At 39.2% G+C, this 121,896-nt stretch overlaps 1 protein-coding gene and 1 long non-coding RNA gene across 11 annotated transcripts in view; both read left to right on the top strand.

Annotated features, from left to right (window-relative positions):
• Positions 1–526: 526 nt before the first annotated feature.
• pcbp3 (poly(rC) binding protein 3) lies at positions 527–89,103 on the top strand. Of its 9 annotated transcripts, none has more exons than XM_039669269.2 (17): positions 527–816; positions 30,238–30,290; positions 30,890–30,977; positions 31,057–31,166; positions 31,505–31,645; positions 68,797–68,963; positions 69,232–69,255; positions 69,639–69,671; positions 70,572–70,688; positions 71,764–71,895; positions 72,263–72,391; positions 74,740–74,883; positions 76,342–76,383; positions 79,980–80,055; positions 81,080–81,132; positions 82,839–83,008; positions 84,750–89,103. In XM_039669269.2, the coding sequence occupies exons 6-17, from the start codon at positions 68,889–68,891 to the stop codon at positions 84,784–84,786; spliced, it is 1,032 nt and encodes a 343-aa protein (XP_039525203.1). In that variant the 5' UTR covers positions 527–816; positions 30,238–30,290; positions 30,890–30,977; positions 31,057–31,166; positions 31,505–31,645; positions 68,797–68,888; the 3' UTR covers positions 84,787–89,103. The 9 variants fall into 9 exon arrangements, with proteins under 9 accessions (XP_039525203.1, XP_039525201.1, XP_039525208.1 ...); XM_039669267.2 differs by having other exon boundaries at positions 83,970–89,103; XM_039669273.2 differs by having other exon boundaries at positions 528–816; positions 74,740–74,814.
• Positions 89,104–121,407: 32,304 nt separating this feature from the next.
• Positions 121,408–121,896, top strand: part of LOC148978303 (uncharacterized) — a 790-nt gene continuing 301 nt past the window's right edge. The window contains exons 1-2 of one of the 2 annotated variants that reach the window (XR_016169394.1): positions 121,408–121,541; positions 121,784–121,896. The exon at positions 121,784–121,896 is cut by the window's right edge and continues 15 nt beyond it. This is a non-coding gene — a long non-coding RNA (uncharacterized LOC148978303). Of the gene's footprint in view, positions 121,542–121,753 lie in introns of those variants that run through there. The other variant, XR_016169393.1, reaches the window with a different exon arrangement.

Raw genomic sequence — 121,896 nt, 5'->3', positions numbered from 1 at the left:
TTTTTCTTAGTCCAACATATAAAATTCCATGTGAATTACATGACCGTTTTTTGGTGCACCTGAAAGCCTGGCCTGGAAGTATCAGTGTAATAATAACTATTAACAAATAAATACAAATTGATCACAGTTGTAAGGGTTTCTAATCCTTCTCCTGTATATAGGCATTATTTTTGCCTACTTAACATCATTACACCTTTCCAAAGCCCTTCCCGTGAAGTCTGCGCCTCTGCCAGTTCTGCAGTGGAGCATGCACCGTTATTCTGCTAGGTTAAGTGCGGCACAATCTAATTACTCTAATGTCGGATGCGGTCTTAAATCACACTTATTGGGTAAGTGCGCCCGTTTGTCTGTCCTTCAGAAGGGAAGCTGCTCTCGGACTAATTATTCCAACTGGATATGAGCAATTGCACTTATTGGCTGGGGCATGGCACCGGCTGCCTGCGCTCCTATTCGTTGCCGGTGAAGTCTGTGTGCGATTGGGTCCTGGAAGGGAGTGGGAGGGGCATTCTCTCTTTCCTCTCTGTGCTGGAGCGTGTGTGGATGTGAGCACTCTTTTCTCTCCTATTATTTGAGTGGCTGCAGGTACTGGTGTCTGCCTCTATGCCTCTGTGCCAGAGGGATAAAGAGAGAAAGACAGAGGACTAGTGCTTCATATCCCCCCTCTGGCCTCCCCGTCTCCCTGCTCCCTGTCACTCCATCCTTCCTTCCTCCCTCCCGGACCACCCGTCAGCGGCTGGATCAACCCGCCCGGACCCTCCTCCCACAACCCCTTTGACTATCCTCACTTCACCGTCCCATCTTGTGAACTGTGTGCAGGTAAGCCAGCACCTAAAAATGACTTTATTGTGCTTTTTTTTCTCTCCCTTTCTGCTTCTGTACACTCTTTCCTCTTCGCATGTCTCTGTTTCTCACACACTCTCTTTCTCACGCACCCTCCCTCACTCTCTTCAGCTTTCAAGTTTTCCCTTCTGGCAGTTCCTCTCAGAGGGAAGCGTGCAAAGAGAGATGAGGGATTAGAATCTGTGAGGTCACTGTTTTCGAGCCCAAACTCAGTTCACACAGAGTGCTTATCACTTCTTCTATCTAAGACTTTATCTGAAGCGATGTAATGCCCGCCGGCTTTGCTGGAAAACCGATGCTCCGTGCCACAAACCCACTGTGTACTTTAGCTTCACACGTTTCCTCTGTGTTGTCCTTGACCCCTGCAGCTGTTTATTTTCTGTGTGTCAGAGTTCTTCAATGCTGAAGTGTTTCAACTAAACTTACAGATGGTTTTGCAGCTCTAGGATTACCAATGTCATGATGTTACTACTGGACTAACTGATTCAAACAAGGTATTCAGACATTCAATATGGTCAGTAAGGCCAGAAACAAACAGACACAAATCCTTGGTCGACATGTTTTAAGTTTTGTGCTTTGCCAAAACTTCATTTTTGGAAGTACAGCAAAAATGTTTATGCTAAAATACCTATGGTAAGCCATTCTTAGTTTGATTTCTCTGAAAAAGTCAAACTTTTAATATTTAATATTTCTCTGTCCAAAGTTTTTTTCAACCAATGACGTTAGTTTGGGGCGGGATGATCTGTTTAACAGGAGTGCTTTTGGAAGCTTTCACTTTTTTAGCCCTTAAATGCATTTTGTTGTATGTTTGGAGTGTTTATAATTACAGAAAAGATGAAATTATTCTCTCCAGGTGCTTCGTTTATGTTTAATTTCTGTTTTGGTCGTATTTTTCAACCTGTTCAGATTTTTCTGTTCTCTATGACGTTTTTTGAACAATTATGTCACGGTATTTGAAGCAGAACCGACAAATAAGGACATTGACTACCGGCCCAACACTTCGAGCAATCCGCCATTGTTATTTCTCGCTCCAATTTTGTAGTCCAAGCTCAACGATGCAGAAGTTACGAGAGGGCAGGTCAAAATGTTCGGTTGTTGGATGTAGTGACCCAACGCACTTGAAGGATTCCAATTTCAACAACCCCCGCCAGTATAAAGAAAGGTTTGCCGATCGACTTCGTCTGAATGAGGGGTAAATTCCTTCTCTCTTTGGAGACGACGAACAGAGCATTTCGATAAGCTGTAAATGTCGTGAATAAAAATAAAGTAGTTTACTTTCTTAAAACACATGGTGGTCATGGTTTAGCAGTACCTTTTGACTTTCTTTGTTTTTGTTTTGAAGTAACGTTACACGTCTGCAGTATTATTTTCCTTGAGTTTCATCAATGGTCATTTAGCTGCTGTGTTTTCTGATGCTTTTCTAAACGTGTCATATTATCAATACAGATTTTTAGTGGTAAGATTAGACCGTAATCATTTATCTTGTCAGTGTGCTTGTTTTAACAAGATAAATAGTCGACTTTCATATGAAGACGTTGTTCTGCAGGTTCGTCATCATCTTTTTTAAATCGCTCGCTCTGGCTCGTGTGAATAAAAATGTTCTTTGAAGCTATAGTATATAATCGTATATCTCTAATCAAACTACAAAAATGGCTGAACGGGGTGGAGTTGAACCGAGTGTGAACTCAGCGACCTGGAGAGCAAGAGGTGTGTGACACATCTCCTTTTTATTTAAAGAGGCCGCTTCAAAACGAGTTGCTCACAGGCGCACATCAGAAAAGAGGTAGAAAAGGGGCCTGTGGAGCTATAATAATGAGGAATTCAGACCCAAGCATTGCAGTAAAGCTTTCTATAGACCACAAATGTATGATTTGTATGTAAAAATGAATGATTTAAAAGCATGATATGCACCCTTTAAAACAAAACGTTTGTTGACGTTATTGTCGTGGAAATTACACATTCCACCTTTTATGTCTGTATTTGAGCAAATTTGGCGGAAATAAATTTCAGTACCCAAAAGAGTAACGATAGAGTTACCTTAGAACTTTTTTGGAATTAAAATTAGTATCCTGTCGTCATTTATTCACCCTCATGTTGTTCCACACCTGTATGCCTGTCTTTCTTCTATGGAACACAACATATATTTAGAGAAATATATTGCGTTTCTTATCTTCTTTAGTGCTCCACATAAGAAAGTTAGACAGGTTTGAGAAAACATGGGAGTAAATAATGACAGCATTTTAATTTTCGGGGTAAATATTCTTTTAAACTGTATTTTGAATCGTCATGTTATCAGAATACAGAGAACACAAAAAGTTGTTTGTCAACACAACTCTATAAGGAACTATTGCTCTGTCATGATAGTGGTTGACCTGAAGGAGAAAACTGACGGTAGAAGTTTGGACTTGCAATCCAGGATGCGCTCATGTGTGAAATCAAGTAGCTAGAAGTATTAGCGTTAATAAACTTGCTTAGAGTATGATTCAGGTCTAATTCTACAGAGCACAGCAGACAAAAACTGCTTAGGTCTTCATCCAGTTCAGTGCGTCGATGTGAATGGGTGCTGAGATTGAAGTGGTGCAAACATCAATACCAGCCCATGGTTTGACAGATCTTGAACTTGTGTCCAGCACTTTAACAGCTGGCCAATAGTAAAGGCATTTCCAATCAATCTGATTAACTGTCTGTTTACAAGCACATCATACCTTTATATATTCTCTATTCTCTAGCAATTTTGAAATGTAGAGCATTTATTATTATCTAGTGTTATTGGAAGCAACGAGTAAATTCACAGAAGAACAGGTGTCTTAATTAACACCATTATTCCTTTGCCGCCTCGTTGGCCTGTTTCCAAACGTGGAATAAAGAAGGAATGATTGTTCAAACAAAAACAAATCTTCAATTAACTCAGACGTGTTATCGGAACATAGAAGGTCTGAAAGATTTTGCCTTTATTTAACTAAGCATTTATTTGTCAAGTTACATAGCATCTTGTGTCCTACCGTCCTTGTAAAGTGGATGACATCACAATCCTAAGATGCAAATAGCATATCTTATCGAGAAATTCATTGCAACTTTTTGCATATTAGACGAAAATTCCAATGACATTGCCATTGACTTTTAGCTGCTTACTCTAAAACAACTCAGCGGTTTCATATTGCTGGTTTTATATTATTTCGAAATCTTTGCACCTCCTGAGAAGTGAGATGTGCTTTAATTCTAGACTTATACAGAACTGTGACTTTTAGATCTAGTATGTTCTTTGATTTGGAGGTTGTTTTACTGACAGTTTAAGTGTCTTGAAATGTTCCTGTCAGGCAATCTGGATTTACATTTTAGCATGGTGACTTTTTTTAGCTGTTGGCTTGGGAAACTGTGCTTATCACATATAGTATGATTATAAATATGGGCAGATTCTTAAGCTAGAGTAAATTGCAAATGTCATCGATGAGGACTTCTATCTCTTAAACCACTTTAGATTAGTTTCAGTTGCATATTTACCTCACTGTATATTTTCATCAGCATTAAATGGATGCATGAAGTTTTAGGAAAAGCTATTACTTGCCAGACAAGTTCAATTATATTCTCTCTAACAAGACTGTTTTTTTTTTTTTTTTTTTTTTTCGCTGACGCCCATGATCTCGAAGCAGCTGGTCTTTTTATGCTTTGGCTGTTTTTTTTTTTTTCTTTCTCCGGATCTCATGCTGTCCTGGCTTCCGAGTTGCTGGTTCGGCAGAGTTGCAGTATCAAAAGGCCTCTGCCATTCCCTGGGCTTACTCTCCATTCCCTATGTGCCAGGAAACTATGGGAGCCTGGATGTCATTTTGGACTGAGATCCAAACATAAATGTACATGTAAATCATTTCATTTCCGACTTTACTTCAATGCTTTCGGCAAGTAGGATGTGGAAGACAGCCAACTTGTCTTTAGCTTCATCCAGAAGATGGGCCACTTTTATTTACTGTATTACATGTCACTATTACTGATGCTCGGTGCTGACAGAGAATGTCTCCCCCCACCCCCCATCCTCCCTTCAGCCTGATTGGAACGCAGGTCTCCCCAGCATGGCCGTATAGTAAGTTAAAAACGTCATGGCTGTGTCATAACTCATAAGCGAATGCAAAGTGTTGCCGAGGGCTGAAATTGAATGCTGCACCTTTTCAAAGTTAAGGCACAGAAAGAATTATGGCCTCTGAAATCTCGGGAGCTTTGTCTCTCCGCAAAGCCACTCTGCAGTGTAATTTAACCCGCCGATGGGCCGTGAGATCAATCAGGACCCAAGAAGCTGGAGGGGGGTGCATGGGAGTGAGTCGAACCGGCCCTGGACCACCCGCTGCCGTCGTTCTTAATGCTTGGCTGGATGGTGTGGCTATTTTTATTGTTTCCAGTGATGTAGTGGAGAAGATGTTCTGGAAAAGGTTAGGGAAACACTGCAAGCTTGTCTGAAGATCCGTGGGTCATGTACGATACTGATGCGGCTGGCTATTTGATTAAGTCAGGTCATCCTGTTGTTAATCTGTCAGTGAACCAATTTAATCAGTCATGGAGTCCAAGCTACATTATATACCGAATGCACATAGTTACCTTATACTGTTCTCTGTGTTTTTTAGATGGCAGAGGAAGGAACTTTGCTCTGAGACTTAAACTTGGAGCTGTGCTTGTCGCAAATTAATTATGAGACTCAACTTAGACTCAGATCTTTGACTTGAGACTTAAATTGAAATCCCATTATAAAATCCAGAGCTCAACAATTTGGATTTTATATGATCCACCACAGAGGAATTATCAAGGTTTTTTTTTTCCTTTGTTTTTTTAGCAATATATTACAATTTGCTAGAATTTAAATATATATTTGATGATTAATTGATTGATTTATTGTCTGATTGTTTCCAGTGATGTAGTAGAGATGTTCTGGAAAAGGTTACGGGAAAAAAACGTTTTCCCTGTATTTGCTAGATTTCCAGTGATCAAATCACATCTCTCAGTGGAGATGTTCTGGAAAAGGTAATTGAATAAGCAGTGCTTTCCCCCCTTATTTGATCACTTTTAAGGACATTTAAAAAAAAAATCTAAGTATATTTTTATTAATAATACAATGATTACTGTTACTACTACTACTAATATATAATTATTATTAAATTTAATAATACTATTTTACATTTTGTGTTGTTGTTGTTAAAATAAAAAGAAAATAAAAGAATTTTATGAACAAATGAAAAGAAAAATCAAGTTTTTAATTTTTATTTTATAAGTCAAGTCAAGTCACATTTATTTATATAGCGCTTTTCACAATACAGATTGTATCAAAGCAGCTTCACAGTAATAACATGAAAGTAGTACAACACAGATCAATAATATTGTTAAATATTAAATACTAAATAACCCCGACTAAGCAAGCCAAAAGCAAGGCGACAGTGGCAAGGAACCAAAACTCCATCAGATTGGATGGAGAAAAAACCTTGGGAGAACCCAGGCTTAGTCGGGGGCCAGTTCTCCTCTGGCTTACATTCATATTGTTTATATATAAATATCAAATATAAATATTGTTTATATATAAAACAGCTCCATAACATATCGCCGGCGTTGAGTCGTCTCTTCACAGGCGCTGGTCTTCTCGTCACAGGCGTTGGGACATCCGAAATCCCCGTGAGAGGCTGGATACAAAACTGGACCTGACGAACGCCATTTTTCTCTGGACAAGCGTCCCGAGATAACAGCAGAAAGGCAGATGGGAGATAATTAGCATAGCTGATGTTCATAATGATTTCCATTATACGGGAGTCGGTGTTAGAAAACCACTATCTCACAAACTCACTGCAACCCAACCATACGCGCCAACCCGTTTGACTAACAAACGGCAAACAGTTCCGTATGGCATAACAGAGAACTAAAAGGTAAGCATTATGTGAATGCTTGACTAAAGAGATGCGTCTTAAATCTAGTTTTAAACTGTGTCAGCGAGTCAGAGCCTCGGACCGTATCAGGAAGGCTATTCCAGAGTTTTGGAGTTAAATGCGAGAACGCCCTCCCTCCTTTAGTGGACTTACACTCACCGGCCACTTTATTAGGTACACCTGTCCAACTGCTCGTTAACACTTAATTTCTAAGCAGCCAATCACATGGCGGCAACTCAGTGCATTTAGGCATGTAGACATGGTCAAGACAATCTCCTGCAGTTCAAACCGAGCATCAGTATGGGGAAGAAAGGTGATTTGAGTGACTTTGAACGTGGCATGATTGTTGGTGCCAGAAGGGCTGGTCTGAGTATTTCAGAAACTGCTAATCTACTGGGATTTTCACGCACAACCATCTCTAGGGTTTACAGAGAACGGTCCGAAAAAGAAAAAACATCCAGTGAGCGGCAGTTCTGTGGGCGGAAATGCCTTGTTGATGCCAGAGGTCAGAGGAGAATGGCCAGACTGGTTCGAGCTGATAGAAGGGCAACAGTGACTCAAATAACCACCCGTTACAACCAAGGTGGGCAGAAGAGCATCTCTGAACGCACAGTACGTCGAACTTTGAGGCAGATGGGCTACAGCAGCAGAAGACCACACCGGGTGCCACTCCTTTCAGCTAAGAACAGGAAACTGAGGCTACAATTTGCACAAGCTCATCGAAATTGGACAATAGAAGATTGGAAAAACGTTGCCTGGTCTGATGAGTCTCGATTTCTGCTGCGATATGCGGATGGTAGGGTCAGAATTTGGCGTCTACAACATGAAAGCATGGATCCATCCTGCCTTGTATCAACGGTTCAGGCTGGTGGTGGTGGTGTCATGGTGTGGGGAATATTTTCTTGGCACTCTTTGGGCCCCTTGGTACCAATTGAGCATCGTTGCAACGCCACAGTCTACCTGAGTATTGTTGCTGACCATGTCCATCCCTTTATGACCACAATGTACCCAACTTCTGATGGCTACTTTCAGCAGGATAATGCGCCATGTCATAAAGCTGGAATCATCTCAGACTGGTTTCTTGAACATGACAATGAGTTCGCTGTACTCAAATGGCCTCCACAGTCACCAGATCTCAATCCAATAGAGCATCTTTGGGATGTGGTGGAACGGGAGATTCGCATCATAGATGTGCAGCCGACAAATCTGCGGCAACTGTGTGATGCCATCATGTCAATATGGACCAAACTCCCTGAGGAATGCTTCCAGCACCTTGTTGAATCTATGCCACGAAGAATTGAGGCAGTTCTGAAGGCAAAAGGGGGTCCAACCCGTTACTAGCATGGGGTACCTAATAAAGTGGCCGGTGAGTGTAGATATCCTAGGAATGACCAGAAGCCTTGAATTTAGTGATCTTAAGGAACGCGGTGGATTGTAGGGCGAAAGAAGGTCTGTTAAGTACATAGGAGCTAAACCATTTAGGGCTTTATAGGTCAGTAGTAGTACTTTGTAGTTGATGCGGAACTTAATAGGTAACCAGTGTAGAGATGATAAAATCGGTGTTATATGATCATATTTTCTTGACCTAGTAAGAACTCTAGCAGCTGCATTTTGTACTAACTGTAGCTTGTCTATTGACGATGCAGGGCAACCGGCTAATAAAGCACTCAAATTAGCGTAGATGCCATTCTTCTTATGTTGTAACGAGTACATCAGGATTTAAAGGAAGTGTTCCCAGTTCCGACTGACCTAATCTATGCAGCTTATCATTGAATTATAGAAGTCTATAATGTATTATGTGTATGCTAGGCCAAAGAGATGTGTTTTTAGTCTAGATTCGAACTGGCAGAGTGTGTTTGCTTCCCGGACAATGGTAGGAAGACTATTCCACAGTGCTAAATAGGAAAAGGATCTACCACCAGCAGTCGATTTTGATATTCTAGGTATTATCAACTGGCCGGAGTTTTGAAATCGCAATAGACATGAAGGACTATAATGTGTTAAAGAGCTCGCTCAAGTACTGCAGAGCTAAACCATTTAGTGATTTATAAGTAATCAGCAATATTTTAAAATGTATACGATGTTTAATAGGCAGCCAATGCACGGTTGACAGAACCGGGCTAATATGGTCATACTTCCTGGTTCTGGTAAGAACTCGAGCTGCTGCGTTTTGAACTAGCTGTAGTTTGTTTATTAAGCGTACAGGGCAACCACCCAGTAATCTAGCCTCGATGACATGAACGCATGAACTAATTGTTCTGCATTTTTTAATGAGAGCATAATTTAGAGAGAGTATTTTAGATATTTTTAAGATGGAAAAATGTGGTATTACAGATACTAGACACGTGACTTTCAAATGAAAGATTGGCATCAACGAGCACACCCAGGTTCCTTACCGACGATGAAGACTTAACAGAGCAGCATCAAGTGTTAGATAGTATTCTAGGTTATTACGTGTGGATGTTTTTTTTTTTTTAGCAAGTGGTTTTATCATAGCCAGCTTAAAGGTTTTTGGTACATATCCTAGTGACAAAGACGAATTAATGATATTAAGAAGAGGATCTATGACATCTGGAAGCATCTCTTTTAGTAGCTTAGTATAGGGTCTAACATACAAGTTGTTGATTTAGATGAAGTAACAAGTTTGCAAAATTCTTCCTCTCCTATAGCAACAAATTAATAAAATGTTTCCTTAGGGAGCCTACGATTCATTCCCTGATCTGATACTGTCGTAGACGGTAAAATTGTGTCCCTGATATTATCGATCTTATAAGTGAAGAAGTTCATAAAGTCATTACTGCTGTGTTGCTTTGACACTTCTGGGCTTGAAGCTTTCTTTTTCGTTAAAAATCATAAGTCAACACCATTGCTGAATATATTCTCTTTAAAACTGCAGTCTCAAAAACGCAGTTTGAAATCACAGGCGTTTCTTACAGTACGTCTCAAACTACTTTGTAGCCAATCACTTCAATGTGCCGGTGGGCTTAAGCATATCATTATCTGCAAAGCAGGGGAGTCAAGAGAAGCCAGGTTATCCCGCTATATTTTTCTTTTAATGGGAATAATTGTGAACATTTAGCAATATAGGGGGTAAATTATATAAGAGGTATATTACGATGTTATGCTGAACTATATGCCTTTCTCCACTGACTTTCTAAGTTCAAAGTGTTTCTAAGGATGCTGATTTTTTAAGGAAGGCTGACTGAGATGGCGACCGGGGACATGGTTTGTGTGTAACATTAGCAACATTATTAGCTTTTTTTATAATGTAATCAAGCAAAAAGCTAATCATATTCATTAACTTTATGTGTCTGACGTTGTAGAGCAAAACCATTCTGCGACGTTTGTGAGTCAGTGGAGACAGTGGCAAATTAGCATATTAATAGATCAGCATATACTTAATGAATCAAGGTTGTAGTGTTTCATTCAATCTATTTTAAGGCATATACACACACATATATATATATATATATATATATATATATATATATAATAGGGCTGTCAGTTTAACGCATTATTAATGGCGTTAACGCAAACCCATTTTAACGGCGTTATTTTTTTTATCGCGTGATTAACGGTCTTTTTGTCGTAGCAAACTTTGTAGTTTTTTCACATGCTTTTGCAACGGGACGAAATGCGTCCTGATCCATTTCGGCGTCTCGCGCTCGTCATCCACTCACAGCCGGCTCGCAAGCCGAAACGTGTGTTTGCGGCGTGCCTGTTGTTTTGTTTACGTCTAGCTAGATCCGCTTGTGCTTTGGTCGAAGAAGCAACAAAACGTCCTTGCGCAGCGCAAGCCATTGAAATGAATAGGTTTCAGATCGCAGCGCGGGGGCGTTTTGTTCCGCACACACTCGTTTCGGCTTGCGAGGTAACGTTTTGAGTGGATGACGAGCGCGAGACGCCGAAATGGATGCCCCAAAAATACTGAATGGAAAGTTTACTTTCAAAAAGTTGTCAAATTGAAGCATATGCAGCGACTGTCTTCTTCCACAACTAGGCACTGCTCGCTCGGTAGCTCGATCCAGTTTGTCATCACAAGGTAGGCATCTATGTTATTTAGCTATGCGTGTAATGCGTGAATCGGTGAGCGGGGCTAAACTGGCCGTGTTGAAGTAGGCGTTGATCTTCTTCGGCAGGGGTGGTGTTTTATCCTCTTTGACGTCATAGTTCCCCACTTTGAAAAACGAGTCGTTTGCTGAGGCCGGTGTCAATATAAGCTTTTATTGGACTAACAAGGATGTGTTCAGTTCTGAAACTTACAGGATATTCTTATAATATGATGACCTAAGATGTCAAAAGCACAAGGAAAATTTGATTTCTCAGTTCATCACCACTTTAAGGGATACAATTATTGACTACAGGGGTACTTTAATATTAATGTTATTATAGTCGGCCATCCCTGCTGTTGTGTTGTGTTATTCAAAGACTTGACAATCAAATTTGACTTAACACTTAGGACTTGACTCCTAGACTCATCTGAATGACATAATAAATTAATTAAAGTTTAAATAAAGTTTATTAACCTAACCTGTATTGTATTGAAAACGTTTACCACAGGGATTTGAGACTTGACTTGAACTCCAAATTAGAGATAAGCAAAATAAAAAGGTTTATACAACTAACCTGTAATATGAAACTGTTCGCCTCACCTTAACGACTTGAGACTCGGTGTAGTCTTTACGTCAGACACTTGAGAAAATATCTGCCATATGGTGCCTGTTCATTGCAGGGAGTATAATATGTCAGGATAAGTCTTAAAGCGACTTTGAGGCCTGTCTTATAGCGCTGTCTTGGCAGCATGGCTGGATCTCATCGTTTTTGTTTGATTAAAAGCGCACAGGAGTTTGTAGCTCACGGTAGGTGCAAGAGCAGGGCTGACAGCTTAACCACTGATTATTCAAGCCTCTTAGGCTAAGCCATGGCACTCCAGTGATGAACGCCTTCTCCACTTCACATTCCCGCTCCCTTGACTTTTTTTTTTACATTGCTTTCTTACTCTCTCTCTCTCTCTCACTCCCTTTCTCATTGAGCAGTGGGATCAGTAGCAAAGTGATTCATGCAGTGCTGAGGCTTTATTTAGACATAATCCGCTGAGTGTCACTATGGCACGAGGCTTTGGTCAGGTTCTCCTACCATGCTCCTGCCTGCCTTTGCACCCAACCCCCAACAATGTAGGAGTGTGTCAGCGGGTCACATGGCGTGACGTGAGGAAGACACCCAACCATGAATGATGCAGCATTTTCTCAGCGGCCTCGCCCCTCTAATCGGACGGGGAGTGATCGGCAGCGTTGTGAGGAGGAGAGAGAGGATGTCCGCTTCCTTGCAAATGCGTTCTAATAAAATCTAGAGCCTCTCGAGCTTTTAGTAAAAGCTGTCTCATGTTCGGTGTCTGTTGATGCCCTCCCACCTGCTCCCTGGCAAGGTCTCGGATCCAGAGTGTTGTGACCGCGGCGATGGCCAGATTGAACCCAGCGGGGCGGGGTGTGATGGGAAAGGTGTGACCTGCTGCTTGAAAAGTCTTTTTTAGCCTTTGAAATGGACTCCCGAGTGACAGTTACCGTCTTAAACCTGTAAACATCAGCTGTGTTTTGACTTGACTGTGGGTTCAACTATAGGGTCTTTTTCTGTTTGTTCAGGATATCTCTTGGCTTGCCCTCTCTATAACAAATATGCTTGCCTGACACAGTTTCCTGAGCGGATACCGTTCGCTCTTCCAAAGCATCTGCGCAGCTACGTCAGCAGTAACGGTTCTGTGTTCTGGGGGTGCGTAGATTGAGGAAAGAGGCATGAGTTTTCTCTCAGCTCTGTGCAGTGTACTGTATGCAAATCTGAACATCTGAATTCTGTGTCCTTCTATTTACCCTCAGGAGGATTTGGCTGATATATAAAACATTCACTGTATATTCGAGAAGATTCTGCTGGCTATATTCTGTGCACAATACATTTTTGTCCATCAAGTTTCCTCAAGACTGTTGTTAGACTTGTATGATTTACAAGTATTTGGAGTCTGTAATTTGGACATCAGCATGTTGTGTTGTCTGTTTCAAATGCTGGTGAATGCTTGGCGCATCACTCCAAAATGTTCACGGATGTCCCATTGTGGCATATTTCAATATTAAAATGCAGAAATAGTATATATTTCATAAAGACACAATTCAGAAGTTTAGAGTTGCTAATGTTTTTCCAGTCTTTATGGGTTACAAATACAAAAATACATAAAATGCATACTTTAAAGAAAAATATTAATATTGTGAACTTGTAATAATTGTTTTCTATGTTAATATAATTTAAAAAGTAATTTATGAATGCAAAGCTACATTTTTTGCAGTCTTCAGGGTCCTTCAGAAATCATTTTAATAGGGCGATTTAATGCTCAAGAAACAATTATTATTATCAATGCTCTGAACAGTTGTGCTGCTGGATATTTTGCTGACAATAATGATATATTTTTTCAGGATTCTTTGATAATTATAAAGTTTAAAAGAAAAGCAATTGGAAATGGACATTTTTGTAACATTATGTCTTTACCTTCATTTTTCAGATTTCTTTTTTTTATTATTTTTTTCTTTTTTAACAAAACACTTAAAATGTATAGGGGAGGGGGGTACTGCTTTTTTTCTTTGCATGATTGTGTTTATGGGGTGCAATATAACATGTATTCATGTTTTTATTTTTTTTTAAAAGTCTTATTTTTCATAAATTTCACCTTTATTGTATGCCGCTTTCTCCTCTGTCCTTTGAACGACCAGTTGACTTCCTGATTCTATGAAACCACTCCCTCAGAAATAGGCAATGGGCTCAGATTGGTTAGTTTGGGCCGGTGTGTTGTGATTGGCTAAACTGTAGCGCATCACGTTGTCCAGAAAATTCATGCCCATTACCTTTACGGGCGAAGCTGCATGTGTTGTTCATGTCAAATGTAAATAATGGTGTCGATACTGCAGTATCAGTTTGAGCCAGATTCAGACCCAGAAAGCGGCAATGAAGAGAGGCAAGCAGAACCTCACCAAACACGGCTCTTACAAAATGTTTCTGCATGGTAATTTGTTTATATTTTGAACGTTACACATGTTTGTCTTACCCAAAATAGCATCAAACTAACTGGCTAGTACACAAACAGTGTTGGCATTGGTTTGCGTTCTTGATCAAATCGAAAAATAACACCATAAAGTATATATACATGAAAAATACATTTTCAACATTATATACACAATTCAGATCCAAAATGTTTGTACGCGTTTGTTGTAGACACAAAATAGCATAACTAAGTGGCTATAAAACCAGTGCTGGCATTTGATAACATTACGTCTGAAATTATACATGGAAATACATTTAAAATGATTAAGTCTTAGCCTACTTACAGGTTGTGGCCCAACAACTGCTGCCTCTGGTTTTAAAGTTGGAGCTACTTCATGTTTTAGTAACAGTTTCCTGTTGAATCCAGCATTGAATTCGTGGAGATTCTGGAAGCTGTTTTTCTTAAAATGCACAGCACAGAGAGCTATGTCATTTTCAGGAACATAGTCAAACATAAATTGTATCCATTGTTGACGAAGTACAGCGTCCGTGGGAAGCCCGAACACAGAAGACCTGACAGCTGGGTGAACACAACACACTCGACGAGCCGCAGAAATATGGCCATGGCCTTTTTTGCATATTCCGGAGGGAGGGTTGATGCAAATGTACGGGTTAGTGACGTCTAAAACCTGTTGTAGTCCCATTCGAGTCGTTTTTGTAGACAATAAACTTCCTGATTTTAAAAGACGATATCTCTGCTTACATTGAACTTTCAGCGCTGCAACTCGGCAGATACTGTTCATCATGCACCAACAGCAACATTACACACTGGGAGCGCGGGGCACAACCTAACGCGGGGTTAAATGTAACACGGACCGTTTAGTTCGTCAGGATCAAGCCGGCCGTCTTTCCGCTATTTTTCTCTTGCTGCCAGAAGACGATCTCCCGCAAATTTGCGGAAAATTTTGATTATATTTCGTGAAGATATTGGACAAAGAGTGTTTTGACACCATGAAAGTAATTTTTTTTCATCATAGTTTTTTTTTTCTTCGGTTTCTGAGTTGGGTGTATACGTTTCCAAATCTATCTTTATATTGCCTTAATCACTGTCTTGTTGGCTCAAACAAAGCACCGTTTTGAAAAATATCAGCAATTCCTAGCGACTGTTAGCTAGGTTTAAAATATGTAATACACAGCGGGGTTAATTCTAACAGAGTGTTACAACTAAGCCTCCAAGTGTACAATGATAATCAAATGAAAACGGAGCCACACAACTTTTCAGGTTTGAGTATACATTTAACTTTGTTAGACTTTCACAAACAATGTTGGGATTTAAAATGTTTAAAATTTAGTGTACTATGAATGATAACTTGTTTATTTATTAAAAATATGGTCTGTTATTAATGCAATAAACCCTTGAAATTTTTATTTTAAGCTCATTTGTATTATCATTACTGTTATTATTAATAATAATAATAATTGTACATCATGCAGCTCCCACACACAAATCTAATTTAATTGCAATTACAATATTTATAATTTTATTCATTATTATTTATTGCAAAACTATGCAGCCCTTTTCTATGTCTCTATCCATGATATTGATCCATAATAGAAGGATGATTGGATGAGGGATATATATGGATATCTGTCTATACAGATGCACAAACAATATCAAACTATACAAATAAAATTGTACTGAATTATGTGTGTTACACACAAGTGTTACAACTAACCCCTCTGTCTGTTACAATTAACCCCACATATGGGGTAAGTTGTAACATTTGCACTTCTGTCACTTTCAGTACAACTGTACGAAAATGGTGGGTCCTAGAAAAAACTTTAAGTGTTCATTTGTAGCAGAGATGTGTATGTTGCTTGTGTAAAAAAAAGTATTAATCGAACCTAATTATTTTTAATTAATTGAGCCAAAACCAAAAAGCATTAGGTTGCCTATTTAAAAAGAAAAAAGTGAAATCACAATCAACCACCCCTTTAACACTTTATAATATTATGGTTTTTTTTTTATTAGCCAGTCTTAACCAGTATAGAGAAATGCTTTGTGTTTGTCCACATATTGAGCTTATGGTTTCTCTAAACTGCCTGAAACCTTAAACAAAGTTAAATTTTTTCTCTGACTAGGCCTTTTCTTGTGAATAAAGACTTTTTTGTGCAATATACCCTTACATACTGCTTTCTCATTGTTAATAGCAGTGTAGAGATACTATTCATTCTTTATGCTATGCTCAACATAACTGTAGAAGACAATGGTGATCTGAAATACTATAGCAAGAGGAAGACTCAACAAATAGAGGACTTGGAACAGGGCCAATTGACACATTAAACCCATGTATTATCTGCAATGCATGCATACAAAAAAATCAGATAATATATAGGTTTAATGTGTTACACGACTGCTGGAAACATTTACCCAAACCAGATGAGCTGGATTTCACCCATGGTTGAAGATATCAACTCAGTGTGTCCATGCATAAGTAATTTAAGTGTAGTGTATTTAACTGGTTCTGTTTGATTTTTGACATTTTTTTTTTTTTTAAGTTGAGACTCAATCTCCGTCTTGCAGGAAAATCTCAACCGCAGATTAGTTAGTGCGCTGTTATTTCTCCCACAAGGGTGAGGGATTTGATCTATCGGCTAATTCCACTCGATGAGAACTGTCTGTGACATCACAACACTATCCCTCACTTCAATAAAAGCCCAGCAGTGAAGGTAAAGCACATGATATCGCTATCTGCTCTTCTCTCAAGGGTGGGAGGGACAGAGCTGTGGAGATATTCAAATGTGCGATGTGCCTTTGAATTTCTGCAGGAGCCTTTTTGCAGGATTAAGACTTAAAAGCCTTTAAAGGAGAACCCCTCCAATCATAAAGGTGTGAAAGTGTCAAGCGGTTTGCCAAACATTTCTGCAAGTCTTGGTTCCTGTCTATTTTAAAAGGCTAATTTTCAGTCTTTCACATTGCTAAGTGTTAACCAAACACATTTGAATAGTTATAAGAAGCTCATACAGGATGTGCATACTTCACATTTCTCAGAATTTGGGGGTCGTGAGATTTTTAAAAAATATTTTTGAAAGTGATATTTCACCTAAAAATGAGTAAATGATCTGCAATCATTTATTCACCTTCATGCCATTCCAAACATGTATGGTTTATGTTCGTGTATGCACTCACCTAAAAGATTATTAGGAACACCATACTAATACTGTGTTTGACCCCCTTTAGCCTTCAGAACTGCTTTAATTCTACGTGGCATTGATTCAAAAAGGTGCTGAAAACATTCTTTAGAAATGTTGGCTGGATAGCATCAGATACAGTAGCTTAGGATAGCACCTTGCAGTTGATGGAGATTTGTGGGATGAACATCCAGGGCTCGAAGCTTCCGTTCCTCCTAGTGATGCACCGAAATGAAAATTCTTGGCCGAAAGAGGAAACCAAGGCCGAAAACCGAAACACCGAAAGAAATTATGCCAATTTTAAGTATCATTGCATTTATGGCTATGACTGTGTACAAACTTTACTAAAATCAAGGCATTGCAATTGCATAAATTAATATAACATTTTCAAAGAATAAATCAATTACAAATTATGCAAATATTTATTTAGCACAATGCACAGTATAAAATAAAATTCAAACTAAAATGTTTAACTTGACCCCACTCATGTGTACACTAAATAATAATCTACTGGCCTGCAGAAAGGTTTTAAAATGAAATGTTCTCTCAAAAACAAAGCCGAGCGCAAACTTCTCATCACACTAGCACCCAGTTTGCACGTCTAAATTAGTTACATTTTAAAAAATTAGCATACAATAGCATAAAAAGCCTTTTTAAATTAACAATGGTCCATGTTTAATACAAATGTACATGAAACTTAATGAAACATGTTTAGTGAATGTAGAAAATATTTAAGAGAGCATTAATTTAGTTCTATACATGCATGTTCCCATATACATATTTTTTTTTTTTTTGTAATGACACAAGTAATAATCTCAGGGTTTACTGGGTTTTACGTGATTATTTTTGTATTGGTGGTGGAATACTAAAAAATAAACATTGTCATGTATTTATCTGTCTTCTTCTCACCGATTCCTGATGGTTAGAGGACAGTTACTTGATTCGTCCCCTGTCGTTTCAAGGAATAGTACAACGGAGAGCGCGTCAAGTAGGGCTGCAACTAACGATTATTTTGATAATCGATTAATCGGACGATTATTTTTTCGATTAATCGATTAATCGGATAAAAAATTTATTTCATTTTTTTTGTTTATTATAACTAAATAAAACCCTAAAACCCTAAAAACCACACTCTTTTGTGTGTTAAACAATCTTCTTTATACAGACAACTTCATTATATAGAAAAACAACAAATAAAAAAAATATATGACCATAACCTATGACAAAAATGCTATTGTAAACTAGATTAGTGGATAACTTAGCCTAGAAAAATCACAAGTGCACAATAATTTTATAAAATCTGAACATTTAGTGAAAAAAACATTCCTTAGTGGGGAAAAAATAAGAGACAATAAGTGTAGCACTATCTCTGGTAAAACGTTACACATTGCTCTTTGTATTGTTGTTATACATTCATGAAAAACATCGTAAAAATCAGATGCACAGCTGTTTAGTGAGGAAGCAATATTGACTGTGTATTATACAGTATCTTTGCAATAGTTTATTCAGCCTTTTCTTTTAACAGTTTTAAATTTCATTTAGGCTACATGTGCACGTGAAGAACAATTATAGTGCGCCGAGTCTACTAGTGTTGTGATCTAACAGACACTCAGTAGAAAGTGATTAAGTTACAGCAATAAAAGTCTAGCAAGATAGTCATTATATTACGAAACCATAGACCTTTATCTACGGATCAATTATAATAATAACATTGAATCATCTTGGAAAGAGTTTCATCATGTTAACTGTTGTAACGCGACGCGCTGTTTGAACACCGAATAGAGAATGACTGACAGCCGCAGTGGAGGGAAAAGCTTACGTTAACTTGAATTTAATGACTTAAATATACATTTCTATCTCACATTATACTACAGTATGGCTTCATAAAGTATACACGATTAACGCAGGTCACCTATTTTGGTTTCAAAACGGCGAATTTGCCGAAAGGTGAATGATTTTTGTGTATGCTGCATATTGATAGCGGTTTCCTGATGCCCGCAAATTAGTTCAAACTCACGGAATCAAGAATGCGCATGCGAGACAGAAGATAATGTGCTCCAAACCGTCCGTGTTGCGCACAGACCGGCGAGGGAGAGAGACTGCGTGTGTGCCTCATGAAGCGCACGTAAGAAGCGCATGTAAGAAGCGCATGTAAGAAGCGCATGTAGCATGTAAACAATCCCCGTGACGTAATCAGACCAACTAATCGATAATGACATTCGTTGACAACGATTTTCATAATCGATTATAATCGATTTTATCGATTAGTTGTTGCAGCCCTAGCGTCAAGTATAAACGCCTCGACCGTTTGGAGCGGTGCACGCGCTGTCTGTGGAGACTCGCACTGCCTTGTTTACTTTCACCTGCCTCCGCAGCGCGAGTCTTATTTATAATTTTGAATTGTTTCATCCACCTATATCTGCTCTAAACAATGCGTGCCGCCATGACGACGACTCCGGTTGCGAGCGGGTCAAGAGTGGTGCGCGCTCTGTCTGTGGAGACTCGCGCTGCCTTGTTGATACTTGCCTCCGCAGCGCGTCTCCACAGACAGCGCGGGCACCGCTCTTGACCCGCTCGCAACCGGAGTCGTCGTCATGGCGGCGCGCATTGTTTAGAGCAGATATAGGTGGATAAACAAGATTTCCGTCTCATCGCGGGTTCAGATACACTGAAATACGTCCACACCGCAGACATGTTGCTTCAGACAAGCACGTGCAGGTCGCGGTTTCTGTTTGCGTCATCACAACATTTCGGCCGTATTGTTTCGGTGATAAAAATCTTTCAGCCGAAAACCATTTTGGGCCATTTTCGGCCGAAAATTTTCGGCGGCCGAATATTCGGTGCATCCCTAGTTCCATCCCAAAGATGCTCTATTGGGTTGAGATCTGGTGACTGTGGGGGCCATTTTAGTACAGTGAATTCATTGTCATGTTCAAGAAGCCAATTTGAAATCATTCAAGCTTTGTGACATGGTGCATTATCCTGCTGGAAGTAGCCATCAGAGGATGGGTACATGGTGGCCATAAAGGGATGGACCAATTGGCACTAAGGGGCCTAGAAGTGTGTCAAGAAAACATCCCCCACACCATTACACCACCACCAGCAGCCTGCACAGTGGTAACAAGGCATTATGGATCCATGATAGATAGATAGATAGATAGAAAATTTATTAATCCCGGTAGGGAAACTGGTTTGCCACCAACCGTACAACCATAAACACAGTACACAACTAACAGACAAATAAATAAATAAATAAATATGCATTAAAAGAATGACAAAAACCTGATAAGACACAACTACAAGAAATATTCAATTTCACAGTGCAAAAATAATCAAACACTAACTCTATTAAAGGCCTGGATGTCACTCAATAATTAACAGTGTTCATTAAAATATCTGACTGCTGCTGGGACAAAAGATCTTCTCATCCGCTCACTAGAACACCGAGGCAGAACCAGTCGCTCACTGAAAGAGCTTCTGAGTCCCCTAAACAAATTGTGTAGTGGATGGCCTTCAAAAAGCAGGACAGTTTTCAATTTTGAATGTATCCTCTTCTCCACAGTAACCTCCAATGCATCTGGGTTAAGACCAATAACTGAACCAGCTCTCTTGATCAGTTTATTTATCCTAATAAACTGATCATGTTCTCATTCTGTTTAATTGTAGCCTCTTTTTCCAATTTGTAGTGGAGATGAGTGGTACCTGGTGGGGTCTTCTGCTGTTGTTGTCCATCCGCCTCAAGGTTGTGCCGTGTTTGCTTTGCTGCATACCTCGGTTGTAACGAGTGGTTATTTTAGTCAAAGTTGCTCTTCTATCAGCTTGAATCCGTCGGCCCATTCTCCTCTGACCTCTAGCATCAACAAGGCATTTTCGCCCACAGGACTGCCGCATACTCGATGTTTTTTTTTCACACCATTCTTTGTAAACCCTAGAAATGGTTGTGCGTGAAAATCCCAGTAACTGGGCAGATTTTGAAATACTCAGACCGGCCCGTCTGACACCAACAACTAGGGCTGTCAATCTTCCTCTATAATACTATTCAAATTCCATTGCATATTTTATGTAATATTCGAATAATATTCGCATATTATATGCTCAAATTCATCCTATTATTAATATTTACGACATTGCACATTCTTATGGATCGCTAATGCCACTATAGCCTGTGGTTGTTGTTACATGTTCCGTCCACTAGAGGGACATCTAACATTACTAATAAACATTTAGATCGCGTCCATAAACCATCCATAAACCAGCTATACAACGTGGTAACCTCGAAAATCCACCAGTATGCTGGCTAATAACTTTTTTTTAAAGCTGGTTCTCAGACATTTACAGCGCTGTGTTGGACTGATTTGTGTAGCGGTGTTCCAAAGGGCAACATGACATCATTTTGCGTCAACATACACGCCACTTTCGATTCAAGTGGCGTGTTATCTATACGTATTTTTGAGCCATTTCATGAGATCAGTCTGCAAAGGGAGAGAGTGTGCGCGGGACTAGCTAGCTTTCGAACGGCACTCGCAAGGTCTCTCGCAATGTATGTTATGCGCGCAGTATGTTCTATCTCGCTCTAGATTCCAGGAGATTTTAACTAATTTGCTGCCATCAGGGAGACGCTATCAACATGCGGGAGTCTCCTGAAACGGGAGGCTTAGGATGTCTGTATGGGAAACCCATAGGGGAAAACCTGATGACAGCTTGGATAATGTGCACAATTGATTCAAAAACTTTATTGTTCATTAGACGAAACAAAAGCATTTCATTTTCACATGCGTGTAAGCCGCGAGAAAGACGATATTGCATATATTTTTTTTAAATATATATAAAAGCAATATTCAAATAGTAACTTCAGCATTCGAATAGTATTGATTTTTTTAAATATTCAAATTATATTCGAATTTCGGAATTCGTTGCCCTAACCATGCCAACAACCATGCCATGCTCAAAATTGCTTAAATCACCTTTATTTCCCATTCTAACATTCAGTTTGGAGTTCAGGAGATTGTCTTGACCAGGACCACACCCCTAAATGCATTGAAGCAACTGCCATGTGATTGGTTGATCAGATAATTGAGAAATTAGATAATGAGAAATTGAACAGGTGTTCCTAATAATCCTTTAGGTGTGTGTGTGTGTATATATATATATATAACTATATATGAAGAGTTTGGTTCCAAAACGCTATAAATCCATTTTGATGAATTTGAGTAAAACTGTGTTTTCTTTAGCAAGAAAATGGGAAGATGAAAACCACTATTTTCGGTTTCAAATTTTCACATAGCATTTGTAGTTTATAATAACAATAAAAAATGAAATCCAGGTTTTGATTTCCAAAGATTTATTATAAAAACAGATCGTTTTTCCCCCAAAATGCAATAAATCCAATAATGTATTTTTTTTTCAAAATGCAATTAATCAAAATAAAATTTTATACACATTGAATTTCTTGTGCATACTATAAATCCATTGCTTTAATATAACAATATTCGGTAACACTTTAAGGTTTCATGTCATGAATTATCATGAATTCATGAATAAATGAATTATGCATTAATTCATATTAATATCATCAGGAACTATCAACGTTTTTTTTTTTTTAACAGTTCAATGTTTTTCATTCATGACTTCATGGATGAACAAAACCTTAATTAAAACATTAACTAAGACGAGCACATCATCATGAATTATGATTTATTAAGCATGATCTAACGTTATGCATATCGCTGTTGTCAACCTTGGGATGTCGCCGCTGAACTTTTTTGACGGCGATCAGCTGTAAACTGGCTTGGTCCTGCTCGGTTTTCATTGACTTTGAATAAAACAACTGAAAGTTTTCCAAAAGATCCTCTGGGGGTCAGTGTGTCAGCGTGACAGAAGTTTGATGCTGTCGTGTGAGAACAAGCAACAGCCGGCATTTCCTCCTCTCGAGTCCATCTTCTTCCTCACGTAAATGATTCAATTTCGATGTCACGTTTACCCATGCAGGATGCCTTACCCTCCGCATGTTCACCAATGCTGTCAAAATTATTCATTTTTTTGTTTGTTTGTTGATCGAAAGGACAAAATAGAGAAAACCTAGGAAGCCGGGTTAGTTAAAGCGCTGCCGTTACTGTTTACATTGCGTGGAATGGTGCGTTGCGATTGGTTTAGCGGATATGTGGCATTTTGCAGAAAAGGGAGACTGGCGTTTGTCGCGGTTTGGAAAGAAAGGGAGAAAACATTACATAATAACACGGCGGATATCCCATTTTACGTAAAATTAAACATTGTTTTGTATCTGGTCGGTATTGAAAAGTCCGATTTTTGCAGTAACTCATTTTTTTAAAAATGGCGTTTATCGCGTTTTGGAACCAAACTCTTCATAGATAACTATATATATATATATATATATATAACTAAATTTGGACAATCAGACAAGCATGTCACATACATATTTATTTAAGTATATGTGCTATTTTAAATCATACAAATTAGATTTGAGAGTTATATCACATATGTAAATTGCGACTTCAACTTTGGTCTCTTACACACATAAATCTATGGCTTCAGGAGGCTTGCAATATTGCGTGTGATTCATACAATAAAGAATAATTATAGTGTTCTTATGGTGTTTTTTGTGTATTTTAGAGTTTGACAAAACCCCATTCACTTTCATTGTATGGAAAACAACCACAGTGTATAAACAGCATCCCACCTAACATCTGCTTTTGTCTTTGAAAGGAAAAAGAAAACAAGAGGGTTTGAACGACGTGATGTTGAGTAAATTAATTTAAAGTTTTGGAACTATTCGTTTAAGAATTGAAGGACTGAGTAATTGCAGTGTTTATAAAATGACAAAGTTTATCCCAGTACTTCTGTGATCATTTGAATTATTGTAACAGAAATAATTATACTGTGGTTAAAAAGACCACAGAAGTTTTATATATTCTTTACATGACAACTGCTCTCTCTGGGTCAGCGTTCGCTGTGAACGTTCTTGTCAAACGTTTAATAGACACAGCTGAATCATAGTCCTTTAGGAATAAGATCCCGTGGGTGTTTGAAATGAGATTACGATCTTTTAACGATTAATCGTGCAGCTGTAGTCAAACGCAGTTTAGATTGATTTAGATGCACATAAGTATTTGAATTTTTCAATTTAGCTGTCGATGATCAATAACTAATTATGACCACTACAGTAAGTAATGTTTTGTGGTGTGGGCAGCCACTTCCTTTCACAGCACTATTTTATAGCGTTCTTCTGCATGGCTCTGGGCCTGAGTACTTAGCTCTGCCCTTTCACAGATTGTGCGAGCGTCTTCAGAAGAATCCCACCCGTATGTTAAGAACACACACACTGTGAAGGGTATTATGGGACAACTGTCTCCCTCAGGCATAGATACCCAGGTGGAATAGGGGCTTCTGGGGGACTGGATTCTGCAATATACAAAAGCCGCTCAGCACAAAAGGGGTCAAATAAAGGATATCTATGAAATGCCATTAGCTCTCAATTAATGCCAAGGGCATATAGAGTATAATGACTCGTCTGGGTAATACGCGAGTGTCCGTATAGGCTGATGCAGCTATTGAATTTTGGCATTCAAGCCTTTTATCTTACTTGCATGTAGAGCAGCAGACCACATCAACAGGGGCAAGACAAAGGCGTCGTGGAGTAGCAAGATGGTTTTGACCATTTTTGTATTAAAAAAAAATAAATAAATAAATATATATATATATATATATATATATATTATTTTACTTTGCACAGTGAAATGTCCATTGATTTATGTATTTTAGTATTTACACTACTGTTTAAAAGTTTGGATATTTTTTAATGAAGTTTCTTCTCACCAAGACTATTTGTTTGATCAAAAATGCAGTAAAAACTGTAATATTGTAAAGTATTATTACAATTATTTTATATATTTTAAAGTGTAATTTATTCCTGTGATGGTAAAAGCCATTACTCCCGTCTTCCGTTATAGTATAGTTAGATTTTAGAGTTAATGAAGCTTCGTCCCTATATTATTTTCTGATGAGTTTGTATTAGGTGTATTAAGTGTCCTTGAAGCATTTAAATCACTTATTTTTTCACACACTTTGCTCAATTCTAGTTTAAGTTGTTACACTTATGTGTTTATTCGAGGCAGTCTCAAAAACATTGACACCTTCGTTTTGTTTCCTGTTGCGATTTGGTAATTTGAGACAATTTCATAATTAATTTAATATTTCTATTTGTTGTGCTGGACAAACTGATGGCTAAAAGATTAATATGCTGTAATGTGCCACCATGTTTGTCAAATATTTAATAATTTATATTATCTATAATTTTTTTTTAATAAGTAATGAAGTTTCTCTATATGACATAGCCAACATTATATCATAAAACTCAGAATTTTGCTTGTAATTCAGTAGTAAATGTCTGACATGTACATAGATTTAAATGGGTCAAGTTGCAAAATGTAATTATATTATTGCCCTGCTTTCATCTACTAAAAGCAATTATAAGGCATAAAGATACTAAGATATTGTAAACGTTAACATCATAATTTTCTATAAAGCTACTTTTATTATGAAAAGTGCTATACAAATAAATTTGACTTGATTTGATATTGATATCAAAATATTTTTTGAGGCTTAAAGTAAAAATGTATGCATAACCGGATATTTTAATGTAAATATATATTGTAATAAAAATATTATTATTAAATCAACCTTTTTCAAAATATTATCAGTGTTTCAGCTCCCATCTTTATTTGTCATTTACAAAGAATCTCTATACATCCTAAATCGTACAGTTTTAACACCTAGAAAGTCTTTTGTGTTAACAGTAGTGATATTGTATTCTAGATTTGTTACTCAAGGCATGATTATGCATTGATGTCTGCATTTTCAACAGGTTTTTATTGCAGAGAATGAAAAGAGGTGGCAAAGTCAAACAAGCTGGTGTAGATGAAATGCTTTTAAATGTTCCTCTAAGCTCCTTTGCTGGGTGTTTGTGTGTAAGTGACAGCCTCTCACAGCCCTGTCAGACTGTTTCTGCACATAAGCAGTTCTCCTAACATTATGCTTACTGCTTCTTGACTTGTTTTGTTCCTGTGTAATCCCTCTGCACTTGGTCGACTCCATTCGCTTTGCTTGGGCTGCTGAAACTGCAGCTCGCTTTTAAACCTTGCTCAACTTTTCAGACTGACTTTCAAAGCATCTTGCCATGAGAAAGCAAACCACCAAACTCTTTCACACCGTCACGACGGCATTATTTTCATTGTGCCCGCAAAAACGCACTTTCATCAGTGTTTTCTTTTTTGCATTGTGGCATACATTTAGCAACAATTTTAATATGTCTGGCAGGATGCATCAATGTATAGTCCTGGTATCACAGAAATGTAATTGTTCAATTCAAAAGATGCTTTGTGTCCACCAAATACTGTGATTTAAATATATTATTTACTGTTCATTATTCTTATTTTCCTCTGTGTAACTTTACGTTCTCTTCTTTTTGATTTTAGTTTAAATTAGGTATGTTATCTGGAGGGACAACCTTGTCCAGGACCCTGAGGAGAGGGGTCCACTAAAGCCCCACTTTAAAAAATGCTGGGTTGTTTCCATCCATGTTTGGGTCAAATATACCAACCATTGGTTTAAATGTTTGAATTACATTTTTAAACCCAATGTTTGGGTTTGTCCAGATTTGACCCCAACATTTTTTTATTTTATTTTTTTTCATCTCCTGATGGGTCAAGATCCAAAAATGGGTTATAGATCTTTTTTTGATTGGGTAGCAGGGAAATATGACTAATATACATTTAATAATTTAATTTTATTTGTTTATTACAATATTTTATAAAAAAATATGTATATAAAATGTGCTTTGTGTGTGTGTGTGTATGTATATATATATATATATATATATATATATATATATATATATATATATATATATATTTTTTTTTTTTTTTTTCTTTTGGCTTTTGGACATTACATAATTTTGAAAATCAAAGTTAAAAGAAATTTAAAAGAAACTAACTTAAAAATAAATTTGCGTGTAACCATGATAGGTCAATGTTAAACATTTAAAATGCTATTAGTCAAGCTCAGGTTTTTATTAAACGTTTATTAAACAAAATAAATTAAATGGAAGATCCACCATAAGGACAAAACAGTTTAAAATACTTAAAACTTTCTAATGTCTAGATTCTAAATTATGCACGTTGTGTACATTTCCTTACACAACTAGTGTCAACTCGTGTCCTTTTAATATAGCCTATTTATAGTACTAAAAGAATGCTATATACAGTATATATATATATATATATATATATTATGAATTGAACATACTCTCTCTCTCACAAACACATTATTTTACATTTTCAGATACAAACGCCTCATTTTAAAAATAATAACTTGTTCATAAATGTTCATTGTCACTAAAGTATTTGTATTTATTTTTTATTTTTTGCTGTTTTTATGAAATTATTGTAAAAAACTGCTTAACAGGGTGGAGAAAGTATGACAGTGGACTAAGTAGATGATGGATGGATGATATGGATATACAGAAACAATATTAACCAACACTATCTCACGACCAATTCGTACGAATTCGACGCATGATTAAAAAGTGTCTAATTCGTACTAATTCGTACGACCTCACTCGTACTAATTCGTACGATTTGTCTAAACCCACGTGATGGTTAAGTTTAGGGGCGGGGTAAGGGGTAGGTCATTCGTACGAATTCATACGAATTGGCCAATTCGTAAAATATGTACGATTTAGCAAAATCGTATTAATTCGTACGAGTGAGGTCGTATGAATTGTTACGAATTAGCCACTTTTTAATCATTCGTCGAATTCGTACGACTTGGTCGTGAGATCGGGTTGATATTAACCAAAGCACTTTAAATACACTACTTCTTCAACTTTAAACAATCTCTGTTTACACTCTCAGTGTCCACTGATCTAAAATCAGCCTCTGCACCATGTCTGAGCAAAAAGAAGCTGGAAAATGTCTCAAATTATTTCATTGATTCAAATTCAATTACTGTTTAAATGCTCTTTTGCTTTGAAATGTATATTCAACATTTTTAAGGCAGTAAGATCACGATATGAGGATCCCATATGAGGATAATAAAATAATCACTTGAAAACTTCTTCTATACTATATAGTCTAGTGGTTGGTGAGGAAAAACAATGCATAATACTGAACTAACCATACAATCACACATAATTCAATTTGGTAGATGCTGTATATACAAATTTCCATTGACGGCTATTCGTTGCACACTTTCTGGGGGTCCTGGCCAGCCAAACATCTGTCATTGAGATGAATGGGAAAGCTAACGGATAGCTTTCTCCAGGTATTATAAACTTCCTTAGGCCCTCCCATAAAAATTTCATCCGAGGCCCTGTGAATTCAAGCGACAGCCCCGGCTGAAATTAATGGAGACGTTTGATTGATTAGACCTGCATTTCAGAGAGATTCCTTTGCAAATCAATGCCTGCCTGCATGTAAGCGTTAATGAAATTGCACACCGGCAGAAGTGAGCTGACTTTTTCCATGACTGAGTTAAGAGTCTGCACTTTCTCCAAAAGCCCTGTGGAGATCTTTCCCCTTTTAACCTCTCCATCAAAATGTCATTTGATTCAAAAACGTTACAGCCAGTGAAGTGTCTCCAAGTTGATTCATTTATTTATTAGTAAATGAAAGTAATGAAACGCTTAAACACATTTCAATAGCACTGTTTTGTGCTGCTCTGGCTTTATTGCCCACCGAGAATTACTTATTTGATTAATGCATTAGGTGCGTTTACAATATTTAGCAAAGCATGGACCCCCCACCCCCTCGGCTAAATGAAAAGGGGAAAATATCTGCTTTCCTCTCTCAGGCTCGATATTACGTTTTGAAGCACAATGTTGAAAGGGCTGCAATTCATTATTAATGCTCACAATATAAATAGTTTAGATCTTATTAATATTTAATTTATGATAGAAAAAAAAAAGATTTGAGTGACTGCTACAGTATTGGAAAAATTGTAAATATATTATAAAGGCTGTTCGTCTGAAATATCGCCAGTGGGAAAAGCAAAATGTAAACATGCGTATGCCATATGTGTTTGTCTTTTGATATAATTCCTGCTTCACCCGTTGAGTGTGTAATATGTAACAAAGGAGTCTGACGGCTATGTTAAATATGCCCTTGCATCATGGTGTGGTTCATGTGACTGGCGCGAGTATGATTGTCTCTCCGGGCCGTGTGTCGAAAGGAGATAACTTGTGTGTTTTATGGATCTTTTGAGCACTGTAATCGCCATCACAACGGAGATCTTTAATCTCACTGGTGTGTTCGTTCGCCATCGCTTTGGGACAGTCCTTGAGTAGGGGTCGGGTGATAATCTGTAAACGCCGGGACGTGGGACCCTGAGAAAGCGGAAAAGGAATAGGAGCTTTTAGAGATCATTAAACATTAATAATTGTGATTTGTGTGTCGAGCCCTTGTGCTGAATTTCAGTCTACATCATTATAGAGTTTCATCTCTGGGACTCTCTGAAGTGGCTCCATGTCAAACAGGAGATCAGATTGTAAGCGCCTTTAGAGGAACTGATTAACTTCTGGTTTGCACAATATCGCTCAGGCTGAGGGCCGAAGTGTTTTATCTGGATCCGCTTGAAGCCTATAAATAAATTGGCCAAATTGTTTTTTGGAGTGTAGACGGGGTAAATATTTAACAGGTGTTTCTTCTGCCAATATTTTACATGTGGAGAAGTCTGCATGACCCTTTTTTTTCTTTATCCAGAGTGGTCATCAAACTGGAAAATGATTGACACTAGGTGTCCGTAGTTTCTTTTGCCAGTAGATGTCAGTCTTCCCTAAGTACTGTAAATTGTGTTTTAGGAGTCTGAGACATGTCAAGCGCTTTAGGGTTTGATATAATGTTTAGGAGAAACCCTAAACCCTAAAAAGTTAGGCTAAATATATATTCACTAGATATATTTTTTGCTTGATCCTGTGGTAATAAGACTCAATGATTAAAGTAGTGACTTCCTTAATGAATATAAAATGTGTGTTTATAGGTGTGTTTGTGGCAGATTTGAAGGTGGCTCATCCAATCAAAATGCAATCTGAACTAATCATTTTATAATCCATGTCATATATTTGATAATCACTTCTATGTCACTTAGAGCCAGAAACCAAATTCATCACCATCTTGTTAAACAATGCCAAACATGACCACTAGAGGGAGCACTTTTCACACACACAGATAGACTTTCATTTATGTTCAATTACTGATAAATGTCTCCTTGTTTTTTGAAGGAATTACTCTCTGCTTGGAGTTGAAGGCTGGATTTGGCAGTGCGCTCACAGACGTAAGAGATGGTTACAATTACAGTGATATGCATCAAAAAAATAACTATTTGTACAAGCTAATTTGTTATGCAGTTTTGTGTGTTAGACATGGGATGAGAATCTGAAACTATACAGATCATTCCTGTTATGCATTACATTTTGTAATTTGTGTTATTTATGGTGTTATTTCTATAAAATTCCATTACAAACTTATGCCCAAATAGAAATATTCTGTTAACTGTAAGACTGAAGACGTTAATATTTACATATAGAACAATAACAGTAATATAATTTAAATAATATAGATAGTATGATGACAATTTCTGCATGTTTGGCTTGAAAACATTTCTATTAGAAAATGAAAGCTGAAATACACCTGAAATATTTCTTAATGAATTGCCAGGTTTTTTTTTCTCCCAAGCACCCAAGGACATGACAGAAATAACAACATCTGCTCAAACCAATGTAGTGTTCACTTAATTGTGAGGTTTTAATGAAACTAACCAATATGATTGGTCTCTATCTTTTAAAAGTTCTATTTAATTGTCCTACATTGCAAAAGTATCGAATGGAATTGGATTCTAACTTTGAATATTTCCCTCTCCCATCTTTTTTACAGAATCTTGGTTTGGAAGAGCAGAAGAAAACCTTTAATTTCAAATATTTAATAAACCTCCTTTACAGAGAAACAGTAAGGACTTGCTCAGGTAATGCATCGAAGTCATAAAACTAGTTAAATCTGTGAATCAATTAGATTTTTCTGAATGTTTTGCTTCTTTTTAAAAGGTGAGGTACACTGGACAGACGGAACTCTCTCAAGTCGTCTGGAAGTGTGACGGCACTTGGTCACATGACCTGGAAGAGAAAACCCAAGAGACTTCTGGGATCCCTTTCTGGTCAGTGATACCGTTTCATGCATTTATAAATCTCATAACATGGCAAATCATTGGTTAAATCCCACAAAAGTGGTGCATCCACAGAAATGTTAGAAGCTGATGCTTTTGGCCTTAACTTTTTAACACAATGTTCCCATTTAAGGATTTAGTTAACCGTGAGATAAGTTAATCAGCGCACATATGGCTAGTGCGATTTCACCCGTGCTCTTGAGGCAAACCCCCTTTCGTTACACTGAGACCCTGATGTGGAGAAGGTGCAACGTATGGCGGCCTCGCATGACTGACAAACGTGGCTTAAACTGACAGTGTGTTGTTTTGATTTGCCTTCCTGCCTGCAGAATGGGCCGCTTATCAACCTGGAAAGAAGTCTAAAGGCTGATGAACTGATCCGCACAGCGACACAGCTGCGCTCTCTTCCCCTCTTCATCTGTCCAATCTCCCCATTTATGTCCTGAGATCCACAACTTTCTGCAACTCTGGTGAGTACAGTGCCCTTTCTTCGTCTGTGTGCCTATTAGAATCCCTTATAGTCTTGCTGAACTGGTTCTTGCAGGTTCCTCTTAGGCCCATTTGTGAGCAGGAAACGTCATTTTGGGAAATGGGATGACCTTTTACGTTGGCAATCTATTGATGAATCAGCATCCGTTCGGCTGGGAGCTTTTGCTCATGTCGAAGCACGTGGGTTTATTTCTGTGCTGAATTCAGAGCGCAGAAGCTCTGAGCATGGCGTATGAATTGATTTTTTTCTCCTATTGAATGTTATGAGCTTGTTTCTGGGGAGAGAGTAATTTGCAGTAGTACGGGAAAAATTTGACTGTGATATATTTAGCCGGTGTGACGTGAGGCTTTCTTGCTGACTGTGCTTGCGGTTCTGGGCCTGGTTGATTTTGACTGAGCGAATGCTGTAGAAATTAGGCTAATCGTAATGAACAACATTAATGGTGGATGTGTGTTTGTTTGCATCTGTCGCCATGGGTAGTTCCAGAGGTTTCCGCACACGATGTTGCGTCATGGTTTTTTCCTTCCCACCGACCTGTCTCAGAAACCTCAGAGGGAACTCTCAGGGGAGTTTTTGTCCTTTGTCATCACAAGTAGTTTTGCCACATTGGCAGCTTTTGCTCAAGGGCGATCAGCAAAGGGACTGCCGAATAGAGCATTAAAAATAACTCGCGTGAACCATCGAGACCTTGTGTCACACGTTGGCTCTTGTTGGTGGCAAAAGAGGATGTTGAAGCTTTGTCACGACACGAGCGAGCTCACACTCGCAGGCTTTGTCTAGATATTGAGAAATGCTTAAAGTTGGATGGTTGTCAAAATTTAACCAGTTCTGACAAATCATATGACCAAATCTCTTCATGTGTAACATATTCATAATAACATGGATATTGTCTGATGTTTTATTGTGATGGAAATTTTTCGGTCCATTTAACAGATATAGCCCAACAGGTTTTACCCCAAAATCTAAGGACAATAATTAATTATTTTGCAAAAGTTGAGTTTTGATAGGATTGTAAGACAACCTCTGCCATAATGTGTCTGGATGTAATTCTCATTGGGTTTTCTTTACTGTAAAGGCCCTTGCACACAAAGCCCGAAATTCGCGTCTGAAAGTTCGCACATTGAAAATAAATAGGACTTCACGTTATGCCAATCATGCTTGCACACTGCCTCCAAAACTTTCGTCCGCCATTAAAAAAATCGTATCGGGTTCAATTTTCTGTGTTTTTTTTTTTTTTCCCATTTTCTGCGTATCAAGCCGTTTGAATGGTGTTTTGACAATTCTGAACCACCGAACCACGAATTTGAAAAATGCATTCAGAAATGTCAGACTCAGTTTGCAAGGGCTTTTAATACAGTACTTCTCATTTTTTTTCACTCATTACTGCAATGTGACACTGATTACCTTTATTTTCAATGGTGATTTTCAATAGATTCATATTGTTGCATTTTATTTGTCCATATTATATTTAAAAACAAAAACAAAAAAACAACACAGAACATTTTATACACTACTGTTCAAATGTTTGAGGTTAGATACAGTGTATATATATATATATATATATATATATATATATAATCATTTTAAATATTTGCTTTATCTTTTAATTTAAGTTCTTAAATTTAATCAACAAATTAAATTAGAATAATAAGACAATATAGTGCTTTTACCAAATTAAATAATCTACACAGAAAATTTTAAACTGCATTAAATAGTGTTATGAGGTTGTATTGAATATTTTTGGAATATACAAATAAGACATCTTGGAAAGAATGACACTTTTAAACACAAAACTAAACCACCAGTAGGTGGCGGCAGGTGACCATCTTCAGTCATTGAGTCATTTATTCAAACGATTTTCTCAAATGATTGATTCGTTCAGGAATGAGGCAGTTGTTTATGATTGAGTCATTGAATCTTTGACTCATCCGATTCATTCAAAATGCTGAATCATTCAGTAATAAAGACACGGTTAAAGGGATACTTGAGGATTTAGTATTAGGATTTGAATTAGTAAAAAGCCTGTAGTATTTTCGAATTACCATGCTTTCCACCCTCATATCCCCCTGACATGAGAGATTTTGCCTTTTTGTCTGGAAAAAATCCTCTGACACAAAAATCATCATTTTGCGTCATCAAAGGATTTTTTTGGCCAGAGGCTAAATACAACCTTCAGTAGTAGGGTCTGTCCCGCATGTTCTCCACCCGCCCATAGAGGGTGGGATCTCACTCACAGAATGATAGACCCCGTTTACACCTGGTATTAAAATGCGATCTGTATCCAGATAAGTTATCCGGATAATAAAAAACGCATGTTAATGCAAGGTGTAAACGCGTTGTGATCGGATCGCGATCGGATCTGGCTGACCACATCTGGAGGTAGTCTGGCTCGCATTGTGTCCGGATCTTTACTAGGTGTAAACGCAATCTGGTTGTTGAAACCACATATGTATATTTTACTCCTCCCAAAAATGCTAAAAAATAAACGAGTGAGAGCGTGTTATATAGGCTATATGTCATGTTATAGCCTAGTCAGATGCGACACGCGACACGCATCACCGCAGATGAGCAGCTGAGCGTCTATTCAACGTGCAAACATCGCAAATAAAAGTGAAAGTAAGTCACAGACGCAGTTAACACATCTTCAAGTAAAGAAACGAAATTATCTTACCAGGCCTGTTGCCACTCTCTCTTATTGATGTCTCTGATTTGGAAATTAGCTGATGATCAATAAAATGCCGCTCAGATCTGTTGCTTTTGGTGGCGTGCAATCCAATAAATCTGCATATAACGCAGGAGGTGAAGATCGGATTTATATCCGTTTTGCAAAAACACATTTATGTGGCCAGGTGTAAATGGAATCAGTACTTATTATCCGGATAACTTATCTGGATACAGATCGCATTTTAATACCAGGTGTAAACGGGGTCATAGTGTCAGCCATCTTTTTTTGGAAGCTTAGCTAACAGGCTCTTGTTATGTGGAGAAAGCTGAGTAGTAGGGGCGACCATCCTCTTTTTCCCGGACATGTCCGGGATTCGGCTTTTGCTTTGCAGTCACCATTCATTGTTTTTAATGCACACCTTTTGTTACAATCTAACTGAATTAATTGCGATTGGTGAATCTGAATGTCGTGTTTAAACATGAACACTAAACAAGTGATCGGTTGATGTGCGTTTTAACATTGATAAGAAAATTCCCATTCCTCCATGAGAGATACGAGACCGGTGCGTCTCACAGGTGTCGCTCATTGGTAATCACGCCTCGGGCCTTGCGCTGTTCTCCCGCGGCCCTCACTCGTCCTGCTCACCACAGTAAACATAATGAATGGCGACTGTAGAATGCAAAAGCTGAATCCCGGGCATTCTGGGCAATCCCGGGACTCACTAGTAGACTAGACTTGTTGTTTAAAGCAGCACTATGCAGGATTTCGTTTTTTGTCAAACTGTGACCACTAGAGTTGCTGTGGAGTAAATTGCACTCACGCAGAGATGTCTCTGCACTCACGGCCTGATCCCCTCCCCCTGTATATGGGTACATGTTCAGTAGGATGGAAGCTGTAACAAGTGGAAATAAGGTGTGGCCCCTTTAAAGAATTAGTTCACTTTTGAAAAAAAACTTTTGCTGATAATTTACTCACCCCCATGTCATCCAAGATGTCCATGTCTTTCTTTCCTCAGTCGAAAAGAAATTAAGGTTTTTGATGAAAAAAATGATGGTTTTTGAATGATGGTTTTTGAATTTTTCTCCATATAACGGACTTACATGGGAACCAGACGGTCCGAGGTCCAAACGAAAGTTCATAACAGTTTCAGATGCAGCTTCAAATGTCTTTAAACGACACCAGACGATGAATAAGGGTCTTATCATGCGAAACGATTGGTTATTTCAAAGCTTATTCAAAAAATTTTACTTTTCTAAGGACAAATGCTAGCCTTGCTCTATTCTGTGAGGCGCGTTTGTAACGTCACGTAATACATAATTATGTTCAAAAGGTCACGGGCGACGTAGCCAGAAGTACAGAGTCAGAGTGTTTACAAGTTGAACGCATAGGTTGAACGTGAAAACTAACTCAAACACCGTTTACAAAAAAGGAATTAAAAGGTAAAACAATGATGTCAGACGATTTTGATTCTGTGCTTCCGGCTATGTCGCCCGTGACCTTTTGAACGTAATTACGTATTACGTGACGTTGCAAACGCGCCTCACAGAATAGAGCAAGGCTAGCATTTATCCTTAGAAAAGTTACATTTTTGGAATAAGTTTTAAAATAACCGATCGTTTCGCATGATAAGACCCTTATTCATCGTCTGGTGTCGTTTAAAGACATTTGAAGCTGCATCTGAAACTGTTATTAACTGTCGTTTGGACCGTGGACCGTCTGGTTCCCATGTAAGTCCATTATATGGAGAAAAATCCTGGAATGTTTTCATCAAAAACCTTCATTTTTTTTTCGACTGAGGAAAGAAAGACATGGACATCTTGGATGACATGGGGGTGAGTAAATTATAAGCAAAAGTTTTTTTCAAAAGTGAACTAATCCTTTAAGAGCTGCGCCCTGTTGAACTGTTGGCAGTCTGTATTGTATGCGCCTCGAACACCACATGTATACGGCGCCGGATTATTTATTATTTATTTGATGCTCATTTTAACAGATCTTTCTTGCCATAAAGCAAATCATTAAATCGCGAGACCTGATATCACGCGACACTTCCTGATGCTGCGGCTGGCGGCCCGCCGGCTCAAAGTTGCAAGTGTGTTTTTTTTCTGCTCACAGGCAACAGGGGAGGGCGAGACACATAGGCGGCGCTAGGGAGGGGCTAGCAGGTGCTTCAGCACCCCCAAGAAAGACCAAAGCACCCCAATAGCACCCCAACCCCAAAAATAATATCTGGAAGCAATTATATTTTGGCTGCAACAGAAAACAGTTTACTAATAACAATCAATGTTTTCGTATATTCTAATTAATAAATAATAAAATAATTTAAAACAAACATTTTACTCATTACACATATGCGACGTCCGACGTAAGGTCACGTAAATTGCAATATATTAGAATTATTTAGAAAGATGGAGCGTTTCCTTCTGCCAAGTAAGCAAACTCGTAATTCTAATTTAGTTTGTGAAAATGAGTAGCCTACATAAATTTACCTCAGCCTGATGAGGTTGACAACGTTTCAGAATCGGATTTTAACTGTACGGTTAATGCGTTTGCCTCAGATGCAGAAATGGCAAAAGTTACAAGGCGTTTCAAATGCACCTCCTTTGCGTATAGGTCTGTGCTCTTTAAATGCTGTAATAACCTAATATAAATCACTGACAAACATGCACATGCTCTGATTATAATCATATAGCTTATAGATCATTTAGATGATATTTTGTATGCTTTATTTTAGCAGCTTGCAAATTATTTATGCTACCTATGAAAGTTGGGGGAAGTTTTGCGGCTCGCGCTTCAATCTATCGCCGTACAGGACGCGGGATAGTGTTGCTAAGAACTTGCAATGTATCAGCCTGGCCCTCGCGGCCTCGAAACACTCGCGGCTCACCGGGAAAAGTCCCGACTTGGATTGCCACTCCTCTACTGACCGGCGGACACGGTTATCACTTGTGCTCGCGCATGTCTCATGAATCTGCCGCTTCTTTGCTGCGTGCGTGAGGAGAAAGTAAACACAGACCATAGGGAGGGACTGGAAGCGTGCGTTGCACGCACCGATATGTCTCTTACAAATCTGGAATGCGGTTATTCATAAAAGTATCAATTCTAATAAATGTAGGTATCGTTAGGTTTTGAATTTCCGAGTATCGCGATACTTTTGAAGTAGGCTTATCGGTGCACCGTGCAACACTAATATATATAGGCCTATATATTGCGCAGCTCCCCCTGTCAATCACCTAGCACCCCCTCAGCACCTGCGTTAAAAGTTTTCTAGCACCGCCCCTGGCGAGACACCCAACATTCAACCCGAAAATAGTCATATATCCATTGCAATAACTCCGAAGCTATTCAGTTAAGGTAAAAAAAAAACTGCATAGTGCTGCTTTACCTACTTCGCTCTGTTACCAGTAAGTGTGGCCTCCTAGGGCAGTGAAGCAAGTGCATTCTGGGAGTAGTTGTCTTTCTTTCACATAAGCCAAAAATACATTTTCTGTCTTTTCTCAGTGTGGAAAGGCATTTATCTACATAAATGACCCATTTTAAATACACATTCATCTTTCCAGAGGTGAAGTATCCTTTTAAGTGTTTGTGTGAGATGCGTTATGGTTCTGCTGTGATCTTTTTTTTGGAACTGTTTTCGCTGCTTAAATAGAACAAAATAAAAAATCTGCATCTACTTAAAGGATACTCCACTTTTTTTTTGGAAATAGGCTCATTTTACAACTCCCCCATAGTTAAACAGCTGAGTTTCACCGCATTCAGACGATTTTCTGATATTTAGAAGAATATCCAGCCCGTTCTCATCCTTTAACGTCATATAGAACGCTATATGCAAAAACGGCGCTATACTACGCACATGGCACCCTATATCGTTAATATAACACGCGAACCCAAGACGTTATAAATCCTTTAGCGTGAATATGACACGCACACCCTACCCCACACCTAAACTTAGCCCTCACAGCACGTGTTATATTAATGATAACGGGTGCCATGTGCGTAGTATAGTGCCGTTTTTGCATATAGCGTTGTATATGACGTTAAAGGATGAGAATGCGTTGGAATATCAGTAACCAGACAGTTTCTGGTCTCATTGACTAGGAAGTCAATGAGACCAGAAACTGTCTGGTTACTGATATTATATTCTATATTCTATATTCTAAATATCAGAAAATCAGCTGAATGGATTCAAAAGCGGTAAAACTGTTTAACTCTGGAGGAGTTGTAAAATGAGCCTATTTCCAAAAAAGTGGACTATCCCTTCAATACTTAAACTAAAATTAATGCAGAATCATTGTCTGATTCCCTAGTTATTTTCTGCTACTGAAGTGTGTGTTATCGTGGTTGTGTGTGTGTGTGTGAGTCTGTGGGTGTGTACTGAACTGTCCTAGTGTGTGTGTGTGTGTGTGTGTATGTATATAAATAAGCCTGGACATGTTCTTGACAAGTTTAATGTGAATCACTCATTTCGTGTGATTCATTTACTTATATATAAGCCTAGACATGTTATTGATAGTTTTCTTGAGATTCAACTATAAAATGTTTTACAACAAGGTTTTATTTATTTTTTTATTTTTATTTTTTTCTGTCTGAACACTGACATTTTTGACTAGGTCCACATGTCGATACATTTCTTCTATCAGTGATAGAAGTACAAAATGTTCTCCTGTCCAGCGTCTCCTTTTTTTTTTTAATAAGTTTCTCTTTGAAAGTCAAGGTTGCTTGGGGAAATAATATGTGAAACATGGTGCAAAAGACTATTCTACAGTCCTGGGAGGACGGATGAAGTGGATTGTGGGTAGTTAGCATGCTGGAGCGCTTCAAGTCTCGACTGCATGCTTTGGCTTTTCGGTTATTTTGGCTTAAATGATGCTCTTGTCATCTGGGTGCGCATTAAAGGCAAGCCCATCTGTGACTGCGGGATGAGTGAATGCAGGGCGCACGCAGATTACTTTTATTAACATCTCAGTGCTACCATTATCAGCTCAGCGGGGACTGGAGTCCCCTGTTTGTCACAGTTAATGTTTCCAGTGCAGTCAAAGCCTGACATGTGATAGACTATTTCACCCCAGTTTAAGAACAACTCCGTCTGGTGTGTTGTGTGGTCGTGACTCTAGTTTGTCATTCTTAAGTATTCATATATTCATAGTGCACCTCTTGAGCACTTGTGTTTGTTTGTGAGAGTTTGGATGCATGTGTTTTATCCTCCTCTTTTGCATGTATGCCTACAGAATTCATAACTCAAATTGAACTTTTCTTAATGTATGTGGCTCATGACTGCAATGGACATGCGACTTATGTAAACATTACCGCAAATCAATTTATATTCAAGCTCACTGGAATGACTTTTCCCAGCTACATAATAATACATTTACATGAGCAGAGTGCAGTGATTTCTTTTGCACCCATTTTTTTTTTTATCAAAACCATTGTGATAATCGGCTCATGAAGTGAATGGCAAATTGACATAATTATTAAAGGGTTAGTTTAGCCAAAAATGAAAATTCTGTCAGTATTTACTCACCCTCATGTTGTTCCAAACCTCTATGTGTTTATTTGTTCTGCTATACACAAAGGAATATATTTGGAAGAATGTTTTAATCAGATCTCATTCCCCATTGATTACCATAGTAGGAAAAAATACATACTATGGTAGTCAATGGGGATTGAGATCTGTTTGATTAAACCATTCTTCCAAATATCTTCCTTTGTGTTCAGCAGAACAAATAAACACATTTGGAACAACATAAGGGTGAGTAAATACTGACAGAGTTTTCATTTTTGGGTGAACTAACCCTTTAAGATGTCAATATTTCACTTTTGAGTGTTATTTTAAGTGATTTTGTGTTTTGAAGCAACCACAGAGAGGATGTGCAAGAACATGCCCAGTCATAAAACCCCCACATTATTACAACTCGGTGGTCGAGGCTTATCTCTGCACTCTCATACGGCTCGGCTCGACTGTAAGGATTTCTGATGGTTATGATTTTCAAACATTTGCAACACTTTCTGTCACCCATCACAAAAATGCATTATATTTTTAGATATGTATTTTTATATGTACCAGAAAGATAATATGTATATACTGTGTGTATGTGTGTGTGTGTGTATGCATGTATATAGTATATGTATTTCTATATTATTGTTTTTCATTAAATGAAAAAAAGTCATCAAGTGGCATTGCAGCTTTTCAATTTTAAAAATTTTCTTTGTATATATAAATATTTTTTTCTGTAGAAAAATTATTTTATAACTAATTTTCATGTTTTTTTTTTATTTTTTTTTTAGGTTTTTAATTTTGCAATAACAGATGGAAATTATACAGCTGCATTGTAACTCCACGACTATAGCTATACTAGCTATACATTTATAAAACACATTTGTGCTGAAAAACAATGATATGATGATGCAAAACAATACTAATTGCTTTATAATTTACATAAAAACACAAATACAAGATCAACAGCTGTCAACACAGCTCTGGTCTGCTGAGACAAGTGACAGTCCCGAAACTCTCTCACACTGACCCCAGGGCATCAGGCCATTTTTATTGTCGAGCCCTATACCGCTGTAAGATGACCTTTTGCAATATTTACCAAATCTTGAAATTGCTTTCTAATATGAATTCTGCTTTTTGGATTTGTTATGTGGAATGTACCACCATGCAAAGGTATTGCTGCCAGTTGTGAGCTCATTGGAATTTAAAACTTGGACTTCTGCACAAAGGGTCTTGGGAAACATTGTAATGAAAGATGAGCCAGCCAACTGAAATTGAAAATCAGGGTAAGCCTTTACAATAATATATTTGGGTTGTTGAAAATAATCTTTGCATTGATGCATCCCAATGCAGTGAACGATTCTGCATCGATGCAGTAATATAATCGATTATAGCCTACTGACGTTTCTCTGATGTCATTCATCAAATACACGCTTCTCACTCTAGTGTAAAATGATGGAGGGAGAAGAAACACAAAAGCGAGTAATAAAAAATGCTCTCGCTTTGATAAAATTGACAGTGTGTGAGTGTGCACGCATGCGTGGCAGCAAGCATGTGTGTGCACGAGTCGAATGAGAGTGTGTGTGAGTGTCATTATAAGCTAACTTAAGTACACTTGACAGTTTCATGTGCTTTTAGTATTTACTAGTGCTTGTTCTAAATGGTCCTGTCGTCTGCTGTGATGTTTGCTACATTCAGGAAGTGTACTTTCTTAGAGCAGATTAAAAAAAAGAATATTGCTGGAAGAAGAAGGTCATTTGGGTACTTTTTGCCTACTTTTTTATTTTTATTTTTGAGTACAGTGACATACTACTTGACGTACTACTTATTTTTGTCACACATTGTTTTTCGTCTTCTAAATAGTAGAGAAGTATGCGATTGAGTTTTGCACCCCAGTTCTAGACTATTGTAATTTCCTCCCTAAAGGCAGAACCACCCCCAGCCCTCCAGTGTGTGTGTGTATATATATAGAGAATTTTTCAAGTTGTCTAAATGTTTTAAGTAGGGCTGTCGATTCAACCTGTTAATCTAATTAAAGCTGCAGTGCGTAACTTTTGGTGCTCTAGCGGTTAATATACAGAACTGCATTTGTTCTTGCGAAAGAGCCTGAGCTACTTCTCTCTGTTCATGTCTATGACGAGTCACACGTGTACTGGGCTACTCCGCAGTGGTACGACCCGAGCCAGTCTAAAATAATCTGAATATAAACACTTATTATAGGTGTACCGTAGTGATTTAGGATGAGACAAAAATACAGTTTGGAAAATGGAATCATGATGTTCTCGCTCATTATATAATTTTTGTAAATTTTGAACACTTTTTTTTTTACATTTTATACAGTTTATTGATGATGAACATGAAGTAGGGCAACAACTCACTTTGTGATGTGGCCCATACAGCCCTCTAAAACTCACACAAAGGCACAAATGCACCTGTATAAGTTTTTGTCTCATAGTTATACCATGATATAGTTAAGCAATATCACACAAGAGCTGTTTTTGTCTGAAATAGCACAAGTGCAAATGTGATATTGATTTTATAAAACAGTTCATAATAACTGCGAAATAGCACGAGTGCAAATGTCATTGATTTTATTCAACAGTTCACGATAACTGTTTTGTGCTATATTTTAGACACAATATGCTTTTGCAATATGCATTTTGCTTTTGCTCAATTAAAAAAAAAAAAAAATCACCTATAAAGCAAGAGCGCTGGAGACTGATACGAAAGGGAAGAAACAGTTGAAAATAGTCTTTTTTTTTTCAGTTTTTTGGGGGCACAAAAAGTGACAGTTTTCAGACAATTTTGTACACATACGTGAAACGTAGTGGGAGGCACACTAGCGGATAGGCACACATAGGTGGCGCTATCAAGCTATTTTGCCCCTCCCAGTTCTGAAACCCATATCCGATTTAAACTTTCACTAGTTCTCACGCCTGTGCAAAGTTTTGCGATCATGTTAAGACCCTCAAAAATGTGATTCACTTTGGAAAATAGTAATAATAATAAACAGAGCAATTCCAATAGGATCCTCACACCATCGGTGCTCGGGCTCTAAATATGTATGTGTTATTTATATAATGGAATAGTCTGCGACTGATGTCACTAAACACTGTGGATGTGGGAGGTTTTTAGTGCTCTGTGGAAGGAAAAACACTTAATTTGATCGTTTTAACAACCTAAGTTCCCCGCCCCTGCCTGTCAGCTGAGATTTTTTGAAATCCAGAGCGATTGCCACATTGATCCGTTCTCGACCAGAATGCACTTTTGTGTTCTGCATAATTTGCCTTGTTTAACAGTCATGCTTTTCAACAGCACTTGGATTGTTTGTTTATGTTCAAGCTTGCTTTGCAATACTTTCCTCTGCCACTAATGATTCACTTTGATGCTGATGCAGCCTGACTGATTCTAAGGCAGGGCATTAAACGCGCGCGCACACACACACACACACACACACACACTTCTCAGTGCTCCAGAAAACAAAAAAGGCAGGCATTTTGGCTTTGATTTTATAGATCTACTCATTCTGAAAGCTTATTTATTTAAGCATGTTTTACAATGTTGCACATTTAGTTATTGCGTGCGTAAAATATTCATATATACACAGCTCTATTTTTTTTCCCCCTGCTGCTGGGTGAGGTGACTAAGTTCTGGTCTCTTTTTCTTTTTTTCTTTTTTTTTTTCTGTTTTTCCGATTCTTGTAGTCTCATAAAGTATTTCATTGATTTCCAACCAGACATACTGCACACATTACATTAAGCTTATTACATTTTTTTTTTTAAACAGAAGATGCAACTTAAAGTAATTCAGGCCTGTCAGATTGAAATGACTCTTGAATATTTTGAGAAGAATATTCTGTTATTCATAGCAAAACAAAATCAGATATAATTGCCTTCAGAACTATTGAAGCTCATTTCGCCTTTGTGTGGAAAATGAAAAGGTAGAGCTTTTTAGTTTTTTCTCATAATTGACTTTTATTTCTTAGAATTTCTGCTATTTCTGATGATTTCTGAAGATTGTGACTGTTTATTGTTAACTGCATCTCACAATAATGAGTTTATCTTGATATTGCAACTTTATTTCTCGTTATTGCGATTGCGAGTGTTTTATTTGGTAATTGCTACTTTAAATCTCACAGTTACGTGTTTATATCTCAGAAACAATGTGACTCTTCATTTTGAAATGAGCATTTTGAACAAATATCTGCAACATTAATCTTCCCATGAGCTGCCAGAAATACAAGAGAATATGTGTAACATGCAACTTAGCTCTTTTCTAGACAGAAAATAGGAGAGACGCTACAGAACAATTAGTTAGTTCCTCAAAACTCTGCGACTGAGAGCAGATGTTTTTTAATCACTCTTTAATCACCGCCTTGTCAGAATTCGGTAACACTTTAGAATACGGTTCCTTCGTTAATGAATAATTACACAAGAACTAATGAGTAACACAATATTAACAATATAGTAACTATTATTAACTAACAAGAAACTCTGATTAACGAACTAGTAAGTAATAGTGCACAGACGAAAGTGGTAGTTCACTATTAAGTAATCAATAACTACTATTTTTTAATACTTCCCAGAGAACTACTGAAAAAGTTTATTAATAATCTAGTAACTACTATTAACTAAAATAAACTCTTATTAACGAATTAGTAAGTAATAGCTCACAGATGAAAGTGTTACTAGATACTTCTGTGGGAATTACTAATTATTTGGATCCGTATTATAAAGTGAAGATCATTGGAACTAACTAGTAATTACTCAAGTGTTACTTTTAGACATTTTCTAAAAGTTACTAAAGTTCACCAAAAAATCTCAAACATTTGCACAAATCATGACTAGATCATGTAGTAACACTTGAGTAATTAGTTAGTTCCAATGATCTTCACTTTATAATATGGATCCAAATAATAAGTAATTCCCACAGAAGTATCTAGTAACAGTTTCATCTGTGAGCTATTACTTACTAATTCGTTAATAAGAGTTTCTTTTAGTTAATAGTAGTTACTAGATTATTAATAAACTTTTTCAGTAGTTCTCTGGGAAGTATTAAAAAAATAGTAGTTAATGGTTACTTAATAGTGAACTACCACTTTCGTCTGTGCGCTATTACTTACTAGTTCGTTAATCAGAGTTTCTTGTTAGTTAATAATAGTTACTAGATTGTTAATATTGTGTTACTCATTAGTTCTTGTGTAGTTAATCATTAACGAAGGAACCGTATTCTAAAGTGTTACCCAGAATTCAAGTATGACATCTTACGACTCCCCTGAGACAAATGTTCAGACACTAATAAATGCATGTTGATTTATTTAGACTTGTTCTGACTCAAGCCTCTACATCCTTGCTGACATTGCAGTTTAAATAATAGTATTATTTTTTTCATAGAGCAATGTAGGACCTTTATAACAGATTTTTGATTCCAGTTGGTTTTCTGTATTGTATGTTCAGGTTTCAAGACAGTTGGAGTCAAACATGCTATGAGGAATAGCCTTAAGTAGGGAGAGGGGGTTTGGCATGAGAACTCTGAGAGAAGTTCATCAGTGTGACATCTTCCTCGGCCACTTCAGTCCTGTGTCACTGGGTCTCGGCACCCGGCCACATGAGCCGCAGTGTTTGTGCTCCTTGTTCTTGATCAGAGAAGATATAGCATAGGACAGCAAGGAAGGAAAGACCCAGAAGACTCCAGAGGTCTCTCTGAATCACTGGCGCTGTTTGAGGGATGATGAGGGTTTGCTTTAAGGAAGGATGAGCCATGCAGTTTGTGCTGCCATGCTGACCTGAACAGACATCTAAGTAGGATGGACCACATTAATATGCAGCGCCTGTTTCCTCCTGATACACAATAGCTGAATATCTCCATACCAAATGATTCTATGCATTAATCTTGTTAATGCATAAAAATTTGATTGGCTTTTGCTTTTGTATTTTTATTTTTCGTTTTATTCAAAATATATACCCCAGGCTTCTTAAAGGAGTAGTTCACTTTTTAAAAAAAAAAAAAACTTTTGCTGATAATTTACTCACCCCCATGTCCACGTCTTTCTTTCTTCAGTCGAAAAGAAATTAAGGTTTTTGATGAAAACATTACAGGATTTTCTCCATATAATGGACTTCAATGGGAACCAAATGGTTCAAGGTCCAAATGAGAGTTTCAGTGCAGCTTCAAAGGGCTTTAAACGATAACAGACGGTGAATGAGGTTCTCATCTAACGAAACGATCGCTCATTTCAAAAATAAATAAGTAAGTTTAAGTTTTATAAGCACAAATGCTCGCCTTGCTCTGTTCTGTGATGCACGTTCGTGACTCTCCTGTTCGAACTCATTTGGTTCATTCAATGAAAAAAAAGAACAAAATGACTCGAAAAAAGATTGGTTCATTTTGATGAACGAGTTCGAACAGGAGAGTCACGAACGCTCATCACAGAACAGCAAGGCAAGCATTTGTGCTTATAAAACTTTTTTATTTATTTTTTAAATGACTGATCGTTTCGCAAGATAAGACCCTTATTCATCGTCTGGTGTCATTTAAAAGGGGGCAAATCTAAAAGGGGTTGGTCTGAAGTAGCTTCATTATTCATAGGTGTGGTTTGGGCGTAACATGAAATAAACCAATCAGAGCGCCATCCAACATACCCTTTAAGAACAGGTGTGCATGTTGCATGACGGATTGTTATTATAACGGCAGGTTTACCAAGCGCGCACCAGGAGCGTTCCCAAGCCGAGGAGACCTACGTTCTTGTCAGGGCAGTTAAAAGACAGAGAAGTGATGCTGTATGGGGATGGGAGAAACCCTCGCACATCAGCGTCGGTTAAACATTATATACGCATGTTTCTTGCCACTATTGGACAAACAGGTCTGTTCCTTTAGTAGCCTACGAGTACAATTAGCCTTAAAAAATGGGTAATTCGTTTTTTTCATCTTCATGTAAACCACAATGATTTCCCTCATGTGTTAATATTTTTCCTTGTTATAATGTTTGATTAGCAAAAATAAAAACTGCTATATCTGTGTTGATGAGAGAATCAAAGTGTATGCGCATTATGCACCCGCTACATTATGGCCAAGCATGCGAGCTTAAAATAGCATTATGAACAATGCGCAACGCGCCACTGACTTTAGACCAGGTTTTTTCTGATCAGTGGCACAATTGTTTTCTGGAAGTGTAAAATAGTACCAGGGAATGTTTGTGCCGACGAAACTCTCATTGCGGGGGCTTTTGAGGGGCAGTGCTTATTATATAGAGCGAAGTCATATTTGGCTAAGTCGTTTAGGAGGTAATTGCCATTTTTCAATGAATGTCTGGTGAATATCAAAAACAAAACTAACTTTACCCCGCTTAGAAGCTGCGCGGAGTGTACACAACACACACAACACAATATAACTACTGTATATTGTGCATGCTACAGAAAACATAACAGCAAACATTATTAATAATACTTACAGATTGTGATTCGGAGGAGGACGAACCTGATCCATATACACTGGATACTGAGCCATCCTTCAGGAACAACCGGCTTGCGAATCCACATTTGAATTAATTTATGTTTTTGAATGATTCGTCATTAAAATGGTGAGAACACAAGGTTCGGGCTATACTGTTGTGGTATCGTTGCAAATATGAACTCTAACCACTGATTCTTCACATGCTCGTCCCTGGGCAATGAAAACAAGTGGCTGAACTGTCTTTGCAATGTAGAACACAGCGTCTTCTCGACATGATGCGATTCAGCTGAAGTATTTGAATCATAGATTTGAATGTGTTCTAGAGACTTCAAGTTTACACTTCCGCGCAGTTGTTGGGAGCGGCCAATGAGCTAATGTTTTGTATCTACGTCACAACGAAACAGCTAATGACTCGTTTCAAAAACAATTCGTTTCATAGACTCAGAGTCGACTTTAGAAAGACAATAACTTTCAAACACTTTTGAAAGACAATAACTTTATATACGGTGCACTTTCAGATATAAATCTTTGCAGGATGTTTTCATTCCCTTGAACAATGAAAATGAAATGACATGAACAGTCATTTTCAAAAATCCATGATAGGTGCTCTTTAAATCGATCCTCTGAGTTTCTGATCAATCTTTAGAAATTAATATGAAAACCGATTCAGAATTGGTGAATCGATTTTTTTCAACACAGCCCTTGTAAAAAGGGGCATTATTCCAAAACGCCTCAGGGGATAAAACTCTAAAAAGTTTGGGAACCACTGCCTTAAAAGAATAGTTCTCCCAGACATACAAATTTCAATAACTCACCCTCCTCATGTCACTGTAAACTGCTTGCTTTGACATGCTTTCTTGTAGTGGTATGCAAAAGTTGAAGATTTACCTGACACTTTTCCCCTCACATAATGAAAGTGAGGAGTATGGGTGCTGTCAAGCTCCACAATAAAACAACAAAAAAAACCCACAAAAAAAACATAGAAGTATTATAAAAGTGGTCTACTGTATAAAGTCATACAGTGGTTTTGACAAACACATCAATGTAAAGTTATTAATTAAAGTTGTTCACTTTTTAAAAAATCTTTTGCTGATAATTTACTCACCCCATGTCATCCAAGATATCCATGTCATTCTTTCATGGCGTTCGTGACTCCTGTTCTGTGACTCGTTTATCAAAATGAACAAATCTTTTTTTGTGTTATTTGGTTCATTCAACGAATGAAATGAATGAGTTGACTCGGGAAAAGATTCATTCACTTTGATGAATGAGTTCGACTAAGATAGTCACGAACGCATAGAACAAAGCAAGGCGTCCATTTGAGCTTATAAAACGTAAACTTTGTTGTTGTTTTTTTTGGGGGGTTTTTTAATGAGCGATCGTTTTGCTTGATAAGACCCTTATGTCTGAAATTGTTTAAAGCCCTTTGAATAGTTTGCCGTTTGCCATGAAAGTATCTTTTGGACCTTGAATCGTTTGGTTCCCATTGAAGTCCATTATATGGAGAAAAATCCTGGAATGTTTTCATCAAAAACCTTAATTTCTTTTTGACTGAAGAAAGAATGACATGGACATCTCGGATGACATGGGGGTGAGTAAATTATCAGCAAAAGTTTTTTTTTTTGTTTTCTTTAAAAGTGAACTACTCCTTTAAATCTGGCCCCCCACCCTACCTCTCACAGCAAATATGGCACCATTTTGACAGTATTGGTGTCTTTAGTCTTTTTTAATCCAAAAGTGTTGTGAATATTCTTCAATATCGTACAATTTATTTAAAAATGTAGTTTTTTTTTTTTTTTTTTTTTCACAGAAGAAAGTAAGTCATACATGTTTGGACCGACATGGGGGTGAATAAATGATTACAGAATTTTCTACTTCTTTGGTTGAAGGTTTTTTACATTGCATGGCCTTGCATGTTTTAGCTCTGTGAATTATCAAGGTTGTTTATGCACCATAAAGGTGGCAGTTCCACTCTGAAAGATCCATTTGAAATGGATGTCACAAGCTATTGGTTTTAGCTGCAGGGTTGTCCCATTTATTGAAAGCTCTCGCTGCAACCAAATGGAGGTTCAGGCAAAATTTTCCATTACCAACTCTAGCTAGGTCTAACGTAAAAGCTTTTAGAGCAGGGGCAAAAGCAAGTTCGCAACAGTATGACTGAGACCTGAGGCAACAGAATTTTCCACTTATCCTCAGCCTGTGTGTGTGAAGGTATGGCCAAGGGATACACTTAAACTACAGAATTCCTCCAAATCTCCAGGGCAATGTGTCTTAAGCATCCTCTCCCTCTTAGAAAGGAAGAGCCATTCTCACACTGACCTCGAGCATTTTGAAGGTAGTGGGGTAAGAACCTTTCTTTCCACGGTAAAAAATAACCTGTATTGTCACTAATGACGTCCTGAACAACTCTTTTTGAGGATCTGAGTGGAAAGAGATTTTACTCGAGTGCATAAAATAAGAGGCCTCTGTCACGCGGTACTGGCGTAGGCATTTGCACATTCCCGCTCAGCGATTTATGGATTTTTCAGGCCTCTCGAAACAAAGGCACTGAGCCAGTACAGCGGTCCTTGTGTCATGCAGTCAGTAATGAGCTTCTTAATTAAACCCTGCAGGCTTGTGGCTCAATTAGGGCTCACAGACAAAGTTAAACTGATCAATCCAGGAAGTGCTTCAGCACTGTCCGACATACGTTAGAAGAGTACTTTGAAGTACAAGAGACTGATTTGATGTTCTCTACAAAATTTTCATTTTGCTTTCTACGAGTTCCCTGCACACTTTCAAACTCTGTACGATGGTTGCATCTTTGTCTACTTCATGGTCATCATGGTCTATTAGCTTGCTCAAATGATGTGTATGATGAACCCAGTTCCCAAACAACTCCACTGTGCTTCCCACCCCACCCTGCCTTTTGACCTTGCTGGAGGCAATGGTCGAGTTTACTTATAGGACTAGGCGCATTCACTTTCCTCTCATTTTGCCTACCGTCTTCCATCTCTGGTCCTTACTAAACCTTGAGAAATTCCCTTTAACTGGTAAGGATGCTAAAACGTACATCTTGGGTTTCTGATTTTGGTTTGCACTTATCCACAGGAATCACTTAAAGTTTATTTCCCGTTGTAAATGTTTGAAAGTTTGTCTCTTTGAATGAGTGTTTATGTTGCCTTCAGTGACTGGATCGAATTAACCTCACTAGGGTCTCATAGTTAAATGCTTTCAAGTTGATGTCTTAGGTTTGTCTTAACCTCAGCAGAACCTAGATTGTCCACGTACTGTGCTTTACAGTAAGTGGCTTTTTAAAACCTTTCAAATATTTGTCTCAGTAACAATTTGTAGTTCCTAAGGTTTTAACCTCAATGATTAATGATTAAGTCTCCTGGTCAACTGAAGCGAATTAACCAAGGGGTTTTAATCCAGATTGTGCCAGCACAGCTCCGCATAATTCCTCACTCTGCCAGATTAAAATTGCTGGTAGACAAAACTCACTGTCAGATATTGTGATGTTGATCGAAAGCCACCCTTCACCCTGCTTAAACCTCTTGGTTTTCAGGCCATGTCTGTTCGCCTGTTTTTATCGTTCATGCCATGCGTATTTTAGCTCCGAAAAATGAGGACAGAGTGGGGTGAGGGACAGGAAGAATGAGCATGGAAACATATGAAGGTTGAAGCTTAAATGTCACAACTGACAAGTATGCCGTGTATTGACAAAAGTAACTGATGTAAGAGTGTACAGATGGTGACCAGACACCCTGGGCTGGACCAGACTGCAGGAATGGGCATGTACAGTGGTGGGTACAGTTTCGTTGACGTAGCGCCCGCTGGAGATACCCAGACGGCTGGAGTCTTGGGTGCCGATTCCACCCCCAATACCCCTGGGGCTGCTCGCTGAGCGTAGTGGGACTTCTCTAGCCACAAAAACCTTTACCTCAGCCCAAGCAGTGATAATGCTGTCTACAAACAAGGGACTACTGCAGTGAAATTTGGATTTAGATGGGTTTTTTTTTTTTTGTTTTGCGCATTGTATCCGGTGAGGGATCACGTGTCCAGCGCCTTACCCACATGACCTCATACCAGGACCAATCAAATGGTGTCGTTCCATTGGGGCTGAGCGAGAGATCGCTGGAGACATCATTTTCCCTCTGTGGTTTTTAATTTCAGTCCTTTCCGAACATCAGTATTGGTAGCCATCGGTTAGGAGCTCTTTGAAGGTAAATCTTTTTTATGTTTTTAACGTTATTTTTTGGTGTATGTTTCAATACAACATTGTGGCCTGCTCAGTTATGATTGGTCATAAGAAACAGCATTTTGTATGTCCAGTCACTGAAAAATTCACCTTACGATGTCTTTATAGATTATGCTCCTTTAGAATCATCCATTTTCCTAGCCCCAAGTTTCCTAATGCTAGCAGTTTGGGACTGTAACATTAAATTAAATAGTCTTTACATCTGAAGAAATTTCCTGAAACTGTAGGAAATATATGGTATTGTACTATAAGCCAAGTAGCTTTGGATATTTTGAAGTGATTTGCTGTAGGTTGTGGCGTTTGTGTTATATCCGTATATTGTTCGACAATGCTTTGTATGCCGCAGACAGTATGGCGTGAAGGATTGTGACTTGTGTGTCAGTCTCAGTTGCGATTCCGACCTTGATGGCAGTTCGTAACGTTAAACGTTGCTCGGCCCTTTTGATTAATGCTTCTAGAGAGGTACACAATTTTGTTCGCCGTCGTTACTTCAATTATCGTCATGGGTTCTTTATCTGTCACAATGAAGCAGAAGAGATTTCATCCCAAAAAAAAAATATTGGTACAGAGTCCAATTGCCAGGTTTTTCACAGATTTATGTATGAACAGAACAAACTGTTTTTTTTTTAACAATCTTTTAGGTTATTCTGAACCTGAGAACCTTAAGAGTTTTAATTTGTGTGTTTATATAGTCATGATACCATTTTCGCAACAAGTCTAATGGATTGTTGGTGCTATAGAATTTTCTAATTCAAGGGTTGAACATTGCATTACAGACTCTTTAGAAAGCGCAGCCAGTTTATTTGCAGGTATGTACGGTGTCTAAAAATACAGGTTTAAATCTGTATTGTGCTTTCTACCAGCATGTCGATGATTTCAAAAATGGTTTTCACTGCGATGCCTGGAGACGACCAGAGGTGTCTCCATTTAGCATTTCGGCACTTTCGATCAGTAGGCCGTTAGCGTAGCATGGGTGGTTGGTACCGATATCTCTGATCTCAGATCGTTGGATTGGTTTTGCTTGATCTTGCATTGGCATTGCTGGGCGACTGAGCTCTTGATTATAATTTGGGTTGAGATCCAGGCAAGGGCGAGTGATCAGGGCTGACAGTTTTCAAGCCGCCTGTCAGGCTGAGTAGGGGAGGGTGCCCCTGCAGACACGCGTACTGCAACAAAAGGCTCCTCTAGAGTTGTTCACATATGAGTGTTCATGCGCCCCCTCCTCCCTCATAACACAACGCCCAGCCAAAGGGACCCCAGCTCTGGTGATTCTGCATGCCCATGGGCAACGTGTGTGCCAGAAAACCTACAGTGAAAAGATGTATTATCACTTGGTTTTAACATTGTGTGCTTGTACTGCATGATTAGGAAATCAATATTTGGATGAGTGGCTGCTTTAATCGATATGTTTCTCAGGAAAGATTTTGATTGGTGAAAATTACTTTATCTGTATCAAGAACTGTGTGATTACTAATTTTGTGCATGAAGGAAAATGCGGACTAGGTTTTTGCACAATTGGCTTGGTCTTAATCAGTAGTGTTTTTGGTTATTCATAATGTAAACTGGAGGATATGATTTTGAATATTTTTGAAAGATGGTTAAAATTCTCCCTTTAAAAACTTTTAGCTCCCAATTAGGGTTGCAACCAACATACATTTTAACAAGCAACTCAGTTATTTTGATTACAAATAGAAATGTGGAATATTCATTCAATGAAACGATTTGCAAAGTTATGTGTGTTGTATAAACTATCTATATAATGTACTTAAAATGTAATGTATATTTTTATTAAATATATAGGTTCTAAAATATGTTTTAATAATTATTCATTTTTTTTGTAACAACTTTTAAAAACGTTTTGGTTTATATATATATATTTTATATGTGTAATAAAATAAAATGTGATTTAAAAACTACAGTTTTCTTGTAGTGAATTACAGTATTGTAAGGGGCTTGATTTATTCTACAGTTATATTATTGTTCACATAAAAATGTAAATATTAAATTTAAGGTTTTAGATGAGGGTAATTTTGAACCCTTTTTTAAATTATACATATTGTTTGAACATGTTTCTCTTTCTGTTGAACTATAGACAAAGCAATAGATTTGATTATATTTGTGTAATACATCCTATTTTAACAGAAGCTGAAAATGTTATATTAAAAAGTAGTGTGCATTTAGAAAAAGTACAAAATACACAATGTAGTATTTGACATTCATTTAATGAAAGGGTTCATAAATTGATTTGGACTATGACAGTTTAGGATGAAAGCAACACTTTTTCCATTCAAATTCTCCTTATGGCGTGGAATTATGCAGCAGGCTTATGGCCGGTTTATGTTCGGATGTAATGACTGCCTTGGAGGATTATAGGGCAAGCCAGATGATGGTGGATAGACTCAGATTATTTTTAGCATTTTCCTCTTGCTCCTGTTATTGCTTTGTGTTTTCTGTGTTTATTGCAACAGTCGTGAGAATTATCTTCCTGCATTATTCCCTTTCTGTATCTCTAATGGCTGCAGATCACATTCCCCCACCTTGTTCCTTATTCAGAGGTTTTAATTGAATTCCTCCCTACAGTGAGAGCCATGACCCATCATAAGGACCTCATCACCAGAGAGAATATTCTCTTTTAGCTGAAGCAATCACAATACAGATCTTCATATCGGTATTAAGGGGGCCATTTGCAAATATTTTACATTTGTGACCTCCTGTGAACGTAAAAATCAAGACATTAGAAGTGGGTGTTCTGTTACTCATTTGCATACATCAGCGTTTATTTTTGATTATTCAGACTTTTCACTTGCCATATGTTTATTATAGTAGAAAATACAAAATGCTATTTATTGCACTTGGCTCTTAGACATTTCTTTCCTCTTAGATTTTTTTTTTTTTATCCTGCTGTAAATCTCAGTGGAAGCTGTGGGTTCATAATCCTGTTTGAAATCATTTTATTATGTTTGCACTACGCATGCAACATTAAATCCTCAACAGCAATTGTCATTTTCATGTTAAGCATAAATACTGTTGATTTATCTAAAATCTCTGCATGACCCTTCTGACCAGGCATAGACAAAAAAAGGACTTTTTACAAGACTTTTTCTGGGCTGTTTTTGGGGGAAATCTGTGGGATTTTTTAAATATAATATGATGTGTTCAACAAAATTTGTATTTTTGGCTGTAAGCATGATCAAATTAGTTAAAGGGATAGTTCACTTTGAAATACATTTTTGGTATGCTTTAGCCATTTATTTGTTAATTTGTTTATGTTTTTGTTTCTGCAATAGTTTCAATTTTGATATTTTTAGGTCAAACCGTTCTTGTCTATCAGTCATATAATGGAGGTCTATGGTCACCACCTCAAAAGCATGCAGAGAGAAGTCCAAATTAAACATGATTTAATGACTCATAAATGTAATGGCCTAAGACGCGAAATGAGTGGTTTGTGTGGTAAAATGTCTCTAAAAATATCAAAATTGAAACTACTGCGGAAACAAAAACACTTACATCTTGGATGCCCTTGAGGTAAGATAAAACATACCAAAAATTAATTTCAAAGTGAACTATCCCTTTAACCTGTTTTTTTAAAGTTCTTTTTTTAAGTAAGAAAATTTTAAGTTCATTGAACTTTAAGCATCAGAAACTCAAAATATTATGTTATCTGAACTACATAAATTAAGTTGATTTGACAAAAGAAAAAATGTTGTGATTACAAATCATGAAAATATTTTTTTTACAGATTTGTTGCAGTAAGAAGGGCTAATCCAGGACAAATTGTAAAAACAAAATAAATAAAAAAAATGCTTAGAGACAGCATGAACAATTTAATTTGGCTCTTGTTTTAGCCACTCTGAAAATAGTATTTGACAGTCTTTCAGGTTGATGAAGAATGACTGCCGCTTCCGCCACACTATACTGCCGATTATCTCTCCGTTACCTCCCTTCTTCCTGGTTGCTTTTTGTCTCTCATCATCGTGCCCGCCCTGGTTGTGATTTCGAGAGCAAGAGAAAAGACAAACTGCCTCAGGCTATAATTTGCCCTGAAATCTCGCATGAGCCAGTGTCTCCAATAAACACTGTCTCCTCTCGTTAAGCTCTCGCCCTTGATACACTGACAGGACTAGTGATGTGTTTAACACGATAAATCATGGCGCTTGATCTGTCCAGGCCTTTCTGCCAGCCCACTTGTCTGGGGACTTACCCCATCTTTCTGCCAGAGAGGACCACACTCCCTGTTCTATGTCTACCTGTTATCACTTTGAAGCTGCTTTGATACAATCTGTATTGTAAAAAGCACTATATAAATAAAGGTGACTTGACTTGACCTTAAAGTCAACCTGGAAAAACTCAAATTTACAGGTTTCTGGTCTTGTTGAACATTATTAGTAGAACAATTCTTTGTAATCAAAGTGTCAAAACAATTCTTGTAATCAAAGTGTCAAATTTAATTTGATAATCAATTCAGGTCCCAGACTACTTTTTGTATGTTTTGTTCACCTGGAAAATACGGTTTTGTAAAAAAGAAAATGAGCTGCGAATGCCATTTCATGTTGAATATAACTGCTGATCTAGTATTTGTTGGAAATGAAATTGTTGGTCTTTCCTGTAAAAGTGTTCATTCTGGAGTCACTGAGTTAAAAAGGAAGTAGGGTGCAGTAAATGTATGATCTCGGCACCCTTCAACTCTACAGAAGCACATTTAGTGTAGTTTTTGTAATCATTTTTAAAAGTTTCCTTCATCTTTGAAACAACTTTACTTTTTAGCTGACCTCACACACCCCTCTCAGCCAATCTGACTCTGTGTTTCACTTGAAAATGCATCAGTTTGTGAACACCGTTTCAGGTTAACTAAAATGTCAGGTGACTGTTTTGGTCAAATTCTCAGTATTATGATTTTTTGTCAAAGGAGAAATGAAAGGTACACTATGCAACTTTTGGCCATCTGGTGGTTAAAACAAGAAAACTGCAGGCATTTTGCAGAAGAACATTGTTTTAATTGTGCTAGTTCGGCGTGACTGGGATCAATATGGTTCTTAAAACTAATAAGAGATGATCCTACTGCTCATAAAACAATCACTACTGGGCTTAAGATAGAGAACTATTTTAGTTGCAGGAACTGACTACCTAAAGATGCAGACACGGTACTTCCTTGAAAATAAATTCCAACAACCATAATGAAATGGCGCTTGACAAAATAAAGCTTTACAATGAACTCTGTTGGAGAGCTGCATATGGCAATTTATCTCTTCAATAAAATATCTTACTCACCTGTTATAAGTAATAAATACATCATCTCCAAGTCACCTTTACAACATTTCAAACCCCTCAGGTCTCATCATCTCCGAAAATCCAAGCCTATGTTGATTCTTGTTTTATTACGAGCTCTACGAGTTCAAGATTTAACATGATGCATGTCAACCTTTCTCACTCATTGTGACAACTAACTTGCCACTCACCTTAAAGAAGCTGGAGCAACTTTTCTCTATTTATGGATATGACGTGACACACACAGGCGAGTGACATAAACACTCATAATAGGCTTACCAAGACAAAAACACATTTTGGAAGAAGTATTGATGATGTATTTACTCATTATTCATTTTAAGCAATTTCTTTTTCATCATTTAAATATCCCAGTGTACCCACATTTCTGTTGTTTTGTGATTCTGCCAGTAGGGGTCAATAGCTTTGAGCAGTTGACAAATGGCTTGTTTATGCAGTCTTTTGGCTCCTGACGTTCAAGAATTTTTTTTTTTCATTTCACATTAATTAGAAAAAGAGCCTATGGTCTGAACAAGCATTTTGATTTATTTTCTCATTGCAGTGTTCACTTTAGGAAGTGTGGTGTTTGGTTGCTTTTGGTTGAGTGGGAGTGAACTGCAGCCTCAGGTTCTCCTATTATTTTCCCTATTACAAGGTCACACCGTTGTAAGCAACAGGGTTATTGTTTTTCTCCTCCTGCTATAGCTGTTATCAAAATACCAGTTTTTAATATTCTATAAATATTTATTTTTTCTTTTGTGTTCTCCTTACATCCACTTATATTAACATCCCCTCCCTCACAAGGGAAATCATCCATGGTCGGAATGGTGTGGTGAAGACATAGCAGTCGGAATGGAAGTGGTGAAGACATAGCAGTTATTATAGTCTATACAATATGTATTCCTCATATCACCCATGTTATTTTTCTTCATGCCTCCATTGTTTTTAGAAAGTCCAAAGAAGTTGAAATATTTTTTGGCAAAAATCATTGAGATTGTAACTATTAAGATAGGAGAAACTGAGCAAAAATTAAAAAAAAAAAAAACAACCTATGGGACACCTGCAGCTCAAGGTTCATCTGCAAAATCGAATTTGAACATTGCCAGTTTAAGGCTGTGTTACACAGATTTTTACTATGTTTTCACATAGATGAGCAATGTAGTAACTTAAAGGGATAGTTCACCCAAAATTAAAGTTCTGAAAATGACGCCCAATCATGTCATTCAAAACATGCACTGATGCAACCTTCACTTTTATTTTATCACTATTTATATACTTTTATACTATTTATTAGTATTTTGAATTCGCTTTAGTTTTAATTTTATTGTGCTTTTTTCATTAAAATTTTTTAACTTTATTTAAATTGTAATAATTGGAGAAGTTTAACTTATTTTAAGTTACAGTTTTCTGTTCTTAAACATATTTTCAATTTCTAATTTTCATTTAAGAATGAAGTTTTTTTATTCACTCTTCAGTGTGCTCAAATGCATTTCAACTCAAATGCAATGTCCGTCATTATTGACTATGATCGATTTATTTGAGACGGTCATATTCTTTTTAGATAGGCTTGATAGGCAAAAATCATTGATCATATTAATAATGCAGCTGCATTATTTTGTTAAACCGTTATTTTGTTAATGCAATAAACCGATTTTTTTAAGTTGTTTCTCTTTATGGCTTTGAAAATGTGCATTGATGACTGTAATCATTTTCATGAAAAATAAAATGAAGAGGAAGATGTGCAGAGCCAATATACATGCCATATTCAGCATTATAATGAGAACAGGATTGTGATAGAATCCTGTAATTCTCTGTGCTGTAGTTGCCCGTGTATCAGCGCATCCAGAGGTTCCCTTTCAAACCATTTACTGTAAAAAAAAAAAAATTAGTTCACATGCGCATGTCCTTTTGTGCAGATGCATGTTGTAATATTACGTTTATTTGATTAGCTGATTATTAATCACATAGGATGTGTCATAGAACGGGCTTCAGTTTACTGGAGATCATTTACTCTTCAGCTTTACCTCAAGCAGCTATTCCTTTTAAATGTTTCTTTTTTGAAAACATTGATATGTTTATCGATATATATATATGTTTATTATTGATTATCGGGTGTAATAGAATAGGTTAACATGGTTTACAAAGGTTAGGTTAACAAAGCTAACTTTTGGGTTGTAGCGCACAGCACCAGCTTTATAGATAAATCTTAACCCCTGATTATCCTCTAAAAGTAAAAGCAGTTTTGTCGACAACACTTTTATATTCACCAAAACCGTGCCACCTTTATTTGCGGATGCCTTTGGTTAGCATTATGCTAATATTTCACATTGTGACGTGTACATTTGAGGAAGTAATATCTGGACTTCAGTCAAGATGTTCTGTTTCTGTTAGAATAAATCGCTTTGTGACATACACAAATAGATACATTACACACTGAAGGAAAGGGAAAACATTAAAGCACCATGTGACCCCTTAACTTTTTGGTTGAACTATCCCTCTAAGAATGTTGAATTAATATTGAATGTGCGGTCATGTGTGTGTATTTAGTTGAAATTTAGTCTGAACTGTTTTTTTTAAATATTATTATTAAACATAATTTCACAAATACTGTATAACATGTTTGGCTGTTAGTCATTTCTATGAATTAAAATGAGCCCGTATTGTGCTGTGTTTGATGCAAAAGTGGAGAGAGATAGAAAAAGGAGCATTTTGGGAGCACTGCTTGACCAAGCGTAAAGCGTGATTAATTCAATAGGTACCACAGAGGAAGGGGCCAGAAGCTCTTTAGAGGAAGGGCTGACCCACTTTCTGTATCCTGTGCTTCAGCAAAAGACTGAGCTTATCTACCACCGGGAAGATATCAGACTTATGATTAACATAAAATAGAATTAAAACGTGAAGTATTTCAATGGCTAATTTTTAATCTGCTCCTATACTTTTTGAAAAGCATTGGAAATGTGCTAGCTAAATACACACACTTCGACATCAAAAGAAAGTGGTTGAAAGGACACGTGCCATTTAAGGTAACATTAGTGTGTTTATGCAGTCATTGCTTTTGCTCTGATGACTGCTGTAATCAGCCCACAGATGTAGCGTTCAGATGTCGACAGAATTCTGCGGGCTGTTGTTCACCCAACCATGTGTTTGTTCTGTGTTTGGGTGTTTTTGTGGCCACTTTTGGCCCTTTGGACTTTTAGAAACTAAACACTTTCACTCTCTAACTGGTTTATTTGCATATATATGTAAAAAAAAAAAAAGTGTATATACTAGGGGTGTGCAAAGCAGCCGGTATTTGTATCTGTATTTGTATTTGTTCAGGGGGGGAAAGTATTTGTATTTGTATTTGTATTCGAGTAAATTTCAAAAGTAGGCATAAAAATCTTTAATTTACTTTATAGTGTATGGATTCTTTAATTATATCCATTATAATAATTATGGATATGCAATATTCGTTGATGTTTTTCTATAAATCCAGCAATGAACATGTTATTTTCATTGAAAAGAAAATAACAGTCAGACATTACCTCATGAACCATGGTTAAACCAACAACTAATGAAATAAAATTGTGAACATTATGAACCCCAACACCACGGAGGAGGACGCTGAACAGACAGAATAAGTTATAGGGATAATGTATAGCGAGGAGGTTGATTATGAGCCCGAATAAATCAATAATTTGACTCAAAATATGGATATAAAAAGGAGTTTATTGATTTAAAAAACGATTGTATCGCTTCCGCTAAAAAAAGAAAAATAGTCCGCTCTGTCTCTACGTTTAGAATCCATGGCAACGCTCTGTTTTTCATGGCAACGGTGTGTTATACTTATAAGCAGCGGCCTGTTAAAATAACAGACCGCACTCTACTTTAGAATTCAACCAAGCCATATAAGAAACAAATAATTACCGTTACCGAGCTAACAGAGCTACGTAAACAGAGCGAACATGAGAGCACCCGTCTGCAGACGTCAATAATGGAATATACTCCCGATCAAACTCCGCTTCCCGAAAGTTATAAACTGCCTCCGGAACCTAGTTAAGGTACAAACATCTATTCAACAAAAATAGTAATGCAGTTAAGTGTTTTTTCGCTCAGCCGAGCCCTCTCTGTTGCTGTGTGGAGCAGCATGTGTCAGTAAACTCTTCCTGAACGTCACTCACCCAACTCGCGCACTGCGGTCTGAGGAACGCAGCTTTTTGATATAAAGTATTTCTTGTTCCCGAATACAAATATTTTTTTAAGTATTTGTTCAGAATAAGTATTCGTAAAAAACATATTATTTGTGCCTTTCCGAATACCGTATTCGGATTCGGCTCCACCCCTAGTATATACATACATGCATTCATATATATATATATATACTGTATATATGAATTGTGTTTGACCCCCTTTCGCCTTCAGAACTGCCTTAATTCTACGTGGCACTGATTCAACAAGGTGCTGAAAGCATTCTTTAGAAATATTGGCCCATAATGATAGGATAGCATCTTGCAGTTGATGGAGATTTGTGGGATGCACATCCAGGGCACGAAGCTTCCGTTCCACCACATCCCAAAGATGCTCTATTGGGTTGAGATCTGGTGACTGTGGGGGCCATTTTAGTACAGTGAACTTCCCCCACACCATTACACCACCACCACCAGGCTGCACAGTGGTAACAAGGCATGATGGATCCATGTTCTCATTCTGTTTACGCCAAATTCTGACTCTACCATCTGAATATCTCAACAGATATCGAGACTCATCAGACCAGGCAACATTTGTCCAGTATTCAACTGTCCAATTTTGGTGAGCTCTTGCTAATTGTAGCCTCTTTTTCCTATTTGTAGTAGCGATGATGAGTGGTACCCGGTGGGGTCTTCTGCTGTTGTAGCCCATCGGCCTCAAGGTTGTGCGTGTTGTGGCTTCACAAATGCTTTGCTGCATACCTCAGTTGTAACGGGTGGTTATTTCAGTCAAAGTTGCTCTTCTATCAGCTTGAATCAGTCGGCCCATTCTCCTCTGACCTCTAGCATCAACAAGCCGTTTTCGCCCACAGGACTGCAGCATACTGGATGTTTTTCCCTTTTCACACCATTCTTTGTAAACCCTAGAAATGGTTGCGCGTGAAAATCCCAGTAACTGAGCAGATTGTGAAATACTCAGACTGGCCCGTCTGGCACCAACAACCATGCCACGCTCAAACTTTCTTAAATCACCTTTCTTTCCCATTCTGACATTCAATTTGGAGTTCAGGAGATTGTCTGGACCAGGACCACACCCCTGAATGCATTGAAGCAACTGCCATGTGATTGGTTGTTTAGATAACTGCATTCATGAGAAATTGAATAGGTGTTCCTAATAATCCTTTAGGTGAGTGTACTGTATATATATATGACGAGTTCAGATGCAAAAGCCTCTAAGTGCCATTTGAAATTTTCTTCTAGAATGATCATTTTTATCAAGCTTGTATATTTAAGTTCAGTAATTTCACTTAAATGGCAATTCATAGGTAATCTTCATTGTCATTTAAGTGAAATTACTGAACTTAAATATATAAGCTTGATAAAAATGATCATTTTAGAAGAAAATTTCAAATGGCACTTAGAGGCTTTTGCATCTGAACTCTTCATATATAAACAGTTTTTTGACCTACCATTTGAGCAACAGTCTTTGGCATGCTTTCATTTCAATATGGATGGTATATGATGAAAAAAAAAAGTATTATAAATGTATAATAAATGGAGCCAAATTACAGAAACTGTGAAGACTGCCCACTTTATATCAGTGTCAGGTAGAAGACAATTTCTCTGCTCACTTATGTGAGTTTATTATAAACAGACACCTCTATAAACTTGTGAAGTTTACTCGGATAGGGTTTTTTTTTTATATAAAAAAATATATTTTTATTTTTATTTCAATAAATAATAAATTAAAAAGACCTATACATCGTGGGTGATGCACACTAGCACAGCAGATGACCTTATGTACCGCCCCCATCTGGGAAACACACTCTCCCACTGCTGTAATAAAAATGACATGCTAGTCCCATCCAAATCAGTACATGCAATCACAGACGTGGAGAGATAACATTTGTTGATAACTGAAATGTCCTTTAGAAAACTACCCCTGTCCGAATAGGGCTATAAGAAAATATTTTTCAATACAAATAAATGAAGGCATGATAAAGTTTCCTGGGTCCATTTTATATGTGAACTTCCAATGACATACATATTTGTGTATTCAAATCAACCCCTGGGACATAAAAGTGTCTGAAGAAACACTCTGTTTTGTCTCTTCAAAATATACAAAGAAAGAAGCACTTTGAAAATGTAATCCTTCAGGCATTCGTAACGGTTCACTAAACATGATCATCTAAGTATATTCATGTTATTCAAGCAGCTTTTTTTTTTATTGAAGCACCAGATATGGAGTATTAGCATCACATAAATGATAAGATTGCCTTTCCTCAATCTAAATGTAGTGTATGCGTAAAGTTGCCACAAGGTGTTAGCGCCTCGCCCACAGAATCCATGTTGTTTGTTATCTTACAGGCTGATTTAATTAGATAAGATTTCACGTGGGGTTGAACTTGAAGGCATTTGAGATTTAAGCCATCTGAGGCGGATGAAGAACTACAACATTAAGTGAATCACGAGGAGAAGTGTGGAACATTGTATGCTCTCTGTGACCAAGCACACACTGTAGCTAAATACAGTTGTCAACTCTTTTAATCTTGTTCAGTACACACACGGTTGATATCTGCATCCTACGACAAATTCACACCTGAAACTTCCAACCACATTTACCGAAAGCAATGTTCCTGGTTTGTAAGGATTTGAATGATGTTGTCACTTTCAAATCATTGCATTGCATTTGTGGTGTGTGAAAGATTCTGCACACTATGATAGAAAATATTTCAAAACAATGACAAAATAGAAGAAGAATAAAAAAGCATTATATTCAACCCCATATCCTTTGTAATTTTCCTTTTTGACATTGTTTATTTTTGGAGTGAATTGCTCCAGCTTTTCTCTGAACCCATAAGGCCATTTTTTCTTTTTGATTTCTCTTGTAAAAAAAGTTAAGTTTAGCATACTTTTATAAATGACTTCATACTTCAAAAGAATAAACTTAAATGCTAACTGAATGTAATGTTCTTGGATACTTAATTGTGGCGCAAATTAAGTTAAATCAAAATTTGTGAGTTTAAATATATATCATATGTAATTAGTTGAACTTAAGAGTGTTTTTAGACCCTTATAAGTAGAACTTAAGTACATATTTTTATGTAATTTAAGAATTCTCTTGTCTTTGAAATATATTTCAAGTGTACTGCTGAATGTACTACAAGCATTTATGGTGAACCGAAATATACAGTGGGGCCAAACAGTATTTAGTCAGCCACTGATTGTGCAAGATCTCCTTCTTAGAATAATGAGAGAGGTCTGTAATTTTCAGTACACTTCAACTGTGAGAGACAAAATGAGAAAAAGAAAATCCAGGAAATCACATTGTAGGATTTTTAAAGAATTTATTTGTAAATCAGGGTGGAAAATAAGTTTTTGGTCACCCACAAACCAGCAAGATTTCTGGCTCTCACAGACCTGTAATTTCTTCTTTAAGAAGCTCTTCTGTCCTCCACTCGTTACCTGTATTATTGGCATGTGTAAGGGCATGTGTAACATCTGTTCACAGCCTCAAACAGTCACAATCCAAACTTAACCGTGGCCAAGACCAAAGAGCTGTCGAAGGACACCAGGAAGAAAATTGTAGACCTGCACCAGGCTGGGAAGAGTGAATATGCAAAAATTCCAGAACTACACGGAGGGACCTGATGAATGACTTGCAGAGAGCTGGGACCAAAGTAACAAAGGCTACCTTAAGTAACAAACTACACTGAGAGGGACTCAAATCCTCCAGTGCCAGGCGTGTCCCCCTGCTTAAGCCAGTACATGTCCAGGCCCGTCTGAAGTTTGCCAGAGATTTTTTTTTTTTCTCATTTTGTCTCTCACAGTTGAAGTGTACCTATGATGAAAATTACAGACCACTCTCATTATTCTAAGTAGGAGAACTTGCACAATCAGTGACTGACTAAATACTTGTTGGCCCCACTGTCCCATTTAAAGTCATTTCTATTGAAACTTGCATGTCATCTATTTAAATATTTGTGTGTGTGTGTGTATATATATATATATACAGTATATATACATTTTTGTATATACACATTTGTAATGATATTTACACATTTGCAATTTAGTACATTTAATATGAATTAACTGTACATGATAAATGTAATATTGGGGTACTTAACCTTCAGTAAAGCTTGACACAAAATTATTAAAACATGATCATAAAGATACTTTGAAAAATTTTAATAGTGTACTTAGTCTTAGATGTCAGCCCATTCTCACCCCCAAGGCGTCACTTAACTGACGCCTTGGGAAGCATTTGGACATGCTTCAATATCTGACGCTTTAGGCGCCCTTTAGCGTCAGTAAGATGACGCCCTAGGATCGCGTGTACCCTACCCCAACCCCACACCTAAACCTAACCGCGTCCTTTAACTGACGCTTTCCTTTAGCGTCAGTTAGATGACGCCGTAGGATCGCGTCATGTAAGTGACGCTAAAGGGCGCCTAAAACGTCAAATATCAACGCATTCTCACCCCAAGGCGTCACCTTTGACCATGCTTCAATATTTGACGTTTTAGGCGCCCTTTAAGCCTAGTTCACACTACGTGATTTTAAGCCCGATTTAAGCCCGATTTGCAAATCGTTGAGTCGCCGACAAGTCAGGGTGTTATCGCGTGCAAATCGCGGGCGATTAGCGGACGATTAACGCTCGCCAATCCGTTAGTGTGAAAGAGCCAACAACGCATCAAAGACAGCTCGCAGACACCTCGCAGACAGGTCACCGAGCTCAGAAAAATATCTAGCATGCTAGATATCTCGAGCAGTCGCGCGACTCAATCTCAGTGATGTCATGAGTACAGCCAATCATAGCAACGCATGGGTTGAGGACACCAGGTAAATCTTACTTTTTCTTTTTTGCATTTTTTTTTTCTCAGAGCAGATCGTCGAGCAAACAGTGTGCAGCACTAGTTTCTGTCTGACGTCCATATTCGCGTGTTGTGTTCTTCTCTGCAGTTTCGCGTCATTTCTGGTTCGTTTTATTGCGTGTTTTTTCGTTACAAAACATGGTTTCTAGACCAAAAAGAATCGTGTTGTTGTCAACTCGTTATTGGTTTGATTATTTTCAGGATTTAGACCGTACTATAGTACTGAAACAGCTCTCATTGAGTCATAAATGATATGCTCTTATCATCCGATCGTGGTTGTATCTCTATGTAGTGCGTTGTTAACTCGTGTAGTGAGTTACCTCCTGTTGTGGATCAATCACGTTGTGTTGTGTGGTGTGAACAGCTAAACAACTTGAACACTCATGATTTCACTGAGAGCAAGTCATGTAGTGTGAACTGCACAGTTCAGCCCGACATTTTAAAATCATGTAGTGTGAACTAGGCATTAGCGTCACTTACATGACGCGATCCTACGGCGTCATTTAACTGACGCTAAAGGAAAGCGTCAGTTAGAGGACGCGGTTAGGTTTAGGTGTGGGGTGGGGGTATAGGGTACACGCGATCCTAGGGCGTCATCTTACTGACGCTAAAGGGCGCCTAAAGCGTCAGATATTGAAGCATGTCCAAATGCTTCCCAAGGCGTCAGTTAAGTGACGCCTTAGGGGTGAGAATGGGCTGCAAATATTGAAGCATGGTCAAAGGTGACGCCTTGGGGTGAGAATGCGTTGTAGATGTGTACTCTCTTTAAATGCACTTAAGTCCTTTTTTACATTAATGTATTATCTGCAAATGCAGTTTTAAAAAATATATACTTTAATACATTCAATACAGTTAAGCGCATTTCTTTTTCACAAGGTTTTCTCAGGTCAGGGCCGGGGCTTCTTAAAATGGAGGAAATCCATGTGTAAGAGTAAAGGCTAGTTCACTTCTGTCCACTGTTGCTTCTGTGTGCTCTTAGCACAGATTGCATAAAAATTCTAATCTGAGCTAAGCAGGAGATTTGCGGACAGCTGGCAGCTCATCTCATATATGTGAATCTGTACTTATCTTCCCTTTGCTTTCTCGACGCGTCTCTCTCACACATAACACGAACATTAGCGCTCAACTTTCCTTCTCACATCTCATCCTCGAGCACGTATGCTGTTTCTCTTTCATCGTGCTTTTTACAGTCACTATCATTCACTTTTTGCTCTCTCTTTATCCTGCGCTCCATTGGAAAGTCTGACAGCTGCTCTGGGACAGCTTAATGTTTCAATCTCTCAATCGTTGTTGATCCCCAGACCTACATGACGGCATAAATCACAGAAAAGGGGACAGGTCTGAAGCTGTGCTGAAGAGTTAGGATCCCCTCCCTCCATCCCTCCCTCACAAGAGGACAGATCCTCATTATAACGACTGAGGATAAGAAATCATCGGAAGGATCAGAGAGACCCAAAATGCAGATTCCAATAAGCTGAATGTTATGAATTATTACATAAAATGGAAAATAAGTTGTGTATATGACCTTGTTTATGGTAAACCCACAAGAAATCTCCAGATTTAGGCTTGATGCTTTTTAAAATTTACTTATTTTCTTTTTCATAAATGATTTTAAAATGTGTGTTTTTCTTCTCCTCATCATAACCATGTAAAACAGTTTTAATTGAACTGAATTGGGCTTTGCAATGTATAGAATTTTATTCATTTTCAATTTCAACAGTTTCAATCTTTGCCTGCCCATAATATTGTCATCTTGTGTTTGTGTTGAGTGTTGGTCATTCTTTACGGCATTTTTGGGCATTGGTTTTAACTCGATCGGTTTTGTTAAATGTCATTTTTGTAAGACATGTATTTTGTTACATAGCCCATTGAAGTATTGGACTCAGCTGTGCTACATTGTGTATGCTGAAAGCCGAATGACCTCAGCGACTGTTGGTCTTTGAAATTAATTTGAGATTACTGCCTGGCAACAAACATATTTAGTTTGATTACTTGTGAAGTGCTCCCTCTTGTGTTCAGTCTATGAATATAAAAGGCTATTAATGATGTCGCATTTTGGTGTTCCATATTTATTCATTAATTTATTACAGCAAATAGTTTGACTTTTAAGTCGTTTAAAAAATGCAAGTTTGGTCATTTCAATTTTAATTGGCAATAAAACAACCGTATATAAAATGTATATAGGCTAGTCATTTGACATACGTAACATGCATAAGGCTTGTGAGAAAATTATGTTACATTTTTACAGAAATTAAAAGATATCTATATTGAGAAGTAGTTCTACCTCAAACAGATAAATAAAAAAATAGGTTTTAACAGAATAATTCATTCAAAACTACAAGATTCAGATTTCTGCTTTTAATCTCTTTGGAATGGACTATAAACTTTCTTTTAAATTGTTTAACTGTAAGTAGAATTTGTATTTATTTACACTACTGATTGAGGTCAGCGAGTGTTTTTTTTGTGTTTGTTGTTTATAAATTAATACAATTATTCAGCATGGATGCATTGAATTAATCAGTGACAGTAAATACTTTTTTGTAATGTTACAAAATACTTTTTTTATTTAACAAGAAAATGAGGGTTTTCACAAAAATACTAGCAGCAAAAACTTTTTTCAATGTTGATATAATAATAGTTTCTTGAGCAACAAATCAGCATATTAGATTTCTGAAGGATCATGTGACACTAAAGACTGGAGTAATGATGCTTTGCATCACTGGAATTAATTACATTTTAAAATATTAAAATAGAAAACAGTTATTTTAAATTGTAAGAGTATTTCGCAATACCAAGGCTGAATTTATTTACAGAAAAAGAAAAAAAAAATATTCATTTGTCAATATTCAAAAACATGAACATTCATTTAATTCCAAGCACTCCTGAGCAGATCCACACATTCTACCACGTCTTCATTTCTCATTTGGAAGTCGTGGGCTGATGATGACTCTTGTGTGTGGTTATCCCGTCCCCCCTTGCAGGTGACTGGTTGGCTGCTGAACCATCATTCTTGTCCTACTCCTGGGGATTTCCTGTCACGTGACCATATTCCTGCTTCACCTCCACTCCTAGAATGGAACCCAACAAAGTCCAGTCAGAGGGCGGGCTGAATGTGACCCTGACCATCCGGCTTCTCATGCACGGCAAGGTAAGCTGAGCCCGCAGAGCAGTGGATGATGTCACTGCAGAGTGTGCCTGAGGGACGTGTCCTCTCCTGACCCACTGTTTCAGGCCAAGGTGAACCAGGGGTCGTCAGTACCAGTGACATTTTATACTCATTAAATCTCCGGAAGCAAGGACTGAATATAAAATAGAGCCATTTTCATGCGGAAATTTGTCCTTATACAATTCTGAATGGCCAAAATGTTTTGCTTATGCAAAGTTTTTATTGGCTCTTTTTTTTTTTATTCCTGCAGGAAGTGGGAAGCATCATCGGAAAGGTATGTCAGTGTGTGTGTGTGTGTGTGTGTGTGTATATATATATATATATATATATATATATGTATATGTATATATATATATATATATATATATATATATATTAGGGCTGTCAAACGATTAATCGCATCCAAAATAAAAGTTTGTGTTTACATAGTATACAGTATGTGGGTGTATTATGTATAATTACTTTGTACTTTGTAAGAAAAATTGTTTTTATTTATATATAAAATATTTATATTTATATAAAATATAAATTATATATAAATCTATATACGTACAGTATATGAAAATATTTCTTTAATATATACAAGCATGCGTGTGTATATATATTTATACGTTTTAAACTCTGAATCTAAATATTCAGTCCTTCTTTTTGCTACAGAAAGGGGAAACTGTGAAGAAGATGCGTGAAGAGGTATGTTTCTTGTCTAATTCATTTCACCGAAACCCTTTTCAATCAATCAATCAAACTTTATTTATAAACCCTTTTAAAACAACCAAAGCGGACCAAAGTGTTATACAGGAAATTAAATAAAAAGACAAATAACGAACCGTCTCGGATCTCGGATTTGACGTCACGTCCACACTTCAAGCGTTCTATTCAAGGTTCTATTTGTTTTACGCGTCCGAGTCGGAGAAAAAAATGGACGCCACCCGGAAAGCTGTTATAATGGTAGCACTGACCGAGTACCAGGCACTTACATTAAAACGAAAAAATATTATGACTACACCTTATTAAAACGCAGCCATTTGAACTTGAAAATGTTCACTTTATTAATGTTTTTCATGTTAATCTTCTGTTAGCAACGCTAGCAACGTCAGTAATTGCGCTCACAACAACCGATTCCCATACCTACAGGGGACGCAGTAATACGAGTGATTATAACCGTCATTTAAAATACCAAAGCGGTTCAAAAACAATTCATTCTTACAAGTCACAGGGCGCAGCCATCTTGAATTCCGAAACGGAATTCTTTCTCGGTGTCCTCACGGTTGTCCGACGTCCGAGAGGAGAAATCCGAGGAAAGGGGGCGTGTTGCTAGGCAACGTCTGTCGTCCGAATCGGATCTCCGAGACGGATGAATAATAGAACGCACCAATACATAGAACTCTTGTTCTGTTGATATTTGTTTTTCATGTTCATGAATCACAGTGACCTTGTTTTCTATGTCCGGAAATAACAATATAATTTACTTTTTTATTTCACCTTGGGACCTATAAGTGTATTTTTGAGCTATTAAAAGGCTCTTGGAGTCTCTCAGACAACAAGCAGAACAGAAACAAGAGGGTTAATTTGACATTTGGTACCCTACAGAGCGGTGCTCGCATCAACATCTCAGAAGGAAACTGTCCTGAGAGGATCGTCACCATCACTGGACCCACAGATGCCATCTTTAAGGCCTTCGCTATGATCGCATACAAGTTTGAAGAGGTGCTGTCCTGAATGCAGTATTTGAAGATCTCTCTTAACACAAACAAAATGTTATTTGCCAATGTTAATAATACCGTATACTCTACCATTAAAACATTCGTTATGCTCTCTATATTTAATCAAAACATGCAGTTAAAACTGTAATATTGTGAAATATGTAAGCAATAAGGTATGAGAGGCTGTGCTGTATCGTGAATAAGTAACGGCTGAAGGGCATTGTTAGGCACGACACGAAGCGGAGTGTAACACTGAAGCGGAGGTAACACTGGAACATTGTTGCCGTTCACGGTCAGGGACTATTTTTTTCTAGCAGAAGGAAGGCTTTTAGTGATTTTACTTCATGAAAGTTGCACTAATACATATATTAATTTGTTTTTAGTTTAATATTTTTATTGTGTGGTAACCGTTTTATAAAAGCAAAAAGCCCTTCAGCCGTTACTTGTTCACGATACAGCACAGCCTCTTGTACCTTATTGCTTACTTAAAATAACTGTTTTTTTATGTCAATATATTGTAAAATGTCATTTGTTCCTGAACTGCAATATTGTGAAATAATATTAACATTTAAAATAACTGTGTTTTCTATCTCAATATATTGTAAAATGTTATTTATTCTTGTGATCGAACTTAATTTTTAGCATCATTACTTCAGTCTTCAGTGTCACACGATCCTTCAGAAATCATTATAATGTGCTTATCCAGTGCTCAAGAAATATTTGGTCGAAAACAGTTGTTTTTATGAAACTGATAAATTTAGGATTCCTTTTTTAAAAAGAACATTTTTTTTTTTACTGTAACTTTTGATCAATTTTACTGAATAATTTGATCTTTATTGAATAAAATTATTAATTTCTTTCAAAAAATGTATTCACATTTTTGAATAATCTGATTATTTGTAAAATAACTCAGTTTTGATTTTCTTCTCTTTATATTTGGAACTTGACAGACACAAACTAAAAAGATAAGATTAGTCTGGTTTCAATGCACTAACATCTTCACATAGATTAGCCACATTGTTGTTGCAGCGATTTTAAAGTTTCATTGCTTATGTAAATACTTTCTGATATTTCTTCAGGATATAATCAACTCCATGAGCAACAGCCCAGCCACCAGTAAGCCCCCAGTCACTCTGCGTCTCGTGGTGCCCGCCAGTCAGTGTGGCTCCCTCATTGGCAAGGGAGGCTCAAAAATCAAAGAGATGAGAGAGGTACAAAACTGCAGTTATTCTCACTGCCAGATCGTGGATTGCCATTGAATTTACTAGCCTATGCAGCTTTACCAAGCTCACCTTCGTCAAATCCATAAAGTATATCTTAATATGCAACCATACACATGCTATTATATCCCAGACTAAAAGACAAGAACATAATCAGCATTGCCATGATTACTCTATAGCAAGGCTCCAATCTTTTTTAGACCAAGGACTTTTGCTTATGCAGAAACATATGCTTGCATGCAGATGGCAACATTTGTCCCAGCGTTCCCCTGAGAGCTGTGTTTGGTCCCAGAGCAGATCACACCATAATCAGCACTGGATGCTCTGGATCATAAACTCTCTCTCTCTCTCATTCCAGTCCACAGGAGCTCAGGTTCAGGTAGCAGGGGACATGTTGCCTAACTCCACAGAGCGCGCAGTGACAATCTCCGGCACCCCGGAAGCCATCATCCAGTGTGTCAAACAGATATGTGTGGTCATGCTGGAGGTATAGTATTGTACAGTATTTTTAAACGGATAGTTCACCCAAAATGAAAATGGTCATTCTATACTCCCCCCTCATGTCACTTTGACTTTCAAAGTGACTTTGACACACTTTGACTTGTGACACTTGATTTGACAAACCCTTGTGACTTTCTTTACACTGTTGAACACAAAAGGACAGAAAAGCACTTTAAAATGTTAATTGAAGTCAAATTTTTTCATGCATTCATGTCTTTTTTTCCAAGTTGTCATTAAATGGAAGTTGTGATTTGTTCTCCCACAGTAAACGCATCATCAGAGAAGAGATGTCATTGAAAGGGGAAGCTAATTTGATTAAAGATTCACCCTCATAATAAATACTGCAATATTCCAGAAAAAAAAAAAAAGAATTGTCCATTTTGATTTCATGTCATACCTCGATCATCTGGAGAAACGTAGTACTTCTTTCTCGAGTGACGTATGGCGCTTATACTTGATCCCCGCAACTGTATTGTAACTGTTTCAAATTAAGGTCCGTCTCCATCAACAAACGATGGATTGAACCAAGTCCTTGCCCTACATTATTTTCATTACAATATTGAAGAAAAGTTCTGTCACTACTTCCATTTTAACACTACTTTAAGTGGCTATTTGCTGAAATATCCATCTTTTTGTCATCTGCCCAAGATGTTGTGGGCCTCAACATCCAATTCATGATCAATTAGTTACTTTTGATTAGATCTTTTTAAAGGATTAGTTCACTTTTAAAAAAAAAAACTTTTAATAAAAAAACTGATCATTTACTCACCCCCATGTCATCCAAGATATCCATGTCATTCTCTCTTCAGTCGAAAAGAAATTAAGGTTTTTGATGAAAACATTCCAGCATTTTTCTCCATAGAATGGACTTCAATGGGAACCAAACGGTTCAAGGTCCAAAAGACACGATCGCTCGTTTAAAAACAAAAAAACAAAAAAAAACAAAGTTTAAGTTTTATAAGCTCAAATGGTCGCCTTGCTCTGTTCTGTGATGCGTGTTCGTGACTCTCCTATTCAAACTCGAACAGGAGAGTCACGAACGCGCATCACAGAACATAGCAAGGCGACCATTTGAGCTTATAAAACTTAAACTTTGTTATTTTTTTTAAATGAGTGATCATTTCGCTTGATAAGACTCTTATTCATCATCTGGAATCGTTTAAAGCCCTTTGAACAGTTTGCAGTTTGCACTAAAACTGTCTCATGAACCTTGAACTGTTTGGTTCCCATTGAAGTCCATTATATGGAGGAAAATCCTAGAATGTTTTCATCAAAAACCTTAATTTCTTTTCAACTGAAGAATGAATGACATGGACATCTTGGATGACATTGAGGTGAGTAAATTATCAGCAAAAGCCTTTTTCACAAGTGAACTACTCCTTTAATTAGTTGATCAAATTTACTACAGTAGTTGATTTTAGAAGGCTTGGAAATGGTACATGAGTCATTTTTTTTAATACAAAAACTTGGTTTTGCATCCTTTTTAAAGGTTGAAAGCTTTAGTCCCCATTCATTGTAATTGCATGGAGCAGAGCAACCAGTGCAGACAGTAGTTCATTTTCCTTTTGTGTTCCACAGAAGAAAGTAAAGTCCGTTTTGGATTGCGATTTGCAAAATAGTTTCCTCAGAACGTATTTCGTGTGATACAGGGTTGGTTTTGGAACAGCCCGAGGCTGAGTAACGAATGAAGTTTCTTTTTTGGAGGGTAAAATCCATTTGTTATGACAATAACAATGGGGTGGATTCACTACCATACACACAGCCACACTCCATTACAGCCACCCTGCCAAAGAGAGACCACATTGTTTTACTTGTGATTAATGAGAAACACAAAGCATCCTTTGGCTTGCTTCCGCCATCTTGGTTTATTGATTTAAATGTTATTCTTATCCACCAATGATGTGCAGGGCTGATTTCCTGCCGAGGTGAATTGTTCTCTGATTGGGTGTTATTGAATGATTTTCATTCTTCGCTTGTACAGACACAGACATATATTTCTAACGTAATCAGATCACCTGGGAAGTATTGTCTCATTCTTTGTGTGTAGATGAAATGTTAGGGTTGTTTTTTACCTTTACAAATGGGCAGTATACTGAACTATATAACTGCAGTTATTATTCTACCCAAAATTCACAGCACTTGATTTGACCTTCCATTTTCATATGAAGTGTAAATAATATCAACCAATACGAATCTTCAAGTGTTGGGGTCTCACAACATACCTGACTTTGTTTTCGTACAACTTCACCACACAAATGCTTCACCACGCACACCTGTCTGCACCTGTCTCCTGGTCTAATGCTGTTTCTGCCTCTACCTCTTCCCCTCTCCTAGTCCCCACCGAAAGGTGCCACCATTCCCTACCGCCCAAAGCCCGCCTCCACCCCCGTCATTTTTTCAGGTGGCCAGGTAAGAGCCGACCCGCTGGCGGCGTCCGCAGCCAACCTCAGCCTTTTACTGCAGCACCAGCCACTGCCTGTTAGTTCACTCAGGTTTTCTCACCTTCTCACTCGCATGTTGTCACACCATCCTATCCAGGGAAATGCTTGCAGAGGGGAAGGAGCTTTAGATTGTGAATGAGAGTTCAAATCTGTCAATAAGGAGAGTTTGCTCTTCTGCCATCACATATTTTAGTGCCTTACTGACATCCCAAATGTGAATTTTAAGCAAATATGGAAATGAAGTGAAACACCCATTTTTATTGTCTTTCTGGTGTAGTATTATAAGACCTCTTGGAAGATGCTCAAAGTTTAGTTCAATCTCAATCAATTTGCAAGTTATTACATGGATTTCTGTGTAACTATGTGCATTTTGAACTCGAGTGCTTTCATATTTCAAACGTTTTGGCCATTATCATACAAAGAAAAAAAAAATAAAAAAACTACTCAAGGCCCTAAATCAATCAATTAGGACAGAAATCTATTTTTATTGCATAATTATATTAGTAATTTTCTGAAGCCTCATAAATCAACATGTTGGGCCGCTTCAAAAAGTGGTCAAAAATGCTTTATAGTGGTCTATGTGTATTAAACTGGGAAAGAAAAACATTTGATATATACAAAATCGTACACTCTTATCGCAAAGTAAACTCCTCCCTCTCAGAGCAAATATCATATCCTTTTAATATTTTCAAAACTTGAAGTGTAACTTCAGTAGAAACTCTAAACGACCTGGATTTGCATTATTTTGAGATTTTGAGATAAAACTTGAAATGTCAAGTTATAAATATTAAATGGATATGCTATCAAACAAAGTCTTCCCCACTCATTCGCTAACCAACACAAAAATTCCACTAATCTAACATTCCATTGATGAATAATAATAATATCCTTTAACAGAGCTCTCAACATCTTTTTAGTATAACTCATTCATGAGCACTTCACGCAACATGACCATAGATGCCACATCTCGGCTTTTACATTAAATGCATCATGATTATCAGTGTGACACTTTAAATTGAAGTTCTCTGAAACATATTACACTTGATTCATTTCGTGTACTGTCTTAAATAGAAAACTTGAAGGATGTTATATATTCATCTATTCAAATGGTTCAGATATAGATTTGATTTTATTGTTGGGTATATTTGCCAAAACAAGGAATGTGTTCATCTGTTAATTACAGTCAGTATTTTAAGCGTACTGTGTGCACTGGCACACAAACAGATAAGAAAAGCCAGAAGGATTGTTGTAAATTTGTGTGGAGAAGCCTCTATTATTTAAGGCACTGAATATTATTACTGTACAACTACTCATGAAATGATTCATATAAAATATGAAAGAAATTTTCAGCTTTTGAAGCCAAATGTTTCTGTAAAATATTAATAGATCCTTTAGCGGTTATGAATCAGTTAGTTCTTGTGTTTAATGGGCCCTGCAGCCTTGGTGAAATGTTGATTGGATTTTTCTTCTTCTTTTTTTCTCTCCGTCTTCACAGGCTTACACAATTCAGGGACAATATGCCATTCCACACCCAGATGTGAGTCCCAGCCATCCACCCCCTTCCCCCCCAGCACCGTCAGCAGTCTGCATGGCTATGTAGTTTTCAGTGTGGACCTCTCTATTAATATTAAGCAGTAATATTAATATGACGTTTCTGATGTGTAATTTATTTGTCGTATTACAATCTGAAAATGTTTTCAACTTCAGCCCTCCGAAATGTAAACCGAACTTCTAAGGACTTGGCCTGTTGGAGGAAATGACACCAGTTTGTAATTTTCTAAATGGACCGCATATAATTATATATGAGACTTGTAATGCTCTCTGTGGTAATTCAAAAGTGACGTTCATACCCAATTCAGTGGTTCTCAAACTTTAAAGACCATCAAGAACCACCTTTGATAATTTTTTCTATCCCCCACCATAACATTTCTGTGAGAAACATAAAACCATCGTTGCACTTCTGGCCTTTTAGGTGTTCTGTGAAATCCTCTGCCAGACTTGTTACATTATTGATAGAAGTATCAAAACCAGGCAAACGAAAAATATATCTCTCTTTTTTTCTTGATTGTCATTCTATTTATAGCAGACACAGCTTGAGAATGATCATCATCACTGTATCTGTTTGTACCTCACCTGTTGGATTAGTTTTACATGCACAAAGCTTTTTGCTTCAGAGGAATAAATTGCATTTTAAAAATGTTTATTATACTTTATATTAAAAAAGAAAACAGTTATTTTTCGCAGTATTAGTATTATGATCAGATTAATACAGCCTTGGTGAGCATAAAACTTGTTTCAGAAACGTTTTAAAAATTATTACAGACACCAATCTTTTACATGGTAGTGTATATAGATGGGAAAATGAGAAGGGAAAACATGGGGAAAATAAGGAATAAAGAAAGCAATAAAAAATAAGTATTTTCCACTTGCGACCAAATTTACAGATCCCAGTTTGAGAACCACTGATCTTTTCAAAATTGAAGCATGCTTACAAGATAGATGATTATTTTATCCCGATAGCTGTTTTCCTTACTGATAATCTGAATGAATATCTTTTAGAGAGAAGGAGAGATGCCGTGTGTTAGTCCTTTTCATTTAAGATTGGCAGTGATTGATGCTTTCTGATGCTTCGGCTGACACTGCAATAACTCAAGTAGAGGTTGGCCATCCCTTTCAACCTTCTTTAAAGTCAGATTTACGGGGAGTACACAACATCCAGTGCAAGTCTGCTCTGGCTCAAAGACTCGTGTGTCCTCTGAAGGTTACCCGAACACTTACATGTTCATATCAATGATAAATAACGGTTCACTCGTGGTTCATTTATAGCCTTCAGAGCCATTCACGGTACATACAATCACAAACTAAACTCACCTTTGATATTGAAACAATGAAATTTAGTGCCTATCATCAAAATGACTTTTGTACTACAGTCCGATTGAGCTTTCGTTTAGCTCCGCCCGCTCGGTTACCAATGCTCGCTCTGGCACGCTTTGCAGAATGTCCTATAAGAATTAAAGAGGTCATGAACTGGCTTTTTAAATTTTATTATTGCATTCAAAAACCTCAAAATGAATAACTAATAAGCTATTTTCTACCCTAGTTTTGAGACCAGCTCAGAAACGCTAAGTTTTTATGGGCATCTCGCACTGAAGACTTAGAAGTAAACGCCCACTGTGAGTGGATAACAGTTTTGCATAATATAATAAGTTTCAACTCACCTTGTCGTTGTACGTGGGGAAAATTGTTTTGAAAACGTCCAATGTTGTAAAATGGCAACCGAAATGATTCGCCCATACATGTTCGACCCAGAGTCCGTGTGTTGCACCATTCCTGTCAGATCCAATGTAGACGGCACAGCACCGTTCTTTACTCTTAATCAGTCTGCAAATCCAGTCTTGTTTACAAAACAATCCTCAGTGAAATGAAGCTAACAGATGTTTTACAGATGTCTCACAATTGCGAGTTTACATCTCACAATTCTGACTTTATTTGTCAGAATTGCGAGATATGAAGTCAGAATTGCGTGATATAAAGTCGCAATTGCGTGTTATAAAGTCAGAATTGCGTGATGTAAAATCAGAATTGCGAGATATAAAGTCAGAAGTGTGAGATATAAAGTCAGAAGTGTGAGATATAAAGTCAGAATTGCGTGATATAAAGTCAGAATTGCGAGATATAAAGTCAGAATTGCGAGATATAAAGTCAGAATTGCGTGATATAAAGTCAGAATTGCGAGATATAAAGTCAGAATTGTGAGATATAGTCAGAATTGTGTGATATAAAGTCAGAATTGCGTGATATAAAGTCGCAATTGCGAGATATAAAGTCAGAAATGTGAGATATAAAGTCAGAAGTGTGAGATATAAAGTCAGAATTGCGTGATATAAAGTCAGAATTGCGAGATATAAAGTCAGAATTGTCAGATATAAAGTCAGAATTGCGTGATATAAAGTCAGAATTGCATAATATAAAGTCAGAAGTGTGAGATATAAAGTCAGAATTGCATAATATAAAGTCAGAAGTGTGAGATATAAAGTCAGAATTGCATAATATAAAGTCAGAAGTGTGAGATATAAAGTCGCAATCGCATGTTATAAAGTCAGAAATGCATGATATAAAGTCAGAATTGTGAGATATAAACTATTCTGAGGGGGAAAAAAAGTTTTTTCCCCCTTAGAATTGGCCTGATAAGTCGCAATTGCGAGTGTATATCTCACAATTCTGAGAAAAGATGTCAGAATTTCGACATATAAACTCGCAATTATGTGTTATAAAGTCAGATTTGCGAGATGTAACCACGCAATTGTGAGAAAAAAAGTCAGAATTGTGAGATAAAAAGTTGCAATTTTGTCTTTTTTTTCTCGCAATTCTGACTTTATAACACGCAATTGCGACTTTATATCACGCAATTCAGACTTCATATCTCGCAATTTTGATATAAAAAGTCGATTTTATTTATTTATTTATTTTTATTTAGTGGCATAAACAAGCTTCCATAGGTCTGTCATCACGACGTACTGTAGGTCCGTGTTGAAGTAGGAGTTCTGCGGGGGTGGTGTATTATCCTCTTTGACGTCATAGTCCCTCACTTTTAAAAACGAGTCATTGCTGAGGCCGGTGTCAATAAAAGCTTTTATTGGACTAAAAAGGACGTTTCAGTTCTAAAACTTACAGGATATTCTTATAATATGATGACCTCCTAGATGTCAAAAGCTGTCTAAAGGAAAATTTGATTTCTCAGTCCATCACCCCTTTAATTTGGACATTTCTGTGAACAGCGTCATTTTTAATGAAATAACATAATATTAAAATATTAATATTTGATTGGATATTATTGTGTGGTCTGAAAGTCTTATATTAAAATGTAAAAAAAAACCCAGTAACATGCTTTATTTATCAGTCATTTAGCAAAGGTCAGTTAGTGATCAGATGAGGTTAACCCACCAAGTCAGGCCAAGTCCTACTAAAGTTTCAATCTCTTCAGCTTTCTCTTTTGCTCTTCTTCCACCACAGTGTGTCATGGCTTCTTATCCTCTTTGTCTCTTTGTTCTAGTTTAGTTTCTTGATTTCTTGGTGTGACCTGTCGTATAACAATAACCTCTTAGCTCTACTGTCCCTCCAAACCCTCAGCAGTTGACCAAGCTCCACCAGTTGGCTATGCAGCAAACCCCCTTTACCCCCCTCGGACAGACCACCCCTGCTTTCCCTGGTACGTACCCACGAGCCCTTTTGAAGTTTCCTTCTCTTTGTACCTGTAGAGACGCTCTCTCTGTCTTTCTCTCTCTCTTTCCTTCTCGTTCCATGTCAAGCATCATGACATGCCCGTGGTGGTTGCTCTTCACTTTGTAGTTTGTTTTTTTTTTACTTTTTTGGGAGGGGGGTGCTGTTTGTTTAAAAATGTATGTTACTGCTTTTGTTTTGTTTTGTATTGTTTTATTTTGTTTTGGTTTCTTTTGTTTCCTTTTGTCTTAATTTGTTTTCTTTTTTTCATCTTTTTTTTCCCTTTGGTTTGGTTTGGTCTGTGTTTTATTTTATATGGTTGGTTTTTAGGAAAAAGGATTAGTCATAAATTTCAGAAAATGACATCTCACTGTTATACTAACTTACCTTGCGCTGTTTTTTTTTTTTTTTGTTTTTTTTTTTGAGGGGTTGACGTTTTCTGAAGTATCTAATCCTGTTCTGCTAAGACCCAGGATAACATTATCATGTACAGGGGACTAGTGTACTGTAGAATTTTATGCTTGAAAGAAATAACCAGTGGCACAAAAAGTGTTTTTTCCTGCCCTTGAGAAACTAGTGTAAGAGAAGCATATCAGTGTTTTGATTTTACAGACCACAACACATCTTCCATCAAGCCATTCATTACGTATTCATCTTGATAAACACTCTAGTCTTATACAAGCTCAGGTTAAAGCTGTTCCTAAGGGCAAACCCAATGCCATGCGCTGAGTAGAACATGCTTAGGTATTCACGCAACACATATCAAATATATGTTTGTGTCAGACCAAGGACATACTATAAGAAAAATGACTCATGACAAAATGTGAGAACCGCTAGAGATATTTATGGTAGTTCGAGGTGAAAAAAAAGGGCTTCATAAAAAGCCTCTGGAGGACTCATAGTTCCTCACACTCTGCACCTGGTCTTCTAAAGCTCACATGTCATAATGAGTGTGTATGAAGTGCTGTTTATCCTAGGCTGTCTCTCGAGCTTCCCTCTGCTCTCTGATCCAGGTCTGGATGCCAGTCCCCCGGCCAGTACTCATGAACTCACCATTCCCAATGATGTGAGTATAAAGATTGATGCTCAGTTTTGACTCCCAGTCCTTTGTCAGAAAATCCAAAAATAATTGCTGTCATAACTGAAGACAGAAATCAAATTCGGTTTATTCGAGAATAATGTCTGATAGAGTCCATGTCAGGTTTTTTTCAAGAACAAATCTACGTCAAGTCTCAAGGCTTTTAAGTCTGAAAATATTAAAATCCCTTTTAAAAAATATTTTTTTACTCCTGCAGGTTAGTTTTAAGTGTAAGTTCATTTATTGGTGGTGTACACGTATCGACGTACACAAAAGTATGATTTTTTTAAATGTTTATTGTCTTATGTGTCTTATGCTTACTAAGGCTGCATTGATTTGATCAAAAATTTAGTAAAACTGTGTTATTGTGAATTATTATTATTAGTTGAAAGTTGAAAACTGTGCTACTTAATATGTTTGTGAAAACCGTGATGCTTTTTTCACGATTCAAAAATGAATATCTTATGATTCATTAAAAATGTCTTTACTGTTGTTGTTTTTTTTATATTGAAATAGAGCATTTTTGCTGAATAAAAGTATTAATTTCTTTCAAAAGAAGATTTCAAACCTTTAAATGGTGATGTGACTCGATTCTCTTTCAAAACTGAGTTTCCATCTCTAGTTTATCCAGTTGGATTCTACATTTATTTGATTTTTCATTCTCATTGGAAAAATTATATTTGCATTTTTGACATGGGTAAGCTGTCTGTCAGAAAACTCAAGCATACCTACTCCATTCAAATATTCCATTGTGAATAGAGGGAATGTATTGACGTCACTTTCCCGCCGGAACAACCCCCCTCAGCCTGACTGAGTGGCAAAAGATCTGCTGTGTGACTGGATTTAATAGGGGAAACTGCGAAAATGCGACTAAAACTACAACAATTTTATCAATTTAAACTAAATGTTGGACTCAATATAGTGTTCCATACAACTTACTAATGATCCAGTGATCCATGGATATTGACATGCAGCCAGGAATCGTGTTGCCTGACATTTATGTTTGCCTAATTTCGACACCGGGGAAATAAAAGCAATATAGACCTAAACACAAAGCAAATTTGCCTGTGAACACTTTATATAAATACAATATAGGTAGGTCTAAAATAATCCGGGTGATCACTTATATCAGTGTTATATATAGCCTATATATCATCATATCGTCCAGCCCTAAAAATGTATAGTTTTTTTTTTTTTTTTGGTCAGTGTTTATTTAAAAAAAAAACATCCAATAATGCACAATATGCAATGATGAATATTTAATTGATGAGTTGTTAATCTATATAAAACAATACAAAATATATGGGTATGGATTTACACCTAAATTCAGCATATTGACACAAAAATGATAACTGCAAATCCACCTTTCGCTGACTGGAGTTCAGTTGTTTCTGTGAATTGCAGTGATCCATTTGCTCCTCTTTCTATAGCAGACTGTAAAATATACCGATTTTTTGTCAAATCTAGTTGTACAGTGAATCGCAAAGCTCTTTCCCACTTTCTATGTGTTGTGTTTGTTTTTCGCGGCATTCACGCTGAAAACAAATCCATCCGCTTAGTCTTTTTGCCACTCACTGTGAGTAACTGCAGGCACTCCGGCCGACGGTGACGTCACGCGCATTCTCTCTATACTACAAAACGGATCATACTTTCTGTAACATGAATACCTAAGAACTTTTGCGCTTTCTTCCCAGCTAATAGGCTGCATAATAGGGCGCCAGGGAACCAAAATCAACGAGATCCGTCAGATGTCTGGAGCGCAGATCAAAATAGCTAATGCCATGGAAGGGTCATCAGAGCGCCAGATCACCATTACAGGAACCCCCGCCAACATCAGCCTTGCCCAGTACCTCATCAACGCAAGGTGAGCCCATCCACGTTTCACGAAAGAGTTGGCATGTTCTTCCAAACTGCAGTAACCTAACTTTTTTTTTTTTAAAGGTCGCATGCTGTTCTAGCTCAACACAGTTTCTTAATAGAAGCTCATTTAGGGTCTTCGCAAATGCAACAGTGTTTTGTTTTCCTAGCGATGTTTGTTTGGGGAATCAGAGATGCTTAGCAACATACCCTTTAAAGGAGTAGTTCACTTTAAAAAAAAAAAAAAAAAACTTTTGGTGATAATTTACTCACCCCCATGTCATCCAAGATGGCCACATCTTTCTTTCTTCAGTTGAAAGGGTTTTTGATGAAAACATTCCAGGATTTTCTCCATATAATGAACTTCAATGGGAACCAAACGGCTCAAGGTTCAAATGAGAGTTTCAGTGCAGCTTCAAAGGGCACCAGACACCAACGACAATGACGATGAATAAGGGTCTTATAGGAGCCTTCGAGTCATGACTCGAAAAAAGATTTGTTTGATTTGATGAACGAGTGCGAACAGGAGAGTCACGAACGCTCATCACAGAACAGAGCAAGATGAGCATTTGTGCTTATAAAACTTAAACTTTTTTATTTGTTTTTTAAATGAGCGATCGTTTCGCTAGATAAGACCCTTATTCATCGTCTGGTGTCGTTTAAAGCCCTTTGAAGCTGCACTGAAACTCTCATTTGGACCTTGAACCGTTTGGTTCCCATTGAAGTCCATTATATGGAGAAAATCCTGGAATGTTTTCATCAAAAACCTTAATTTCTTTTCGACCGAAGAAAGAAAGACGTGGACATCTTGGATAACATGTGGGTAAATAAATTATCAGCAAAAGTTTTTTTTTTTTTTTAAAGTGAACTACACCTTTAAATCTGTTCTTGTGTGTGATATTGAGGCTTGCAGGGTAGCGCCCGGGGCGATACTAATGCATATTGCTTTCCCACGGTTCTGATGGCAGGTTCAGAGACGTGGCAGCCATGTGGAATGACCCTTCATCAATGACTACATCCTGAAGCCCCAAACTGCTTTCATTATCTGAAGCTATCAACAGCTGATTCCCAATAATCCTTACACACAATCTTCCCTTAGAACTCACCAATCCTTTCCCTTAAACCCCATGGTCAACTTCATCAGTAGCGTCACTCATGTAGGCAGACTACTGAAATTTAAAAAAGAAAAAAAAAATGAAAAGCAGGACAACTGTAGTATGATTTGTTCATGTCATGCAGTGTTTCAGTGTAGTATTTTAGCATGCTGAATGCTTGGATCTTGTTATATATTTATTTATTATTTTAAATGAGATAGTTTAGTTCAGCATGGTTGCTGAATAAGTTTTGTAGTTTGACAGCAAAGCCTAACATGGTTTCAAAAATGTACAAAGAAAAAAAAAAAAAAGGATTGCATCCAATAGCATTTTTAGCAATGCTGTTGGCAAGGAGCTAGTGATGTGATGCAGATGTTGTAATGAAGTACAAATGCATGTCAGAAGCGAGGAGATGTTGGAAACTGTGTTTCTTCGGAGGCGGAAAAGATTTTATTTTTACATTTGACTGGCTTGATTGTTTTCAGCTCGAACCGAATCGAAAGAAATGCATGATTATTACTCAACGTGGAGAGCAACGAGGCGATCATTCTTGTACAAAAGTGTTGAATGCTTTCAGAATTATTTTTTATGTTATCTATTTTTTTCTATCTTTTCCTTACCCTCCCCTTTTTCCTCTTCCCTTAACTATTCTAGGCTGACGTCTGAGGTCACTGGAATGGGCACTCTCTAATTTCTACCCATGATCCTTCACTGCATCACATGACCCTTGAGCCAATGGCATTGCACCTAGTTTGTTTTCTCTCTGTACTTTTGCTGTCCTGTATTTTCAGTACTTTGGACTACTTTATATTCTATAATGTGCACATGATGTTCCTCCTACTCAACCTTTGTTGTGCTCCTGATGGTCCTTTACTTATTACCTGTTTAGTTTAAAAGACACATTATTATTATTATTATTATTTTTTTTTGACTCTCTAGTACCTCATGTCACCGTCGTCCAGTTTTGCCATAGCTTTCACTGTGAATTCACATTTTCCAATCCGTTTTCTATGGCGTGGTACAGCTAAGCCAGTGAAATCCTGCATTTTCATTTAGTAAGACTAAAATTGTAATTTGTATAGCAGCGGTCCTGTGCTTTGCTCATCAGGTACCTTACAACCGTGCATCTTACACATGTGTAATGAAACAACCTGATAGATTTGGAATGTTTGCACCACGCCTGTACGATTTGTTTGCATCTATCATTGTGGCATGCGGAGTAACACAGAGAATACATTATTAGCCGCTTGTATTCACTTTCAGAACAGAAAAACAAATCAGTGTGAAAACAAAGGATATGAGGATGTGTAAGCCATGCTTACGGCTTTACTGCATGCTGAGACATTTCAATTCAGCCCGCAATTTTAGTGTAAGTAATTGAATATATTACAGCAGAATTATTTATAGAATATTTTTATATGCGACGTGTGTTTGCAGTAGCATGAGAAATACGGGAGCTTTATTCCTTTGGAAGTGAATACAGTCCTACTGATAATGAAATCCGCCCCTACGGCCTCTGTGTGTATGGTAAACTCTCATGTAGGGTTCAAAATGAACTTTTTTGCCATATCTACCAATGTTTACTTGCGATAAAAAAGATCTATGCCAAGGGCCTCATTTATAAAGGCATACATGATCAGATTTTATTCTAAATTCCCTTTCATACATCAAATGTTAGAAATATATTGGGATTTTTAAATGCGAAAAATGACGTGAAAAAAATGACTGTATGCCAACTGAAGAGCATGCATATAAACTTTTTGAACTCGTACCAGAATAATGAAAATAATCCAATGTCATTTATAAAAATGTAAAGATAAATAGACAATCGTAATATGTATTAATATTATTATATGATGAGCAACTGCTTTGTGATAATTACATGTCTGAAATGAATTTATTCATTGTATTTATTCATTGTATAGGGACTGCAGGCGGAAACTAGCATTTTTTTTTTTTTTTGCTATAACCTGGCACATGTCATCTCTTCTTTCTTAGATTAATGAATTTTTGTGCATTGTCCCTGATCAAATAAATAAATTCATCAAATAAGATTTCCTAGGAAAAACAAATATTGTTTTATAAATCATTTCGGATATAGTGGCACGTTCACATTTAGGAACATTAAGGGGCGGTCACACTACACTTTTCATTCCATTGGCTTCTCTTTCAAATGCATGTGAACGTTGGAGACCGGAAACGCAAACTAATCAGAGCAAGTCGAGTTTGGTGAACTCTGACCTGTGAATTCATATCACGTGAAGACATGTGACCAGTAGAAGATCGAAATGTCACCTATGCAGTAAATTGGAGAAGATTGGATATGTTAAATTTATGTTTGTCATAAAGACGCAGTAGAATGTGACGTCATATCACGACTGTTGCTCAAAGTCTAGTGTGACCGCACGGCTTTATACGCGCATCTTTATAAATGAGGCCCCTGAAAAAATTTGCTACATTTTTACTCACATTTGGAATTTGATTAGTTTTCATTTTGGACCCTGCCCTCATGCATTCAGCGACATCCTTCATTTTGACAGTGTTTTCCATATTGCACTCCAAAAACCATATTTATCAGTCGAACCGAAAAGACATACACAAGCTCTGCATGCATCAAACGAGACTAAAAATGCGTTCTCCACCGACAAGTAAACATGCGTACACACTCAACACAGCTGCCAAGACCGTACTTCTGCTATACATGCTTTTATATTTTCCCCGAGGCCAACTCAATGATAAGTCAGGATCATTTCTACGTATCTCGGGCTCTGGAATGTTCATAGGCCAGAATTTCAAATGTGATTTCGGATTTACCACCCTGGTCTGCTCTTAAACATGATTGTTTCTTTAATACAGTTGTTTTATTACAGTTAAGGTTACTGCATTGTTTTATGATTATTACTGAAACCCTTGATTCTGACTGTAAGTGTGTCACCTCCTGCTGATCAGCTCTAATAATATTTTTCTCGCATACAAAATTGGATTGACTTCAAGCTATTTATGTTGCATGTTTTGCTGTGGATAATTATTATTAAGATAGCTGGTGTACACTATACATGATGCATACATATTCTTTACTGTTATATTATTGGCATCCTAATTTCACCTCGGCTAGAAGAAATGTGTAATTTCTGTGGCACAAAGCAATTGCAATCTGTTTGTTTGAGCACAGTTGAGCAACCCGACTGGCGTAAGTTTTGGGGGGCAGACATGTTCTAATAAATGTGATACATCTCAATAGAGAAGTATAAAAAGACCCTTACTGCATTGAAACGCTTTAAGTACGGAGACCTCTTAAAAATGAATGTGTAGTGCTGTAAATCCCACCTGTTGTACTGTAAATACCTCTCCTTCCTCCAAGACTAACATGTCGTGCCATGCATGGCACTCAAGGCACTCAATTTATTATGCGTTTCCACACAAAATTTGTTCAGTCACTGGTATACCCTGAGGAATTTCGTCCTTTGACTTCCTTTCGAACAGACGGGAATGATTGAAGTCATTATTTTGTTTGATACCGCTAGTGGCGAACAAATTACACACTTCAATTCTCACCCGACCAAAACTGTCGATGTGGTTTAGCTATAGTTAAGCAATTTATTCCCAGTATTGAAGCCGTCTGATTAGGTTTTAAGCAGAGGTCATGTTGAGTTCCCCTTTTATTCAATTCTGAACGTTTTCAGTCAGCAATCAATATGTATTTCATCCTCCACATTTAAATGTCTAAAATGTGGCATTGAGGCTGAAAGTTGAATGTAACTGCTTCAACATTTGATTCATTATTCAACCTCTAGTTTACCTTCCTTGCCATTTTCCAATTGCACTAGAGGTTTTCTTTCCCAGTCTTATAACGGAAATGCTTTCTCGTTGAGGTAATCGGGTACAAAAGCATGCATTTAGGCTATAAAGATATATATTTCTATATTTTTATTTGTTATATCTGTTGAGCAGTATCATACACTGCAGCCAAACCTTTGATACGCACCCAAAAGTTAATTTACACCATAATCAGACATTCTATGATTTAATGTCCGCTATAAGCGCAGCACTTTTATAATATTGGGATCGAACTCTAAAAGGTATGTACATGCTGAGCCATCCGTGCACATGGCCGGAAATGATGTCATACTGTTGCTTTAAAATAATTCATTTATCTGGAATTATTCAACACGTTATGTTTTTTTTTTTAGCGTTCAGTTTCTTGTTGTCATATTTACCATACGTTTGCACTGCTTTGAAATGTAATTTGTGTCAGTCTCTTAGGCTCTGTTATACATTAAGTTAGATTGTATGTTCACACAAGACTATGTCTTGTGATATATGTATGGAATGTTTTATTTGATAAGTTTAGTCCATAATGTGCTGTACTCTAGATCACTATACAGATGCATATTAATATTCAGACAGCAGCATGCGTAATTTTGACATTTTTCCGTAGCAGAATGCTTTACCAAGGGAGGCTGTTGTTATTATTTATGTCTATTGTAATGGCTATTATTTCACAAATGCAATAAAAATAAATGTTCGTTTAGGACTCCAGTGGCGTGTCGAAAATGATTAACTGTTTGGTGGGAAACTCAGTATGGCATTACAAACGGCTTTCTTATTTATATATTTTTGTTTCATCTCTGCCCGGCCTCATGATGTCACATGATGTTTTTCTCATGCAAATCATGTGGTTACTTTGCACTCATAATATTAATACACATTAATTCACATTGTGCACATCTGAAATCATTACATTCATTTTGTTGGTCATGCAGTTTTTCAATGTACTAGAGCAGCAAAAAAAAAAGAAAGAAAAAAAAAGCCCTCTCTACCTGTCTGTCTGTGCTGTGGGAGGGATGTGGGGATGTGGGGTGTGTGTGGGGGGGTAACAGAGTTATTATTTTATGTTGGACCATTTGCTGCTTGCAAGTCTATATTAGATTCAAAATTTCTGCTGAGTTTAGTTTAACTTTGAAATGTTTTGTAAAAAGGAGAGAATAAAGTTTGTTTTTCCCTTGAATTTTTGTGATGCCTTGTTCTTTTTATTATTATTTGTTATTTGCAGGTCATTGGTCAAGGTAGAGAAATGAACCAGGGCTTAGGGCAAAAATTCATTTTGTAGCCCTCAATCGGGTCATGGGGTCTATACAACCCCAATCGACTTATACTTAATAAAAAAAGGTTCCCTTCATCTCAGTGGAATACGATTTTGTGACTTTTTATACATTATCTATCTATACACACACACAAAAACCTGGGCTTGATTCAGTTGTTCTGAAGGTGTCTTCAGGGTCAATATGACCCCACAGTGAAATGAATGGCAAATGTGAAAAAACAAAAACAAAATATATTTTCTTCATGTGTCAAAAAAAAAAAAATCCGGCATAAATCTGAAAATTTTTACACAGAAATGAAGGCCTAGTACTAGAGCATAAATGCAATGCATCATAAAAAAGATATATATTTCATATGCAAGCTAATGGTGTAGGAATTGTGTGTTATAGGGATACAAAAGTACTTTATATCTCCAAAAACACAGCATTAATGAATAGATGAGAAGTAAACAAAACAAAAAAAAGATATATTTTTTGTATGATTCAAAATGTATATTTTTTGTACAATTACTCAATCAATTGTTGGGGTCGTATAGACCCCGAAGCCCAGAAGTGTAAACAGGAAACGAAGACCATCTGAAGTTTAAATATGAATATTAAATATGCTTTGACACTTTTTATAATCCTTACCACTAGAGGTCGCTAAATATTGTAATTAGCTTCATGTAAATTAACCTGTATATGATAGTGCCTCAAAAAAGTGTTTGCTCAAAAAGAACACTTTGCATTCCTGAGATGCTTTAGCATAACCACAAACAAGCATTATAGAATTGCATTTAAAATGATAAGTTGTCAAGCTGGAGATGTTGCTGAAACATAATCAGTAGCCAGTGGCTATAGATCTCTATAATGCTTTCTCCAATTCCAATTCCATTTCCAATTCATATTTTCTTTTTCCACTCTGAAACCATTAAAGACCATATATCAAGATCCACGATTCCACTTGCAAGATTCTGAACCTTTATTCATAACTCATTAAGTTTTGAACAAAAGTTTATTGGCTGTCCTCTGTAATTCTTTTGCATATTCTCTTCAGCACTAATAGATTTCAAAGTAATTTTCTTGTAATTAAATATGGAAGCGTGGCTAATCGCCGGTTGATCCTGCCGGCCTTTCCTGAACGCCAAGGGAAGGCTTCAGAAATGGCCCTCGATCAGCGCTGTGCTTCAGAATTAGTCGTTCACTCCAGGGGGAGAGGAGGTCACCTTTACCCCACGCTCCGTCATTGGCCTCAGTTTGCCCCCCTGCTGCCAGAAATAAGCTCAAATTAAAACACCTCTTGATTGCCCTCCCAAAGTCCCTGAACATATTTGGCTGTACATGTTCCCTGTGGAAAAGAGGAGACAAGGTACAGTCCAGCCAGAGGATACACAGTCCATTACTTCATTGTTTGTTGTGTTATTGCTGTTAGTCTTTGTAGGAATCTGAAACTCCATGCTTTTAATTTGCTGAATAAAACTGACTATTGTAGGAGGGATTTCTGTTATTGATTTTGTTTTTGGGAAAATTGACTGCTTGTATAATCTCCTGCTGTGGAACTCCATATCCAAAGAGAGGTTAAAGGAGTAGTTCACTTTAAAAAAAAACAAAAAAAACTTTTGCTGATAATTTACTCACCCCCATGTCATCCAAGATGTCCATGTCAATCTTTCTTCAGTCGAAAATAAATTAAGGTTTTTGATGAAAACATTCCAGGATGTTTCTCCATATAATGGACTTCAATGGGAACCAAACGGTTCAAGGCCCCAAAAGACAGTTTCAGTGCAAACTGTTCAAAGGGCTTTAAACGATTTTAGACGATGAATAAGGGTCTTATCAAGTGAAACGATCGCTCATTTAAAAAAAAAATAAAGTTTCATTTTGATGAACTAGTTCGAACAGGACAGTCACAAACGTGCATCACAGAACAGAGGAAGGCGAGCATTTGAGCTTATAAAACTTAAACTTTTTTTTTTTTTAAATGAGCGATAGTTTCTCTTGATAAGACTCTGATTCATCGTCTGGAATCAATCAAAGCCCTTTGAGCAGTTTGCACTGAAAGTGTCTTTTGGACCTTGAACCATTTGGTGCCCAGTAAAGTCCATTATATGGAGAAAAATCCTGGAATGTTTTCCAACCCGATCTCACGGGAATTCGTACGAATTTTACAAGGTGGCTAAATCGTAACAATTCGTACGACCTCACTCGTACGAATTAGTACGATTTTGCTAAATCGTACATATTTTACGAATTAGCAAATTCGTATGAATTCGTACGAATGACCTACCCCTGACCCCGCCCCTAAACATAACCGTCACGTGGGTTTAGACAAATCGTACAAATTCGTAGGAGTGAGGTCGTATATGAATCAGTACGAATTAGCCACTTTTGAATCATTCGTACGAATTGGTCGTGAGATAGGGTAGTGTTTTCATAAAAAAACCTTAATTTCTTTTTGACTGAAGAAAGAATGACATGGATATCTTGGATGACATGGGGGTGAGTAAATTATCAGCAAATGTGTTTTTAAAAGTGAACTACTCCTTTAAGAAAATGCGATTTAGAATGCAGGGATATTAATGAAGGTTTAATTTAAAGATATATATTTTTAGATATTCTCTTTTTCAGTTATGGACCCCAACATACTTTTTCTGTGCTCTTCAAAAAAAGGAAGGTTTGGAATGACATGAGGGTGAGTAAATGGTGAAATAGTTTTCTTTTTGGGGTGAATATCTCTTTAAGATTGGATAAATAGTGGGTAGCTCCTATTTTTCTTCTCAATGTGTGTTTGATTGCCTGTTCTTCCATAACTCTGCAGCTGCTTGCAGACATTGCATTGTATTGTCATTTTAAATGTCAAGCTAAAGTGGATTTTTTTAATCAAATGTTCTTTTTTTCCTTCCGTGTAATATTCAATGTGCTCTTCAATATGCACCAACTTATATTATCTACATCTCTTGATATGACATTGGATTTCCACTGACAGTAGTCTGAATTAAAACAGCGCCCTGGGGAACTGACTTCATCCTAAATATACTTAAACCCAATCATGTGTAATTCCCATGTGTCCTGACAGCCCTACTTGAAGTTGCATAAAGCAATAAAAGAGACTCAATTCATTTGGAACGCAGCTGACAAAATACATTTGATAATCACTTAAATGATTTTTTTTTTTATCTTTCTTTGAGTAAGCTAAAAACAACAATGAATCTTCAGCCAGTTCATATCAAAACTTAAGAGTTTTTTTAAACAGCCATTGCAAAGATTAAATGATTGCCTCATAATTTATAAGTCTCAGTCACTTTGGATACATTTCACTGTCAATCACAGAGCAAAACGCCTCATTCCCTTGGGTGGCACCCTCTAAATTACTGAAAGGTTGGCTTTTATGTTGAGTAAAACAGGGCATGGAAACTAATTAGTGTTTTTTCATCAATTATACATCAAGATAGGACATTTAACGTGTATTTGAAAGATTAAGAGACAGATATACTGCATACACATAATTTCAGAAATGATTAGTGTCAATCCACTTCATTCTGAATTCGTAAAGTCCTAATTCATCATGAATTTAACCACCATATGCTTATTAGCCTTCAGTACAGAGATTTTACTTTCTCATATTTAAAGTCATTTGAGAATTGTGATTTTTTTTTTAATGGAATGTTGCAGTGTTTATTCTAAATAAATTATATGTGCACATTATTTTTTAAATTCATGTGCCTTTGTAATATTTGGTCAAAAGCATCAACGTCCCTTCTTTCTTGATCCAACGATCCTATAAATTCCTACCGGACAAAATTCCCACTTTACATTTTTCCTTTGCATGCCAACTTTAAGATAAGGGTTTTTAATTAAATTGTATTTATTATTTTTTTCTCATCCGAGAAGTTGTTTCACTCAGATATATGTCACGAACAGAAATGATGATCACTATACTGTTTCATAACAACTTCAAGGTTAGGGATTTGAAGAAACCTTATTAAAAACTTAATTCTGAAGGAGGGAAGTGAGCCATATCTGCAGACCAGACTTTCCAAATTATCAGATATCACTTTTGGGGAAATCACAAGGTCTAAAATGTTATTTATAAATCTATATTAAATTTCTGCCGTACATGCTGCCTAAACCTGAGGTCTTTGAACTGTTGATTGAATTTGCCAGACTCTAGTTTGTTCAGAAGCCAATCTCAAATTTCCGGGCATTAAATTGTTATCAGCTCTGCGCATGGCTGACCGTTTAACGCACAATGGTGGACAAAATAATTTCCCTTTTCCACAGCTCAGTACCTCTCCTTATCCGCCACAGAGCCAGTCTCATAGGATTGTTTCACATTGGATTATCACCGTGTTTATGTGTTGTAAGAGCAGTTTTTTTTTTAATTAACCTCTGAAACACTCGGTTCATCTTGGCTCTGGCTAATGTAGGTCCGCTGTGGGACTAGGTTTGCAGATCGGTGACACTGACCATCAAACCCTGGTTGGACCTCGAAGGATAATTGTGATAAATCTAAGTGAGTTAAAAGCGTATTTTAATCAGGAACCAACCCATCAGAGGAGATGGATTTGCTTTGTCACAGCACTTATACGCTTGAATTAGTCCAGTGGTTACAGAGGCAGAATTCTCTTTTGGCACTTGACACTCGTAATTTATCCATTAAAGTCACTCTAAAAGAGGGAATTCGTTTAGGTGAAGGTGCATTGAAAGAGAAAATGAGCTTTCTTGATAAAAAAAAAAAAAAATAGGTAAAGTTTGTTCATGGCTAAGGACTATGCAATGGCACTTGCACGTCTCCTGAGACCCTCAACAGAAATGCATGTTGATCAGGTAAGATTTTAGCCCAGTACTGGACAATATAATGCAAATATGATCTATGAATAATGTAAATAAAATGAGCATCAAAAAGGCTGGGAACCATTGGTAGAGTTTTGGTAGATATCTTTAATTCCTCAATAAAAGGTCAGGTCATTTTGATATGAACTGAAAATTATTAAATTCTTCAAATTATCTGAGCTATGCTATCCACAATTAGTATACTCTCACTGTGCTGTATGTCAAGCGTAGTCTCATTTGTGTCTATTTATTTCTAAGGATATTTTGCTAAGGATTGATTCTTTAAAGCTAAAAAGCAGTGTGCAATAACATTTTCCAATGGGCAGCAGAACATGGAAACTAATGGAAGCATGATATAGCCCTTCAAAAAGAGATGGAAATATGAACATGGAGATGGAAACGTTTTGGAAATAGGCTCATTTTACAACTCGCTCAGAGTTAAACAGTTGAGTTTTAACATTTTCGGAAGTTGTAAAATGAGCCTATTTCCACAAAAAAGTGGAGTTATCCCTTTAATATACTCTATAGAAGCCTCACTTTTTCGTAAGTGAATGACAGCATCTTTGATCTTTTCATAACTGTCCACTTCAGCGGAGATGACCATTAATAATGCATCTAATCTACTGTAGCTAAACAGAAAGGTCAAATAGACCTTCTCTTTAAAGGCCTCCACACACCATTAAGAGTCTTAAAGGGGAAATGAAGCAGTGAATCAAGTTATCATGATTTACAAGATGGATTTCCAATATAATCAACAATTATATAAGAAACATTACAAATGTAAACATTTAGAAGAAAAAAAAGAAAAGACTTTGTATCTTTCGCCGCCAGGGCGCCGCCATTGTGCAGTTGACGTCACGGGGTTGGTTGGCTCAAGTTTAACAGGCTCTGGGCATTGAAAATCGCGACATCAAACTGTGTTTACACCAGTGTTTTGACCGCAAACGACTAATGTTAGGTACAGTCAATAGACAAAAAGACGACATCTAATGTTATATGTTGACAAACTGCATATAGAAACATTGTTCGCGATGTCTGCCGTCATATTCCCGTCTCGTCAACACCATGTAAGTTACGTTGCTATGTAATGAATCTTGGCCAGGCGACGTTCTGAAACACATAAACGCACACACAAACCTTTCACTTCCCCCACACATCGGAATGTGTGGAATGTTTTTGAACAAAGAGAAGGACTTTTGGTGTTTAAAAACATTCAACAAAATGTTTTCAATGGTTTTTATGTATATGTGTCTTCCCCATGTCACAGTGAAATAACTTTGTTTGGTCACGGTTTAAATAGGAATTAAAAATACCGTCGTCATGCATTCGAAACATAAGTGTATTTCCCTATCGTAGTCACTTCGAGTTACGTCAGAAGTGACGGAGATTGGGGGTTTCGCATAGAAAGCCAATCCTCTTCGAGTATTAAAACACGAGCCAATGGCATGCAATGCCTTGGGGCTGCGGAAATTTGCATAGCGTACTCCGCCCTACTCCGTGAGTATAAAAGGAGGAAGTGAACGCAACCGCAGTATGTTTTCGCTTCGGAGCCAAGAGAACCTCTTCACTCCTGAAAGCACTGTTCAAGACTCTTCGAGACGAGCGTCCTCTTCAGTGTTGGTGTGACGGCGGTACCCAGCGAGATTCTGCATCGCCTGCGATCTGAGCAGTGGTCTGCCAGACTTTGCGCTTCTCCCTGGTCGCTTCAGCGCTGAAAGAGTGAATTTCCTCCTCTCATTGAAAGAGCTGCACGCGCACGTCTTTTTAAAGACGGTTCGCCCGTGCTCTTCTGGGTGTGATTGATTTCTGTCGTCATCTGATGGTCACGATCGCTGCTTTGTATGCCTGGGCATTTCAGCATGCAGCAGCAGCGTTCGTGGATGACTCATTTTCCTTCTGTGGGAACATGACCATCTCTACACTGAGGTCGAGACTCAATGATCTCACTTGAGTGAGAGTCCCGGTCCCCCCCGCTCGATCGGTTTCCTCCATAGGGGGCCCGTCGACCCGGGGACCTGGTGATTTACGGTGATGGTGTGGGATAAGCCCCGACGATTCCTCGGGCCACACCTCCCGCCTCAGTGCGAGAGCCAGCGAGCGTTAGTTCGATTCAGTCGGTTGCTTCTTCGGTGGCACCGGCTGCTTCGGGCAGCGCTCCAGATGATGATGCGATGTCGATCACAGCATCACTAGGCGGGCTTGACTCCTCGGGAAGTGAGGATGCGGCCGCGTTGCCTCCCTCGGGAGCGTCAGCGCCGCCGTGTCTGATCCCGCGATGATGGCCGTGCTATCTCGGGCGTCCGTGAGCATCGGGTGGGGGTGGAACTCCGCCCCTCCCCGATCTCTCGCGGCTGAATAATTGGTTTTTGGGTAACGCTGCCGCCTTACGGCCACGGCCAACCCCAATTTCCTTTTTTCCCCGAGTTGCATGCGGAACTGACACGCACTAAAAAATAAATAAATAAAAAAAAAAAAAAAAAGCGTGCTTAGTTCCCCGCCCTTCCTCCCCTCGGCGATGCGGCTGTCTGTGGGTACGCTGGGGCTCCCCCGGTCAACCGGCGGTTGCTCTCAGATGCCCCTCCAAAGCCTATGGGTTCTCGTCGTCTATGGCGGCGCGATTCTGTAGAGCAGCGGGACAGGCAGCCTCCGCCCTGCATATGATGAGCACCTACAAAGCTAGCTGCTCAGGAATGTGCACGAGGAGGTGACGGACCAAGCGAGCTGCGAGCCTGTCGCCTACCTTGTCCTTAAACGGGTCACGGAGGCGGTCGCTCGCTCCCTTGGTCAGGTGATGCCCACCGCTGTGGTCCAGGAGCATCATAATGTTCGGCGGTGCGGTCCAGGACTTTGCCCAGCACTTCTCGACCGCCTAGGAGCAGACGAAGGCGGTTTCTCTGCCCCGACGGCCAGCTGCTGCCTCCAACCAGCCGTCGGCTCGGACGCCTCCGCCAGCTCGCCGCCGAGGACGCCCCCCTGCGGCTCCCTTCCCTCCCACGCGGCCCCAGCAGCAGCCTTCAGCCGGTTCGCGTCGCGGAGGAGGCCACAGGTAAGCGTCCCAAGAAAAGAGCCCCCCCTCAGGCCGCGTGCCCCGCTAGATGCCAGGCGAAGCGATGTTCCTGAGGCGGGCCGCTCAGTGATAGTGTCATGGTTTTTCTCAGGAGGCGGTGGCAGGGCCCCTCCTTCCCCGGTGGAGGGCCGGTGGAGAATCTTTTGTTCTAGCTAGCTCCCTGAGCTGGTTGAGGAAAAGCTGACACTGTCATTGAGCACACAGACTGGAATGAGCGCGCACGACGTCCAGTGCGTCGCCCCGTTCATTCCTCTCTGTCTCGGAGGGCGCGGAAGGGTGCGTGTGTCGTCCCCGGGCTACGCCAATCCCTTCCCCCTCTGTCGCCAGACCCCCGGCAGAACAGACCCCCGTGGAACGCTCTGCCTTCCCTGGTCTCTTCTGTCGGGGAGCGGGTTTCGACGGTGCATCCGGACGGGGTAACTCCTGCACGCATGCCGGTCGACCCGCCTCGCTGCCCCTCCGGGGGGACGTCTGTGGTTCGCATGACCCCGTTGGCTCACTTCCTGGAAGCCTGGCTAGCGCTTCCCGGGGTTCCCGCTGGGTCATCAGAACGATCGGATTCGGCTACGCGATTCAGTTCGCACGGTCTCTTCCCCGCTTCAGGGGAGTTCGCTCCACGATGGTTGGTGGCAATGCCCCAGTCTTGAGAGCGGAGATTGCGACCCTGCTGGCGAAGGGTGCAATCGAGACGGTCCCTCCAGCCGAGGTGAGGTCCGGGCTTTACAGCCCCTACTTCATTGTCCCCAAGAAAGACCGGTGGGTTACGACCGATCCTGGACCTGCGCATTTTGAACCGTTCTCTCCATCGACTACCGTTCAAAATGCTCACGGCCAAACGCATTTTCGAATGTGTTCGGTATCAGGATTGGTTTGCAGCGATCGACCTGAAGGACGCGTACTTCCATGTCTCCATTCTCCCTCGACACAGACCGTTTCTTCGGTTTGCCTTCGAGGGCCAGGCATACCAGTACGCCGTTCTCCCATTCGGGTTAGCTCTGTCCCCTCGCGTCTTCACGAAGATCGTCGAGGCAGCCCTTGTTCCCCTTCGCGAACACGGGGTTCGCATCCTGAACTATCTCGACGACTGGCTGTTACTAGCACACTCTCGAGCTCAGGTTTGCGAACACAGAGACCTGGTGCTACGGCACCTAGCCCGTCTGGGCCTTCGGGTCAACCGGGAAAAGAGCAAACTTTGCCCCGTGCAGAGGATCTCTTTTCTCGGCATGGAGATAGACTCGGTCGCCATGTCCGCGCAGCTCACGAACGAGCGCGCGCACTCACTGCTGGCTTGTCTTCGACAGTTCGAGGGCAAGAGTGCGGTTCCACTGAAACTTTTCAGAGGCTCCTGGGGCATATGGCATCCGCGGCAACGCCGCTCGGTTTGCTTCATATGAGACCGCTTCAGCTGTGGCTTCGCGATCGAGTCCCGAGGTGGGCATGGCATCGCGGCTCGCTCCGAGTTCCAGTGACTCCGACGTGCCGCCGATCCTTCTTCCCGTGGTCGAACCTCAGCTTTTTACGGACAGGGTCCCTATTCAGCGAGTTTCCAGGCATCTCGTTGTCTCCACGGATGCGTCTACCACGGGTTGGGGTGCCATGTGCAATGGGCATGCAGCCGCCGGTTCCTGGACAGGAGCCCAGCGCCTCATGCACATCAATTGCCTCGAGCTGTTGGCAGTACGGCTCGCCCGGCACCGCTTCCGAGCGTGCTCTAGGGCCAGCATGTGCTTGTCCGCTCAGACAACACTACGGCAGTAGCGTACATCAACCACCAGGGGGGGTCTACGCTCGCGCCGGTTGTCGCAGCTCGCCCGCCACCTCTTGATATGGAGTCAGAAGCACCTGAGGTCCCTTCGTGCAGTTACATTCCTGGAGACCGGAATCGGGCAGCCGCGAGCTGTCCCGGGCCCGTCCCATCTCCGGCGAATGGCGACTCCATCCCCAGTCGGTCCAGCTGATTTGGGACCAGTTCGGGGAGGCACAGTTAGTCCTGTTCGCCTCTCGGGACTCGTCCCACTGCGCCCAGTTATTCTCTGACCCGCGGCTCTCTCGGCTCGGATGCGCTGGCGCACAGCTGGCCACGGGGCCCACGCAAGTGTGCGTTCCCCCAGTGAGCCTCCTTGCACGGGTGTTGTGCAAGATCAAGGAGGACGAGGAGCAGGTCTTGCTGGTAGCCCCCTACTGGCCCACCAAGACGTGGTTCTCCGAACTCTTGCTCCTCGCGACAGCACCTCCTTGGCCTATTCCTCTGAGACCGGACCTACTCTCTCAGAGACGGGGCACTCTGTGGCACCCTCGTCCCGATCTTGGAGGCTGCACGTGTGGCTCCAGGACGGGACGAGGCAGGTTTGAGTTCGCTGCCACCTGCGGTGGCGGCAACCATCACTTCCGCAAGAGCGTCGTCCACGTGACACCTTTATGCGTTGAAGTGAAACCTCTTCGTCAATTGGTGTTCTTCTCGCTGAGAAGACCCCCGGAGATGTTCGATCGGAGTCATGCTTCCTTCCTGCAAGAGGGGTTGTAGCGCAGGCTGTCGCCCTCCACCCTTTGGATTATGTCGCGGCCATTGCCGCGTCTCATGATGCAGTGAAAGGTAAGTCTATGGGAAGCATGACCTGGTCATCAGGTTCCTGAGGGGAGTGAGGGGGCTAAATCCGCCTCCCTCCCCTCCTGCCCTCTGGGGACCTCTCAGTAGACCTGGGTGCTCTGCAGAGGCCTCCCCTGGAGCCTTTGCAGTCGGTAGAGTTTTTGCCCTGTCCTATGTGACAGCACTCCTGATTGCATTGGTATCCATCAGGAGAGTAAGGGACCTGCACGCACTCTCTGTTGACGAAGTGTGCCTGGAGTTCGGGCCGGCTTACTCTCACGTATTCCTGAGACCCCGGCCTGGATATATGCCCAAGGTTCCTACCACTCCCCTCCGGGACCTGGTGGTGAACCTGCAAGCGCTGCCCCTGGAGGAGGCAGACCCAGCCTTGGCACTGCTCTGTCCGGTACGTGCTCTCCGCACCTATGTCGACAGAACGCAGTGTTTCAGGACCTCAGACCAGCTCTTTGTCTGTCATGGGGGGAGCCAGAAGGGAAGGGCTCTCTCAAAGCAACGGCTGTCCCACTGGATAGTGGATGCCATTGCTTTGTCTTACCAGCAGCAAGGCCTTCCGTGCCCCCTTGGTGTGACGGCCCATTCCACTCGGAGTGTAGCCTCCTCTTGGGCTTTAGCGCACGGCGCCTCGCTAACAGACATCTGCAGAGCTGCAGGCTGGGCGACACCCAACACCTTCGCCAGATTCTATAATCTGCGAATTGAGCCGGTATCCTCTCACGTACTCGTTTCGGCCAGTTCTGGATCCGCTCAGGTGTCTTCGCTTGCTCGCCACTCCACTCCCCGGACTGGATAAGTGCGATATTTCCTCAGTTCTTCCATTGAAGTCCTGAGTCCTCCAGCACCGACGATGCGGGCACCACTGCGTTGCTCTGGATGCTAGCTAGGTGCCTCCATGCGCACGGTTCCCCATGGTAACCGTCTCATGTGTATTATCCACTGTAAGCCTCTCTGAGCATGTGTCTTCCCTTGGCAAGCCATCTGCCACCCCTGGAGTTTAAATCAGTAGCCACCTGCGGTTGGTACTCCAGTGTTCCATATGCGTTCCTATGTGGCCATATGTGTATTCTTAAGTCCTCCCTTCGGTAGGCAGCTGGTAGCATGTCCCCTTCGGGATATGTTTCCCAGTGTACCTTGGTAATCCTGTGTCAAAGTCGGATCCCCAAAAAAAAAAAAAAAAAAGAGGTAAGGCTCGGGGGTTCAGTCTTTCGCAGGGCACTGGAAGACAGCTTGAAGATGGCGTGATGGCACAGACCCCCAATCTCCGTCACTTCTGACGTAACTCGAAGTGACTACGATAGGGAACGTCTCGGTTACGTATGTAACCCTCGTTCCCTGAGTAGGGAACGGAGACGTTACGTCTCCCTGCCACTTCTGCTGTATCGCTGGGTAGAGGCCGAGTTCAGTCTTGGCTCCTCAGCGAAGACATACTGCGGTTGCGTTCACTTCCTCCTTTTATACTCACGGAGTAGGGCGGAGTACGCTATGCAAATTTCCGCAGCCCCAAGGCATTGCATGCCATTGGCTCGTGTTTTAATACTCGAAGAGGATTGGCTTTCTATGCGAAACCCCCAATCTCCGTCACTTCTGACGTAACGTCTCCGTTCCCTACTCAGGGAACGAGGGTTACATACGTAACCGAGACGATTCCTTTGATATAACATAATGTTCCTTGATATCTCTAGAATGCTTATTGAATGAAACACTCGAATATGCATAGAGATGTAAAGTAAAGTGTATTTTTAATTCGTTGTACTGCCAATGAAGATCAAATTGCTATTGCAAAACCCTCATTTAACACACCCCCTTCCACGAGAAGCCCGCGCTGAGGAACAAAAGAAAGCTTCCCGCGTGCAACATCCACTCTCCGATTGGCTCAAGCCAACAGGAAGGGGATGGATTTCTCCAAGGTGATAAATGTGAGAACGCAGGTCCGCCCTGTCTCTCTTCTGAACTTTCCAGCGCTCAACATGTAAACCTCACGGGACTCTGATCCAACGATGGATCTTTCCTTTTGTTCGTCTAAAAGTTTCATCTTTTCCTCAAGTGGACTACCAAGTTCGTCTTCCAGGAAAGGAAGTGGACTTTGCCGAACTATCTCCTCGGGTAACGTAACCTCAAAGACTCTCAGCCTTTCAAACGCTGGCGCTAAATGCCGACGAACGCCACCGGACCGGCGCACCTCTAGCCGACACGTGCAACGAGCCCACGACTCACACAGACCCAATTGTGCCCTGCAAGTATACCTTCTTTTAGAGCTTCTAAGAAGCGTTAAGAAAGTGTTTTCGTGGTGTTCAGAAAGGTTAACTGACTGTTTTGATGAACGTAACTCTCTCTCTCTCACAACTCACTCTCTCTCACTCTCTCTCTCTCTCTCCAACTCACTTAACTTGCGCGTATCCATTGTCTAAACGCTCTGCGTCGTCTTAGTTTGTGTTTAATGTTTGTAAATACCTGTATCATTGTAACGTAGTGAATGCTTAAGTAGTAACTTTATTAAATACAAAATATGCTTACCTTGACTGATTGTCTCGCTCATAATATGGGTCAATGAAATGTCAATTTAAAGCTACACGCTTTACAGAACTATAAATACCTAAGAGGGTATTTGGTTATAGAGCAGGGAAGGCAGATTCTAGTGGCCACAGAATTTGTTTTCACAAGCTATATAACTTAATTGAGCTAATTGATTTTACCTGTCTTGTAAAACGTGGTCCTTGCAATCAATAACAATTAATTTGTGGTTGATTGCGGGGATGCACATGTATGCATATGGGTAAAATTAATAAATTAACATGTAAGACCGGTCTGATCCAAATCTGTATGAATAATTATTAATTATCAATTATTAATTATGATATGCAAATTCCCCCCCCTGATCAGAACCGACCCAGAGTCTTTACATAATTTGGTGGAGGATGCGGGGCATTTCAAACTTGTTTATGAGCAATCAATTTCAAGCTAATGTGTATATTGTTATTTAATATTGTTTATGTAATATTTAATATTACACGCGCATCGGAGTGAACGCTTTGCGAACTCATGATATGACTGATCTGGGCACGAAAGCCGCCTCAGTCAAGCACATTTAACAAGCTGCTAAATGTTCAAACATTTTAGTCACTGTTAATTGTTAAAAATAAACTGCAGTTTCCATAGTATTAAATTTGTTCTGGCACAGATGGAAGAGAAACCTCTGTGCATAAACGACACTTTTAATAATTTTAACTCCACTGTCCGGACGAAATTCTCCGAATAGTGTCGAAGAAAAGATACGGTAAAACGATGCTCTTTTACTGTTCTTAAAAGGCCTTATATTATAATCGTTAGAGTAACGATAAGCTCCTGGTTGAAAAAACATTGACTTAGCTACTCAATGTATAAAACCGTCAAGCATATTATCATAAGTGCTATTTGATATATGCCTGTTGGAGCAGGAAACAGACGAGTAATTCCTGTTTTCCTTTGCACAATGCAGCGAAGAAAACCTGCGAACGTGTTTTAAACAAATATAGCACCAAAAAATCCAAAACTGAAAACATTCCAATCATTAATACTAGTTTTGATAAATGTTATTTGGAGTTCTGAAACAGACGAGTAAATCCTGTTTTCTTTTGCACAACGCAGCGAAAAGGAAAAAATCCTGCCAAACGTGCTTGTAAAATATAGTACCGGAAAGAAATCCGTCGAGATTTGAAATTCCGTAATATTTGTGATTATACAGCAGGGAGGGTGGTAACGCTCCACTCCCTCTGAATAAATCACAGGGTCAGGGGGCTGGTTGTAATACTACTGCCAGACACTAGGGTGCGCCCTTGAGTGCTTTGCAGTATCAAATTTCCACCGGTGTCCTGACTTTACCCCGTGTGAGCGCAGTGGCGCCATCGTGTGGACACTAACAGCTAGGTCATCTTTTCCTCAAAATTCTCTGTTAGAAAATTCCTATTTTCTTACTGAAATTTTGAACTAGTTTCTCTAACTTTCAATGCATGTGCAATTTACAGCCTCGTTGTAATAACATGATTTTCCTTACCTTGACTGTGTGCACTTGTTTTGAATTTGGTTCAAATGACATTTGAATTTAAAATTCAGAATTAAGTCTTAGCAGCTTCTGATGACCACTTAGGGGAAAGCGCCCCCTTGTGGCCGTCCCTTTGGTAAGTCATCAGCTAACCTCACTCTGTTTCGCATGGCTCTCTCTGTTGGTTGTATTCTGGTTATCACTGATCCCTCACCGTAATCGTGATTATCATCAAATATGACACCAACCTTTAATTTCCTACACTTATTCAAATTTGGTTTGAAACAGACAAATTTCGAAGTTAATTTGAATTAATTCTCTCATTTCCCATTGGGAATTGTTTATGGCTTTATTTCTATATTTCCTCCTCAAATTATTTTTAATAATTTTGATCTGGTCTCGGTACAACTGTATCCTTACTAATCTAATGGTTACTTAACCCCTATGCATTTGCTCAATTTGAATTGTGTTTAAATCAGTTTGAATGCAATTTAAATCAAGCTCTCTGTCAGCCCGGTGAAACACTAGCAGGAAGTGGCCCAAAACCCTTAGTGGCCAAAACCCGCCACTACAGCTCGCTTCCTCCTGTGTTCTTCATTGCGGCACTCTATCCCTTTCCTGAATGGAGGCTAGGTTATTCTGATAAGTAACATTGTCATAATTTCCTTTTTGTTTATACCATAAGTTTAGTAAAGCTGTTGCCTTTGATTTTTCTACAAAAAAAACACTCAATTTGATTTAGATAAAGGAGCTTTAATTCACATTGAAGTACACTTGTTCTTCATCCTGTTTTGTGTTTGCAAGTAGAAATCTCTCTCGTGCTGTGATGATTTGACAGTCATCTCTGCCTGGGGTCCAGCGAGCTGGTTCGTCTGATCTGCGTCACCATCACTGACTGAGCGCGAGTCTCTGACTTTTCTGTATCTTCTGTTGGTGCGGCCCGCAACACGATATCACCAATCTGGCACCGCCGGTTGTGTTCAAGGTCAAGTTGCTTGAGAGGGCGCACCTCTGTATAGATGCACCGAAAGGCCCGGGACAGTGCTGTCATGTGTGGGGCGACAGAAGGACCAACCACGATGCTGACTCCGGCCAGAATGACCTCATTTCACCCCAGGCAAACTAGAAAAGGTATTAAAACCCATCCACTTACTACTTGCCACAGAACCTAGAGATTCCCCTGGTAATTTGAAGTGGTTGGCTTCCTCCTCTCCGAGCCACAAACCGGCTCCAAACAGGCTTAGGCCTTCTCTTCTTCCCCTTTCTAACACTGCTGGTGTACTACTACTAATGCCATTTCAGTACAGACCTCCCCATCTCTGATGGTTGCATGTTACTTCAAACTTTGCTAGATTGCCATTGCTCTGTTCTGTTGTGCTCTGTTCCTTTCAGTTCACCTAGAGACAGAACCTCTCTGACACACCAAGGAAAGCTGAAGAATAGTTTGACAACCAAGTCGTTAGCACCAACAGGTGACCCCTAAGCTAGCGCCCTGTCAAAAACCTTCATTCAGACCCATGATGACCTACCCAAATTGTCCCACCAAACGGTTTAACTGTCTGCATCAGTTAACCAAAATTCTCATACACGGCTTAGCCTGTATTATAGCTCGTTAAAAGTAGTCGAACTGGCATTGGTCTGTCTGTGTGTGTTGTGTTCCTCTCGTCCACAGTGAAGGCAGTAGGTTCCAGTCCTACAGTCCCACAACCCGCTGGGACGACCTGGGACAACCTGGAGACATGGCTGAGATTCATGACATCTCCATCCCTGCCCAAAGCCGCCAGCGACTCAGAGCCCCGAGCCAAAAGCAATTGACAAAGACTGGGCCAGACACGTCACAACCTCGCTCACCAGCTCAACGCACACGCACGCCTCCGCGAAAGGAGCCGCATTGCCCTGGAGCACAAGGTTGCAACGCCGAGGATGACAACGACCCCGAGCTACCGAAGGAAGTGGAAAGACTTCAAACTGCCCTGTCTAATTTTCTACATAGACTGAAGAAGAATAGTCAGAGAAAAGAACTAAAAAGAATTCAACGAGAAACTCCGACAAAGTGAAGTCTCTTGCAAAGAGCAGAGACCGAACTGAAAGAGACTCAAAAGCCACGGCCTGCGCAAGAGGCCCGTGCGACCACCCACAAGCTCGTTCAGCAGAGACAAGATCTCGAACACGAACTTGACCCACAGAGTTGCAACACTCTGATAGACTGCAGCATGACTGGAAAGGGGAGGACACACACCACAAGCTTCCCCTGACCAGTCTGCACATTTCAGCCAATGCACAAGAGCTGAAAAAGGGGGGTGGAAAAGCCCGCCTTCCACAACATCTCTGACAATCTACAAGACAGTGACCTTTCACCTGCTGTCTCCAACCGGTGAACACGACACCGACACCCAGCAAGACAGACCCCGGAGGGCCTGTACCATCACCACCTGTTCCGAACGAGTTTTCTGTGGAACTTACAACGAACCTGTAACTGAGGAGGACGCCAGTTTCAAGAAACTTTCCCTCCAAAAACCCGTCAGTCACCATAGTTCTCTCGGCCCCACACCATGCCCACTCAACGAGGCGTGAAGGCCCCCAGTAAAAATTCCTCAAAACCCAAATTATTCTGAACTGCAGAACCAGAAGACACACAGCACGAACACCGTGCAAGACTCTGCGTTTGTAGAATTAGAATTTTACTAAGTTAAAGGAATCTGAGATAGGCATGTAAGCCTCAACGGCCGACGGACTATGCACGACTCTTTTGAAACAGACAGTTTCTAGATGTTGTTTAAATCAGCACCGTTAATCATTAGGTTTCGTGACAGTGAAGAATTACAGAAAACACCAACTCCGAACAGGGCATACAGTACGTTACCCTGACGACAGTGTAGTAAAATCACCCGAGTTTTAACTATTGGTAACCTACAGGCGTGCACTCGATCATCGCGACCCAACTAAAACGCAACGTGCAACACGCATCTTGATCGCTGGCTTATCTAAATGCAGATAAAACAAATAGCTGGAATTGACATCTCTACTTTGAAAAAAAAAACAGCCTTAGAGTCCCAACTGATATCAAGAACGTCAGCATTAAAGCGTAAGTCTGTGTAACAAAGGTATCACCTCAGCAGCTTGTAATCTGTACCGATATCTATTCTGCTTTGGTTAAAAAGAAATCCAAATCGCGGTATGACTAAACCTGTTCCTGACGAAGGAAGCCCAGGACAGAGTTATATGTAGGTAGACCTGGGAGACGCTCCCCCTTTCTACAAAGTAAAGGCCTTAATGTTATTGTTAGATTGATGTAATTCACCTAAATTTTAGCTGCATCGACAAGCAGAAAGCCACTAAACGATCAAAACAAGTTACTCGCGGAAGAGCTAACACTCATGCATGAGAGAGACGTACCTATATATGCTTAGACGAGCTTTGACTCAGCAGCAAACCTATTTCCTTACTCTGTAAACAAATAGAACAAGACAAGCTTTGACTTGCAGCAAATCTATTTCCTTACTTTGTAAACAAATAGAAGACGTGTAAAGTAAAGAACAGAGTTCCATGAGAAAATCAGCAAATGCCAAAACACATTTGCGTTTTACTGAATGCAACCAAAGTTCTTGAAAATCATAAAGTATAGTCAAGTCAAGTCAAGTCACATTTATTTGTATAGCGCTTTTCACAATACAGATTGTATCAAAGCAGCTTCACAGTGATAACATGTAAGTAGCACAACACAGATCAACAACATTGCTAAACACTAAATAAATAACCCCAACTGAGCAAGCTCAAAGCAAGCCAAAAGCAAGGCGACAGTGGCAAGGAACCAAAACTCCATCAGATTGGATGGAGAAAAAACCTTGGGAGAACCCAGGCTCAGTCGGGGGCCAGTTCTCCTCTGGCTTACATTCATATTGTTTAAATATAAATATTAAATATAAATATTGTTTATGAATCAAACGGCGCCATAACATATCGCAGGCGTTGAGTCGTCTCATCACAGGCGTTGAGTCGTCTCATCACAGGCGTTGGGGCATCCGAAATCCCCGTGAGAGGCTGGACACAAAACTGGACCTGACGAACGCCATTTTTCTCGGGACAAGCGTCCCGAGATAACAGCAGAAAGGCAGATGGGAAATAATTAGCATAGCTGATGTTCATAATAATTTCCGTTATAACTCACAAACTCTCCGTAACCCGAACTCTCCGCAACCCAACCATACGCGCCGACCCGTTTGTCTAAAAGGCTGTCGAGCCCCACTGGTGCGTTAAGCAGTTTCAGTGGCAAACGGTTCCGTATGGCATAACAGAGGACTAGAAGGTAAGCATTATGTGAATGCTTGACTAAAGAGAAGTGTCTTTAATCTAGTTTTGAACTGTGTCAGCGAGTCAGAGGCTCGGACCGTATCGGGAAGGCCATTCCAGAGTTTTGGAGCTAAATGCGAGAACGCCCTCCCTCCTTTACTGGACTTCGATATCCTAGGAATGACCAGAAGCCTTGAATTTAGTGATCTTAAGGAACGCGGTGGATTGTAGGGCGAAAGAAGGTCCGTTAAGTACATAGGTGCTAAACCATTTAGGGCTTTATAGGTCAGTAGTAGTATTTTGTAGTTGATGCGGAACTTAATAGGTAACCAGTGTAGAGATGATAAAATCGGTGTTATATGATCATATTTTCTTGACCTAGTAAGAACTCTAGCAGCTGCATTTTGTACTAACTGTAGCTTGTTTATTGAGGATGCAGGACAACCAGCTAATAAAGCATTACAGTAATCTAGTCTCGAGGTCATGAATGCGTGAACTAATTTTTCTGCATCAGAAATAGATAGCATGTTACGTAGCTTAGCAATGTTTCTAAGGTGGAAAAAGGCTGTTCTTGTAACATATGAAATATGATTTTCGATCGACAAGTTGCGGTCTAGTATAACACCCAGGTCTTTTACTGTTGTGGATAAAGTAACAGGACATCCGTCTATATTAAAGTTGTATTGTGAGAGGTTTTGTGAGTAGTTTTTTGGACCAATAAGTAATACCTCCGTTTTATCTGAATTTAATAGCAGGAAATTACGCGTCATCCAGCATTTTATATCTTTGAGACACTCTGTCATTTTAGATGAGTTAGTGTTTTCATCTGGTCGTGATGAAATATATAATTGAGTGTCGTCAGCGTAACAGTGGAAATTAATTCCATGTTTTCTTATAATATTACCAAGTGGCAGCATATATATTGAGAATAGCAGAGGGCCTAAAACTGATCCTTGCGGTACTCCATAGTCTACTGACGTTATCTTTGATTTTTTCCCATTTAAACAGACAAAATGAGAACGGTCCGATAAGTACGATCTAAACCAGCTTAATGCCTGTCCCTGGACACCGGTGAAGTTTTGTAGTCGATCCAAGAGTATTATATGATCTATAGTGTCGAACGCAGCGCTAAGATCAAGTAGGACTAGTATTGAGATACAGCCTTGGTCAGAAGCTAAAAGTAAATCATTTGTAATTTTAACTAGCGCAGTTTCTGTACTATGATGCGGTCTGAATCCTGACTGGAATTTTTCATAGATATCATTTTCTTGCAAAAAAGAGCACAATTGAGCGGACACTACTTTTTCAAGTATTTTGGACATAAATGGAAGATTTGAAATGGGTCTGTAATTTGCCAAGTTATTTGGATCTAATTGCGGTTTCTTAATGAGCGGTTTTATTACAGCCAGCTTGTATATTTTTGGGACATGACCTAAAGATAAAGACGAGTTAATAATATTGAGGAGAGGCTCTTCCACTACAGGTAATAGTTCTTTCAGTAGTTTAGTGGGTATTGGATCTAATAAACAAGTTGTTGGTTTAGATGCAATGATAAGTTTATTTAGCTCCTCCTGTCCTATCGTTGTAAAGCGGTTTAGTTGTTCTAGAGGGTCCATAATTGAAGCTGAATCATAAGACACCATAGCGGATTGTACATTTATAATTTTGTTTCGGATGCTTTCTATTTTCGCATTGAAGTAATTCATAAAATCATTACTACTAAACTGTAAAGGTATATTTTGCTCTGGTGATGTCTGTTTATTTGTTAGTCTAGCCACGGTGTTAAATAAAAACCTTGGATTATTTTGGTTATTTTCGATTAGTTTGCGGAGATGCTCAGCCCTGGCTGTTTTTAGTGTCTTTTTATAACGTGACATACTGTCTTTCCACGCGATTCTAAAGACCTCTAAATTAGTTTGTTTCCATTTACGCTCTAAGTTGCGAGTTTCTCTCTTGATAGCATGTGTAGCACTGTTGTACCACGGTGCTTTAATTTTCTCTCGAACCTTTTTTAATCTAATTGGCGCAACAATATCTACTTGACTAGGCGCCTCCTTTTAACCCATTAAAACGTGCATGATTCATGTAAAATATACAGACATTCTTCAGATACTGTTGAATTGCTCTGACACGCTCTGGTTCCCATGACAACAACTTGTCACAGGAAGTGTCACCTTGTAATGTCACTTTTGTAAACAAACCAGCCTGGGTGGCTACGCTAACCTAGCCTAGCGACACGCTCTGGTTCCCATGACAACATCTTGTCACAGGAAGTGTTACCTTGTAATGTCACTTTTGTAAACCAACCAGCCTGGGTGGCTAGCCTAGCATCAAGCTAACTTAGGCTAAGCTAAACTAACCCAGCACTAAGCTAACTCCGGCTAAGCTAACCTAGCTTAGCATCAAGCTAACTTAGGCTAAGCTAACCTAACCTAGCTCCCATACAACATAGGCTAAGCTGAATAACCTCCACAGTTAACAGTTAGCATCATTTACGTGAACCCTTACTCACCGCTCGTGTTCCACAGCGCAAAGTATTCTAGAATACTTTCTCAACACCAGTTAGGGTTTTAAATTACTCACTTTCCATGTTTACCATTCTTATTAGCTAAAGTTTACCTTCACAGGGTTAGGAATACTCCTTGCTAACCGTTAAGGACGAACTTCGCAGATGCCTTGTTAATTAAACTTAAGTTTAACTACATGAAAACTGCGTAACTAACTACAGAATAACGCGTGTAACCGTAGGAATTTTCATCGGCATGTTGACTAAAGCTTTGGAGGGACACACAATGTGGTTTTGAACACCCAACCGCTACAACCCACTATAGTGTGGCTCAAAGCAAATCCAAAGTTTAGTCACTAATGCCACTGAACACTCTTGACCTCAGATCATTCCCGTGTTTTGATCACTTTATTTCCTTTTGCTTTAATTTTAATTTTATTTTGCCTCATTGATTATTTCATTCCTTCGACCTTGATGATAATAGCAAGCAGCTATTACCTTAGGTCATCTATATGATTTAATTTCATTTCCTCTCTTGTCCAAGTGTGGTTCTATTCCCCTAGGGCCCAGAAAGGAAACAAAGACCCCCTTATTTGTTATTTTGGCTTAGTTTCAACCAATGCACTCGTTTGTGACCCTGCAACGCAAGTAATTTCAACAATTTACTAGGGCACTACTAGAGTCCTGAGGGTCGATAATAAGCAGAATTTAAATAAGAAAGCGGTCCTTTTCCTATTATTGTTCACTTCGTCGAGCCATAGTGGACCACCAGCTAAGTCCAGAGAAATAATTTAGTCATAAGGACCACCTTATGTTATTTATTTCATCTCGGATATGTCCTTTCCAGGAAATACGCTCGGAACCACACAAGACTTAGCCCTAACATGCACAGCTAAGATAAGGACACAAGAGACACATAGCTTTATGCTAAACACTTAACTAACTTATTAAGCAGTAGTTCTGAACTTTTAGGGCCATGCATTAGCCACTCACAACAAGTGTGCCAGAATGCCACAGACCCCCTGCTTAAACTGACCTCAACCTGCCAAGGAACCACTGCCCCAAACCACGGCATGGCTCCAAAAAGGATGCAACAAAGCTAACCAGAAAGGTCCCAAGATTCACTCAGGACCCTGCATCTACCCACGACATGCAGACAAGACTTTCACTTGCAAACTGTCTAACCAACATGACTGCATGAAACAGATTCTGCTTGATATGGATTACGTCCAGTCGCGAGGTGCACAGCTTCCTAGATCGTCAAACAGAGACTGTCAAAATGGACTACCAGCTGTTGCAATCAGCTTTGATCGCTTAACTCCCTGATCCAGAATCAGACCAAGGGTTATCACCACGGTGGACATCAAGTAAGACCGACTTGAAACTACACCGACTTCGGCAAGCCTACTTCCAGAAGCAAACCATCAGGTATTAAAAGGATACCAGTTTCAGAACTTTGTTCCCTTAAAACCTGCATCCCACAGTGAGTTAGTCGATAAGCACCCTGGCCTGTGCTTGTAGCCTGTCTACCTCAGCTACGAGACTGGGCCCGCAAAGCTCACATTAAGCAAAGGCTTTGTCCGAAAAGACTGTGTAAAAACCCTCAGACTAACCTGTCTCTGAGCACGACTCAGAGCTGCCCCTAGAAGGCACCCCATACATCACAAACACCTTCACTGAGAGTTAAACCGTTCCAGGCCAGCAGAGGGCAACACAACAGTCATGGTGCTCATCTAATGCCCCAGAGCAAGAGCTCTGAAACATTTCTGGAAGCCAGCCGGCGACCCAGAATGGACCGCCCAGCACCAAGAGACTCAAGCCCAACCAGCCCAGAGCGGTACCCTCTCAACACGCCACTGGTAAGCACAAGTCTGAGCACACATCAGATAACAACAGTGCAGCCACGTCACAGACAGCAGAAATCCTGAAGGTGCTGAAAGCGTTTCTGCACGAGACATCACAAGGAGACAAGTCAGACATCCTATGTCTCAGCGCAAGACCCAAGCCAGACACCCAGAACACTGCTCGTCAGCATCAGACCACAGAGCTCACGGTCGCATCACAAAGCGACAACACCAAGCAGCCGCTACAACTGACAGCTGCACAACCTGAGCATGACAGTCCGGTGTCCCACACAAGACCGGTCCTAACCGCTCATCGATCACAACACCAGCCCAGATGCCTAAACTTCTGGGAACCCTAAACAAAAGGGGGTGGCCCAAAAGACTCTACATAACCACCACCAGAGACAATCATTTGAGCCTTGAAGGCCTGTCAGACACTAGCTCAAACATCACGCTAATGTCAGCCCAACTCTTCAAAAGACTCACTGCTAAAGCTAAGAGTCAAGAACGCACTCTCAAAGCCCAAACATGTGAGCTGAATGAAAACCCTACAGCCAAAACAACTTCTGGCTCAAAACAGGTAGCTCCCATTCATCCTTCTGGTCCTATGAGCCTGATTCACCCAGGGTACCGATCACGAACGATCACGTACCCACTTCTGATTGCCCAAGATCTGTTAGATCGCTTTGAGCCTTTAATAGACTTTAAACAACTGAATGCCTGAGCTCAAGTTCAAGAACCCCTCCCCCTCCAGTCATACAGGTCAAGAGAACCTAACTGGCAGGTCACAGAGGTCACAAGAACTCCCGCAGCCAGCCATGAAGGCACAGCCTCAGCACCAAATGGAGAAATGAACTTGCTACTCTGCACCTTTCAGCTCACTAAAGACTTTGACTAACCAAATGAACTCTGAAACTACCACCTCTTTACCCCTCCAACCTCCCAAGCCTGCCGTCGGACACATCAGGCAGCACACCAAGAACATGCTGCTCAACGGCCCTACAACTCAGTTTCATGCACCTCGTGACATCACTTCGCCACGGCTTGTGCTGCCACGGTGCAGAAAGGGGGATATGCCAGTGTATGCCCAGTCACGCACCATGTGGGCTGCACACCGCAGCACCAGGACATCTCGGCATCCTCAAAGGCATCAGACTGTCCCAGCCGACAGCCGCTGAATTCTTTCCTCCCTTTCTCTCTCTCTCCCCTGTCTCTGTTACAGGATGCTGCTGTGGTCGTCTTCCTGTGCCTCCAGCCAACCAGAGGACAGCTACTGTCGACCGCCTCACCGCCGGGTCCGACATCAGACAGCATATGGTCGACTGCCCTGCAAGCAGAGCTAAATGGACTCCCACGCCGCTGCTGTCAGTACGCAGTCAAACACCGGCCTGTCCAGCAACCAAACGAACTGAAATCCCACAGCCAAAAGGTAACTCACAACACAGAGTGCCTCCTCACAGACCATCAAGAAATTGAAAGGAACTGTGATAAATCCGCAACGCACACAGCATTCTACTGAACCAGACAAGTGAGCTCCAGCGAGACAACTGTTCACTGTCTGCCAGAATGACTTTGCTAAAATTCACCAAGCAGCCTTTGCTCCAAGACCCGAGCTACCCTGCTGCAACCGAGCGTGAGTCAAGTCCCAGCCAGGACGAAACCCACGATTTCACCCTGATTCCAGAACTGGAATTATGAACGATGATAGGAGGGGTCCAGCCAAACTGGACTTGTTCCCAGTGACCGCTGTGTCTCAACTGCACACCTGTTGCACTGCACAACTGCCTCACCGGTAGTCCAATCCTGGACTGCAGCTGATTCCGCACTGGGTACCTCTACGGTAATCAACCACACCCTGACACTTGACATTCACGCTGCACAAGAGGCAAGGAAATGCAAACCTCCACAGCCACCACGGGACCCTCAGGAAGAGGGTACCACGCTGGAGACTGCGTCGAACCTCAGCAAGCTGAGCCCCTACCTCAGCCTAGCCGCCGCCTGCCACCTGACCCTCATGATTCACCTGCCATCCGTCCATTGCGATGGTGTCGTTCGATGAAGTCACACAAGGACTTCACCTAACGAAAAGGGGGAGATGTAATGAATCTTGGCCAGGCGACGTTCTGAAACACATAAACGCACACACAAACCTTTCACTTCCCCCACACATCGGAATGTGTGGAATGTTTTTGAACAAAGAGAAGGACTTTTGGTGTTTAAAAACATTCAACAAAATGTTTTCAATGGTTTTTATGTATATGTGTCTTCCCCATGTCACAGTGAAATAACTTTGTTTGGTCACGGTTTAAATAGGAAATAAAAATACCGTCGTCATGCATTCGAAACATAAGTGTATATTCCTTTGATATAACATAATGTTCCTTGATATCTCTAGAATGCTTATTGAATGAAACACTCGAATATGCATAGAGATGTAAAGTAAAGTGTATTTTTAATTCGTTGTACTGCCAATGAAGATCAAATTGCTATTGCAAAACCCTCATTTAACACACCCCCTTCCACGAGAAGCCCGCGCTGAGGAACAAAAGAAAGCTTCCCGCGTGTAACATCCACTCTCCGATTGGCTCAAGCCAACAGGAAGGGGATGGATTTCTCCAAGGTGATAAATGTGAGAACGCAGGTCCGCCCTGTCTCTCTTCTGAACTTTCCAGCGCTCAACATGTAAACCTCACGGGACTCTGATCCAACGATGGATCTTTCCTTTTGTTCGTCTAAAAGTTTCATCTTTTCCTCAAGTGGACTACCAAGTTCGTCTTCCAGGAAAGGAAGTGGACTTTGCCGAACTATCTCCTCGGGTAACGTAACCTCAAAGACTCTCAGCCTTTCAAACGCTGGCGCTAAATGCCGACGAACACCACGTGACTCCCCACGGAACAAAGCAGCCATGAACGAGTCGGGACGGGCCGCGCAAACACGCCGCGGCCGCGCTTCACGTGACGCACGCGCGCTGGACCGGCGCACCTCTAGCCGACACGTGCAACGAGCCCACGACTCACACAGACCCAATTGTGCCCTGCAAGTATACCTTCTTTTAGAGCTTCTAAGAAGCGTTAAGAAAGTGTTTTCGTGGTGTTCAGAAAGGTTAACTGACTGTTTTGATGAACGTAACTCTCTCTCTCTCACAACTCACTCTCTCTCACTCTCTCTCTCTCTCTCCAACTCACTTAACTTGCGCGTATCCATTGTCTAAACGCTCTGCGTCGTCTTAGTTTGTGTTTAATGTTTGTAAATACCTGTATCATTGTAACGTAGTGAATGCTTAAGTAGTAACTTTATTAAATACAAAATATGCTTACCTTGACTGATTGTCTCGCTCATAATACGGGTCAATGAAATGTCAATTTAAAGCTACACGCTTTACAGAACTATAAATACCTAAGAGGGTATTTGGTTATAGAGCAGGGAAGGCAGATTCTAGTGGCCACAGAATTTGTTTTCACAAGCTATATAACTTAATTGAGCTAATTGATTTTACCTGTCTTGTAAAACGTGGTCCTTGCAATCAATAACAATTAATTTGTGGTTGATTGCGGGGATGCACATGTATGCATATGGGTAAAATTAATAAATTAACATGTAAGACCGGTCTGATCCAAATCTGTATGAATAATTATTAATTATCAATTATTAATTATGATATGCAAATCCCCCCCCCTGATCAGAACCGACCCAGAGTCTTTACAGCTATATAGAACAGCTGGTGGTGGTTTGGGGTGAAGAGCTGGTTTGCAACGCTAACTTGCCAGGTGTCAGTGTGGCTGTTGTACTGCGATGCCCTCCGTGTCAGAGTCCATCTGTTGTCAAGAGGTTGATCTTGAGCATGTATTGCATGGTCAATTCTGCATCACCGGCGCGCACGTTTACCATGCTGTGCCGGGAGTTAGACGTGTGGAAGCGGCGATGCTTTCCCTAAAGGATGTTTTCCTAGTATATTTTGGCTGTTGCTACTAGCACTACCAGTGCGAAAATATGGACGTTTCATTTCCCCTTTTACAAATACATGCTAACTTACATGTTGTTGACGAGACGGGAATATGACGGCAGACATCGCAAACAATGTTTCTATGTGCAGTTTGTCAACATATAACATGAGACCTCGTCTTTTTGTCTAATGACTGTACCTAACATTAGTCGTCCGCGGTCAAAACACTGGTGTAAACACAGTTTGATATCGTGATTTTCAGTGCCCAGAGCCTGTTAAACTTGAGCCAACCAACCCTGTGACGTCACCTGCACAATGGCGGCGCCCTGGCGGCGAAAGATACAAAGTTTTTTTCTTGTTTTCTTCTAAATGTTTACATTTGTAATGTTTCTTATATAATTGTTGATTATATTGGAAATCCATCTTGTAAATCATGTAAACTTGATTCACTGCTTCATTTCCCCTTTAATCTGCTCAACATGGAGTGTAACATTCAAGGTGGTGTCTTTATTAGTACCCGAGGGTAAAATCTTTGTGCAGACAATAGACTTTCTGCAATCCATACATAAAACCATCACGACAAACAATAAGCATAGAACATTATAAAGTAACAAAGCCTACATGTTCTCTTATATTCTAACCAACCAAATCAGAACAGACTATTCTTCAACAGCAGAGTGCTTTTTGTGATCTTATTGGCTTTAAATCACAGCTCACTGCCTGACTCTTTCACTTTTAACATTTAATCAATCCAGAGCACATTGAGGCAGGTGATGTGTTGAAATATTCATTCATCTAAATGAATTACATCTTACTCGAGGGGGAACACCAAATTGGGAATATTATCTTCGTAATTTAAAGTCTACGCTTATCTCAGTTGAGTGTGATGTGTCATATAGCTAGCTGGAAAAAAAATCTCAAAGCAGAATGACAAACGTCTAACTGCGAGTGCTGACAGACCGCTGTCCATACCGGTCACTTAATTCCTGTTCATTTAGAGTGAGCGATGGCAGTTCATCTGTAATTTATGAAATATCTATATGCTCCTGCTACTACGATTGGCCACACACACACACACAAAATCAACCAGGAAGCAATAGTATTTCTACAATTCCATTTCCAGAAAGGTTTTTCTTTTACAAGTTCTTTTTACTGGTTTTTTGTTTGTTTGTTTTTGACTATGTTGAATTTGTATTTAAAGGGTACCTATTATGGCATTTAAAATGTTTTTAATATTGTTCTGGGAGTCCCCAACAACAGTTTTACAAGCATGCAATGACAAAAAACACTCTTGTTGTCTTATGATATGCATTTATTTTTACCTGATTTGCTCACCGACTCCCACATGAATCGTTTAGCGAGTCCTTTTTCCAAAACCCACCTTTGCGTGACGCTAATCTGCGGTGATTGGTCAGATGACCTAGCCAGTTGTGATTGGTATTCTCTGTGCAGAGATTGTCGGAAACGGACGCCCATCACCTTAAATGGGTTATGGTTTATTATTGAAAACTACTGTAAACAGTGTATGAACCGACATGGCATTGCCGTATCAATTTGAACCAGAATACGAAGAGGAACCGTCGGCGTCCAGAGATGAACCAGAAACACAAACACGACTGGGGCAGGACCTTTCCCAATGGTAAGTGTCAATGTACAGTTGTGGCAATTCAGGTCATAATTGATTGGAGTAATAATGTCTGATAAATGACGTTCTGTAATCAGAGTAATTTTGATGTCGTTCAGTGTAACGTAAGTATCAAGACGAATTAATTAGTGATTTTTTTTAGGTGCTCATGTGGGTAACGTTATAGCTAGCTGCTATATTCTTTATGACAACTCCATTAACAACGACAAACACTTCACATATTTCAATACAATTGACATTGAAGACCTAGAAGCTGTGCACTGTGCGTACAACACACCAAATAATTATTGAGCATGATACATAAAACATAAAAGCAACAATTAATATTAATAATACTTACAGGTTATGATTCTGAGAAGCAAGCTGATCCAAATAATCTCGGTTCTGATCCTTCCTTCAGTATCGGCCTGCTCGCGAATCCACAAGTTACTTTATAGCATTTAGGTTTGTGAAGCAATCATCTTCAAAATGACGTGAACACAAAACAAGGTTTGGGCTATACTTGTGTGGTATACTTGTATATATGAACTGTAGCCACTTAGTCTTCAAATGCTCTTCACTTGGCAGATGAAAAAAGTTCACTTTTGCGTCGCATTTCAAAACACAGCGTCTCGTCGACATGATTGTTTTCCGGTTTTCCGTGGCGTCTCCGAGCGCAATAAGTGGGCGTTTCTTGTTCAAATAACTTGTCAAGTTGACATCAACTAGACAAAGGAAAAGCATCATTCGTCGAACGATTCATTCATTCACTTTTGAGAGACAATAACTTTGTATACGGTGAACTTTCATGTTTAAAACTTTGCAGGATGTTTTCGTTCACTTAGATCTATGTTACACACTACATGAAGGGCAATTTTCAAAAATCCATAATAGGTACCCTTTAAATTGTAACTGGTTTGCAGCCGAGTGTGAAGCGGCTGGGATGAGATTCAGCACCTCCAAATCCGAGGCCATGGTCCTCAGTCGGAAAAGGGTGGCTTGCTCACTTCAGGTTGGTGGAGAAATCCTTCCTCAAATGGAGGAGTTTAAGTATCTTGGGGTTTTGTTCACGAGTGAGGGAAGGATGGAACGGGAGATTGACAGACGGATCGGTGCAGCTTCTGCAGCAATGCGGTCGATGTACCGGTCTGTTGTGGTGAAGAAGGAGCTGAGGCAAAGGCAAAGCTCTCGATTTACCGGTCAATCTACGTTCCTACTCTCACCTATGGTCATGAGCTTTGGGTCATGACCGAAAGGACAAGATCCCGGATACAGGCGGCCGAAATGAGCTTTCTCCGCAGGGTGGCTGGGCGATCCCTTAGAGATAGGGTGAGAAGCTCGGTCACTCGGGAGGAGCTCAGAGTAGAGCCGCTGCTCCTCCACATCGAGAGGGGTCAGCTGAGGTGGCTCGGGCATCTGTTCCGGATGCCTCCTGGACGCCTTCCTGGGGAGGTGTTCCGGGCACGTCCCACTGGGCGGAGGCCCCGGGGAAGACCTAGGACATGCTGGAAAGACTATGTCTCCCGGCTGGCCTGGGAACGCCTCGGTGTCCCCCCAGAAGAGCTGGAGGAAGTGTCTAGGGAGAGGGAAGTCTGGGCATCTCTGCTTAGACTGCTGCCCCCGCGACCCGGCCCCGGATGAAGCGGAAGAAGATGGATGGATGGATGGAAGTTGGAACGTGACCACGTGTCCTCTGACCAAAGCACACATTTACACTGTATTTTAGATCATCTATAGCTTTCTCTTTGCATAACAGAAAATCAAGCCACTTTTCTTGATGTAGCAGTAGACTGTTTAAAGTGACAACACTTTTCCAAAGTACTCCAGAGCCCAAGTGACTATATTTAGCAATAGCATGATGGTTTCTCATGCAATGCCATCTGAGGGCTCGAATGTCATGCACATTCAACAGAGGTTTTCTGCCGTGTCTTACATGGACAAAGATTTCTCTGGATTCCCTCAATCTATTCACAGTATTATGTATGATAGATGGTGAAAGATTGTAGGAAAAAAATACACACTGTAATGAATTGCTGTAAAAATTACAGCCATATTTTACAGCCGCTGGCTGTTTTCTAATAATACAGCATTTTGCTGTAAACTGCAATGCATTCTGGGGCCGCGTGGCGGTTTGATTCAAAATACAGAATATTGCTGTAAATTTCAAATCGACACAGAGGCATTGTGATCTTCAACGGTCGTGTCGTCGACTTTCGGATAGCGGCAAGAGGAGTGATTCTCAACTGGTAAGTGACTTATTTCAGTTTCTTATGTTTCATGTTGTGTTACTCGTAGACTATGAAGGTAATGTTATATTCGCGGTTCATATTGGTTACCGAGGATCACGCATCCTCCGTACGGGGCGCGAGGGAGACTTGCGCGGGGCTTCAGCAGCCCAGACGCGGGTAGTATTTCACACATTCCCCGGGATCTATGGGCTCCTTTGTTGAGAAGAATTACATGCTTTTCTGACAACAGTCGGTATTCACACGAGCTTCGTGTTGATCAGCACACTTCGCCGTGATTATTTTATGGTGTAAATCAAATCAAAATCAAGTAATCTGTTAAAATGGGCGCCGAAATAAAAAAAAAAAAAAAAACAGATTATGAATGTTGCTGTGTCGTAACGTTATGTTTAATATTCCGGTGTGAAAATCCCTTATATTTCAGTACGAATATAAGCTATATATCCTATATATTTTAGCTATAACGTTAGCCTAAGTTACTCTCTGTGTGTAATTTGCTTATTTGTTTTCATACTTCCTTTGTTAATTTTATTTAAAAGAAAGAGTTCCTGCACTCTGAATACTAAAATATAGTTTTATATAAAATGCTGAAACATAAAAATGGTATAGTAAAAAAAAAACTATTGTCACATGTGGTATTGTTTTAGGAGACACTTTGACAAGAGGACACTGGAAGGCCAAGTTGTGTGTGAGGAGAGCATTCAGCCCAGCTTCCTGTCTGGCCTTGCTACTGTTCACTGCATATTATTACATTCAATCAGGAGGAGCCAGCCTGCACCTTGGAGTTCATTTAAAGGTAATTATTGCATTCTTAACAACCTCAGTACATTTTACACATGTACTCAATATCTGCCTTTTGATGTATTATCTATTGACTTAAAGGGATAGTTCCCTTTGAAAGTAATTTTTGATATGTTTTAGCTTACCTCAAGGGCATCCAAGATCTAGGTGTCTTTGTTTTCACAGTATTTTTAATTTCGACATTTTTAGGTCGAACCATTCTTGTCTTCAGTCATATAATGGAGGTCTATGGTCACCACCTCAAAGAGCATGCACAGAGAAGTCCAAATTAAACATGATTTAATGACTCGTAAATGTAAGTACACATTGATGGCCTAAGACAAACGGAAGTGATCTCTCGCGCGTATACGTCACTCGTCTCGTACGTCATTCGTTTTCTCACACAAAACGCTCGTTTCGTGTCTTAATGTGTACTTACATTTACGAGTCATTAAATCATGTTTAATTTGGACTTCTCTGTGCATGCTCTTTGAGGTGGTGACCATAGACCTCCATTATATGACTGAAGACAAGAATGGTTCGACTTAAAAATATCAAAATTGAAAATACTGTGGAAACAAAGACACCTACATCTTGGATGCCCTTGAGGTAAGCTAAAACATATCAAAAATTAATTTCAAAGTGAACTATCCCTTTAATTAGTTAAATCAGGTGTTTTAATTTGTGGACATAGGGTTAGGGTTGGGAGGTCTTCCTGGGAGGTCCTCATGACTGGAGTTGAGAAAACACTGCTCTAACAGATTTCAAAATCATGATTACAAGCATGAAAAACTTAAAACCAATCCTATTTACATATTGTCTGTTTCCTGACCCTTTATGTGCTTTGTAAGAGAGGAACAAAGAAGAAAATTGCCATCTAAAAGGACAGGGCAAATGGTACAGAAGAAACAGGTTGCAGTGAACCCACATGTTGCCACTCTTCCCTGCAAAGTAGTGTATTCAG

This window comes from Pimephales promelas, chromosome 7 (assembly GCF_988280905.1).
Source record: "Pimephales promelas chromosome 7, fPimPro1.hap1.1, whole genome shotgun sequence".
NCBI lineage: Eukaryota > Metazoa > Chordata > Actinopteri > Cypriniformes > Leuciscidae > Pimephales > Pimephales promelas.
The sequence above is the reverse complement of the archived record's forward strand: the minus strand, read 5'-3'. Positions and strand labels throughout refer to the sequence as shown.

Coding starts and splice junctions, on each gene's coding strand:
- pcbp3 (XM_039669263.2), top strand. CDS start 68,889: ATGGAACCCAACAAAGTCCAGTCAGAGGGCGGGCTGAATGTGACCCTG. Junction 71,896..72,262: donor AAATCAAAGAGATGAGAGAG/GTACAAAACTGC, acceptor CTCTCATTCCAG/TCCACAGGAGCTCAGGTTCA. Junction 72,392..74,739: donor TATGTGTGGTCATGCTGGAG/GTATAGTATTGT, acceptor CCCCTCTCCTAG/TCCCCACCGAAAGGTGCCAC.